The sequence below is a fragment of the Chaetodon trifascialis genome, chromosome 22 (genome assembly GCF_039877785.1).
Source record: "Chaetodon trifascialis isolate fChaTrf1 chromosome 22, fChaTrf1.hap1, whole genome shotgun sequence".
Lineage (NCBI taxonomy): Eukaryota > Metazoa > Chordata > Actinopteri > Chaetodontiformes > Chaetodontidae > Chaetodon > Chaetodon trifascialis.
This window is the reverse complement of record NC_092077.1, coordinates 18,227,105-18,331,025: the sequence shown is the minus strand read 5'-3', so window position 1 is coordinate 18,331,025 and position 103,921 is coordinate 18,227,105. Positions and strand designations below refer to the sequence as shown.

At 45.7% G+C, this 103,921-nt stretch overlaps 6 protein-coding genes across 13 annotated transcripts; 3 read left to right on the top strand and 3 right to left on the bottom strand.

Moving 5' to 3' along the window:
* Nucleotides 1-4,500: 4,500 nt before the first annotated feature.
* atp5f1c (ATP synthase F1 subunit gamma) lies at nucleotides 4,501-8,935 on the bottom strand. Of its 3 annotated transcripts, XM_070992361.1 has the most exons (10): nucleotides 8,853-8,935; nucleotides 8,242-8,276; nucleotides 7,659-7,790; nucleotides 7,345-7,552; nucleotides 6,632-6,775; nucleotides 6,483-6,547; nucleotides 6,242-6,397; nucleotides 4,964-5,060; nucleotides 4,806-4,832; nucleotides 4,501-4,633 (listed from the first exon to the last, which is right to left on the bottom strand). In XM_070992361.1, the coding sequence occupies exons 1-9, from the start codon at nucleotides 8,891-8,893 to the stop codon at nucleotides 4,826-4,828; spliced, it is 885 nt and encodes a 294-aa protein (XP_070848462.1). In that variant the 5' UTR covers nucleotides 8,894-8,935; the 3' UTR covers nucleotides 4,501-4,633; nucleotides 4,806-4,825. The 3 variants fall into 3 exon arrangements, with proteins under 3 accessions (XP_070848462.1, XP_070848463.1, XP_070848464.1); XM_070992362.1 differs by lacking the exon at nucleotides 4,806-4,832; XM_070992363.1 differs by lacking the exons at nucleotides 4,501-4,633; nucleotides 4,806-4,832 and having other exon boundaries at nucleotides 4,960-5,060.
* A 1,131-nt stretch (nucleotides 8,936-10,066) lies between these two features.
* Nucleotides 10,067-13,239, top strand: kin (Kin17 DNA and RNA binding protein). Its single transcript, XM_070992169.1, has 12 exons — nucleotides 10,067-10,312; nucleotides 10,411-10,505; nucleotides 10,602-10,645; nucleotides 10,741-10,863; nucleotides 11,009-11,193; nucleotides 11,282-11,330; nucleotides 11,491-11,542; nucleotides 11,634-11,790; nucleotides 11,860-11,988; nucleotides 12,191-12,290; nucleotides 12,401-12,501; nucleotides 12,602-13,239. The coding sequence occupies exons 1-12, from the start codon at nucleotides 10,199-10,201 to the stop codon at nucleotides 12,659-12,661; spliced, it is 1,209 nt and encodes a 402-aa protein (XP_070848270.1). The 5' UTR covers nucleotides 10,067-10,198; the 3' UTR covers nucleotides 12,662-13,239.
* itih2 (inter-alpha-trypsin inhibitor heavy chain 2) lies at nucleotides 13,068-23,217 on the bottom strand. The gene is made up of 22 exons (XM_070992168.1): nucleotides 23,186-23,217; nucleotides 20,538-20,643; nucleotides 19,629-19,658; nucleotides 19,353-19,391; nucleotides 18,801-18,973; nucleotides 18,620-18,724; nucleotides 18,388-18,550; nucleotides 18,200-18,307; nucleotides 17,863-17,991; nucleotides 17,641-17,757; nucleotides 17,329-17,497; nucleotides 17,120-17,245; nucleotides 16,830-17,011; nucleotides 16,508-16,693; nucleotides 16,059-16,198; nucleotides 15,701-15,873; nucleotides 15,262-15,417; nucleotides 15,039-15,152; nucleotides 14,673-14,871; nucleotides 14,416-14,588; nucleotides 13,373-13,484; nucleotides 13,068-13,215 (listed from the first exon to the last, which is right to left on the bottom strand). Exons 1-22 carry the CDS (start codon nucleotides 23,215-23,217, stop codon nucleotides 13,068-13,070), a joined length of 2,880 nt encoding a protein of 959 aa, XP_070848269.1.
* Nucleotides 22,136-34,732, top strand: itih5 (inter-alpha-trypsin inhibitor heavy chain 5). The gene is made up of 14 exons (XM_070992167.1): nucleotides 22,136-22,350; nucleotides 22,431-22,475; nucleotides 23,171-23,334; nucleotides 24,419-24,520; nucleotides 25,781-26,061; nucleotides 26,223-26,392; nucleotides 26,851-26,967; nucleotides 28,715-28,886; nucleotides 28,998-29,307; nucleotides 31,465-32,147; nucleotides 32,604-32,657; nucleotides 33,447-33,563; nucleotides 33,658-34,035; nucleotides 34,241-34,732. Exons 1-14 carry the CDS (start codon nucleotides 22,243-22,245, stop codon nucleotides 34,498-34,500), a joined length of 2,961 nt encoding a protein of 986 aa, XP_070848268.1. The 5' UTR covers nucleotides 22,136-22,242; the 3' UTR covers nucleotides 34,501-34,732.
* A 2,058-nt stretch (nucleotides 34,733-36,790) lies between these two features.
* On the bottom strand, nucleotides 36,791-44,285 carry tmem110l (transmembrane protein 110, like). Its single transcript, XM_070992610.1, has 9 exons — nucleotides 43,944-44,285; nucleotides 41,116-41,164; nucleotides 40,873-40,968; nucleotides 40,669-40,790; nucleotides 39,494-39,606; nucleotides 38,889-38,972; nucleotides 38,669-38,800; nucleotides 36,980-37,114; nucleotides 36,791-36,907 (listed from the first exon to the last, which is right to left on the bottom strand). The coding sequence occupies exons 1-8, from the start codon at nucleotides 44,131-44,133 to the stop codon at nucleotides 36,986-36,988; spliced, it is 915 nt and encodes a 304-aa protein (XP_070848711.1). The 5' UTR covers nucleotides 44,134-44,285; the 3' UTR covers nucleotides 36,791-36,907; nucleotides 36,980-36,985.
* Nucleotides 44,286-48,261: 3,976 nt separating this feature from the next.
* Nucleotides 48,262-88,078, top strand: sfmbt2 (Scm like with four mbt domains 2). 6 transcript variants are annotated; one of them, XM_070991631.1, is made up of 21 exons: nucleotides 48,262-48,430; nucleotides 54,588-54,767; nucleotides 56,828-56,922; nucleotides 62,277-62,517; nucleotides 65,210-65,230; nucleotides 73,154-73,242; nucleotides 74,154-74,397; nucleotides 75,073-75,170; nucleotides 75,776-75,877; nucleotides 76,125-76,355; nucleotides 76,542-76,668; nucleotides 76,925-77,038; nucleotides 77,141-77,183; nucleotides 78,448-78,515; nucleotides 82,052-82,191; nucleotides 82,631-82,740; nucleotides 84,050-84,225; nucleotides 84,383-84,552; nucleotides 85,505-85,777; nucleotides 86,277-86,396; nucleotides 87,123-88,078. In XM_070991631.1, exons 2-21 carry the CDS (start codon nucleotides 54,677-54,679, stop codon nucleotides 87,261-87,263), a joined length of 2,694 nt encoding a protein of 897 aa, XP_070847732.1. In that variant the 5' UTR covers nucleotides 48,262-48,430; nucleotides 54,588-54,676; the 3' UTR covers nucleotides 87,264-88,078. The 6 variants fall into 6 exon arrangements, with proteins under 6 accessions (XP_070847732.1, XP_070847728.1, XP_070847731.1 ...); XM_070991627.1 differs by having other exon boundaries at nucleotides 85,505-85,825; XM_070991630.1 differs by having other exon boundaries at nucleotides 75,052-75,170.
* The last annotated feature ends 15,843 nt before the right edge of the window (nucleotides 88,079-103,921 follow it).

Sequence of the window (103,921 nt, the reverse complement as noted above, 5' to 3'; positions counted from 1 at the left end):
ATGATTCAGGATTCTGGACCCTCCAGAATCCCGTCAGTCACCCACAGTGAAGAGCGTTTAGAGGATCACCATATTAGAGACTGAACAGTGTCAGTAAATATCAGCCATCAGCAGCTTTCAACCCTAAACATCAGCATCTTTATTGGCCCTCCAGCCCTCATTCTTCTGGCCGGTTAGCGTCCCACTTCCCAGCCCACTTCACAATCAAGCCTTCAGCCTGAGTAAGTGCCCCACTTCATTTGTAAAGCAGCGCTGTGAATGATACAGGCCGCCGCTGCCCCCGTCTAAATCTCCTCCTCTGTCCTCAGCAGGCCTCACCATTCACACCCCTCTGAAACCCGACCCGGCCGGATTGATGGGAGGACGGCTCCCGTTCGGACCGGGAGAAAAGTGGCCAGTTTAAGGGCCGATGCTGTATTTTCAACGCCACGGGCGTTAAAGAGACTGATGAGGCCGGCGATGGCGACCCTCCGAACCTCATCCTCAGAGAGGAGGCAAACGAGGGGGGAGGGAGGAAGGGGAATAAATCTGCGTGGCGGCGGGAATCGATCGTTTCTCCCTCCCTCCTCTGCTATCTCATCTGGGGGGGGGGGGCTGAGAGAGGCGGTTTAAACGATCCTGACCTTGTCCGACATAAATAGTCAGAAAAGTCCACAGAGCAGATAGCTTTGTGTAAGGCTGGGAGGAGGAGGAGGAGGAGGAGGAGGAGGAGGAGGAGGAGGAGGAGGAGGAGAAAAGAGGGAGGTGAACGTATTGAGATAAGGGGAGGGGGGGTGAGTGAGATAATGCCTCTGCGTTACTACATCAGCCGTCGCCGTGGGAAACAGCCTCGGCCTCGCTTCCTGCCTCCCCCCTCCTCCTCATTCGCTGCCATCTCTCCCTCTTTCTCCTCTGTGATCAGAGAGAAAGAAGGGAGAGTGAGGAAGAGGAGGAAAAGCCTCAAAGCTCTCATCTTTCTCCCTGTGATTACCTGAGAGAGGGATGGAGGGATGGGGGGAGGAGGGGGGAGTCAATTGGCTCCCACGAACGCCTTGTTCTGCCCCTCCTGAAGAGGAGCTGAGTGTTTTAAAGTAAGACAGGAGCTCTTTTCTTTTCTTTTCTTTTCTTTTCTTTTCTTTTGAGTGTAGCGCTGCTGTACCTGACGGAGGCGCTGCCCCGGGTAAAGGCAGGAATCTCTGCCTCCATTGTCACCTGCTCCTCTAATCATTTTCCGCCCTTCACGCCACAATGGAGGAGGGCGATAACGATAACGAGGTGAAGCTAATACAGAGCGGCAGCGGCAGAGGTCCCCCCCCCCCCAACACAATGTTCAGATGTCTTCACTCGTTCTCACACACACACCTTCATACACTCCTTAATGTAGAGAGGCATGCACACACTCCCTCGCAGGAACACACACATTTAGTCTTTTCTCTTGAGTCACTCAGGTGCAGATGTTTCATTCAGGTGCCGGGATTCAGAGCGGGGGGGGGGGGGGGGGGGGGGGGGGCAGAAGATTGACGTTCATGGAGCATTATCAGGCACAGACGCACAAAGAAGAGTCCACCTGTCGGGAGGTCGGGGGTTCATACCCAATCATGATCCTCTCACCTGTTACCAATCAGCCTGTTTACCTGTGGAACGTTCCAAACAGGTGTTTTTGGAGCGTTCCACGTCTTTCCCAGTCTTTGGATCAATGAGCCCGTTTCTTCTCTCAACATCTGACACAACTTGCATTTTATTCTCTGAGTTCTGGCCTTCAAAGCTCTGGACTGCAGAGTTTCTAAAAAGACGTGCGAATGGTAAAGAGAGCGAGACAATCAGACCGGTTTGAGTTCATCCAACTGATGATGAAGAGCAAACGACTGATGAAGAAAGATGCAGCACAGACAAAGTTGAAGTTCAAATTGTCAATAAAGTTTTGCAGTTAAGTTTGTTTTTTGGCTAAATCGTGATGTTCAGCTTCAAGTTTTTATTGTACATATTGTGCAATCTAAGACATAAAACAGTGCAGCAGCAAAAATGTATGAATCAAATATAAAATACAGTAAAATACTGTGATAGACGGGGGTGCAGTAATAGTACAATGTATGAACTCTAATGTAAACAGGCTGTGCAGAACAGATGCACATGAAATACACTGTGATGGATGAAAAAGCCTATAAATAATCTAAAATAATAAATATATAATGTAGACAGTAAGTAATCAGGTCAGTCAGCAGGTGGAAGCAACGCAGTACAGTGTGTACATGCAGTTCCAGTAAGTACAAGTACGACAGAAGGACTGCAATGACCAAATGAATCCGTTTTAAGGGGGAAAAAAGTCATAATTCTCTGATGAATCCAGCCTCTTAAATGTGATTATTTTCTGTTTTTCACTCCTGTTTGACACTAAACTGAACATCTTTGAGACACAATAAGACATCTGAGGACATCGTCTCGGGTTTTGGGAAACAGTGATCGACGTTTTTCGCCATTTTATAGACCAAACAACTAATCGATTAATGGAGAAAGTAATCGACAGGCTAATTCACAGTGAAAATAACTTGCGTCCAGACTAAAGTCTTAAAAGCAGCTGTGAGTTCAGGTCGAACGCAGCGCTGTGACTCATGATAAACTGCCTGTTTGACAGAGAGGAAAATTATTGCTGCAGAGACGCCTTTCAGGCCACAGAGGGGCATAAAGCGGGTCTTATAAGCCTTTCAGACGGACTTCCTGGTTCTTCTTCTTCTCACCAACTTTTCCAAAAACAAACATTAAGAGAGAGAAACTATCTGCTCTCACCTTCCACAATCTACCCATCACGCAGAGCCTGAATCCAGGAAAATTAACTCATTTGTGACCTAAATTCTGCAGAACATGCTCAGAAAAAGACAAAGCCGGCTCTCCTCCTGTTGCCCACCCCCCCCCCGCCGCCGCCGCCTCACCCTTCCTCACCCACGTCCATGTGAGGCTGAACTCGCCTGCACGGGGGAGATGAGTAGGCTGCTGCTCTCCGGCTGCGTTTATCGCAGTCTGGCATCGCTGTAATTTCAGTGTTCAGATGCAATCGCTCCCCACTCCCCTCAGGAGTAAACAATAACAAGCACAAATACAATAGACAAACAAGGCCTGCAGGACATGTATGCACACACAAACACACACACACACACACAAACCTGCACAAAGCGTTCGGACACACAAACAATAAGAAATGCAAACCGCAGTCACTTTCCGCCTGTTTTCTGCCTTTATTCGGCTGAAACTGCAGCAGGAAGCTCAACTTTCGCTCTGCATTAACACAGAAAGCACAGGATCCGTCCAGAAAGGCTGAACTCAGATCAGATGTTGGATGTGGAGGCTCGGCTGAGCAGAACTAAAGCCGCTGTCGCACCATGAACCAGAAGGAGTTATTTCAGGCTTACACTCAGCTGGGCCCTGTTTGAGCTTCACTTACATGCAGGTTGTTGCTTAAAGCTGAAAGACTTATTTCTTATCAGACAGCGCTGCCTGGTGGACGCAGCAGGAACTGCAAACAAAGGCTTCCACTGTTCATGAAGCTACATACGATTCAGAGACTATTCATGGATCCGGTCTACAAACGAGAGTCCATTTGCACAAAACGCCTTTTTTTTTGGAGTGTCCTTTGCTGTCAGGACCTGAGCGTCGTGCACGAGGACGCCTCAGAGTGATGGTGGTCTGATTTTAGGACCCACAACTTTATCTCTGAAGGCCTTTGCAAGACAAAGTTTGCCATCAAAGCAGATCTAAGAGCAACAGCAGCAACAACTGAGTCAAATCCCACATCAGCAGAGGTAGATCTTTATTTTGGAGGAACTTCATGATTCTGTATGTTAGTTTTCAGTTGTCTACACTCTTTATAGTTCAGCGGCTTCATTGGAGTCACTTTCTAAACTCTATGATAAAACCTGTTTCAACCCTCCTGAAGATGAAGCACAGGAGTCAGACTGAACATCAGCGACAACCTGCAGCTTTTACAAGTCTTCATACTTTCTAGGAATTTGATTATTGTTCATTCACGGCCTCAAAATAATGAAGTGTGACACAGAGTTGATGTTAACACAGCAGCATTTGCCCAGAAGAATTTTATTAGCTGATTTTGGATGAAGCTGCTCAAAAACACTTCAGTCATGATCAAGTCTCTAAAGTTTTTCATCTTTTTTTAATCTGATGCATCAAAAAATGAGCAGATTCATTCTTCATTCATCTGGTGCTCATGTGGTTTGGTCACTTTATGCTTCATAAAGGTCTGATAGAGATCAAAAATGACTAAAAATCAAGACATTTGAAAAACACTTAGAGCTTCACAAAGGCAGCTTTTATTGGAGAATACTTGCATTGTTTGTATTGTGTCCACGCTGTGTTCTGTGTGGACACGTCAACAAATGTCAAAACGATGAACGAGCCCAACGTTCAGGGAACAGTTCTGTGTTAAGAGCGAAGCGTCAACGTTCACATTTCCTCCAGCTTTTATTGTGAGGCAAAAAAAAAAACAGATACACGGACTGAAGAACAGATGAGGAAGCTGTAAGAGGTTTATTTTCTCCATATATTTTACAAATAGAAGCACAAATGTTCATTGACTCTCGACAACACGTGCCTGAAGTACTTTGAAGAGCTATAGGTGACAGAAACGATGGTCTGGTCCGTTTATCTGCAAAGACAGAAAAACAAACGTAAGAACAGCGAAAGGAAAAGCGTTTTCTCTTCGCTGGACTGAGTCTGTTCACCTAAAGAGCATCTAGACGAACACGTCGAACAACTAAAGGTGAGATCTTCTACATGAGCTGCAAACTAACCCTGCAGGGATCTAACTACACTGTTACCTCCTCCGTTAAAACAAGCCTCAGTTCCTGAGTGCAGCAGAGGATGAGGAGGAGCAGATTACGTCAGAGAGAAGAATCAGTCACCGAGAACGTTTTCAGAAAAGGTCTCAAAGGTCAGAAAGTGATGGAGGGAAATCTGCAAACGGACAGAGACTCACAGGGCAGCAGCTCCGGAGATGATCTCAATGAGCTCCTTGGTGATGACGGCCTGTCGGGTGCGGTTGAAGGTGAGGGTCAGCTTGTCAATCATCTCGGCTGGAGAGGGGGGAGAAACCAGTCAGCCAACGTCAAACAGGGAGCTTTTCAATCAAAGAGCGCGGCTCAAACCCAACCACGACCGGGTGTGACAGGACACAGGAATCAGTCAATAATCGATCAGGATAATCAATTAGAAGCCAAACATGCACTGGTTTAGCTTCTCAAATGAGTTATTTTCTAATTTATAACACTGTAAATTTTAAATATTCAGGTTTTGGTATATTCAGGTTTGAGAAAAATGTGACAATTTTTACAATTTTGTGACATTTTGTAAACTATTTACAGAAAAAACTATTTAAAATATTTGATTAATCCTCATGTCCACAGGAAGCACTTAACCTGCAACTATCAACATGAATGATCAACGAATCCATTAATCACTCAGTATATAAAACGTCCTTGATAAACGACTTTAAACAATAAACTGACGTGAGGCGTCAACACATTTTCTGTCAATCAATGCAGCTTTTGAGCGCTGATTCAAATACTCAGACTGTGACGATGATGATTACTGCACGTGTGTGTACTGTGAATACGCAGGTGTGTATACTGTGAATACTGCAGGTGTGTGCACTGTGATTACTGCAGGTGTGTATACTGTGAATACTGCAGGTGTGTATACTGTGAATACTGCAGGTGTGTGTACTGTGAATACTGCAGGTGTGTATACTGTGAATACTGCAGGTGTGTGTACTGTGATTACTGCAGGTGTGTATACTGTGAATACTGCAGGTGTGTGTACTGTGATTACTGCAGGTGTGTGTACTGTGAATACTGCAGGTGTGTGTACTGTGATTACTGCAGGTGTGTATACTGTGAATACTGCAGGTGTGTGTACTGTGATTACTGCAGGTGTGTGTACTGTGAATACGCAGGTGTGCGTACTGTGAATACTGCAGGTGTGCGTACTGTGAATACTGCAGGTGTGTGTACTGTGAATACTGCAGGTGTGTATACTGTGATTACTGCAGGTGTGTGTACTGTGAATACTGCAGGTGTGTGTACTGTGAATACTGCAGGTGTGTGTACTGTGAATACTGCAGGTGTGTGTACTGTGAATACTGCAGGTGTGCATACTAAGATGGACTCTAGTTTGTCAGTTGGCAGTATAAATCAGGTTGTTTCAGCTGCTTGCTGTCGATTAGGGGAACAGTTAGTGAGGACGTCCAGAGTCTTACAGGCGTTCTTGCTGGCGCTGTCCATGGCGGTCATCCTGGCGCTCTGCTCACTGGTGGAGGATTCCTTCAGGGCCAGGTAGATGATGTTGACCAGAGCAAACTCCTGGTAGTTCCTCAGCACGTCAGCGTCGATGTCATCATAGATGCCCATGCTCTCTGCACACACAACACACACGTTCAGCATACCTGCGGTCGGCACGCCTGCGATCTGTGCAGAACGCTTCAAGCGAACAAAAACTACCTGCGTTAGCTACGGTGTCTAAGGAGAACAAAGGCTTCTGGTCCGTCTTGTATGAGATGACAGACCTGCAGCGGAGAAAGGGGAGATTCATTTGACCCATTTAAACAGACATGTCCATCTCTCGGCGTATGGAGAGCGAGATATCGTACCTGAATCTGTTGAAGATGACAGAGCCCTTATCGAATTCATATCCACTGCCGAGCAGCTCAGTGGCAACAATGGAAGCATCACCGAAGCTGGGGGGCTTGCGGCCGACCTCCTTGCAGTTCAGAAGGATGTGCTTTCCATGAGTTCTGACGAGGAACAGGCGGTGAAACGGTCATCAGCTGCACACTTCACTTTCTGACTAATATTCACATTTTGGTTCAATATGAACTGATAAACAGACTCGTGCTGGTCTGAATCAGCTTCTAAACTGGTTCATGCCCATCAGCCAATTTTAAAATCAAATTGTTCAAATAGGAAAGACGTGATGAAACTCTGAGCTGATCATCATCTCACCCTGCAGACAGTGAAAACTATTTGGAAAAACCTGGGCACAAAAAAAGATTAATTTCCCCTTTTTCCAGAACGCGGTCTCAAAAACTGTCCATTAATCTGTTCAGACTGACTGAGTGAAGCATGTCGAGCTTCCCTGTCATCTTTTAGGCTACAAAAGCAATTAAAACAATCATCAAGAACACATTGAAATGATTTCTAAAACTGTAAAAAGCTACTCTGCGTGTCCATTACCAGCAATGAGAGCAGAGAAACTACAGTCAGCAGTTAGTTGTTCTGAAACCCTTCAAAATAAAAGCACCAGTTAAATGTCATCCTGACCTGAGAGTTATGAAGATGAACGGTCAGAGGCTCCACTTCCTACCTGTGCAGCAGGCCTCTCAGCTTGTCTCCCACATTGATCACCATGACATCCTTGCCAGCGCCGGTCAGGTTGGCGATCTCGTTCTTGATGACCTTGGCCACACCGGAGTGGATGGCACCACAGAGTCCACGGTCGGAGGTCACGCCGACGATCAAATGCTTGCCGGTCTTGTCCTCCAGCCCTTTGATCTCGGCCTTCTCGTACAGGGCTGCAGAGCAGAGAGGACACAGAGGAATCTCAGCCTGCTGTGAATGAACACTGTGAAGAGTGAGATCCAACTCGTCCTCAGTGACAGACAACATGGATGCACGTACCCAGAGCTCCAGTGCCGTAGACTCTGGCTGGCTTCAGCTGCTTCTCAGCACGGGCGTACTTGGCAGCGGCCACCATTTTCATGGACTTGGTGATTTTCTGGATGTTCTTGATGGACTTCAACCGAATGGTGACTGGAGAGAAAAGAGGACATTACTTAAGCGTGACAGTGATCAAATGCAAAGCTAATGCAGCAGTAAACGTGGTAAATGAGAGGACAGTAAACCAAACTGCATTCACTCTCTTCACTAGCAAATATGACTGCCTGCATAGTGACCTTACACCAAAACAGAGCACAGCAGGTCGGATCTAGTTCAGACCGTTCCAGCTGTGAACTAGCAGGAGGTAACTTGTATGTCAATCATAGCAGAGGACTTATAAAAGCCATGTTTTGCTGTTTGTGTGACTGTAAAGACTTGTGGATCTACACAGTTGAGTCTGTTATTTCCCTGAAAATCTACCAGAGTTTGACAGAAAATATTCTGATTTTGCATGTGGGACATTATCAGTGTGTGACTTCAGCCTGTAACACGTTGTTATGCTGTTGTTTTTCATGTTAGCACAGTGGTGTACAGAAGTACTTACTGTCCTTCAAGGTAGCCATGTTCCTGACCTGCCCACTGTGAACAGAAATAATGCGTGTGAGCTTCAGCTGCAAGTATTAAACAGGTAACAGCATTATTAACAAAGCCTGACGTTAGCAGTGGTAGTTCAGGTCACGTTAGCATACCGCAATTTGAATTAAACGTGAATAACATTTACTTTGCTGCTCGCTAGCTCTGCAAGTGTGCTAGCATCCGTTAGCTTAACTTAACTAAGCTTTGACAGTTAGCCCAAGCTAACGACACCGCTGTCACCGAGACAGGTGTCAGACGATTAAGCAAAATAATCTGCTCAGTTATTCACTGGTGATATGTTTACTCTCTTCGCTAGCTTCTCGCACAAAGTCAGAACGTGCTAGCGGATAAATGTCAGCTGAGCTAGCATTAGCTTCTAGCCGGCTAAACGTTGGCAGTGCAGCACACCGCTGTCATTCATTAGCCGCGGCCTCCACGTTAGCATGTCCTTGCATTCAATGACTGCATGCAGTACAGATTAGAAGTTACACACTTATTCTAATCGAATATATACATAAAGTACACACAAATAAGATATAAACACAAATTGTGAAAGTATCTGAATATGTTTGACATTACCATTGTGGGGTGAACACCAACGCGCTGGTCCTGGCGAACATCGTTACTCCTATGAAGGTCAGCCACGCAGGACTGCGCAGGCGCAAGTTAAAAGCAAAATGGACGAATGCTGCCTTCAAGGAATGCCACAAATATCGTAAAAATTAATGGCAAAATCATGAACGAAGACACCACGCCACCAAAAACTCAAATTATCCTCTTTTTTTTTTATTGTAAAATATGTCAAATCTGTTACTCAACACCCATGTTTGATAAACTTTAAATTTCATTAGATTCTTTACGTATATTATCCAACTTTAGGTCAAATGGCCAATTTGTTCATGCTTTACTGACCAACTTCTTTTTAATTCCTCTGGACTTTATCTTAATGGCTGTGTAATGAAAACTTTCGTTCCAAGTTTAATATTTTGTCAACATTAAAATCTCTATGCCATCTCATGACACAGGCCAAAATGTTTGCAGGTAACATTGGATAGCATGAGAATAGTCAACATCAACTTCTGGTGAAAGTATAGGCCAGGTTTCTGCACATAGTGTAAACATCGTTTTCAAAATTGCGACTTTTGCACTGATGCATATTTCAGCCACACAGGTAGGCCTGCACACCTGTTTCACCTAAAAATAAGTAACTCCCACTTTGAAAACCCCTACCAGACTTCTGAAAACACTTACCGTTTTTTTGGAGGTACGTCCAGAATCCTCAGAGACTCTTCTGTCCGTCTACATCAGATTATTCCCGCAAAATGCGTGAAGAAGATTTTTAACTTGTTTCCAAAAGTAGCGTCTCTTGTGATGCCAAGATGGCAGCCAGATGCACTGTCGACATTTAACACTTTAGAAGCAGATTCGTTAAAAAAAAAAAAAAATGTTAATTTACGTTATTTTCATATTTGCCTACATGAAATAGGTCTATTTATCTTGCGTAAATTCGCTAATATGATATGACTGTTCGGTTTCCAAAATAAATTTGAAAAATGGCTGGGATTTATCAGTGAGAAAAACTGACTATAAACTTTCTGACATAAATGTATTCATCAATATAAAAACCTCAATCTTCCGTCACGTGAGAGCCACAAACTGGAGCCAAATTAAGTTTGTTCCTCTGATATAATTAAAAGTATTAGCAACTCCGTAAATGAAGACACACGCTTACATTGAGCCCTGAACGCAACTGAAGTTATCGCGTGATTTAGGCTTTCGCGCGAGGTTATGACGCTTTACACGCGGAAGCTGTTTATATTGTTGGTCGTACGTGGTTTAACGGCGCTTCCAGCACACTTTTCGTCAGTTTAAGTGTTATTAACAGATAATTCGCGGCTCTTTTATGTCCATTGTCGCCGCTCGGGATGGGAAAAGCAGACTTTCTGTCCCCCAAGGCGATAGCCAACCGGATAAAATCCAAAGGTCTCCAGAAGTTGAGATGGTACTGTCAGATGTGCCAAAAACAATGCCGAGATGAGGTGAGATGTTCACTGAACGTGTCTTATTTCCTTCAGTGGTTGTTTTTGTTGTTGTTGTTGATGTTTTCACCTCATTTGTGTTTTCGGTTTGTTGACAGAACGGGTTCAAATGTCACTGCATGTCAGAGTCCCACCAGAGGCAGCTGCTGCTGGCTTCAGAGGACCCCAACAAGTTCATGGACTATTTCTCTGAGTAAGTCCACTCATGGCGGTGTGTGCGCGTGTGTGTTTGTGGCTGTAAATGCTGCATTTCAGATGGTGCAGCTCAATCTTCTTTGTTTTCTCCCAGTGAGTTCAAAAGCGACTTTGTGGAGCTGCTCAGGAGACGTTTTGGTGAGTGAAAACCCTCCGCACATCATCCAGATGTTGGGAAACAGCAGCTGTTCGCTGTCAGCACGGCCTCAACCTGTTCCTCGTTTAACCTGCAGGGACCAAACGAGTGCACAACAACATCGTCTACAATGAGTACATCAGCAACAGAGAGCACGTCCACATGAACTCCACACAGTGGGAGACCCTCACTGACTTCACCAAGTGGCTGGGCAGAGAAGGTGAGCTCCACCTGCACACCTGTCCTGCCGTTCACACTGATCATGTTCATTTATCAGTATTTAGAGTCTAAACTGAGTACAAGTACTGCCACATTACAGAGGGATTATTTGAAGCCTGTAGTCATCTGTTGAATGTCACTGCTAGGTCTCTGCAAGGTCGACGAGACGCCGAAAGGCTGGTACATCCAGTACATCGACCGCGACCCGGAGACCATCCGCCGGCAAGAGGAGCAGGCGAGGAAGAAGAAGCAGGACCTGGACGACGAGGAGCGGAGCGCCAGGTTCATCGAGGAGCAGGTCCGCAGAGGCCGCGACGGCAAGGAGACAGACGTGAGTGCCGACGGGACAGACTTCAGCTTCGCACGTGCTAAATTACGAAGATTCAAATTAAAATACGGTTTTGGATTTTATTCTGCAGGAAACTCCAGTTTTCACAGAGCTGAAGCGTGAGAGCGAAGAAGAAAAGGGTGAGTAAATAAATGACAGACAAACAGGTTACAAGAACAAGAACAGTGATTATAAAGCTTTTTCCTCTGTTGACGTCATAATGAATCTGAGTATTCGGTGATTCTGCTAAGAAAAAATTCTGATGCATTTCTTTCTGCTCATCTTCGCATGTTTCTGCAGTTGCTTTCAACCTGGGCGCCTCTGCATGTGTCGCCGGTCCTTCCAAATCGAGGTACGGACGTTTCTGTGCTAGCTAGGATGCTAATTGTTCTGCCTAATTATCAGGCAGAGATAATAAAATGATTTTCTGACACTGTTTGCAGTTCTGCTCTGGGTGCCAACGCTCTCAAAGCAGCACCGTCATCGTCATCGTCAGCGTCAACGTCGTCTTCGTCATCCACAAAGAGGAAAGACACGTCCTCCAGTTCAGACTCGAGGGCAGAGAAGAAGAAGAAATCCGCCCTGGAGGAGATCATGGAGGTAGAGAAGATGACTGTCTGTGTTTGCGTTTGTTCCAGTTTAGTGTCCTGACAGATGCTTTTTGTTCAGATGGAGGAGCAGAAGAAGAAGAAGCAGCAGGAGGTCAGAACAGATTACTGGCTGCAGCCCAACATCGTGGTCAAAGTCATCACCAAGAGGCTGGGAGATAGGTACCACAAGAAAAAGGCTGTGGTCACGGTAAGGAGGCTTCGTATCTACTCGGGGTGAGACTGTGTCCTGACTGGATGCAGCACGACTTAGAGGAATATTGTCTTTTCAGAATAAAAGTGAAAAGCAGAATATTTCGTGCGTGCAGACGTAGACGGTGGGGACGGATACAGAATGTGGGGAGGAGAAAGAAGGCGTGTGTCGCTCACAGCTGTGGGTCCTTTTGTTGTAGGAGGTGCGAGACAAATACACGGCGGTGGTGAAGATGATCGACTCCGGAGACAAACTGAAGCTGGACCAGAATCATGTGGAGACGGTCATACCTGCACCAGGTAAACCGTCCAAACCCTTAAGCCCTGAAGAGCAGCATCCTGAATATGAAGCTGATCGTCGATCAGAGCGCCTCAGCTGTGTTTGTCTGTCCTCGTCAAACTTCCTGCAGGTAAACGTGTTCTGATCCTGAACGGACCGTACAGAGACGCCGAGGCTCTGCTGGAGGGAATAAACGAGAAAAACTTCAGCGCTCAGCTCACGCTCGACTCGGTGAGTGTCCTCAGTGTCCTCCATCAGCAGCAGCAGCAGCAGCAGCATCCTTCACTGCAGCTGCAGCCATCATTAAAGCTTCATCTTCTGTCATCTTCAGGGTCAGCAGAAGGGGAAGACAGTGGACGTCGCCTACGAGGATTTCTGCAAACTGGCCTGAACTAACAGCCTCCAGAGACTCTACTGTGTCAGAGTTACTTCCCGGGACTCACCTGTACAGACCCACACACCCCACGATGCAGCACGCAGACAGACGCAGAGCCGTGTGTTCAATTTCTTTTTATTTTGCATTGATGTTCAAGTCGATCTTAGCATTGCAGATGTACATTTTCTCCAAATAAATTCAACAAAAGTGACGTCTGGTGCTCTTTGGAACACAATCAGGACAGAAAAAACATTCAGGATTTTAAAAAGGAGAAGCTGAAATCAGGAAATGGAGATACACACAGACGCCAAAGAGAGTTTCCTCTGGCTCCAGTTTCTCTCAAACTCTTTAAATGAGTAATTTCCTCACTGACCCGGGGGGTTAACAGCAGCGCGGGGTACTTGAATGTGTTTCTGACTGCTCAGAGCGTCTGGAGGAAGCTGTTCAGATGTGGGACGATGTAGTCGGTGTAGTGGCCGTCGATGAAGCCCTTCCCGCTGTTGTGTATGAACCAGCAGTAGATGTTTGAGCCACGCCTCCTATCACGCCTGTAGTCCTTCTGCCAGCCCCTGACACACACACACACACACACACACACACACACACACACACACACACACACACACACACACACACACACACACACACACACACACAAAGAGTTTTAATATGAAATGGGTTTGATCAGAAATCGCTCTTATATCAGACGTTGATATTAATTTGTACCTGGTGACCTGCAGCCTGTTGCCCTTCACCTCCATGGTGGCCTCCTTCTTCAGAGGGTCGACTCCTTCGCGGACGTCGTACACGCTCACCTCAGGCTCTCTAGAAAACTGCCCTGGAGGAGTACACGCACATTTTCAGCTTCTTGTCTACCAAATGAATAAAATGTCTTTGAAACCTCCATCCTGTCACAGAAAGTCTCTCTTCAGTCATCTTGATGAAGAATTTTTGGGATTGCTAAGAAAACTATTTATAATTGAACTTGCTAAAAGTGGTGGTCAGTGGTGTCACATGACAAAAAACGAGGAAAACGTGGCTCATAATTAGTGTTGTGTTAACAATGTTGTGGAGAAAGTAGTGAGAAGGGACCACAGAAAAACAGCCGGAGGTAATATATTATTATTAAGTAGTGGTAGTGTATTCATTCAATATGAATGTGTTGTAATTGTTGGACGAAACAGATGTAGTTTCATCTGTCAGCCATATTTTGACCTTAATTTGACCCAGAATTAAACATCTAAAGTCTAATATTTAGGGCTGGCATGTCTAATTTTTATAAATAAAAATAATTCAAAACACATAAAAATCACGCACAGTTTTGCAGAATAACATCACCAAAGAAACTCTGTTTTAATGAAAGACAGTGGAGCAGATGGAGGGGAAATCCTTGCCTCTGATTGGCCGTTCATACACGATAACACTATATATAATTATTATTATTTTATTTATTATTTATTTATTTTACTCTGTAATAGTACAAAATACTGTATTCATTATCCATATCTAACTCATGTACAATTCAATATGGCGATAGTGTCTTTATGGCAATAGTATTGTTACACCCTTGTATATAATGCATACAGTTGATTTTATTCTGTGTCCTTTGTATTGTCTTTTTTGTTCTTTTCTTTGTCTCTCTTATTCTTTTCTACCTGCAACAATTTAATTTCCCCATCATGGGATTAATTAAGTTTTGTGTTATGTTGCGCCTTAAGATGCAGTACCACTGTTGGCCACTAGGTGGTGGTTCCAGAGTTGAAACTTACCTATGAGTCCGTGGACTATAGGGGAGTACTCGTTATCGTTGGCGATGTAGATACCGAGGAAGTCAACACTGACTGGATTTTTCTTCCACACACGGTGAAGCAGCACCGTCACCTGGATGTTATTATTTATTACGATGGAAACATGGGAGTTCTTCATGATGGAAATCCTCACGCTGAAACACAGAAACATGACAGCATGAGACAAAAAGACCGTGATGTCCAGGCAGAGAGTCAGACACTGTGACGAACGGGGTTACCCATCCTGTGTGATGTCAGCCGTGGCCCCCCAGGTGAAGGAGTGGTTGTTCCTGCCGTCGGTCATGGTGATGCTGACGGTGCTGACGGTCACGCTGACTCCATCGGGCTGGTAGTAGACCGAGATGGTGCCAAAGTACGTGCTCAGCTTGCTTTTGTGCATCTGCTTGGCGCCAATCAACTGACCGTTCACCACCACACCTTCAAGATGAGGGTCAAGCCATCGTATGCAGTGTCAAGCTTTTTTTATATCAAGGGACAAATGAAGTTCAGTCTCTAGATATTCATTCATCGGCGTTAGAGTAGGGCCACAATCAAAGTTAGAGTTAGTAAAGCTGCAGCAAAATAGAGATAGCTGAGTTTGGTACCTGTTCCGCTGTCAGACACCAGGTTAAGAATGTGACCCGGTTTGGAGTCGATGTTGAAGCAGACGTCCATGTTGCTTCTGGGCAGGTGGATGATGAAGTGAGGGTCGTTATCCACTGGGTAAGAGACACAGAGCTCGTCACACACTGAGTGTGTTCACATTTAACACTGCAGCTGGAAGAGTTATCGTGATCTAATGGAAGTCAGCAGAGGTGTGTGTGTTACCTAAGTTGATCTGTTGAGGCAGGGCCCACTCCTCCGGACCCTTCTCAGCCTGACTCGGTGGAGCCATGGTGGTCATCTGGACCCAGGGTGGAGGCTGGTAGACAACCCGGACTGGAGCGAGAGCAGAGGACGCCGAGCCTCCTCCCATTCCTCCTCCTACACACACGACACAGCATGAAGGTAACCCAGATGTTGTTCCATCAGCATGGTAAGTCTTTGATTTTGTGGATGTGATGTTGTTTGCTAACTCCACCAAGAAGGAGATTATGTTTTGCTTTGGTTTGTTGGATCGTCAGCAGGATTACAGGAAAACTACCGACCCGATTGAAATTAGCTTCCTTGCTTAATTCTGTCCTTTAAATTCAAACCAAACACCATTAAAGCCAGATTTAGACAGTAACATCGGTCAGCACTGAACAGCATGGTTCCTGTCAGGCACCTGAGCAGCAGCCATGCTTGGGGTCCCTCGGAGAGTCAGCCAGCAGCCTCTCGGTGGCGTCCTCGCTCTCCACCAGCAGGGCGGTGAGAGGAGTGACGAACTGATGCTCCACAGCCAGCGACATGATCCGCTGGGTGATCTTCCTCTTCTTGGCAGCTGTCGGAGCCAAAGACCTGCAGGAGAGCCACGATGCAGCCGTCAAATACTGACACTGACAAAATTCACAAGTCGGATTTGTATGAAACCGTCCTGTATCACCTGACAGCTGTGATTAGTATTATTTGATTGAGACACTTTATGGTAATTTATTTCATGTGTTTCACTTCTCAATCTCTCTGTTTCCTCTCCAGCCTCCCACCTTTCAGAGATGAGCTGTTTGATGGTGATGTAGGCCCACATTTGTCTGGCGAAGCCCGTGAACGAGTGCTGGTGCTTGGCCAGCTCCGCATCCAACTCCGTGGTGTCGGCCTCTGTCTCCAGGGTGATATCCAGGCGGGACTGTAGAACGGGATGGGACAGAGGACACTGGTGTTACTAGGCCTCGTTTCTTCCCTTCACCCATACTTAGTGCACTTTGGTTAGCCATAATGCCTCCTCAATAGACCAAACTTGCGAATTACGAATCCTACTATGGCGAAAGCTTGACCTGCCTTCACCATAGTAGGAATCAGAATTTCTTATGTGCAAACAGGTAAAAAGTCCTGTTAGCAAGGTTAGCATCTCCACATCCACCACTGCACAAATTCTCCTTATGTAAGCAAAGGTTCACACTCTGTTGGTGGTGTTGATGGTTGTGTTTACACTCACAGCAGACGCGGTGGTGAAGCTGGTCAGGGTGTTGCTGTCAGACGGCATCACCTTCCCTGCCACCACCAGCTCGGAGCCACTGAAGTACTTGTCGAAGCGGTTCTGGGTGACGTCTGACACCGAGTCCTCCGGGAACTGGACGGTGATCCTCCTCAGCAGAGGAGAGGAGACCTGGCTGTAGAACGTCTGCAGGAGGACAGGAGGGAGACTCAGCAATGCAGAACATACAGGACACAAAGGTTCTTCAGGTTTTTGGTTGAGTTTAGAGGAGAAATGGGTGAGTTGTTTGCTAAAGGAAAGGTTTTCCTCAAAGGTTTTGTACCCGTAGCTGCTCTGCGGCATCATGGTTGGCGTAGATCCTCTGGGCCATGCCCCTGTTCTCCATGGCAATGCGTTCCAGGAAGTCATAGTCCACGTCGAAGCCGATGCCCAATGAGAAGAGAGAAAACTCCTCCCTCATCACCCGCTTCACATTCTTCTGGATGGTGCTGAGCTTGATCTCACCTACAAACACCGCAGACAACAGCATGTTGATGATGAAGAGTTGCTTTGACAGCAGAACTCAGATTGAACCATCTAAAAGCTTTTTAACTGCAGCTGCGTCAGTCTTACCCACAGTGGGGTCTCCATCAGACACCAGGATGATCATGGAGACGGAGCGAGGGTCGATGAGCCCCTGATTGGACGCCTTCACCAGCATCTGAACTGCTCTCATCAGGGCCTCGTTGATGTTGGTACCTGGGGTCAAAGGTCAGTATAGGTGTAAAATAAGTAGTAGTATAAGTTCTCCTGCGTGAATACAGAATAATATTTCCACAAACCTCCGTTGGGTTTGATGTTTTGGATGTATTTCTTGGCATCTGCGATCTGAATGGAGGAGGCAGGGACCAGCTCCTCGCTCCAGCAACGCACATTATGGTTGAAGTCAATGATGCTGAAGTGGTCGTCTATGGTCAGGTCATCCAAAATAGCCTGCATGGCCTCTACTGTCTTGGAGAGAAGCTTGGGATTAAACGCATTCTGCCGAATGGCCACACAGTGGCAGCGTTTTACAAAGGAGGGATGAAGAATGAGCAGGAGCTGGAGGGGTCAAAGTGCACTAAACTCCATCCAAGTAAACAACCATCACTTACTTGCTTCATCTTGACTCCCCACATGGATCCACTGACGTCAATGACAAACACGATGTTTTTAGGAAGAGGCGAGAGGTTTGAGGGAGCGAAGAACTGGACGAAGTGGCCATCTGAGACCTGGAGGAAGCAGTGAAGCCTTGAGAGGTCACCTCTAAATGGTTTATAGCTCTTAAACAAGTTCATTAATGAGACTTTAAACTGTACATTTGGAGTGTGTGATACCTGTAGTTCCCCGGCGTTGCTGTCCCTCATCACATCATATTTGACCGTGAAGACGCCGTCGATGGCGCTTTCTGTGCAGTTGTCGCACTTCCTCTGCTGCTGTATGTTGGGCTTGAAGACGATGTGAGCCTGGGGACACAGACAGTGCATATAAATTATCGTTATTACTATTAAGGGGGTATGATTTTGGTCTTGTGTGTATGCTCTTTAAATATTTGTTAATTTTCACCATTAAATCTCAGAAACTGCTCAACAGATTTCAGTGAAATTGGGTTCAAATTTTGGTCATAAATCCCAGAAAATTTAAAGAGAAGAAAATCTGCATCTGCTTTCTTACCTTGTCTTTGGATGACGTAACTCTGATCAGCTCTGTAAACTGCGCTCCCAGGGTGTTCGGTGTTTGTACCATGGAAATACCCTTTGGTTCATAGATGTAGACATCCGCCTGAAGAGAGACCGGGGGTCAGGGATGACTGCAAAAACACCTACAGGCCTCCGAACGTACACCGGTCACGATATTCTTACCTGGAACTGTGGCACCAGCCTCCCAGGCTGCAGGTACAGCGAGTGCTCGTAGAAACCCAGCTTCCTGTGCATCATCTCCTGGTAGTGGAGCTCAAACTCAATGTTGCTACCAGGAGGAACGTGGACTTCTGTCTTAAAGGTCTCCATGTCCTGGGAGTTAGCCCTGTAAAGCAGAAACATCTCAGTCTGTCTGACCACAGAGGATTGTGAATCCAAGAGGCTGCCTCAGTACCTGACGATGCCTGCTGCCTTGCCTCTGGCTCTGGCCTGAGCGTACAGGTTTCTGGCGACCGTCTTCTCCTTCACTGAGCCCACAAACGTTATCCCGTTCACGTTCCTGCAACAAAAAGTGTTGCGAGTTCAAACCTCACAAGCTCTCTTTAAAAGAAAGGACTGCGTGAAACTGGGCTCACATGGTGAAGTTGGTGATGAACGCTCGTTTGGGGATTTGGACGTTGAAGCCGATGCTCTGCGCCTTGGAGCCCGAATTGACCACCGAGCTCCTGACGGTGGTGTGGGCGAAGCGGGACGTGATCCGGCTCTCCACCTTGTAGCTCTTGACGGTGATGTCATCTCCACGGATGGCCTGCACAGGCATGGACAGAATAAGGGCATCTTGATCACAACCCAGCTGGTCTGGTCTTGAGTTCCTGGTCTTGTGATTTTAACTCATATCATCAACATGTATCACACGTGGATGCTTTGGTTTGGCTTTGGAGGGCACGTCTCTGTTAGCATGAGGTCAAATTTACATCAGAAAGATCTTGTCAAAGTTTGAGATTATATAAAGACAAATACAGGCAGAGGAAGACCGACTAAAACGGGAGGCAGAGCAGGATTAACAAGAGCAAAGTCAATAACCCGTCAGTCATGGGAATCTCTTCAAACAGCAGCATATTGACTATTAGATAAGGTTAAACTCTGCCACAGTGGAGGGGGCTCGAACAACAAGCGGAGGGTCATACCTCAAAGTCTTCCTGCTCCTCGCTGGTCAATATCGCTCTCTGAAACAAACACAAGTCATCAGCTTCACACTGCCTTCATCAGCCCTCTGAGAGGAGATTATAACTCACAAAGTGCTGTTATTGAGACGCAGGGTGGCAGTCTGACGACGCCTCGTTTGTGTAATCACTCAGAGATCAATCAATCTCAGATCAATCACTCCAAACAAATGATCCGTATTCCACAGTTAGACGTGTGTAGAAATAAAGAAAGTCAGGCCGTTTGGAGGAAGATCTCACCTTGTGTCTCTCCCGATGATCCAGATGTGACTGTTGGCAGAAAGAAAATTATGAGGAAAATCAGATTTAACCCTCAAGTTTCTGTGATGTGGTGAAGTGAGAAAAATGTGAGAACAATTCATGTGATTTAACTAGAAAAAGATAAAAAAAGAGAGGAGTCAGGAGTCCAAAAGGGACTTTTAAAGTGAGTTTTAAAGGTCAAAGGTCACAGCAAGCATTTAGATTTAATTTCAAACACTAATATAGACACAAGAAAGAAAGTTCATTGTAATAATGATGAATATCAGATTTAACCATCAAGCATAATTAACCCAGTAAGATGAATAAAAGATCAATTTTGCATTTTTTCAGCATCACTTCAGACAGCAGCTGCTTATATTTTACATGTGATTTAAATCACATTAAGACAAGCTTCAGAGATCATAAAACACTGGCAAGAAAGACCCTTCAGACATGCAAAGATGGGTTTTTAAGAGAGCTAAAGGTCAGAGGTCAGGGCAAGAAGCTAGATTTAATTTCAAAGATTTATGTTTACGTAAAAACACTCAAATGATTTACAGTTCTTGCAGTACTTGTAAGACAAAAAAAATTTCATGTGAAAATCATAAAATCCCATAAAAAACAATGTAAATGTAAATGTAAAAAAAAAAGTTCTTCTTGTCAGTGATTAAAATAAGGCCAACAACCACCAACGGATGCAGAATCCATTCATTTGTATCAGGATAAAAAACAATTATTTAGACTTTTTTCCATTCATGAATCACAGGCAGTTTGATCCTCATCCTGATTTAAGCTCAGTATCAGTCTAAACTGTCAGTTAAACCCCATCCTGTGCATAAAAAGCTGCACAAACACTATTTTTCAGACATTACTTCCGTTCCTCAGCCCTGTCAACACCCTCCAACTCACCGTCTCTTCCTCCCATTCTCCGTCTATCACAAACTCAAAGCAGCGGCCCTGTTGGAGGACCAGGAGCCCCAGGAGCAGCAGCAGCAGACGCCTCATGTTTCCAGGCCTGTGGGCTCAAACACACATATCCTCACACACAGAAAAAAAACAACAATGCTGGGAGACAGTCGGTCCTTCTGCAGGGAGAAACACGGCCGAGCTGAAAGCCGAAGGTTAAAATCCACTGAACTGATTGACTCCCGGCCCCAGTCAATATTTGTTGTGTTTCATGTAACCCAGAAACAAGGAGGAAACTTTGAAACTTGACCTGAAGAGTGGGCAGGGTAAATAGGACACTTTTGACTCAAAGTAGATAAAACAGAGATTTCAATTCGTATTGCTCTAACTCCGATATAACAGTCAGCATCATGGTGCACGTCTGGCCAAATGTCAGTCTGAGCTCTTTCTGATACTGAGGCAGCAGCTTTTGAAAAGGCCAGGCACAATTTAAAGTTTATCTAGTTCAGATGGGAAAGATGTCATGCTGCATTTTGCCCAACTGCCCACAAGATGGCACCAAAGTAAAGCTAAACGCTGAAGCTTCCGCGTCCCCTCGTTCACCGTGAAGCTACAAATACAAAGCATGAATTAAAAATAAAGACAGAAAACTGAAGTGAATCAAGAAGCAAAGAGTGGTTTTACGTCCTGACACTGAATATTTATTAGAGTCCTGAGGTGTTTCAGTGCAAACTTATTCTTCTAACTAAATAAAATAGGCACATAAAAGTATGTTGTGACATATTTTCCTTTGTTTGTGTAAAACGTAGTTTAGAATAACAGTAGCTACGTATAAACTTTGCAAATTTGTACTATTTATTATGAAACAGAGGTCAGGTTTCAGGCAGCTGATGAAAAAATCATGGTTTTAATGGTAATAGCATGCTGCCTTCAATGCTACCTGGAAATTCCGGCTTCTGTGTTCTGTGTCGTGCTGAAGAGGAGAAAATGAAGAATGAGAAATAAAGATACCCATAATGTAGTTTTCCTGCAACTGTCTAAAATCAATTATAAACACAAAATTCTACAAAAACAGTTATTTATAAATAGATTATAAAGTAATTTAAGATTAAAATAATGAGTGCAACAAACTAATAATCACACAGAATATCAAACATGGGAGTCAATACAATTTAGGACCACTAATCCAACTACAGGCTGGGAAAAGTCCCTGTCAGCCACTTAGTGGTGATCACAGGTACTACACGTAAAAGTCCTGCATTCAAAAGCTTAAGTAGAAATATGTGAGTATAATCAGGTTAATGTACTTGAAGCATGAATAGCAAAAGTACTTCTGATGCAGTTAAATGTTCCCTGTCAGTGTTTTTCTAACTGCTGTTTGTGGATTAATATCGCAGCTGCATTAATGTGTTACTTACTTTACTCTTACTTTACTTTTAAGAACATGCCTCTTTTTCGGGTTTTCACTCACAGTGGTATAAATTCCGACACTCCTTGAAGGCAGCGGCAGCTCTAATTGCCCCTCATTCAGGAGTGGGGCTGAAAACACTGCATCTCTCTCCTCCAGAGGGTGGGCGTATTTTTCTCCGGCACGCCGTGTCACTCTGTCCGGTCACTCTGGTGTGGACAGACGGAGACTCGGAGACGCTGCGCGCCGGAAATAATGTCCCATTTATCTTTCTGAGGTTTACTGGAGACGGACTGCAAGATGCTGCTGTTGACTTTACTCCTGTGTTTCAGCCCGGGCGTACTGGGCCAACTGGAGGAATCCCAGTTTGGAGATGACATTGACCTGGCAGATTTTGATTTGGACATTGTAAGACATTTAAAAGACGAAGGTGTTGTGCTTTCTGGTGTTTGGACCTCCTTACCTGACTCCTTTCTTTGTGCACACAGGCGCCACGCAGGGTCCCACGGCAGGTGAAAACTATTCTAGCCAAGGTAAAACCATGTTCACCTCACAGATAAGACGCTCTTTGCGTATTTATCTATTTTTCCTTAAATTTACAGACTAAAGGTGAGAGTTGGATTGAGTCCACATGCATTTTTTTTAAATGTAATTTTACTGGAAAATCAAGAGAAATGTAAGTTTATTAAAAGTCAAGGGTGAGACGCAATGCTGTCCTTGCCTGGTGTCTCAGGTGTGGTCATCTGGCACATCGGACAAATATTGATACCTTCAATCTCTCAATACTCAGAGTTTCTGGAGTTAATAGTGAGCTAACCTCCCTGATATGAAGAAAACAAAACAGAACTTTGTGTCTTTGCTGGTGACCTCGAATGCATGACCTACTTTAAGTTATTTACAAGCATATTTTGTCATTGTGAGCGTGAGCGCTTTGGGCGTGACGCACAGGAGGTCCGCCAAGCGCGCAGATGTGCCAGAATCTGTAATGCGCTGGACCTTAGCTCATGGGAGCACATTCATCCGCCTCAGTTTGGTCATTGCAACTCTGTGGAAATTCAGGTTTCTTGGGAATAAGAACTAAACTAAAAAAAACTAAACTGGGGGATTTTCTGCACGCACAGCAGGGCCGCGTAAAATCGTGCCAAAGTGGCGTTAATGAGCCGTGATCTGAAAGGCCTGCTGATATTTATGTGCTGGTGGTTGGGCATTAATGTTTTATCGTTTGCAGGAGAGTAAACCTCACATCCAGGAACTCTCCATCAAGACCACCATCATCTCCCGCTACGCCTTCACCGCGGTGTACTGCGCCATGCTCAACCGGCACTCCGCCGCCACCGAGGCCGTCTTCCAGTTTCAGATCCCCGCTAACGCCTTCATCTCCAACTTCACCATGTAAGAGCCGAGCAGGCCACCTGAGAGTGGACCTGAAATCAAAACACGATGATCAAAGCCTCGTTAGGCCAAGAGCTGGGATTGAAAATACATCAGTGTCATCTGAAAACCTTTTATCTCAGCTTGGGAAAAAGGGCCTTATTTTTAAGCTTAATGAAAATACCTTTTCACCTAATCCAGTGAGCACTGAACGACTTCTATAAGTGACCATAAAATCTTCTGAACCACCTCAGCTGATGTTAAAACAATGCTTTAGTCTTGACAGGAACAGCTGACCCGAATCTGGCCTTCTTGGATTGTTTCATTTGAAGGATTTTTAGAGGCATTAAGAGGTAAAAACAGCCAGGATTTCAAAAGAAAAGAGCGAAAAATGTCAGAAAAACAAACTAACATTTGTGCAAGAGGAATATTTTAATTCTCTCTTTTACCCCTTCAATCATGGGGGCCCTCAGTTTTATTCCAAAAAGGGGCCTGACCCCCAGGTTAGGGACCACTGCTCCTCATTCAAATTCTTGTGAATATAACCAGTGTCTATTGTTATCAGTAAGATTTGACAAGTTTTATAAGAAACCGACATACTGAGAGTCCTGTTACGAACACTTTATCATTAAAATGGGAAGCAGAGATCAAGTGATAAAGGCCACGTACAGTATAAGCTGCTTATCAGCAGAACATTAAGCACCAGACTTTCCTTAAGAAGTAAAACAGCAAATAATAACATCCTCCTGTCAGTCATGGCTCCTGTTTGTCCCCAGAAAGCGCTCAATCTAAGCAGATTTGGACATTTTTGGAAGGCATTTTATGAAAGAAACAGGATTTAGTGGCTGGAAGGATTTATGATGTTTCTGTTTCTATGGGGATGTTAGCAAGGAGCCAAGGGAGGGTGAAAACTTTTACACTGCTGTTAAGACACACAGTGACCAGAGTCCATTCATGTGCGGGACTGGCACCCATAAATAGGTAACGACGGGATTTTGTTCGCAAATTCTGCCTTTTGTCTGAGAAAACCCAGTTGAAACGTGACAATAGGTGGTCCCGAATGTGAGCGCCGCTCTAATCCTCGACCTTTGACCCCGCGAACCAGGATCATTGGAGGGCGTGTCTACCAGAGCGAGGTCAGGCCGAAGGAAAAGAGGGTCAAACAGGAGAACGGAAAAGCCAAGAACAAAGAGTCAGGTGATGCAAGGTAAGAGTGTGTGTGTGTGTGTGTGTGTGTGTGTGTGTGTGTGTGTGTGTGTGTGTGTGTGTGTGTGTGCGTGTGTGTGCACCGTTCAGTGTGTGTGGTCACTCCTATGGTCTGGCGTCTCCTCCTAATTACACAGCAGCGCTCGTTCCCTCTAATGTTCCTATTTTGCAAACAGAGATTGATAATATCCCCGCTAAAACCTCTTTTACCACAACTGGGCGGCCACAAAGAGTGAGTGTGTGTGTGTGTGTGTGTGTGTGTGTGTGTGTGTGTGTGTGTGTGTGTGTGTGTGTGTGCAGACTGAAGTGAGTCTGAAATAAGATCATTACTCCAGAGACGAGGATTGTCATAAATCTGTGGCCTAAGACGTGACATATGGAAGGAGTGACATAACGTTTCCAGCTGTCATGCAAAAAGTGACATTTCATTAAATGAAGTTTGGTGATTCAATGGCTCCGTTGTAAAGCGGCGAGCAGAGGAGGAAGGAAAGGATTGAAGTGGAAGACAGAGGCAGCACTTCCATATTCATGATGTCACCACTTGGACTGTTGTCCACCTCCTCTGTGCTCTTTCCTAATTGCTCCGATGTTTGTCCTCTTCTCTCATCTGTATTTTAGGTTTTTCTGTTTTCAGCAGTGAAATAAAAAAGCTCTAAAACATGCTGATGAGTCACCACATCAGATACATTACACCAAAGAAAACAAAGATAAACTTTTGATGTTTTTAAGTCTAAATTTCTAACATTAAAGTCACTTTAATAGAATTCCGTTGGTTAATAAAATGACCAATCATTCATACTTGAAGTTATCATTTTTCAGTGCTTATTTAACCGCAGTGAATTATAAATACCTCAAGCTTCAAGTCCGTAACTTGATATTTACACCACGCAAAAATGAATGGAAGTCAACGGCTGCTTAAGATGGAAAACAAGCATTTAAGACTCGAAAAACAGTATTTTAGACAGTACTGCAAGTGTAGGATAAGAAAATTGTTTCCTTTGTTTTCTTTAGAAATTAACTTTGTATGTATTTTGACACATAAAAGAATTACAGCATAAATTTTGCTTCTTTCCACTCAAGACAGACGGAAACAGTCGGAACAAGTTGAAAGAGAGCAGAACCAGTGGTGTATTTACCAGTTTTAAGAACAGGACACTTAAAGGACCAGTGTGGAGGATTTAGTGACATCTAGTGGTGATAGCTTCATTTGAAAAACAGTAATTACCAAAATGAAAGTGACCTTTTCTCACGTTGTCTCCAGTTCTGAGCCGGAGGTGGAGGTGTTCAGGATGGCGGCCAACATCCCGGGCCGGAACCGGGCCGTCTTCCTGCTGACCTACGAGGAGCTTCTGCAGCGACGGCTGGGACGCTACGAACACGTGACCAGCCTGCGGCCGATGCAGCTGGTCAGCCGCCTCAGCCTGGACGTCACCATCGTCGACCACTCGCCCATCACGGACCTCCAGGTGCTGCCGCTCCGCAACGGCAGGAGCGCCGGCGCCTCCAGCAGTGCAGCTGGAGCTGATGCACCCAAGATAGCAGGTTTGCAGATACATCGTGTTATTTCAGCTTTTGCCATTTTTTGTAGTTTTTTATTGTTATTTTGCTTTAATATTTCCCCCTACTGTTGTTATTTTGATCATGCTCCACAAATAATATTTGCCCGACTTCACTCGTTTCTGGGTTCTGTCTCTGCGCTTCAGGAAAACCCGAGCCTCCCGTCACCACTGTGATCAAAAACGAAAAGAACGTCTGCAAGATCACCTTCAGCCCCAACATCGTCCAGCAGGCCAAGATCACCACCAGCGGCCTCCTGGGAGACTTCGTGATCCGCTACGATGTGCAGAGAGACATGGGGATCGGAGACATTCAGGTGAGACGTCAGTATCGTAGATACCAGAGCGGCCAGATCAGATCTTCATTGTTCTTTATGCACGAATGTGTGTGACACGCAGAAGCGATCCTGGCTAACTGTGGGAGCTAACGGTAACGATCCTAAAGAATCAACACTAGATAAACTCTGACAGGCAAACGTGCAAAAGACACACAGGGGAGGTTTTGATGAATAAAACACAGGGAAGCAGACTGTGAAAGAGCATAAAAATAGTTTTCATATTTGGTATGTGTGCACACAAATTTCCCATCTGACGACACACACTTATCCGCCCACCTGTTAGTCATCCATTTCTCTGGTTTCCTGCCAACACAGCCACTCGGCTGCCAGCCTCCTCGGTCTGTCTTCAGAACCGAACTATGTTTTGACAATCACACGCAGCGACTGCAACCGATCCGACCGCCTGTTGTATGTCAGTAAACTTCTTTCTTTCCCAGGTTTTAAATGGCCATTTTGTCCACTACTTTGCCCCCAAAGACCTGCCTGTGGTGCCCAAGAATGTGGTGTTTGTGATCGACACCAGCGCCTCCATGCTGGGGACTAAAATCCGACAGGTAAAGCTGCACAATCAGTGCATATCTGGAAAACTGTGACGTTAAGTCTGCAGGATTTTTGTACCAGTTATCCTGTGAGGGCTTATCAAATGCAGATGTTATTATAAATACAGCGTCTAGATGGAAACAAGCATTCATTTACATTTTTGATTTTGATTTTCTTGAGTACATTGTATGGAAACTGAGCTACATGGACTGAAATGCACTTTAGCCAATGGGAAAGGTGGAAAACTCAGAGCACGATTTGCATGAACTGGGACATGCTGTCAATAACATGACGGTCAGTGGTAGTTACTGGGCTGACCGTGCAAAACCACAGGTGTCCTTTAAATTTTGATTAGTCACTTCCTGTTGATCTGTTCCCACTGAGCTGTTCTTTGCTAATGCTCAGACTGCAGCTGACTCCAGAACTGAATCCAGGCCAACCTGAGGGACTTTTATCTGCTGCATCAATTTGGGATTTTGGCTGATATGTTCAAGTTCAAGTCTTTTAAAGTCTTACGCACTGCGGCTAACAGACGCACCAGATATGTGACGGTCTTGCTTCCCATGCGAGGCCGTTCACCCTGTTTTTAAGCAGAATCTCAGTGGTTGTATTGGATCAGAAAACTGACACCCCACCTCCTCACTCCCACACTGGAATATCAATATCAGACCCCTTCCTCCGCCTGCAATAGCGCGATAATCCCCTCGGCCAGACTGATCTCTGCAGCTGCCACGAGCGAAGAGCGCAGAAACAGAGGAGGCGAGGTGAGGAGAGGAACTGAAAAACAGATTTTGAGCGAGAAAGAAAAGTGGAAACATACAGCACAAGGCTGCGCTGTGAGGGAGGAAGGTCAGCGTCTATGGGGTAATGGAACTTTCTAGACAACAGTACCCTCGACCCCTTGATCCGTCCCCCCACCCATCTCCAGCCCCCAGTGGGCCGCAGCAACAGAACAACAAGTGTGCTTTGATGTGGCCTCACAATAGAGGGCTTCAGTGCAGGTCACTCTGCGGTCCTGACCCCTGCTGTATACAGCCCATATAGACATCTTTAAACCCCTCAGCAGCAAATTATATATCACACCCACGATCAGGGCTGCAGAGACCGTGAGGCTCCGGAGCAGAGAGGGAGGAAGACGTCTCCTTGTTTGCCTTTTTCATTACATGGACACATTCAAACCAAACCGGACGGCAGTCAAGAGAGATTAATGCTGAGTAATTCTCCGGCTTTCATTGATCGCTCGTACTTGACACCTGAAAGGCCTGGAGTCGAGTTTCACAGCTCAGTTTATTTTACTACCGCACCACCAGCAAGCAACTAAAACTAATTCTGACAATTTTCATGAAAATCTGGCAAAGAGGCGAAATACTTTGAACCAAAGTCAAGCTATAAAAAGCTTGTTTCTCTGTTTCTGTTAACATTACAGGTAATTAACTGCAGGTAAAAGAACAACAAATGAGCTCTTATTTTAACGTGTTCAGATTAATTCGTTTCTTCCATGCTAAACGCATTTTGACACCAGTTTTGACACCACCCTCCTGGGCTCGACTAACGGGTGGAGTGTGTGTGACGGATATAAACACCACAGCTGGTCAAAGGACGGCTGTTTGACTGATGGCATGCGTTTCGGTTCTGATGACGCCGTAAGCATGGCTCCACAGCGCCGCAGAGGCCGTGACCACGTTGAGCATCCAACATTCTGTCGACGCAGGATTTCTCGCGTTTGTCTGCTGTGAGACGTCGTTTCTCTTCCTTTCTCAGACTAAGGATGCTCTGTTCACCATCCTGAGGGATCTGCGACCGGGCGATCGCTTTAACTTCATCAGCTTCTCCAATAGGATCAAAGTCTGGCAGCCGAACCGCCTCGTGCCGGTGACGCCGCTTACCATCAGAGACGCCAAGAAGTTTATTTACATGCTGGCGACCACTGGAGGTCAGACGTTATTATCCTTACGGCTTTATTCTTCACAGTTCCCATGTTTGCTGTATTATTAGCAGCTGACAGTAAGAAGTGCTTCACTGTCACGCCGTCTCCTCACCTCAGGCACAAATATCGACGGTGCCATCCAGACTGGCTCCTCTCTGCTTCGTGACTACCTCTCCAGCCCCGACGCCAGCCCGAACAGCGTCTCGCTCATCATCTTCCTGACGGACGGACGGCCCACGGTCGGGGAGATGCAGTCCGCCGCCATCCTGGGGAACGCTCGCTCAGCCGTGCAGGAGAAGTTCTGCATCTTCACCATCGGGATTGGGAACGACGTGGACTACCGGCTGCTGGAGCGCATGTCTCTGGAAAACTGTGGGATGATGAGACGCATCCACGAAGAGGCCGACGCAAGCGCTATGCTGAAAGGGTAAGAGCGACGTGATCTGTGTCAGTCCAGCCTTTATGTAGCTGGAGTGTTTCATCCATCGCAGACCATCATCTCCTCTGAGCTGCTAATTCGATTGCTGATCTTTAGAGCTTTTGCTCAGATTTAGTGAGTTTTCCAGACCTATACATACAAGCTGTTAACATGGCAGCCATCTTGGATGTGTAAAAATGGCGACCAAACTGGGGACTGATCATAATCCTGCACTCTTTATCTAATCTTTATTTCTCTTTATCTAATCTTTAATTCTCTTTATCTAATCTTTATTTCGATCACGTAAACAACAATGTACAAAAAATAAAAATAAAATAATAAATAAAGCATACATACATACATACATACATACATACATACACAGTACCTCTATAAATAATAATAATCATAAGGAAATAAGTGCACAGTAAGAAATGTGTACACAAAACAGTAACATCTCGTAAGCAACATAGTTTACATGAGCGAAAGGGAGTAGGAAGAAGTATAAACTTATCTAATCCTACCCCTATAATCTTAACTATTAATATGTTCGAATTAATTTCATAGCATAAAAACAAAAGGAATATTTATTTCATTCCTTCATTACACTATGTATCATTTCCTGCCACATTTTAATTCAAATAGCAAGCAAACACCTTGTGTAAATTATTCAGTGTACCTCTGGAGAAGCATTTCTTTATGTCTCTTTTTCCTTTCTTTGTCTCCTCAGTCTTTGTTATGAATAATCCCTTTGCATGATTGCCTGACATCACGTCTGAAAATAAAGCTAGAACTAAAAGATTTTAACTGTCCTGAAACTGGCGGCTTGAATCTAAGACTCCTCTTTCTCACTGTAGGCCATCGACAAGATGAACTACTGAGAAACCAGCCATTATTAAAAAGGCATGATATAGCCACCATACGGGCGTATAGTGTTATTATATTGTAGTTATTGTTTGTAGTTTTCGAGGCATTTCATGCGAGATCTTCATGAGAAGACGAAGAGCTCCTCGTTTCTGAGACGATATCACTGACTCTTACTTTAACCGAGTAATTATTGTCAAATTTCCCCTTCATATCTGGATAATCCGCCTCTTATTAAGCAATTAGCTCTCCTTAATCCCTCGCCTCCTCCCCTCTGACACGTCCCTCCATCTCTCATCGAGCCGCGAGGGAACGAAGACGGCAAATGTGACGGTGCTGACAACAGACCTCTTTAATCAACTTCAACATGTGACAGCCCTCTTTCTCCCCCAGACGTTTTTTCTGGCCTTAACACACAACCCTGTCCTCTCTCTCTTCCGCACTCAGACACACGAGGTGTTTGTTCAGTCGGGCAGGAATGTGTGTGTGTTGTGAAACCTGCATCTGAGTATGTGCGTGGGGTTAACAGATAGACTCGGCGGATAATAGCCCTCGTCCTGCCTGAACAAACACGCTGGTGAGGAGGTGAGGAGGTTTACTGCGGCGTGACAACAAGGACGCGACAGAGGACTTATGCACACACACACTCACAGTCTTTGCTTCATGCACGCTCTGTTATGAATGTGTGCACAAACTCTGAAGTGGGGTGGCAGTAGCTTTGAGAGCTAAAACAAGCAGGCTTGTGGCCGGAAGGCGGCTTGTTTGAACAAACAGCACGCTTGACGAAATCTGTAATAACATCCTTCTTTTTCTGCCTCAAAAGCTGACGTGCCCTTGAGCAAAGGCTCTGAACGTGAGACTGGTGATGGATCATGTTCAGATACTGTGTGCATAGTTGCAAGTTAAACAGTCGAATTAGCATAATGCTACATGCTATGCTACAAGACGCTGTCCTCAGCAGAAAAACAGCACCACTGATTATCTGTTCACACACTTACGTGCAAAGTGCGAATTTGTAGTGCTGCAAAACCTCAAAATGTTCAGACTTTCACCTCGTGACAGGTTAGCATCAATTCTCCTCCCAACAACTAATGTTGGTTTCTTTTAGCCACGACCACAACCGAAAGTTCAAGCTGCCCTAGCTTAAGCAAACCTTCACCGTAGAGGAGGCAGAAAATGCCCGTGTGATGATATCAAATTGGATGAGAGTGACAAATGTTTCACGACTGGTTAATTAAAGAATATGCATCAACGCACAGTTTTCTACCTGGTAGCGTCACTGCTTTTCTCGTTCCCGTCTAGGTTCTACGATGAGATAGGAACTCCTCTGCTGTCTGACATAAGGATCAACTACACCGAGGACTCCGTCCAGTACGTCACTCAGCATCTCTTCACCAACTACTTCAACGGCTCTGAGATTGTCATCGCCGGCAAGCTGACCAACCAAAGCGCAGAATCGCTCCACGTCCAGGTTACAGCCAGCAACAACGACAAGAGCATCATCCTGGAGACGGACGTCCCACTGCGGCACCGGCAGACGGAGACGGAGAGACACGTGAAAGCAGCTACAGCAGCAATAGCGGCTGGAACTAAGGCTCCAGGGTCAGGGGTCACAGAGGGATTGGGGGCTGCTTTAGGTTCAATAGCGGAAGACTTTGTGGAACGTGTCTGGGGTTTCCTGAGCGTCAAGGAGGGGTTACGATCACGGCTGCGGGTTCAAACCAGCAAGGAGAGGGAAGACCACATCCGACAGGCCACCAATCTGTCCATGACCTACCACTTCCTCACTCCACTCACCAACCTGGTGGTGGAGAAGCCAGAGGTCCTGGCTGACGGCACCATGGCCCCGGCACCCACCATCAGCCCGGCGGCTGCTGAGGCTGTTTCAACAGCCAATGAGCTGCCAGCTGACGCAGACGATGGAAAGCCACAGAGACCCAGCGGGAAAGCAGGCAGCCAGACGTCACCTCTGAGCAACACGATTGGTGAGGTTGTGTCTTCTAGATGTGGTTAGCTGTTAGCATTTTGTTGACATTTCTTTCATGTGTATGAAAGTATAGCATGGTTAGCTGTTAGCTGCTATGTGTTTGGCTATGTTTTAGCATTTGCAAGATACTTTGCATGTGGACAGATAACAGTGTCTATTATACTTTTTTAGATTTTTTAACTGGGTTGATTTAGAAGCTGAATCCAAGCTAACTGCAGCTAATCTCTTCAAAGCTTTTCAGAGCCACATATTAGTGACATAGCGATGCTAATTTTAGGAGAGTATTCCTTTTAGAGAATGAGAAAACCATACAACTTAAATCTCTCTTCAGACACCCTGTATTCTGCTAACAGCAGACCCTCCAACAGCTAATGATATTCATATGCAAGATTTTACGAGGAAGCGTTAAACAATGGCAGCTCACTGCAGAAGATAAATATTCTTTTCTTTGTAGGTAAAGTTGTGAGGAGACCGGCGAAGAAATCCATCACCGTCTCCAAAACATCAGGTGACTCCACCCTCTCTCCCTCATGTAAACATTTGTACATTTCCCTCTGAGCTGTTTCATGCGATAGCCTCTGAACTCTACGTACTGTTAGCAAACGCAGCGCTTTCAAGGCTCCACAAGGAGACTTGAAAGAGTCGAGACAGGGAATGTACAGTAGACTCTCTCTCTCTCTGCACTCTCTGCGTGGGCGGCCTGTAATTTGGATGTTCGTCAGACGGTCGGCGCTAATCACACAGACAGCGAGGGGTTCAGGGATGCCTCTGAACACGACCTGCGAGGAGGAAAGAACACGCAGGGTCTAATTGAAATACCAACACGAGCGCTACGTGGCACTTTAAACATGCAAGTGCGTGTTCGCGAACGCACGCACACACCGAGCGAATGGGACCGGGTGAAGAGATGAGAGGTGGATGTTTGTGCATGTGTTACAGTAAAGAGAGGGAGCCCATCAGAGGCAGTTAGCGAGGGCTAATGACCCCGTCATTACCGTGGCTCTATCATCTCCTCTCATCTCATCACTCCTCTGTTCATCTGAGCTGGTTCTCACCAGCCGGAGGAGACTCCCGCCAATGATGGAAACTATCTGAGGCCAATCTGAGGCTCGAGTGAACATTGCCAGATCAAAGACAGCTACGAATCAGCTGTTGCCTCTCTGGATGCTCTCAGAATCTCTCTGTAAAGAATCTATTTTCAGGCCTGACGAAAATGCACCACTTTCCTGATTCTTGCTGCTGTGTCTCAAAGGCGCCATTACTTTTGCCTCTTTCTGAACCTTTAAACCCCCCTCAGCGGACGGTGACCCCCACTTTGTGGTGGAGTTCCCGCTCAGTAAACTGACCGTGTGCTTCAACATCAACGGTGAGCCGGGACACATCCTGCGTCTGGTCTCTGACCACAAGTACTCTGGTAAGACCCACAATGCTGCACCGAAACAGCTACCTCACATCAACATCTACATCATTTATGCTTTGCGTGGGTCATTTATGGTCCGTGTCTGCAGGTGTGACGGTGAACGGGAAGCTAATCGGCGCCCCAGCTCCGCCTGGCAGCCACAAACAACAGCGCACCTACTTCAGCACCGTCACCATCGTGGTGGATCACCCCAAACGCGCCTACATCGAGGTGACGCCCAAGAAAGTCATCCTGGACGGGCGGGACAGAATGGTGCTGCCCTGCCACTCCACCGTCTCCGTGGACAGCGGCGCTCTGTCCGTGTCCATAGTGGGAAAGTCTAACGTGACGGTGACGGTCGGAGGAAACATCAGCTTTGTGATCCTACTGCATCACTACAAGAACCCTGCCCCCTACCAGAGAGACCATCTGGGGTTCTACATCGGACGCAGCAAGGGGCTGTCGCACAACTGCCACGGCCTGCTGGGTATGTGTTGACTGAGGTTAAATCCCACCATTATTGGTCACTGAACATGCTAAAAGCCCCACACATTATCATAGGACACATAGTTGGAGGGACAATCGGTGTCCTCTCTGAACCCAGACCACAGACGCTGAATGTGTTTTCACTGCATTCATTTCACATGACTGAATAACAAGCCGAAATAACCTGTGACTGATTGGACTTCCAGGTCAGTTCCTGTATGAGGAGGTGGGCCTGGCAGAGCTTCCAGCGGGAGGAGACACGAAGCCCTCGGCCGTCCTGAAGGTGAAGGACCGGTCGGTGCCGGTGGTTCAGAAGAGCCGGAGGATCTACGGCGGCACTCAGAGCGTGGACTGCTGGTTCGCCCGCAACAACGCAGCCAAGCTGATAGACGGACAGTACGAGGACTATGTGACGTCGCACATGTTCGCCACGGGGGATTGGCCAAACGGGACCAATCGAGTGTGAGACGGCTGAAGCTTCGGCTGTGATCGACCTAACTCATTTTACTCTGTCTCCATATCACGTCCCAGCAGATTCAAAGAAGCCCAAACCTTCACATTTCAGTTTTCTCTCCGCCTGCAGTGTCTTTTGAATATATTTTTTTACTATTTCTAATGAAAATTTAATGTTTTTTATTGTATTGTGCGGATGTTTTGCAATAATTTTGTAACTGTAAATAAAAAACACTTAAACCCACATTTTGAGTTTGTTTTCTGGGACATTTTGGAGCATGTGAGCTTTTCCCACACACTAAATATGTATGTCAACATGTCCTGAACGTGGCATTGAGCTAAAGATCACACCTGGTTACCACGGAGACCAGCCCCAGTAACTAACCCCTTGTCCCAGCGCCAGTGACTCCACACACACACACACACATACACACAGCTCCACAGTCCTCCCTGTCATCAGCTGGAGGTCACAGGGCTGCTGGCCCCGCCCACACAGGTGTGCTCAGGCCAGGTCCCACTCAGGCTGTCTGTCATCGCGCTGGCTCGCCGCGGCCACCGCAGGAATTCAACACCAAACACAGGCTCACACATGTGTCAATCATCTTTATTCATAGCACAGGTTGAAGAGATACATTCGGTAAGAAGCACCGTGGCAGTTCACAGCCCGTTAATGACACCTCAGGCTGCGCCGCGCCATGTTGTCCACATGTTCATCGTCTGCTTTACAAAAACAACACATACAAGATACATCAGAGTACAAAATAAAACCGTAAATATGAACAGGAGAACGGAAACGTCTTGATGACAAACAAAAGTTCACCAATCACACACTGCAGTCACACTGACTCCAGATCTGCTGTGAGGTCATCAAAACTCCCCAATCTGCTTTGTTCCCTAAAAACTTCCTACTCCATCTTTGTTACCACAGATTGGACCACAATATATTAAGAAATACATAGAAAACATCAACAGAATAAATACAAAAATGTGCCATAAAGTTGTATACGCAGCTACCGTGTCATCCCGCTGAGAGCATGACCATGATGGAGTATCAGACATTTGGAGGGGGAGATTTTTGAGAATAAAGTCAAGATATTTTGAGAAAATAAAGGTGTAGACTCAAGAAAAAAATAAAAAAAATAAAGGCTTAATGTGTGAGAAAAAGTATCAAGACTTTTCAGGAAAAGGGTCGTTACATTTTGAAGCTGCAGCCAGGAGGTGGTTAGCTTAGCTTAGCACAAAGACTGGAAACGGGGGGAAACAGCTAGCCTGTCTGTGTACGAAGGCATACAACACCCCCCCCCCCCCCCCCGTATAACTCCTCGTGAAAGCCCAGATTAAACAAACCAGACATAACGTGCTGATTAGGAAGCTTTAGCAGATCGGTTTTGTTAGCTTCAGACGGAGCCAGGCTAGCTGTTCCCCCTGTTTCCAGTCTTTATGCTAAGCTAATTAGCTATCACATTTAACATACAGACATTTCCCAAAACTATGCTCTTAAATGAGCCCAGCGTGAACACGGGGCACTGACACCAAAGTGTCTAGAAACACAGAGGCTAATTTATGACTTTTTCACTTTAAACTGGGACTTTTCCTCTTTTCTACAATATTCTGTCATTATTCTGGAAATCTCAGGGTTTTCCCCCCAAACAGTGGCTCCAATACTTCATCATACACAACAAATATATAATCAAAGTGAGAGCTGGTCCTTTAAACCACAACAGGAAACGTTTTTTAAAAGCAGCCTGATGCAAAAAGTAAAACTTTTCCATTTAAACCGCTGCTTTCGACATGTTTGGTCCATCACGACTGCGGCAGTTAAAAGTTTAAAAATAAGACCATTAACCAGCTTTCAGACTTAAAACAAGCAGCCAGAGGCAGAACGTGCAGGAATGACTATAATTACAAATTAAAAAGGTGGATTTGAAGTGATTATATTTGACGAGTAAAACCTTAGAGCACTTATATGTAAACATATATATAAATATATATATACTTCACTTGCTTGCTCCTCTTTGGAATATGATACGTGATAAATGACTCTCTTTAGAGTGACATCATTCCCAAAAGTCCCTCGTGTGGAGAGGAGACAGATTTATTCCCGCCTTCATCATCACCACCCGCACACGTTGGCCTGCGGGCGCCGCGCTGCGTGATAATCCCCCTCCACACGCCCTCAGTTGTGGTTACACTGATGTTCACTCGCGGCAGACGGAGGCAGCAAGGTGAAAGGATAAAGAGCTGCTAATTGCCTAAATGCTGTTTGTGCTGTTTGATTTCCATGCATACGCTGAGTGGAGCTCCTGTTGACACCTTCGGTGCAGAGGAAGGCCGCTGAGGCTGAAGTATTCACATTCACAGGTTACATGACCTTTAGTTGTGCCTTTGCTTACGAGGAAGCTGATATTTAGACCTTTAATCTGAGGAGATAAGGATGCAAGGTTTTCTTGAGAGTGTGTGTCTGTGGACGGACAGCCGGGAGGTCACGTCACCTGCCTTTACACCACCACCCAGCTGGGTCTCAGCGGTCCTCCTGAATACTGCACGTGAGGGACGGGGCCGACGGCGGCGGGCTCTTCCTCCCCCTCGGAGGCCTCGTCTGTGTCCGTCTCGACGGTCAGCAGGACCTGAGAGAGGAGAAAAGGCTTTGACTGACTAAAGTCAGAGTAGATGTGTTTGGATCCTGCATCCTCACAGAAAGCTGGGAAACATCTCAGAGCTGCATCCCAAACCTAAAGTGGAAAATATCCCCGTTTAATCGCAGCCTGGAGCAGCAGCAGGGATTCGGATCCCAAAGGGGCGAAATTCCACAACTATACGACATTTACGGCATTATAAACCTCCATATGTTGTTTTAACTTCAGGTCTGACATGTGGGAAAGCTGATATGAAGACTTTAAGAAGGCTCCGTCCTCCGTGTGGCTTCAGACCCCATCGGGAAGCGTTTTCCTGCCTGACTGATTTGATCATTTGCTCAGACTTTGTGGATTTGGATGTTTTTACCTGTTTTAATTGGTGTCTTATTTTGAAAATCACCTGGATTCTCTCTGCAGTCTGACTTCCTGCCTGGCTCTCCTGTGCTCAGATTCATGTCTACCTCCTGACGCTGACCTAACACCAGAAACTGATCATCTCCTCTATGACTGATGTCACAACTATGGCATTGTGACCACAGCTTCACCCACCGCCCCCGCCCAGACCTCGTCCACGTCAATGCGTCTCTATCCGCCGTCGTCCTCCACTCCACTCTGCTTTCCATAACATCAGCGCGTGGACACGACTCCTAAATGTCACTTTTATTCCCGCGATGAAGGCTTGATTTATGGCTGCCTGGCTGAGCACCAGGGAAAAGAAAAGAGGAGGGGGGGTAAACACTCATCCCAGTGAACGCCGAGGTCGTGCACCCCAACAGTCATTTGTGCTGAAGTCTGTCAGTTAAATGTTTCCAGAGAGGAAAGAAAAGACACGAGCTTCTGTGCCGCGAGGAGGAGGCGGCCATTAAACCGAGGCGCCGACAGGAACCAGAGCTCGACCCGAAACAGACCCGACAGTCCAAAAACTCTTCACTTCATTACAAAATGACGAAGAAAAGCAGCAAATCGTCACATTTAAGCAGCTGGAAGCAGCACGTCTGATCGAAGCATAATTACTTCAGACTCAAAGTACTTTAATGAGCGAGACGTTTTCTATCCGCTGCGATGTGTGTGAACTGGCCTCTGAAAACACATCTGCAGCACAAACGGTTCAAAAACCTCGTAAAACAGCAGAACATGCACTCTGCGTCTGTCCAGAGACGTCTGCGAGGACACAAAATGAGACGCTGTCCAACAACAGCAGCGCTTCAGCGAAGGCTGTTTGAAAACATCACATTTTGAGGTCGAGTGAAAGCAGCCGAGTGCAGAGGGAGGAAATCTGTGTGTGTGTGTGTGTGTGTGCGTGTGTGTGTGTGTGGCCACTGTGCTCATCCCCCAAAACAACAGGTGCGGTTGACACCCAGCGTGACCGTGTGGGTGCATCAGCCCTCAACTACCATTTCCACGCTCCTTAAGGTCTTCGTCTCCGCATCAGAAGGCAAAGATGTCGAAGTGTCACTTTGCATTTAAACTGTTTTCAGGAAACTTTTGGACATTTTAACGCCACCCGGAGTTACTTCCACTCAGGTCTGATCAGCTTGAACTCACCCGAGACTCCTCGCTGTTCGTCCAGGGCAGCGTGTCGGCCTTCTCCGGCGCGCCGTCGCACGAGTCGTCCAGGCTCTTCATCGTCTTGTACTTCCTCATCGTCAGGCTGTCCACCACCCAGAACATGATGGACTGCAGGGGGAGCCAGAGAGATGAGACTGGGGGTCACTAAAGCCGCAGAGACGTGTCGTTTCTGCCACTAGGGGTCGTTCATACTCACGTTCACGATGAAGGGCACGATGAGCATGACCAGCACCAGCTCCAGCTGAGGGTTAGCAATGTAGCTTAGCAACACCTCCTGCAGCTGGAACAGAAGACGGGACAGTTTTTTAACATCAGGCTGTAAAAGACATAAATAAAAAGACTGAAGGACAGAGAGACGAGACTTTTGACTCTGCTTCCCTTCACCAGAACAAACAGAGTGACTATTAATAATCCTAATATTCATAAACAGAGTTCATCAGAGAGCGTGGAGCCACGGCAAAGGTTAATCTGAATAAACAAACATGATCCCAGATGTCATGTAAACAAACTCCATTAGCATCAAAGGAAAGTTGTTGATGATGTTCATATCTCAAAACAAAGCTAAAATAGCAACACAGAGAAGACAGTTAAAATTAGCTGATTTTTGCATGGAGTCTGGTTGGACCGGACGAGGTCAGTTCGAGACACAGAAATGTTGTTTGTGACAATAAAACTAGAAAAAATGAGCTTCAGTTGAAGTGAAAACCAAGAGAAAATCTATCTGCAACACGATAAGGTCACAGGAAGCCATGTTTCCCGTAGGACCTGAACGCAGCGCCAGCAGCCGCACGCTCTCCTTACTTTGGACCATCCGGGGACGAGCAGCACCAGGCTGATCACACCTTTCTCCAGGACCATGATGAGCAGGTAGATGCCACACTGGCCCAGCCACGCCGCTGCCTGGGGGGGGTCACCTGGAGGACAGGAAGACGTCGTTTCATCGCAGAAAAATCCAAGCAGAGACCGTCTTTGCGTCCATTTTTTTCTGTTTGAGCTGCATTTGATTTCATTATTTTTGGCTATTTTTACACAGACAGACTTTAAAGAGCAACAACATTATAATCTTCCAACAGTGGCCTCTACTTTACTTTTTATGTACTTTAAGCATAAAAAGACTTGTTTAAGACTTAATAATTTTTATTTTTTATCATATTATTTTTTTTGTCCAAGCAGATTTGTTTTGTGTGATTCAATTTTATTTTGGGGGATTTTTAGCTACTGAGAGTTAAAATTTGACTGTATTGTGTATAAACCAAGAAGTTAGTCAGTTTGTAAAGAAAAACTCACAAAATTCCACTATTTTTTAAAAAAAAGCTATATTTTATAACAATTTTAAACTACTATGTTCAAGACCACCATCATTATAAATCTTAGAAAAGTGACTGTTCTGCTTCTTGAGTGTATAAACAGTGTTTCTACACCTCGTCTGAACCTTTGCAGAAGGAGGCACAGGTGTCTCACCACAGCAGACACAAAGGAGGACGAGTCTGTCATTAAGACAGGAAGAAGGGAGGAGGAAGACGCGCAGACAGGGAGACAGACAGGGGGACAGGCAGGGAGAGTGGGAGCAAGAGACAAACCCCTGATCATCGCTGCAGTGATTTCCTGGAGCTCACCTAAAGCATTTCTCCTGAATGCTCACATGTCTGGAAACACACCTGCGTTCAAAGGTGAACAGAGGAGGACACTCAAACATAAAGTTGACCCTGATCGCGACAGAGACGCGAGCTGAAGCCCTCATCAGCCCTGCGACCTGTTTCACTGAAACTTTCCATCAAAAAAAGAGAAAAACCAACAGCAGAGCCTGAAAGGACGCAGCCTGAAGGAGCTCAGCCCTCCCCGACGCAGCCGGGAGGGTTTTCCAGGCGGGGCTGCAGCTGGAGGTGCTGGCTCTCCTCCCCGTCCGCCTCCAGCGGGTCTGCAGTGCCCTCTGGTGGCAGAAGCCAGAGCTGCAGCTTGGCGTCATTTTCACTCACCATATTCTCCAAACATGAGCAGCGTCCACTGCTTGTACTCCACCAGCTTGGACACCAGCTTCACGGCCAGCCAGATGACCAGCATCCCCAGCGTGGCATCCAGCAGGAAGTTCATCAGGTACCTTTGGACAAAAAGGGAAATCAGGTTGTCAGCGGCCGACAGCCGAACCTGGCCTCATCGTGACCTGCTGACGGGAAACTCACAGCGAGCACGGGTCCTCTTTGGTGAGCGTGGACAGGAAGACGTTGGCGAAGTGGATGAAAAGAGCACCGATGGCCTGCTTGGACGTGTCGAAAAACCTGGAAAAGACGCAGCGGACTGAATTTGACTCCTTTATTCTACACGTTCCTCATCGTTTTAATGTCCACAAACCATGAGGTCACGCTCAGAGCGGGCAGCAGGCTGATGTGTGTGTAAAGTGTAAGAAAAGAAATAAAGATTCAGACCAGATCCTCCACGGCCGCCGGATCCCTGCAGGCTCCCGGAACCTCTTCACTGCCAACAGAACATGGAGCCAATCAATTCATCAATAAATCGACTGTTTATCCTGCAAAGCAACAACATGCAGCGCGCTCTGCCTGCAGTCTGTGTGACCTCCAGGGTGAACCTGATCTCTGCAGGGCGAGAGGGAGGCGAGGACGTCCCCCCCCCCGCCGGGCTCAGGGCGAACAGACGCCCACTGTTCCTCTATCTCGCCATCTCACAAGGTCAGAGAGCGTGACTCGGCATGTGAGGGCAGGATCGAGGCCTCCTGCAGACGTGATTCTACATCTTTCTCTGGTTCAGGACTTATCAGCTGCTTCTGATGCAGCTGAAGGTGGTGTTGAGCATGAAGGCTGATCGACAGCATCGGGTCCACAACGACTCACTGCAGCCAGTTTCAGAGCTCAGTGTCATTATTCATACTTTTCCAGACATCTTCCTGCAAGTTTCAGACGTTTTCAAACCATTTGTCAGCAATTTTGGTGATAAATATTTGATTTTAAGTCATTCATTGGCTGATTCCAGCTTCTCAAAAAGTGAAGATTTGCTGCTTTTTGTTGTTTTATATCAGTTTAAACTCAATATCTTTAATCGTGATGGGCATTTTAAGGCTTTTTAAAGGTTTTAAGTGTAGAAATGACCAAGTGATTAACATCGAAAGAAAAGAATCATTAGCTCCAGCCCTAAACTGCTTCCAGGTTAATGTGTGAGGATGTCAGACACATTAAAAAAACTGCACTCAGTTTACCTTCAGTGAGTCAAATTTCTCTCATGACAGGCTGGAAAAACAGGGATTATTTCTCAACATTTGCTCTGAGAGTGTGTTACCTAACAAACCCTCTTCAGACATAAAGCTTTGTATTAAAGAAGTGCAGCAGCGGTTATTCAGCCTTTATCTGGATTATGAGAGAGCGGGAATAATGACGAGTCAGTGGAAGGAAGCTCCTGAAAATAGCTTTGAGGAAGAGCTCTCTTAACAGAGATCAGCAGAGGGATGCAGGCTCGTCTGTAACCTGGCACGAAGCCACCGCGATCATAGCCGAAGGGCCCTCAATGCTCTGCTGCACACAAATGACGTGGTGTAAATATTAACAGATGCGTGTGCGCCGACCAAGAACGGCAAGAACAGGAAAGAAAGGAAAAGAAGGGAGGGAGGGGGATCGATCTCTCTGCTAATAAGTAACTGAGTGGAGGTTAGAGCTCATTGATCTCGCTTGCCCTCAAGGCCTGGCCTAATTCTGCAACACTTGACTGCTTTGAGGCTTCAACGGCTCTGAACCCGCCTGCGTGATTAGCTGATGAAATCAACATGACTCACTGACCTTTTAAAACTACACTCTGATTATTAGAGCAAGTGAAACGAAGCAGGACACACAGACGTTCGGATATAAGGAAGCATTTCGTCGTATCGGCGGCCTCGGATGAACCCCTTATAAAGGTGAACTGACAATAGAGGCGTTTTTATAGGCTGTAAAATCAGACAAAAGTAAAACAAAAAGCACGTTTTTTTCATTTAGTGCACAGTAGCTGAATAAAGTCACTGCTATCATGAAATATTCAAGGAAACTGACTGGAAAATAAGCTTAAATGTCATCCAGGAAGTCATAAAAGAAAGTTGAACTTGAGTGCTGGTGCATTCAAACACACCAGAAGAAAAAAAAGAAACCTGGATGCAGTTTTTCGGGGCACCTTTCAGCTGCAGCCTCTGCAGGAGCGTCGAACGCAGCCTGTGGTGCCAAAACTGCTGAGATGCCCGACATTCTCCAAGTCAGCTGCCACAGGATCACAAGTTATTCAGCAGCCAGCAGCCATTGTTCACAGGAAATCCACACTGTGGCTGTGAAGGAGCATCTCCTTTCTGCTGTTCAGGCTGAACCCAAAAAACACTGTGAAAGTCCCTGAAAATGTAAGATATTTCACCTAAAACTGCCTGTACTGTCAAAACTAGTGGCTGCACTGCTGCGGCATGATTAAAAACTGACAGAGAGACAGATATTAACTCTGAAGTTCAAGTTTCTTTAAATCAATGATGGCATTTCCCTTGGACAGCAGCTGCATATGAATATTAAATTCCACTGAATAAACATATGGAGCTCGTATCAGTGCACTGCTGGAAGGCCTTCTGGTTATTAATAGACAACAATAAGGAAACCCTGGTTCTGAAACCAGCCATTCTGGTTTGATCAGAAAAGGGAGAGACCCTGATCAAACTTCCCTTTGAATACCACTATTTGAGATGCTGCTTTGCTTGCAGGCACACATACCGGTAATGTATTGTATGTGTTAATTATTCATGGTTAATATGGGTGGTAATGGAAAATTCGGTCTATAAATATTCCACAAAGTGTACGCAATTTTACCAAAATATGTACTTTAACAAATGTGTACACGCATCGCTACCGCTCATAGTAACTGTCTATTTTGAGGACGTGGAGGAGAGCAATTAGGAAAAAAGCTGAAATTCCTTCTTAATGGAGTGTTTTTACATCACCTGGTTTATGCCGAATTGAGAATAGAAGTCTTATTAGCCAGTAAATGTTTAAATAATGCTCAAATTCCGTGTATTTTTTGTCAAAAAGCAAGTCAATATAAAATTACCATATTTTTGAATGGGATTTGGTGCGAAGCGAATGAGGCTCAACAGAAAGAAAACGTCAACAAAACGCCACGTGGACTGGCGCAGCTTTCAAAATCAAGTTTCTACATTTGTGTTTGCTGCGTCCTCTCCGTGAATAAACCCAGAAAGTCCGCTGTGTCGACCGGGTTTTCAGAATCAGGATCAGGTACTCACACATCAGCGTACTGAAGGCGACGATTGCCAGAAGCCCCTGGATCAGGACGCCAAACCTGTCCGTCAGAGCTCCGTTATCGCAGCCGTGAGGATTCGCCTTGTTGATGTCTGACATGTTTGTGACTTCTAATACGCCATCGTCCAGGAATCTTTTCACCAAGAAGACCCCGCTGTATCCGTACATGTCCATGTTGACCCGAGAAAAACAACACAGCCGCTGGAGACAAAAGGAGTCCTCCCTCGGTGGGCGAAGAACGGCTTAACGTTTCTTTGTTGGAGAAAAACAAAGCTCCAGATTTTAACTTCCGGTGATCGATCGTTGATAAAAGTTTCCCTTCAGTGTTTCCAGAAGATGATGCTACATGTCATGATGCAAAGAGGATCGATTGTCTGACTCACATCCATGTTTGTGACAACGAAAACACGCACTGTCAAGCTGCCCAAAGGGGAAACGCAGCTTCCGGTGAAATCGCGTCAAAATAAGAGCCGTTTAACTTGGAACAGCTTAGCAGAAACACAAAGGGCTCGGCTACAAACTGTCAGGTGACACGTTGTTTCTCAATATGTACTAATACAAAAATAAACCTAAACATAGAAATGAATTAAATTTAAACTTTTCGATTCTTATTTTTTAATTTGGCGTACTCACAGTTTATTTCATTGAATCTTGTTATTACTTTAAATATAATAATAATAATAGTAATTATGAGACATTCATAAACAAAGTAGAATAATACATAAGCTACATTCAGACGTTAATAAAATGTTAATGATATTAAAAAATATCTGGTAATTATTACAGATCACAAGATGATTACCTGTTATTTGTCCAGTATGGCCAGAGATTGTAAATAAGGCCTGATGTTTACTATCCAAGCCATTAAAAATAGTTTCACTTAGACTGTATTTCCCTTGTAGACTATTGTTATCTGATTTTTGAATTATTTAATTTTGTTTGGATTTGTCTGCAGCTGTTTATGCTCCTGTTTTGTTCAGATCTCCATTGCAAAAGAATTATCCAACTCAATCTGGACTGATTACTTCTTAAAATGAGAAAAAACTAATAGAAACTGATCAACCCTTAAACAAAAAGCCTCATTTTCCACCTGCACCACTCGTATTCTTTTGTTCTGCTCTTGACTACACCTTCTTATTTTGAAGAAACACTTAACTAACTTCCTGTTGCAGTTCGGCTAACTTGACCGCGGGGCTCCCGCAGCAGAATTCCTTGAATGTGCGCGAGGCCGCTTCAGAGCCTTTTCGCCTGAGTCAATGGCACCCGGTGGTGCGCACGAGGGCCCCGGGGACACATCGATGCCTCAAGTGAAGGTGTAATAAACGAAACCTTCAGGTTAAAGTCAGCCACGCTCAGAATATTTGCTTTTATTTGTAGATACTCGCTGGAGGTGGAGGATGTGGAGTTATTTACGACTAAATAATCTGATGTGGAGACTTTAGGGGATTATACAGGTGGAGCCGCACAGGTGAACGCAAAGCCAACATGCAGGCCAACAGTGTCCAACTCAGAGAAGCTGCTTTGTTTCTCCACAAGACAAGAATTAAACTGAAACTCACAGAGAAATGAGGAAACCTGAGGATGTAGAGAAGCTCCGGAAACAGAGTTCATCCTCGACGAAATAAAAGTCAGGTTTGATTTGGATAATTGAGAATAAACGCCGGTTTATCTCAGCTGATGGACCAAACTCACTGCTTTTATAGACTGAGCCGAAATAACAATAAACTCACATTTCTTCGCATTAACGTTATTAAAGCGACATTAAAATCTCCTTCAGCTCGAGCTCACGACGTTTTGACACAGTGAGCTGAAGACGTCTCTGAACGGACACTCACAGCAACCTCTGGTGAAAATACTGCTCCGGCTGGATGTTTCAGATACGTTATCTGTCAGAAATAAGTGTTTTTATGCTTCATTTACAGACTGTTTGTGAGAGCACGTGAACGTAACATCACGTAATCTCACACTTTAGCTCAGGCTTCACTGAGGCCTCAGAAGATGCTGACCTGCCTCAAAAACCTCACTGTTTCCTGAATATTTATTTCCAAAACAAAAAAAAAAGGTCCCCTGTCGCGTGAGGCTGCGGGTTCACGCGCGTGTCGCCTGTGTCTGTGTGTGTGTGTGTGTGTGTGTGTGTGTGTGTGTGTGTGTGTGTGTGTGCGTGTGTGTGTGTGTGTGTGTGTGTGTGTGTGTGTGTGTGTGTGTGTGTGTGTAAAGGGGGGGGGGGGGGGGGTATAATCCTTCCTCCCGCGCGCTTGGAAAAGCTTCTTCTCTGGCAGATTAAAGGAGCACGGCGCGCGCTCCAACCATCTGTTCCTCCAGCGGCATCACACCGCCACGAGCGCCTCTTCCTCCGCTCTTCACGTGCCTTTTTGTGTCCGCGTGCATCAGACCCACCGCGGTGAAATACAAAAAAAAAAAAAAAAAAACCAACACCGAACTTCCCGTCACACGTTTCAAAATAAAATCCCCATCGCGGTTATTAACTCTTCGTCATAAAAGCCGACATTTATTTATTTGTTTGGCGTCTTTCTCTGCTTTAAACCTTAAATCTTTTTAGCTGGCGGTCCCTGAAAATGAAGCAAATGTCTGCTTGTGATTCGTCAAGAAGCAAAAAGTGATTTATCCTTCTCAGATTGTTTAATTTGAAGAGCAGTATTTCACATTAAAAGAGCAAAAACATTAAACATTGTGTAACACGCAGAACACATAAAAATAAATATAAAATAAGAAAAATGACCACAAACATAATTTTGCCAAAATTAAGCATCGATTTAGTGTCTTATCATGAAGATTTTGGGGGATCTGAAACATGATTTAATCAAAAACACCTCTCACATAACTCTCCCTTTTCATGTCATTTTGATTTCACTCGTGAATCTTTTTATTTACGTGTTCAGAAATCGTTTCACGCTTTTCGTTTCACAGCAGCTCTGCGTCTTCTCATTGGCTCTCACAGTTATGAAATATGAACCAAACAAAAACTGTTTTCTCTGAGTCTCCAAACATCTTAATTAATGTCTGAGCCACAGTATTGCAGCAGACACGTGAAATCAAGCCAAACTCTGATCACCACGCGTCATCCTTCTTCCCGTCAACACGCATATAGAACTTATTCATACGTGAGACTTTAATGCATCTTAGTTTCACGGTCTGGGCCGTTTATTAGGTGAAAATTGGGGGTTTTTCAGGGGATTCCCAGCAAAACATGGCGCGACACAACAATGTGCGCTCAAAGGTCCGATGGACAAACAGACCTTTGAGCTGATTTTGTAACTCTGCTCTCAAAGGTCAACAGTTAGCCTCCATGCCACTACATTTCACCCACGCCTGATATAGAAATTGCCCAAACAAAGCGCGTGTTAAAGCGGCTCTAATCATGGATCTGTGGAGGTTTCACTTTCCGTCGGCCGAAACTTTTTCCACACTGAGAGTTGAGTTCACTCCAGGGCCAAAAACACGTCCACCACGTGCTGTGAGAGCCTGGCTGGGGCCTGATCTAACCTCTGCAGGCTGCGGCGCGAGTATGAGCCTGTTTATAAGCCTTTATGGAAAATTGCAGCAACCTTTGAACCAAAAGCACGTCTGCGCCATCAGGAGCGGCGCAGTGCGCTCCCACCACTAGAGGATACTGTTGACTTTGATAAGAGATGCTCCTTTTAAAATAAAATCTCCTGAGAAAGGACATTTCTCAAGAGCTATTTGGAGAAAAGTGATTGCCAAGTTTGTTTGTTTTTTTAAAAAGCCAAATGGAAACGGATGAAGTAATCAAAAGAGCAAATGGTTTCAAGCATTCATGAATCACTGACTTTTCAGGGTTTTTCTCGCACAGGAGCAGCTAATGAGGAGTGTTTTGTTCCTAATAATCAGCCATATTTAGTTAAAGCTGACATTTTAATTTTTAGCGTAATGATTATGAGGATAATAGTTTTTCTTCCTGTCATAAAGGCGCATTCAAAGGGCCTTGGATCAAATAACTGCTACAAACACCAGAAAAAAACGACTGATTTTATTTCATTTTAACTACCAATAATGATTAATTTACACATCCACTGAAGCCGATATCTTTTAGGTTAATTCTGTTGGATCAGAGTGAGTTTTACTGCGCGTAAAAAATAATATTTGCTTGTGTAACACGCAGTTTTCCGCCGTGGTGCGTTCGGTTTTGTAGGCGTCGACTGAACTTGAGTTCCCTATTTATAACAAGCTGAAGAAATACTTGTCGCCGCTGCGCTCGAAGCTCCGTGAAGGAGTTGGCTTGAAAAATATCTGTAGATGTTTTTTCGGACATGCGCAGACGGAAGATGCCATATTGGAACGGGGGCAGCAGCAGCAGCAGCAGCTGAAAGACGTCGCTCGCGTTGCTGGGCTCGTGCTCACGCGAACGAGGAGAAGAGAGAGAGAGAGGAGGAAAAAAAACAGAGGGGGTCTCGAGAAGGAGAGGCGACCGAAAAAAAAAAAACTTGGACAGGTAAGACAGGTGACGGCTGCGGCGGTGCTGGGAGGCTTTTCCGCCGCTGCTGCGTTTTCTTATTTTCGACATGTCGACGGAATAAACGCGGCCAGAGTTATTTCTCGCTAAAACAACCCCGAAGTGCTCTCGAGGCGGTTTCTGTAGAAACGACGGAGCAGTCGCGAGCGTTCGTCCGCGAGCCCAAGTTGCTCAAAGTGTCTCTCGCGCGCTGATTAGCAGCTCTCACCGGCGGAGGGGACGCTGTCTCGTGGCACTCGCGGTAATAACCGTTTATTGCGTTGTTTTTCGCTGTTTGCGTCCGTCGCGTTTTTTAACCGTTTCTGGAAACAACGTGTATTTTGATGCTCCGCGTGCGACGCGCTGTTTGAAGGTGTTTTAACGCTGCGTTCAAAGACGACGCAATTTTTCTTTCGCCCGACGCGAAGTTGTTCACACAGGCGAACGTCAGAAATGACTTATTGCAGTCGTTTGCCTGCAGATGAGTCATTTTGGGATTTTTTTTCCGTCACCCTTAGGTGCGCAAAAGCCATCGGAAAATACCGGACAGTGCCAAAATGTCAAAGCACTTTCAACATGGCGGGTTATGGTGTTCAGGGGGGAAAACTGCGCCTTAAAATCTTTGAACGAGGAAAAAATAAAGTGACGGCAGATAACGCGACCGGTTCGGTTTCTTTGGATGGACACACACGAGGGTTAATCAATTAAATTCGAAGTGTGCATTTGGCGTTTCCGTGGGAGTTTTTTTCCGCTGCAGTTTTGAGTGTGCAAAGTACATGACCGGAGTGGCAGCCAGCCTGCTGCTCGGCTACACCCCTCAGCCTCATCTTCCTCATGTGCACTCTGCGTTTCCTCTTTCACTTTTCTCCACAGCGATCTGTCCGCGTGCACATCACGCTATGTCACATTAATATCGTTTTTCCACATCAAACCGACGGCGGGGTGACTGAACCGCACCTTCAGCCCGCGCTCTGACGTCTCTGCGATGGTTGCACAGTCGGACGGGATATTTGCTCCAGTTTATTGTGTCTCTATGGGTGAATTTGCAAACGATTAAGCAGATAATTGGATTAAACCGCGCGTATCTGTTTAATTATTTCTCTTTTGCGGGCGGTCTGCAAATCCGGGGTTTACAGCTTTGCATTATTCGAGGATTCCTCCTCCAGATTAAATTCGTCACCATAATGAGCAGAAACAATAAAGACTGCACGTTATGGAGCCGACGGCAGACGTCCATGTGCAATGAATAAATCATGTTTTTAGACTTCTTGTTGCTCCAAAGATATTTTTTTTGTCCGCGGAGCTGCGAGTGCGGATGGCTGAGCGCAGGCTCGGATAAAGAAACGCCGAAAAGAGAGCACTTCAGAGGGGCGTAAAGGTAAAACATACCCATTTTCTCCACGGGGAGCAATCAATACGAGTCCTGCTGCACATTACTGATGCTTTGGATGTTGTGTTTTTTATTTATTTATTTTTATTTTTGTAAGAACCACCCAACAGCCATTTTTTTTTTCCATTTAGCTGTTTTTTGATGAGGCACTGTGTGTTAATGTTCCTGTGAATGTTGCTCAAGGAAGACAATCACACAGCCAGAAGGAAAGATAGAGAGAAAGAGGAGGTCACTTTACAGGAAATGAAGTCAGGATCCTTTCTTTCTTTCTTTCTTTCTTTCTTTCTTTCTTTCTTTCTTTCTTTCTTTCTTTCTTTCTTTCTTTCTTTCTTTCCGCTCAGCCTGTATTTGAATAAGGGGAGGACTCAGGCAAATATCAGATTTGACCTCTCCTGTTCTCAGACACAAAAAGTCTGCAGGTTGTTCAGGTTGTGCGTTGCAGGAAGTTGTTTCCACTCGTCGATGTTGAAGTGTTGAAAGAGAAAAACTCCCACTCCTCCTCCCGGCTGCTCCTGCTCTGTTCTCCTCCCGTTTCATCGTTTTTTAGTTGGCTGATCTCCGTGAGCGTCGCCGGCCGTGAAGCACACGGGCTGCGTTGTGTACACATCTTTGTCACAAACTGTTGGAAGAAACAGAGGACAAATTGTTGTATCGGGGCCTCCTGCTGCCAAGAGGAAACAGCTCTTGGATGGGGCTAAAAGAGGAGAACCTAATGGGGAGTAATGCAATAAAACCCAAGCCCATGCACTGGTAGTTAATCTCCTAAATCCCCCATTAAATCTTTGGCATGGATGGGTTTAGGGAAAGGCAGGAGGACAACATGTGGATGCCCAGCTCCTCACCAGGGGCTAATCAATAACAAAAAGTCCCCTCAATCTGAGGGCACAAATGTCCTGCGTCTGAGATTAACTCTGGCAGAGCAGCTTAATCCCTCGGTGCCCAATCTGGCCTGTTTCCTCCAGGACGCTGCAGGCCAGTAAGCCTGAAGCACAGAGTCTGAGCTCCAGAGACGAACTGCTGCAGAGCGCCGGCCTGTTGCACCAAGAGTTAAACTGCTGACGCTGGCTTTCAGAACAAAAGCACGTGGAGGGTTTTCTGTCCCCGAGGGTTCGAAAACTCGTTTAACCAGCGAGGGACCAAATTAAGAAAAAGCTCGCCGCGCTCTCACAGGGAGCTGATCGAAGTTTTTTAATGTTGTTTTCCAGCTATGATTCATTATAATAGTGGTTTTCTGGAGGATGAGGGCTCAGCAGCGAGGTGACAGCCCTCCCGTTCGCAGATAGTCTTAACCTTTTCAAAGCCGCTGGATCCGCCTTCTCTGCAGCAGCCGTAATGAGAGAGACGTCTTTTTAACGTCTGCGTGGGAATGTGGGTCGGCTTTGTGTCGAGAACGTTCTCCAAGACCTCGGGGAACTGCATTAACTCGACAAGAAGAGAGAAATGTGACCTTTGAAAAAAGTGCAGAGGACACCCAAAAGTTGGCAAAGACAGTAAATATGTCAGGGTGGATTTTGGGGAAATGAGCAATGCACTTCATAAGTATTTGGACAATGACACATTTCCTGTTTTTTGGCTCTGGGCTCCGTCCAGCACGGTGGATCTGAAATGAAACCGCTTTCAGCTTGAAGGTTTTGAGGGTGTTCACGTCCGTATTGAGTCATCAGCGTGGGACCAGCAGCCCCCTTTTTTATACATATCACCTCTCATTTCTCAGGACAATGACAGGGCTCCGCTTTCTCCATGTTTCATCTGGCGTGGTCGTGAAAAGCCTTAAATTAAAGCTCGAAGTCAGCGCTTGAACCGCATGCTCTTTGTTTCATTCTGCTTTGGTTCACTGTGCTGGAGGGCAGAGCCAAAGCAATGCAGAACTGCTTCAAGGCCTGCACCCAATGCGCAGCACAAGACCTGCAGAAGACTGAAAAAGGCTGCAATCAACCCGAATTGATTATATGTATTTTTAGAAATGGGCTAAAATGGCAGAAAATTGTTCCCAAACTCCAGGGTGTTGTCCTCAAAGTGCCTCATGTGATCACTTTTCCGATTTTTGCTTGATGAATTACTCATTTCCTGCAGATCCACTGATTGTTTCATTTGCTAATTAATTTCTCCGTCACGGAAACATAAAGTTTTGAAACGTTGCCGGCCTTCAGATGCAGAAACGAGCAGAATGCCTTCGTCTCTTCGTGACGCCGTGGGGGGAACAAACAGCCACTTGAGGGGAGTTTTAAGGGAAAAAGCAGTTTGAAGAGCCGCTGCGTTTTGAGTGCGCTTTAATGAGTTTTAATTAGCGCTGCAGAGGCCGGCGTGCTGACGACAGCTGCGTGTCAGCGCCGCTGAGGGCCGTGGGGCAGCGAGGGAGGAGGCTGCGATAGGCTGCGAGGGGGGAGGAGGAGGAGGGCAGGACGCCGTCATGTGGGCCAAATTAGCTCAGCTTGTTGTTTACGCAATGGATGTTTGCTGGAGCCACGGAGGGACGTCAGGGGGTCTGTGTGGCGTGGTGTGGGGGGGGGTGGCGCACACACACACACTCACACACACACTGAGCTGGGTGGTTGAGGAGGCTGTCACCGCCTCTGTAGCCTCTCAGTTCTGTGAATGCACTCGCTGCTGTCTGAGCTCCCGCTGGATTCTCTGGACGCTGGATCGACTTTCATCAGAGGATTGTTGGATTTTCACCTTTTCTCGTCGCTTCTTTTCCGCCTCGCTCCGTCTCAGGATGGGCGGCTCGCCTCATCTCAGGATGAGGATATTTTCTGCTCTTTTGGACGCTGGCTTTCACTGATCCTGGAGCTGCTTCTGGCTCGGTTGAGGGGCGATGTGTGGCGGCGGAGCGCCTCTGTGCTAATTGCCGTGTTGATGAAAGTGGGTGGAAGTCGGGGAGTGAGTCATGGGCGATGTGACGGCATGACCTGCGAGCCCGACCGCCAGGCGAGTGACAAACAGGCTCTGCTGATTGTTGTGCAGATTATTCAGAGTTTTAGACTTCATCCCGTTTCTGCTTTGTGATTAAACAAGAGCTTTTCTGTCTTTAACGCTTGAAATCTGCTGGTTTTCCAACATTAGAATAGTCACTTTCTCTACAGGGACTTGACAGAAGCTGTAGGATTACGACAGAAATGTTTCCAACTTTAATGATGCAAAACAGAGTGTGTGCAGATCTGCATGTTTCTGATCAATGATTAATCAGTTAGCCTGTTTGCAGCTCCTCCAACGTGAGGATTTGCTTGTTTTCTCAGTTTCATGTCATTGTAAGCTGAATATCTTGACATTTAATGACATCGACTCAACTTTAGAAACACAATTAATCGATAATGAAAATAAATTAGCCCCAGTTTCAACTCTTTAGTTGGATGCCTTTCGCTTCTCTCTACTAAAAAATACTGACGAATAATGATGAGTGATTCCAAACCTGGGGGGCGGGGACCCTCAAATGGGTCCCAAGAGAACTCTGACTCTCAGATGCAGAGTCAGTTCAGAAAAGAATAAAACAGAGTGAAAAACTCGAGTCAAAGCTCACCGACCACCTCCGAGCAGCAACGATTCAGAGACATGTTTCACACATAGCAGATCATCGGTTCCCATCATCCATGAGGACGTGATGATACTGTAAGCAGACCGCCGCCAACGACGGCGTCGCAGTGCACTCGCAGGAAAAGGGCTAACTGTCAGCTGTGAGCTCAGCAGGTGACTGACTGATCACATCGTACGTTTGTTTCAATCGGAGCGACGCGCTGCAGCGTCGGAGGAAAGTCGCTGAGACAGGAAGAGACATGCAGCTGCTGATGCGTGAGGGAGAAACCTCACCTCTGCGCTGCAGCGCACACACCACACACCTGAAGACAGCCGGCGTCAATCTGCTGGAGCAGATTCAAAACTCTTTGCTCGATAGACAAAAGAAGTGCATGTGAAAGAAAGAAAGAAAGAAAGAAAGAAAGAAAGAAAGAAAGAAAATATGATGTCAACAGGTGAGTTCATGTGAACAGACGCTCACCTCGAGGTTACTTGTCCGTTTGGACAAAGACTCAGCTGCTAATGATGCTCCAATCATCTTAACGAATGCCTTATTCATGCTCGTATTTCCTCCTCCACCCTCCATGTTGAGCTGCGGTGACATTATTCTGCTCTGCGGCTGCTTCAGTGTCCTTCCAGTTTTTCTACTTTGTTTGGCTCTGATTGGTGATCTGATGGAGTTGTGCAGTGGTATGCAAATGCAGGCAGACGATGAGCATAACCTGACACTGGAGAGCTGACGGCTGTAATTAAACAGAAGAAGAGGCGTTTGCGTCTTTAATGATGCTGAAAAGTGCAGGATCTGCTGTCGAGGTTCTTTTCTTGTACTTGGCTGCAGCTTTGACTTCCTGCTGCAGGGTTTTCCTCTGGACTTCCCCAGAGATCAGATGTGTTTTCCTTCAGTCTTGTGATGGTGAAGTGTTCTCGAAGTGGCATTCTTCTCTTTGTGCCCATTTCAGCCTCAGTGGCTGCTGCTATTCGCGCTAGCCGCCCACTTCTTCTGTTGTTTATTCCGAAGAAATTGCAAATGCAAAGTGCATCATTTCCTGCCAGATATATTGGTTTTCCAGGGAAATTCTTACCCAGGTGTGGGTGTTTGTTTGAGCAAATGTCAAAGCTGCTATGAACCGTCTTCAGTTTCTCTCTGTAAACGGGCTGTTCTTCTCCAAATGTCACTGATTGTTTCTCAACAGCCGACTGTTCGCAGCTTAATTTGCTAAATCAACGCATTAACTGTGTTTATCTGTTCTGTGCCAGGGCTGATAAGCAGAGCGAGAGATGCAGTGAAAGAGGAGTGGCACGCCTCGGGTCAAAGGTTAACGCTCACCAGGAAGCGGCGGTGCAGGATGCAGTCTCGCGCTCAGGAGCAGCCGTTGGCCCTCACCGCGGTGAAGTCACTCTACCCGACCAATGGGAAGGAAGAGGAGGTGAACACAGGTGAGGTGGCTTTACCTTTAGCTCGAATGTGGCAGTGCCCACGAGGCGGCCGTCGCCTGACCAGAGATTAGATGACAGAGGGTCAACATTATGATTGGATCAGTATGCTCTCTGTGTTTATTACTTATCTTTAAATTGATCATGTTCTTTAATCTTTGGTAGGTTTGCCTCTGAAAGTTTGCACTGTTGTGGCCTTCATGCACAGGCTGTTTGTTATTTCCAGGATGAGAATTTACATTATTTGTCATGTTTTCGGAGCATTTCTATGAAAAAAGTCTCACACGGTTTGAAATAGTTTGGATTTTTTTCCTGGTGTTGTTGAACACACAGAGGTGAGCGTCAAGGGCAGCACGCAGCGCCATTGTGTTTACTATGTAAACCTGCACAATAGTGGCGTACTGACGCAGGTCATGGCACATCAACACGTCCGGATACGTTACTGGCTGATATCCCAGAGTCGACCCGTGTCAGCTCTCCAGAAATTCAGGATTTTTATTCATCGGCTCTGCGGATCAGCACATCCCAGCAGCCACTTCTTCAGTTTTATGTCACTTTGCTTTCTCTTCATTTCCATTCTGGCTGAATATGTTTGGAGGTTTGGCACTACAGTTCCCATAATGCAACATTACACCAACAAATAGGAAGCCAGGGGATTCAGTGAGTTAGCTGAGAGCTGCAACACTCACACTGACTTAAATGAGTGAATCATTGAAAAAGCTGTTTGTTTCCTGCAGCAGGTGTGTGACTGAGCCTGTTGACACCTGGTATTAATGCGATCCGATCACCAGTGGACAGCTCTAAGCACGTCAGTTCACACCTGGCGTCACAGCGCGTCTCCACAGTCTCCAGTGACCATTTCTGATCACATTTCATCCTCCTGGCTCTGTATGCAAATAAACATGCACATCTTTCCGTTTGCAAAGATGTGTTAATGCCAGACGGTACCTAGCCAACACGCTGGAACAAACAGCTGCGTTTTTAAACAAACAAATTATTTACTATATAACATTTGCCGAATTTACAAGAACGCCCAAAAAATTAAGAATTTGTTGTGAAAGTATTTCATAAAGTTTCTAAAGTTTCTTCTGATGCAACAACTCACTAAATTGATTGATTTTTAAAGGGAGTCTGGGACAAAGAAGCTCGCTCTTTTGGTTACTGTTTACTGTATTTATAAAACTTGACAGGATTACTGTCAATAAAATGATGTGTCCTCAGTGCCTCTTAGGAGCATTCACAGCTGTATTCAGAGCTGCAACAGATTATTTTCATTGTCGATTATTTTCCAGATTAATCGATTATTTGTTTGGTCGATCAGTTTCCCAGATCCTAAAATGACGTCCTCAAATGTCTTTTTTTTGTCCACAACCCAAAGATATTCAGTTTATTGTCACAGAAGTGTAAAGAAAGCAGAAAATATTTACATTTAAGGGGCTAAAATCAGAGAATTTGCATTTTTTTTTCTTAAAAATGTATTAAAACTGATTAATCGATTATCACATTAGATGGCGATTTATTTAATAGCTGATAACTGATCAGTGAACGGATCAATCACGCAGGACTCTGCTGGTTCCAGGTGTGAACAGGCTCCGTGTTCTGGTCTCTGGGTTAAGCTCTGTGTGTTAACGAGCGTGAGACGTTACAATCCATCAAAACAGCAGCTTCCTGCCGTCCCCTCTCATTAGACAGAGCGGGTTCAGCATTCACACTGAGGAGTCTCCAGAGACACACACACACACACACACACACACACACACACACACACACACACACACACACACACACACACACACACACACACACACACGGTGACACATAATACCTCAAATGCATCAGTCTCCCACAGGCAAAGTGAACAATTCTCGCCTTCAGCAGAAACATTAGTGGCGTTACATAAGACGACTTGTAACACGCTGCGCACACGAACGCGCTCCACATAATTTCCTGTTGTGTTCTGGCGAGATCGGCCGCGCTTACAAAGCGTCGAGGCTGCGCGTTTTAATTGCCGCTCGGCGGCTCGTTTCGTCTGTGACGAGTGACGGCCGATTCTGTTCCTCCAGATGCAGAGTCCATGGAAGAGGAGGCGGAGTTTAACTGGGAGGAGCACATGGAGGAGACGGGGGGGAACGCCGCCCCCCACACCACCTTCAGACACGTGAGTGGCTGCGTATGATGTTCACCTCACGCTTGAATCCCATCCCTCTGTGATCCTTTAAACACAGCCTCTCAGATAAGCACCACATGCAGAAATCCTTTAACGACGTGTTGGGGAGCGCTAATGCTGCTCATGGAGCGCTCTCATTGGCCCCGTTCCCTTATGACGCACAAGTTTTGAGACGACCTTTTACCGATTTTTGGAAACACGATTGAGGATAGCACAAAGGGAGAGTCAGTGGGTGCAAATAAGCACCGTATTGTTTCATTTTTTGCTTTTCATTGTCATTTTTTCACAAAACTAACAGACAAAAAGCTCAAAGAGTCAAATACTGCAGTAAAGACAAGTTTTTTAAATTTCATCACCTCCAGTCTTTCACATTGTTGCTGTTTGACGCAGTTAATCTCAATATCAAAATCAACAACTGCTTAAACAGTCAGTTAAGTTAACTGTAATGTAACCGTGTCTGTTTTATAATTAGCATGTGACAAAGCTCTCTCCAGCAAACCTTTGTTTCCCAGCATGAAAGCCTAAATTCAGTTTCAAAGCTCGCTGCCAGGAATGAAATTCTGGTTGAGAAAAAGTGAATCCTGGTGGGAAAACAGACTCCAAAATGACTCTGATCAGCCTCAAAGGTGTTGAAGCTTGAACTGTCAAACATAATAAATATAAATGATCTGTAGGCGAGGGACAAGACCTGGCTTCTGTTTGACTCGTGTTGGCCAATCATGTTTGAGCTGGCTTGCAGGTGCAGGTTGGTGTGAAAAGCTAAAGAGGTCCGGCTGTTGTCTGATGTTGATTTAGCTTTTTATTAGCGTTTTTTATTTATATCTGGATAACCACCAGCTACACCAGAAGCACTGAAACATTAGCTGTTAGCAGTGACATCCCCTCAATGGTGGCTACAGCAAACCTCAGTGGTTAATTGGCTAGTTTTTGATGATGCCTCTCTATGAGTCATTCATTTGGCCAGTAGAAGTGTGTGGAAGATAACGTCAAGTGCCAAAAAGTGTAAAAAAATAAATAAAAAATTCTGCAGAATCACACCAAAGTGAGTGTGTGTCGTACTGCAGGCCTGATCTTTATCTGGCCGTCTGAGTCAGGAAATGGCTTCAACTCTGCAGAAAAATGATTCATCAGATTTAATAGAAACAGGGCGCCCCTTGTTTAAAATGGAATCGACATCATCGGACTGGATGGGACACGGATTGTGGAAATCCCTCGTGGAGAGGAGGGAATTTGGCTCGAGAGGCGACGGTGCTTTTCTGGCAGCTGTGCTCCGCTCCGATTGGCCGGGTTGAAACTCATATCTGATATCTGACAGTCACGGTCCGGGTCAGCTGAGAGGTCATCTGAGCCGCGTGCCACCGTCACCGGCCGGGCGGCTGCTTAATCTGCTGCCTGAAGGGATCCAACGCACCTCCAGAACCTCTGTTTTTAGCCGAAATGCTCCTCCGAGTCTGATTTGACTGAACTCGTAGCTGCTGCATGTTAAAAAGACACGTAACTGAATTAAGGTTCACTTCCAGTAATGACACTGAATCAGCTAACTGCTTCTTCATGCTAACGCTAAGCTCAGCAGAACGGCTGTGGTGCCAAAACGACGATGAATTTACTTTTGAAGAGCAAAGCTGAGGTTGATTTGACTCTTTTTTTCTACTTTTACACCAAACGCACTAAAAACAACAGATGATTGTGGTGAAGCGACATCTTTTGGAGCAAAAGTCAAACCATAAATGGTCAGATATTTTAGTTTTATTTCAGTTATTTACAGCTGTTTTTGTTAAAGGTTGTGCTCCAACTTGTATCGTGTCTGTGTCTTGAGGAGCTTCATCATGTGCATTATCTCAGCTGGAGTTTGGAGACTGTGGACGTTTGCTGCAAAGTGGATGCGAACAGTTTGAAATATGAAGGTGCAGATCAGTCGGGGGGGGGTTCAATTAAAGCTCGGACGTTTTAAAGGAAGTGAAGGATCCATTATTTTGGGATTTTGGACCTAAAACATCTGAATATCCGTCTGTCTGCTGCACTGATTTCTCATTTCTTTCTTTAATCTCTTATAAGTCTGCGAGGCAGCTGGATTCACCAGGGTGGTTTCTGACCAATCAGGGTCCTGAGGAACTACCAGCAGCTCCATGTTTGGTTGAGGTGTGGCGACAGCGCAGGTGCGGCAGTAGCATCGGTTAGATCACAGCCGGAGACTTTTTCTTCAGTAAAAGATAGAACGGCACTGAAGGAAAAGATGTCGCTCCTCTCCTGACTGGCTTTGGTCACATGGCTTCTCCATCTGATTCTGATTGGCTGAAGTGCCTGAATTCGCGTGATGCTGCGGTGTGGAAATGGCGCTTTGAGCTGCAGCGTCTTGAAGACTCATTTGTTCTTCTGTCACAGCTGGAGTGATTTCCTTTGTCAGGACTTGTGGTTCAGTTTTTCCTGCCTGTGCCTGTCAGTCACCTGTAAAGCACGCTAACCTGCGTGAAAGGTGCGACACAAATGAAGCCTGATTGGCTGAATGGAGGCAGGTTCCACTTTGCGTCCACACTGCTGCGGTGTCTGTTCTAACAGCTGCTTCCTCAGGACAGTGTTCAGGATTTTCATGTCTAATCAATTTCCACCTCTGTGATACTGTGGGATTATTGATCCAACAAAAAACAACTGTTTTTCACAGCATTTCCCCCCAAAAAAGACCTCAGCCCGCTAACGAACAACAAGGCTCTGCCTCCGTTAGCATGTTACATCACAGGAGAGGGCCAGATGGGCGAGAGCGGCTGATCCTGGACGCGAGGTCTTCATCCACCTCAGCTGACTCCACCATCACGGAGCAGCTGTCCGCCCCGGCGAGGCTCGGGACGGGCTGCGACGGTGGAGGCGAGTCTGCCGGTGGTTTGAGATTTAAAGAAGCGTGTCGCCGTTACAGTTTCTTACATCACTCGGAGCGATGAGCGTAATAAGGGCGAGATTAGAATATGTGGGTTTTACGAGCGAGCCTCGATGTCGGACAAAAGCGTCTGTGTGGCGATGTGAGGCGCTGAGGCCTCTCGGGAAGCTAAAATGCCTTGTTGGTAAGTGGATTGAGTCACTGGGAACAGACCATGAATTCCCCAGAAAAAAGTGATTCAGTAAAGTGCAGCCCTCGTCTCCCTCTCCCTCTCTGCCTGGACAAACTGAAACAGTGATTTCTCTGGGGCCTGCGCGCACACGCACACGCACACGCACACGCACACACACACACACACACACACACACACACACACACACAGGCAGTGTTTGCTGCTCGTAGCCCTCTTACATAAGCCAACCAGAGTGATACAGCACGTTTGCATTGTTGGAGCAGGAAGTCACGGGGCCGTTTGTATTGTGTTTATTTCTAAGATGTTGGCTTTTTCCATTCAGTTGCGTTTGTGTGAGGCTTGAATGTGAACATCCTGTCGGGCTTGTAGTGTTCTCAAGAATTGTATAGCAGCCTCTGGCTACGGTGGAGAGGCATTATGCTGTGCTGCATTCACTGCCGTGCAGATTTATCGCTTTCTTTGCACGAGGACAAGCTGAGAGGCTGCTGCTTGGTGCAGAGGGGTTTTAGGCTGTTTTAAAGAGGTTCATTAGTTTAACTTGATTATCAAAGCTGCGGTGGACAGTTTATTTTTGGCGTCTCTGAAAAATAACCTTTCAGCTTGTTGTAATTCAAGCGGCCTGAGAGAAAACTTGACTTCTGCACCTCCTCTTGGCTCTGCTTTGGAAAGTCCAGCCTGTGATGGGAAACTTTGACCAATCACAGGTTATTTCAGAGAGAGGGCACTGCCATTGGCTGTTGGTGAAAGCCAAGTCTCGTGTAGCCAGATCCATCCCTACGCTTTGTGTTAGCATCAGAGGAAGTGAAAGTGATGATTCAATGATGGAAAATCCTGCAGAAGATCCTGAAAGTTTTAATAAATTTCCAAAACCTCCTTTGCCTAAAAGGCGTGTGGTCCAGACGACATGTGAACAAGTCTCCACGCGGTGCTTTGGGCTCATTGTGTTTGAAGCCATGGAGCTCGTGTCGACCAGTGGCAAAGAGGCAGGGCGGCTTTGAGCGCTGATGGAGGCGTGTTAGGTGTGGAAGCCTCTCATCCAGCTGTTAAACGGCATCTGCGAAGCAATGGAGAGGAGTGGCGGCGAAAAGGCCCGGGTCACGCTTTGGCGAGCGAGCCCTACGATCTGTCGCCGCTCGACTTGTGGGTTTGACATGTCTCCCTGCGTCCACAGCTGTCCATTCTAGTGTCTTTGGAGGCCCTCCTCACCTGAGGGTCATTCTCTGACTGCAGGGAATCAGGGAAATAATATGAGAATTGGTAATATTGTGGGTTTTAGTCGTCATGATTGTGGCTGCTACTAACAATTATTCTCATTATCAATTAATTTTTCATTCCGTTGAACATCAGAAAATAGTGAAAGAGGCCAAAATGATGAGCAAACGTTGCAAATGTTCAGGGATTTAACTGAAATTAAAGGGTACTTCCACCATGTTAGTGCGGCATTTTCATAAGGTTGACTCACAAGACGCAGATTAAAAAACGCGGCAGAGGCTGAGACATCCAGTAAAAGTATGAGTCAAGCTCCAAAAACACTGGAGCCTACGATTCCCAGCATGCAACTCAAACAGCGTCTGTCTGTCATAGTTTCTCTCGTTACTAATCTGAATGTCACGCTCAGACCAGCTGATGCTGGTGATACCATCAGCGGTGACAACACTTCTGTCATATTTCCCATAAACTGAGCGTCGCGTCGAACTGACGGAGTTCCCCTTTAATCTGCACATCTGTCTGCTGGTGTGTAAATGTACCCTGAACGCAGCAGCAGTCATCTCTAGAATACTGTGACACCACATCAGGATCACAGATTTTGGTCGAAATCACTGCATTATGAAAAAATGAGGCAGCTTGTTAAAGACCTTCACAACAATCAGCTCGAGCCACGAGCTTCTTCATCGGCTCATAGGTTTTCTGCAGGTTTGCTTATTTTGCATGAAGGATCATTGATTCGTCACTGGAATCAGAGTGTGGTGACACCATGTGGGGGCTGTTTTACTTCCTTATTTAAGTCGACAAATACAACCTAAAGACGTTTGTTTCTGGACTTTAATGTTTCTTATTTAAACATGAATATGTCATTTAATCAGCTTTTGAAGGGCTTTTTAATGAAAGTTGTCTTCCTGGGGTAAGTTTTGCTTTATTGGCTGCTTTTGAACATCGAACCTGTTTCTGTCCATAAACGTCCTCCCTGATCACCTTTGACCTGCCGTACTTGCTTTAACTTGGGTTCACTGAGCTTTAAAAAAGGTGGAATATCCCTTTAACGTTCTCCCGCGTCCCCGTCAGGTGGAGATCAGCCTGCAGAGCAGCTTCCAGCCCGGGATGAAGCTGGAAGTGGCCAATAAGAGCAGCCCGGACTCGTACTGGGTGGCCACCATCATCACCACGTGCGGCCAGCTGCTGCTGCTGCGCTTCAGCGGCTACGGCGAGGACCGCAAGGCCGACTTCTGGTGCGACGTCATGACGGCCGAGCTGCACCCGGTGGGCTGGTGCACCCAGAACAACAAGACGCTCATGCCCCCCGAAGGTAGGAACAAACGCTTTGGCGCCCGTTCAACCTGAACCAGTCAGGGTTCGGTCAGTGGCAGCAAATACAGGAGTCAGGCTGATATGATGGAGGTTCCTCCATCATCAATACAGTGAGGAAGGAACCAATCAGAAGACAGCTGCTGATGTTTTTAAGTGCTTTTAAACTAATTCTACATCAATGAATCACAAAATAATAATTACACAATCACAACAAAAAGTCAACAGAGGGCACAATGATCGATCATGCTCCATTAAACGCTCCTTATTTTCAGTGTTTTGGGGAAATTATCAGCTTTTATGTTTTTATTTAGCATTAAAATAAGAACGAATACAAACCTAAGGCGTAAGCTGTATTTAAAAAGCAGAAATGCGATCAGGTTTGAGGGATTCTGTTGCATCATTTGCGGCTCTGTTTGCATTTCTTCCTTTTTTCTCTACAGTTACTGGAAGTGGACGATTTTCTGAGCTGTGCTTGTTGCAGCAGGAGCTTGTTTACTGTAAACAAAGCTGGATAAATGTCTTAAAGACGTGAGAGCGCTGAAAATCTGCGGACAAATCCTTTTTGTCTGAATGGGAGTATTTTAGTTTCTTTTTTTTTAAAGGTGGAGTTCTTTGGGATGGTCTGAGGGTCGTCGGCGTCATGTTGTTGCTGTGAAGCCTTTTGAGGCAAATTTGTGATTTTGGGGCATTTTTGTAAGCAAGAAACTGGAAAATGGGAAGAAAAATGCCACAAAAGTCCACATCTGGACCTGAACCAGGGGCATTCAGGTCACCAGGACACCCTGTTTGAAGTTTTTATATGAACAAAAACGTTTTCAAACTTAAAAACAAAAGTCTGAGCAGAAACTTTCAAATATCTGAGCACAGTTGTGCCTCGTGACGTGCAGTTGTCATGATTAATTAAGAGGATCTAATTCAGAGCATTTAATGTCATTTTGTGATCATGTGGATAAAGGAGAAAAGGTCAGCGCATGGTTGATTCACTGCATTCCTTCACACACACACACACACACACACACACACACACACACACACACACACACACACACACACACACACACACACACACACACACACACACTCCCATCTTTACCTTTCAAAGAATGCTTAAGGACGCTGAGCGGTAGGACAGGTTTCGATGGCTCAACTGTCAGACGCATCACGCCCTCGCCATCACTCAGTGATGTCATGCAGCCTCAGACGGCCTCACTACGAGACGCCTCGTCTCTAAAGCATATGTCCCTCCTGACCTCAGGTGTCCCCCTCACACTATGGAAACTCTGCCGGAGCTTTTCCAGCGAGACGCTTCCACCTGCAGCGCCCTCAGATAGATGACTCACCCTCGCCGGCTGTGTTTAGACCATTTATTTTTCTCGACGCTTCCCCGCTGATGGATGGCGTGCGCCTCCGTTGTTGTGGAGACGACCTGGATATGTTTCCACCTGACTCGAGCGTCCTCGGCCTCACACCGGCTCCATGTGTCCTTTTCACTCAGCGCTGGTCTTTCCACCGACTTCTGCAGCATCAAGAAGCGTCTTATTCACTTCTCAGCAGAAGTTGTTGCGTTTACTTTGCTTGTTTTGTATTTCAAGTCAACAAATGTGATGTGACTGAAGCAGCGCTGCGATTATCGATCAATCTGATGATGAATTTCTCAATGAATCATCAATAAAAAGCCCCCAAGCCCAAGCCGACGTGTTCATAATGCTCGTTTTGTCTGACCAACAGTCCAAAATCCAAAGATATTCAAGCAAATCCTCACATTTAAGGAGCTGGAAACAGTGAATTTTAGGCGTTTTTTTCATTAAAGACCATTAAAATGCAAATTTCAAATCAAATCCATGAAAGAGTTCAGACTGAGATGCTGTCCAACACGTAAATATGTTCAGATGTGAACTTTGAAAAACGGCTCTTCTTCCTCTCATTTCTCGCATCGCAGGTAATGCTGAGGTTAATGTTTTGAACGGTCACATGCGGTGAAGCTCGGTGTCGTGGCATCGACTGGTCGATCAGATTTTTGTCTGCAGGCGGGTTTGAAAATGCAAGAAAAAACATGCAGAACGCTACACCCAAAATCAGTAAAGCCACAAACAAAACATCTGCAGATGACACCTGAGCAGGTTCACCTGTGGACAGCCTGGAGGAGCACGTTTCAGCCTTCAAGACACACCTGGAGGTTGAACAATCACGTGACTCTCCGTCAGTTTATGATGATGTTTGTGTACAGAACGCAAGACTGACATCATCCCAAAGACACCAAAAAAGAGTTTTTATGGTGGAAAAACCTGCAGAATAACTTTAACTCTTGTGTTAAATACGAGCTCGGATCGTTCACCGCCTCTTCCCGTTCCTCTCAGGGGGCTCATACATTTCGCCTTTTGGTCTTAACGTGGACGGACAGCCGACACGGCGGCGCGTTTAATGATGCAAACTGAAGCTGGTGTCATGAAGCAGCTCTGTTTCCCCCAAAGAGGCTTCTGAAAGATTCTGTCAATTTGTGAACACGAGCCCAGAAAAAGTACTTTGTTGCTTCATTTCAAGGCTTTGCATCATGTTGTGCACATTCTCCTGAGTGTGTGTGAGTGTGTGTGTGTGTTGCCTAGTCTGAGTGTGTGTGTGAGTGCTCTCACCTGTGTCACAGTTACCTGTTTTATTTGTTTCCTTTTTGTTTTTGTTTTTCTGTCTCTCAGATAACGTTTACCTAAGAAAAGGTAAGCAGCTCAAACAGCCTCTGACTAACTCGCCTGCACCGGCTCGCTAGATGCTAACACGAGCTCCACAGCGTGTCAGCGTTAGCCTCAGAGCTGCATGTACAGTGTGCTTCCTCCTCCTCCTCCTCCTCCTCCTCCTCCTCCTCCTCCTCCTCCTCCTCTCACCCCTCTGCAGGAAGTGACCTCACAGCTCAGTTGTCATGCTTTGCCTCCTCTTGCATGTGACTCCTTTCTAGCTGAGTGTGTCTTAGAGTGATATCACACACACACACACACACACACACACACACACACACACACACACACACACACACACACACACACACACACACACACACACACACACACACACACACACTGCTGCTTGGGCCAAGCTGTGCTCGTATGATAACTGGTGCAAAACGCAGCGGCTCAGCTTTGATAAGCAGGCGTCCTCTCGTGCGTCCCCCAGCAGACGAATGTCTCCGTCCATTGGCGGAGCGAGGAAAGGTCGCCGGTTAAAGAAGTGCAGCGTGCGAAATGTGCTGGACGCAGATAAAATCAACGTGACACCAAACTAGCCGCGAACATTACGAGGCGAGGCGTGAAGTCTGTAAAGGCTCGCTGGTAATGAGCCAATTTAACCAGTTACTCCTGGTTTTTGTGCATTTCTTCAGGACTGTTTGAGAAACATGTTAAAATGACATCATGCTTTGTTGACACAGCATGTGTGTATACACACCTGTAGTAATAATAATAATAATAATAATAATAATAATAATAATAATAATAATAATAATAATAATAATAATAATTCACTGCTGCTTCCTCCTGTTTCCCTTCGTTTGTCTCACTGTGTTGCATATCTGTTGTTTCCTCTTGACGTATGGATGTGAGTGGGTGTAGTTAGAGATGTGAGGCTGTCGGCTTTTTTCGGCCGGTGATGCGACTGAAAATCGTGTGAAAACACATTTAATGGACATATATCTACACGTATTGACTATGCAGTTGCTCCTGGCCCAACTTGTTGCATTAAATTCAGAATAGGCAGATATTTACAGAAATCTATGAAGCTGATGAGCTCAGACATTAAATAAATTGTCTTTGTGCTGCATATTATATATGCAAAAATGACTCACTTAATGACAAGTTACTTTACAGTGTGATATTTTTTACAGGGTGCAAAATAATGAAAAACCAGCACTTCTGAAAGCAAGGCCGATGCTGCAAGAGAAATGAACGTAGCTAACGTCAGCGACAGCAGCTAACCACGTTTTCTCCTGACTTCAGTGTGCTTCCAGAGGGTAGAAAAAACTACTTTCAAATGACGTTTTTCCTCATGTGCGCTATTATCTTTAGTGGTATCTCGATAAAAAGTTCTGCTGAAGAAAAAGTCCCAATGAAATCACGATTTTAAAGATTAATGGATGCTGCTTCTGTTGCCGTTTGTTCCTGATGAACCAAAACACAAAAATCCATTCACAGCAGCAAAAACATCTCAGACGCTGACACATGAATCATTAGACTGTGATTTTTCCACCTGCACATCTTCAGTTTCAGGATGAGTCTGCACCACGCAGGCTTCTGATTGGCTGCTCCACGCCTCATGGGGCAAAACCTGAATTGAGCTTGACTTAAAACCAGAGCTCCGTTTTACAGACACGCCTGAATCCCTCGCCAAACTGGCTCATTCAGCCTCAGATGCTCCTCTGCTAACTGCAGCTCTTTGTGCTCAGCCAATCAGCAGCCGGATTAATCGCGCCTCTGCTGCGTGACTGGCTCATTTTTTAGAAATTAAAAAGTCATCTGAAAGTCAGTATAAGAGGGAAAGTGTTGGTGTTTCCACCTCACCTACAGAACATGAGCTGAAAATGACCCATAAATCACGCCGTAGCTCATTTCATGCTAAATTACAGACGTGCGAGTCCTCGATGGAGATAATGAACCTGTTCTTGTGTTTATTATAAAGACGATAAAGCTTTTAAACAGGAAATTGCATGAAGTCGGATGAATCTCTGAGCCTCCGGCGGTTAATCCAGATGGTTCAGTTCGGGCACAGTTAACGGATCCTCGCAGGGAAAACTGATTTCAGCTTATTAAACATATTAATGGTGTTCTGACTGTACACGAAGCCTCGGGGTCGAGCTCCGGGGGGGAGGCGTGTTCAGACGTGTGCATGCGTACGTCGGCGTGTGTGCAGCACACATTCACCCGTTCATGTGAAGAGCCTTTTACAGGCACATCACAAGTTTGGTCATGTGGTACGGGAGCTGCCCTGTGAGCAGAGAGCATTTGCATAATGAATTCACCACGCTGCTTCCTGCGGAGCCTGCAGGACATGATGCTCTGAGACAGCCCGGCCCGCTGCGCTGCGTGTCCCTCTACCACGGCGGCGGCGTTACGGCGAGAAAAACGTGGAGCCGCCTCAGTTTGGCTGCGAACCCTGAACCTGGACACGCTTTGCATAGAAGCAGAGCGCGGGAGTTAAATGCTGGATTTCACCTGATAGCACAACCGCAGCTCTGTGGGGAAGTGTTGCACGTAATCAGGTGTTCAGCTTTAATTACACAGTGATCGTGACTGCGGCGGCGTTGGAAACACACGTTAGCTCCCTGTTGTTCAGTGGCTGAGCGGGACGAAGTATCTGTGTTCTCAATATAGAAATAAAAGCATCAGTTTCATTTACGCCGTCTCGTGACCCTGCAGACAATCACTGAACACAAACACACAGTCGGCCTGCTCTGCCTGCTTCTATCTGATTGGCCGGTTGCGAGCTGATGTGTCATCAGTCGAGTTCGGCTGAACGACGGCGGTGAGACAGACAGATTTGCATAATATGAGTGTGTTTGTAGTAATGTGTACGAGTGTGTGTGTGTTGACCTTTCTGCTGATCGATTCATGTGTTCATTACTTTTTAAGTAGCCTGAGTCGCTTTTTCTATGAATGGAGACACACACACACACACACACTCCTCCTCTGCGTGTGTGCTCTGCTCCCATGGGCCTCTTCAGCTCTCACAGCAAACACATCACGACGGTAATTCATATTTACACAAATTGCTCTAATATCCCCTGCTCCGCCGTCAACGGGCCATAAAACGTTAACAACATGGCGTCTGAAGCTGTCCAGGCGTAATTCAGCCACAGACCGCACCGAGCAACGGCGCGCCGCGGCCAATCATGACCACGGCCTGTCGGCTAAAACGCGGGCAGGTAATCGACCTGGCGCTCCACCCGCCTGCTGCTCGCCTCCATGACCTCTGATTAGAGTCTGCTGAGCTGCTGCGATGGCGGCGACTTTTCTTCTTTAATTACAAAAGCGATTATCTAAAGTCAAGCTTTTAAACGAGCAGAGACGAGCAGACATCAGACAGTGTTTATTTATTTTAATGCCATTTATTTACTTGGAGACTTGGGGGGGGGCTAGCTCTGAGGTGCTGTGAGAAGGAGGAGGGGGTGTTTTGAGGATCTCCTCCCTCAAGGTTAATTACGCTCTTATTGTTATGTGAACGTCAGGCGTTCACCTCTACGTGTCTGCCACCTTTGGGATGGAAATGAAGAAAAATATATTATTTTTAGGAAAAGCGCAAGAGTATAATGAAGCTGCGAGTCGGTGGGGGGGTGGGGGGGTAAGAAGGAGGGCGAAGGAGGTTGTATGCTTCAGCTCCTGCTGCAACCATTCGGCTGAGCTCTAAACGGCTTCATGACTAATCTCAGCAGGATCTGTAAAAATAGTTTATCTATTTCTGCACAGCCGAGATCAACACAGGAGTGTGTGTGTGTGTGTGTGTGTGTGTGTGTGTGTGTGTGTGTGTGTGTGTGTGTGCGCATGCGTGTGTTTGTGTGTGTAAACTTACAAAGTCCAGCAGCAGCAGCAAGGAAAGAAAACAGTCTCACAGGAAAAAACACTGTTATTAAACGGGCGCACGGCGTCGAGGCCGCACTCGCCGCTCACGTTACCTTCACGGGAAAACCGTTTGATTGGTCTGCCGGCTGATTCGACTCTGACTCAGGCGGGACCTCCGGGGGCCCGAGCCCCCGAGAGGACGCATCGATCTGGTGTTTTATGTGTGTAAAATCCCGAGCGGCCGGTGACGTTTACTCAAATCTGAGTGAGAAAAGCTGAAATGTGAACGTTGAAGCAGAACAAACTTCAGTCTCTGAACAGAGAAAAGGCTCGAGCTCCAAACTGCTGTGGCTTACGGTTTCACATTTTCTGGGAAAGTTTCTGGGAATATTTTGATGTGTAATCGTGTGTGTGTGTGTGTGTGTGTGTTTGAGGATTGAAAACATTTTTTTTTCCTCGTCTTAAAAACCACAAGTCGGTGACTGCAGCGCTCGCACCAGCCTGCCAGTAAACACTGGCAGACAGAAAAACAAGAAAACAGATATATAAAGAATAAAGAAGAAGCTTCAGAGCCAAAAACGTGTCCGAAAGACCGGGACGAGGGTTTAAACGTTGGCCTCAGGTGAACGTGTAAAGGTGGACCAGCGATAATCAATCCAGGGAACATGAATAAAAACAGAATCAATCGCTTCCAAACAGTTTTCCAAAGTGTTCCTGAGCTCATGCAGTAACATCCTTCATCCAATGATGTGTCTAGTCTTTGAAAATGAAATCAAAATGAGAAAATAATAACTCAGGGCTGCTTCCTCCTGTTTTCCTTCATTTTTCTCACTGTTTGTTGCATATTTGTTGTTTCTCCTTGATGTATGGATGTGAGTGGGTGGGTGGGTCGGCTGTTTGTTGGCCGGTGAAAATACAGATAACATGTAAAAACTCATGTGTTCACAAAGTGGTGAACCTCGCCTGTGATCGACTGAGCCTTCCCAGGATGCCCCTTTCATACCCAATCATGATCCTCTCACCTGTTACCAGTGAGCCTGTTTACCTGTGGAACGATCCAAACAGGTGTTTTTGGAGCGTTACACATCGTTCAGTCTGTGAAACGTGTCGCTGCATCAGATTCACAATAAGAGATATTTATAGAAATCAATGAAGCTGATGAGGAAAAACATTAAATATATTGACTTTGTGCTGCTTTAAGTTGAGTTTATGTGTTGTCCAACTGCTTCCTGTCCCGAGCCCGCCGTCCTCCAAAGGGACGGATAATTGCCTCATGTCGTAATCATGATGTACCGCCTCATAATTATTGATTTTAGACACATTTCCACTGCGAACGCTGAACATACTTAATAACGTGCTTTATTCTGACAGCTGTGAGAGCCTTAATTATGAGATCTCGTCTCATAATTATGGGATCGTAATTAATTTGCACGCAGATAAGGCCTCCGGTGTTTTTTAGGACAGCCTCTCCTCGAAGGCGTTCAAGGTTGAGCTCAGGGAGGAGTACCTGTCCTGCCCACTTTTCATTGCCTCCGCACACCAAACCGCGTGCTACAGTTTGACTTCTACATAAAAACTGATGTGAAATAAACATTTCTGAACGATTCACTAACTTATTTTAAGTGCTCCTGCTCATATAAACTATTAACTTGGATGCATGTCTTTTCAAAATGAGCGTTTCCATATAAAAACAGCTGCTCACTGACGACGCCGAAGTGCACAAGTAACACCAATAAGATCCTCCAACTCGACCGGGCCAAGCAGCTTAAATCCAGAAGCTGTTTTCATGATCAGCGGTGGCGCGTTCGAGTGTATGGACTGAATTTCACTTTCACTTCAGCTTGATGCTAATCGCTGCTGCAGGCGACGTCAGTTCTCACAGCGCGTTGCAGTCATTCTGGAACTGTGACTCATTTGGCAGCGTTTCAGTGACTCCAACAAGTGGCTGAGTTTGTGGAGGGTTTCTCTCTCTGAGAGTGTGTGTGTGTGTGTGTGTGTGTGTGTGTGTGTGTGTGTGTGTGTGTGTGTGTGTGTGCGTGCGTGTGTGTGTGTGTGTGTGTGTGTGAGACTAACAGGAAAAACATGTAGGACGCTGAAGGCCGCTCTGCATCTTCCCTGAATTCCTTGGAATGTAATCTGTATTTTGGGGGAGGGGGATAAACAGGAGGCTGATATCAGGAGTCAGAAGCAAATGAAAAGATAGACGACCAGTGCAGGAATTCATACAACACTGTTGCACTGTGGGAAACAGGAAGCAGACAAAAACCACACGTCCTCATGCAAATCTGCTGGAACTGGGCTTTCAGCAGGAAGACGGAGCTCAGGTCCACCTGACGTGTGTGTGTTTGCATGTGTGTGTTCTGTGTTGGTCACATTGTGGAGACACAAATGTGTTCAAACAGCAGGAATCCCCCAAAATCAACACTGCTGATGATGAAACAGGAAATGAGTCACTTTTTACTCCTCCACAATTTCACACATCAAAAGAAGATGGGATGCTTTCAGATCAAGTCTTCAGTCCAAATCAGGGTTCAGGTCCTCGGTTCTTTGTCAGTGGATGTGTTTGGAATTACTGTTGGCCTCCAGGTCAATACAGTGTCCTCACAAGTGACCAGTTTATCAGTGTGTGTTTTCATCTGAGCCCTGTTAATACTATACTGTGTGTGTGGCTAAAGTCCTAATATCAATACATTTTACTTCATCTTTTTTCCATCTGTCGTCTGCTAAACTTAATTTTTTCTTGGTATCTTATCATTTTAGCGTTCGTCAGTGCCTTCTTTCCCACATTTGTGCACCTGATGTGTTTCTGAGACCCCATGTACACCTGGTGTTAGACTGTGGTCTGTATCCCGACTCGTTCTCCGGATAAAAACAGCTTGTGATTGGATCGGTCTGACCACATGTGGAGGTGATCTGGCTCACACTGTGTTCAGATTCAGAATCTGAACGGCGTGCTAGCATCTGTACAAAACACACAGATATGTGTTTTTAGCTAACGTAACATAAAGGTCATTGTTCAGATTCAGAGAAAGAGACAGGCCTCTAATTACGGATTATACGTCTATTCTGTTCCACCAAAGCTCCAAAAGACGCTTTATTCAACGCAACTGCAATAAGTGAGCGTGCTCATGTGTGCAGCTGATCTGCTGTTTAACAACATCTAATTTATCTGGTCACACAGTAGACTTCACACTGGTGCTTGGACTTACTGTGTTACCTTTGCCGAAGTTACAAGTGGAGAAAAATAATGAAGAATGTGTCGTAGACAGCTTTTCACAAAGTTTCTAAAGTTCCTCTTAACTCAACAACTCAAAAAACTTTGATTTTTTTAATGGAGTCTGGAGCTGCGGCTCAGATTACAGCATGCAGGTTTTGCTCTGGAGGACAGATCTGATGTCAGCGAGGAGGACGAAAGACGCTAAAAATAAGAGATGGAAGCACCGAGACGTGTAAGCGAGGTGTTCATCACACATCACTCTGACCGCTTTCACGTGTGGTTTTAAACCGGACAGAAATCTCATTCTGGGCTTCCTCTGGCAGGGTCGTCCGGTGACCTTTGATATGTGAAATTCTGGGTGAAACCTGCTTGTGTTCCCTCTGCTGCCCTGCAGCTGTGCTTCGCCTGCTTACACTCTTCTTCTGCACATTAATATTTAAAAATCACCTCTGAGTTCAACGTTATTGTTTCCCCCTCATATGTTTGCGTCTGCAGAAACCTGCCACACGTGGTCTTTTCTTACTTTTGTTTTGCATATGTAGCCTGAAAGAGCTTCACCTCGGCGACGACTCTGAGCTGAGCGTTAATGTTTGCAGTGTGAATGAAGCCGTCGAGGCTTTTCCAGGAAAAAAAAAACACTGAATATTTGAATATTTTCTCACATCGTTTGCAGAAAAATGATCAAATTCATTGTTAAAATCCTTCACATCTGCAGCTTTAATAAAAAAAAATGAATAGAAGTGCTGCGCTTGTGTTTGTAAATGCATGACGACACTTTAATTAATAATTCACAGTGACACAACAGCACAAAGGCCAGCTGACTTTCCACACTTTGCTGGAGTGTTTCTCAGTCTCGGCTCTGTGTTTTTGTCTGTTTGCAGCCATCAAGGAGAAATACAGCGACTGGACAGAGTTCCTGGTTCAGGACCTGACGGGCTCCCGCACGGCGCCGGCTAACCTGCTGGAGGGGGTGAGTGTGTTCACGCTGGGGGCGTCTCGCAAATGAGGAAGGGGCACAAATGACGTAAGAATCAAGCTTCATGTGAGCCTCTGCTGGCTGAATGCGCTCGCTGACAGAAAGGAGTCTGATCGACTGCTAAATAAGAGAAATGAATGCGAACGATTTGACACATTTAGTTTTTTAGGCTCTTATTGCAGCGAGAAAGTAGAGGAAGTATTTACACAAAGGTTAGATTTTCATTTTTCTGACCGCAACATTTTGGCCATTTCCAGCCTTTTTTTGGAAAAGGGAAGCAGAAAGATGACAAGGAAAGGACCGTGGCCGGGGTTTAACTGGGCTTACTGGCATTGATGGTGGGCGAGATGAGAAAACTGATATGACTCATGTCTGGACTGTAAATATCACAATCTGAACACTTTATTGATCCCCGAGGGGAAACTGGGTCAGTTGCAGCTGCTCTTGTTGTTGAACAAGTACATAAAATAGAAAGAGGAAATGAGAACTATCTCAGAGAATATGTAGAAATACGTACGCTGTGTTAGAATATACATCGAGTGTGAATAACAAACAACATGAAACATGGAAATATGTAAAATATGTGACTGTCTACATAGAAATAAATCTGCTGAGCAACATTCGACATCAAGTAACAAGAATGCTGCTAATAATATAATAATATCAATACTGACAAGAGTAACAATGTAGAAATACATAAAGTAATAACAGTGTAACAATAGTAGCAGTAGCATAATGAAGTATAAATATCCAGTATAATATCCATGTACCTTATAACATAGGTAAACAAGGTAAAATAACAAGGTAAATTCGAGGCACTCACACTGTGATGGTGGTGAACAGCTCTCAGCCAATGAGGTGATGAGTTGGGAGCGCTCTGTAAACTGTCGCCGTGCGTCTCTCAGCCTCTCAGAGGTAAGAACACGGTGGACCTGATCGTCGTCGGCTCGGTCTTGGAGCTTCAGGACGTCTCGGACCCGTCCCTGTACTGGCCCGTCCGGGTCGTCCAGAATGTGGGAGGGAGGCTGCGTCTGCGCTACGCCGGCGTCTCCGACGACCACCGCGACGCCTGGCTGTTCTACCTGGACGTCAGGCTCCGCCCGCTCGGCTGGGCTCTGGAGAACCGACTCGCCTTGGAACCGCCCACAGGTGACGACCTGACTCATGACACTGATTGAGAACTTCATGAGACATTTTTCCTCTTCAGCTCTGTTGAACGTTGGTCCTTCATTATGAGACGCTGGGCGTTGGATCCGTCTGGTGTAAACATTCACGCACTGACACTAAAAGTAGAGACGTTTAATCAGGGCTGCAACTACGTTTATGTCCGACATCAATTCATCTAATATTAATACTGTTTGTGAATGAATCTCTTAATAAATCAGTCTGGAGTATCGAGGCAGCAGTTAAACCTCCAATATATTCCATCACAGAAGACTGAATAAACAGTAAATACCTCATTTGAGAGGTTGAACCAGTAGATTTTTGTCATTTTGGCTTTAAAGAAATGACTTAAACGATCAAACAATTGCAAAATTGTTGCTGATTAATTAGGAAATAATAGTTTTATAAAAGGATTTTGGGGAAGTGATGCATGAAACAGGATGTAACGGTGCAGCCATGATGAACGCGGCATTGCACAGCTGCAGACAGATTATTAATTTAATTATGTGTTATTTTTTGTAAATTTAAAGAAATTTCAGGGTAATTTTAAAGGAAGAAGCAGGAGTTGCAGCACAGTAAGAGCTGTGATTAAAATCCCTTCAGCTGAAATGATGTTTGGTTCGTAACCGTTGACGACAGACGCTGCCGACTCTTCCTCAGGGCTCCGGTCTGCGAGGAGCGCCGCCGACTGGCAGGAAGCCCTGGAGGACGCTCGAGTGGACGGCCAGAAGAGCCCGCTGCCGCTGGAGGTGTTCAAGGTGAGTCGCTATCGTTCACACACGTCTGCTCTCCCTGTGCTGAATGCTGAAGATAAATTCCACTTTTTTGACTTGAGGTTACACTATTAATGAAATGGAAGTGGATCTTTCCCCCATTATTACCACAAATTACAAAGTCACATCTCAGAAACTTCAACTGAAATGATGGAGCAGTAAAATAAAGTGTCATAGAACAAATCTTGATTGAGCTGATCCTCTGCATTAGCAGGGAGATCAGCTGCAGCAAACCAACGCTCCTGAACCAGAACGACAGGAACGAGAACAAACCTTGTAGGTGGGAGAGACGGAAAGCAGCGCCTCCTGAAACCTAACACAGTGAGATAAGTTGCTGTATTAACGTCAGAAAAGCAGCCAGAAAATCCCAAATCTCCCAATCACAACCGACAGGCGAAGCTTTCTAAAAAACGATCTCCTGAAGGGACTGGAGAGGAAACCGAAACAAAGCTAACCGCTAATCACTCACGGCTAACGTGGGAAACCCACTGCGCCTCACTGGTTACGTGCCCCCCCAGCAGGGTCTGCTGACCTACATTGTCTTGCTTGTGGAGCACATTTGTCTGAAAGTCTTGACTTTACTGTGTCAGGACCACGCAGACCTGCCGAAGCACTCCTTCACCACGGGGATGAAGCTGGAGATGGTTTCTCCGTGGGAGCAGCTCCAGATCTGCCCTGTTTCTGTCACCACGGTGAGTCACTCTAAAAGCACGTCTGATCACAAAGCAATGGATCGAGCCGGCGCTCCTCAGCTGCCGTTAACAATGCAGCATTTTTAACATGTTTCTGCCAAGGAGGCGGCCTTGCTCCTCCCAGGAATGCTGACACCGAATCAAACAGTTTACTTTAGATGGTAAAACTACTTAATAATACTGGAATCCAATAAAGGAAACACCGCGTGCGGCCCTGTGGAAGCTGACTGCTGCGTTTCCTCCTCAGGTCTACAATGAGATCTACTTCCAGGTGACTCTGGACGACCTCTCCGCCGACGCTAAGCCGTGGTCTGCCGTGTGTCACGCCAGCTCGCCCGGCATCCTGCCCGTGCAGTGGTGCCTGAAGAACGGCGCCGGCCTGGAGCGGCCGCGGGGCTACGAGGGCCAGGACTTCGACTGGGCCGACTACCTGAAGCACAGCGGGACAGAGGCGGCCCCCGACGCCTGCTTCCCTGACGTAAAGTCCCGATCCTCGTCTTATTTTACAAATCTGTTAAAGTAAAGCAAAGTGCTGAACGCACCAGGCTCATCAGTGAGCCGAAATGAATCAGAGCCTTCAAGGTGAAAATCAGTCCAATCATTGTCCTAACTACAGTCTCCTCTACGCCTCCACTCCTCTGTGTGTGTGTGTGTGTGTGTTCAGACATGGCAGAACAGAGGCTTTGCCAAGGACATGTGGCTGGAGGCGGTGAACCCTCGCCGGCCAGCGGAGGTGTGTGTGGCTCAGATCACACAGGTCAGAGGACGCCTGCTGTGGCTCCGACTGGAAGGTACAGACGTGTGTGTGTGTGTGTGTGTGTGTGTGTGTGTGTGTGTGCATGCGTGCATGTGTGCGCGTGTGAGTGAGTGTGTGTTCAGAGGATTAAGTGTCGGAGGATTAAGTGTCAGAGGACTCCTGCTGTGTCTCAAAGTGAAGGTAAAAACTGGTGTGTGTGTGCATGTGTGTGCATGTGTGTGTGTGTGTGTGTGTGTGTGTGAGACAGCTTCCTAACCCCCTCTCTCTCTCTGCTGTCCACCTGTCTCCAGGTGTGCCGAAGCCCCTGTCAGAGTGCATTGTGGACGTCGAGTCCATGGACATCTTCCCCGTCGGCTGGTGCGAGGCTAACGCTTACCCTCTGACCCCCCCTCTCAAACCTGTCTGTATGTGCGCACACACACACACACACACACACACACAGAATACACACACATTTACTGGGAGGTGACAGCTGAATTCAGACTCTGTTTCTGTCTACTGTGCAGGCCAGAAGCAGAAGAAGATAGCGGTGGTCCAGCCAGAGAAACAGTAAGTTCTGATCGCAGGTGGAGTTCGATGCAGCGGAGATAAATACAGGACTTCTCCTGAAAGCACCACCATGCAGCATCTTTGGGATTAACGCTGATACACAATGTCTTCATTTAAAATTGGTTTCAGACTCTGAATCTCTGCCCACACAGATATTAGAGTCGATTCATGTCATTTTTCAAGCGAAAATGTTAAATATTCTCCAGTTCCAGCGCCTCAGATGTGAAGATTTACTGCTGGTCTTTGTCTTATATCGGTGATTCCCAAACCTGGGGATCATGAGATGCATCATGGACCTCTAAAATGTATTCAAATGAGACAATATGGCGTCAGGTCAGAGGCAAGCGAGTAGACGCTGCTTTATTTTAAGAAGTAACGAACCTAAAAGTTTGGGAAACGCTGTCAAATGTGATAAAAGCTTAAAATCTTGAGGAACAACATCGGCCAATCACAATAATGATACTCTGCAGGCTACAGGAAACGGCCTCGGGCCTTTTTTTGGTGACATTTAACTTAATAGACCAAACGATTTATCAATGAATTGTGAAAGAGATGCATCGATAATGAAAATAAGCATCAGCTGCAGCCGTTGTTGGAGCAGAACAATGAAGCCGAATGGCCGTAAAGACTTGATTATCTTCAGTCTGATTGGTTTAAAACACTTAAAGTGAGGTTTAATCTGTTGAATTGATCCTGTTTCTCTCTGCCGCTGTTCCATGAAACTTAAACCCCGTCCACACACATCCGTCACATTTATCCAGCCGCCGCCGCCCGTTTCACTTCAGCTCGGTGGAAAACGCTTCGCTTCCCGTCCGTCCACCTGAGAGAAAACTCAGCGGCGTTTCCTCAGAGAGCCCCCCGCCGGGCGCCTCCCCCTCCGTCACTCCGCGGCCTTTAATTGAAACGGGGGCTTTTCGCAGCAGAAATTGCTTTCCTGGGGCGCTGATTGATTTTGTTGACAAATGACACGTTACACCGCCGGCTGGCAAACGCAGCCCCGGGAGCGCAGGCGGGGGAACGGCGGTCAGCGAGCGGGAGAAATATGAGGTCTTCAGCAGCACTTTGTCATCTAACCGCTAATTCCACCGCTCACCTTCAGGGGAATCTGTTATCAATAACCCCCACGCCCCCCCTGCTGCTCTCTGACCCTCTAAATCTGCTGCTGTGAAGACTGATCGGCCGAGCGAGCGCTTATTGTTGTTTCCTCCCTTGATTACATCATTTCATTGATTAGTCTGACCGTACTGATTGCCTCTTCCTGCAGGTTGGCTCCGTCCCAGCCGGTGGAGGCGACTCCCGTCAACCACTGCCAGCCCGTCGCCGCCGATCCAGGTAATCAAAGGCTCCACGTGATTTATCCCCGGTAATCAATGCTAATGAGCGGCTGCGATGAGAGCGCAGAGGCTCGTCCTGTAAACATGCCTCTGGTCCCGCTTTGAGGGCCTCCTCTCGGCCTCTCTGACCTGAAGCAGCTCCTGGGCCTGTTTTCATCCCGTCACATTCTTACTCGCTGTGGGACAACTCAAACGTGTCTTCTGCGCAGCTGAACGCAGTCATTATGCCGTAAATCACAAACACGGAGAAAAACAAGGTGAATTTCTTTGAATTTGCTTGACAAACGGTCCTCGTGCTGTACAGTACAAACAGACGTCTTCAGGCTCTCCTCTGAGCTCCTGCAGTTCTGCTGACTTCCACTGAATTTTATCTTTCAAGGCTTCCTGTCCAGAGTTTAAAGTCTGTTTTACAGGATTTGCTTTTTGGCACAATATTAAATCAGACATTTTGATGAAATATCACTATTTTAAGTTCTTTTTCCTGATGATATGTTCAGGGACCTTGGGAAATTTGAATCTGGACGGCAGGCTGTGGGTTAAACTCTGGTGATCGTTTTACATAAATGCTTCTTTTGTCTTAATTCAGATATGAATGCTCGCACGATATTTGCCAAAGATTGCGCAAAAGGGAACAGAGGAGTGTTTGTTGCTCTCTCACAGGCGCATGAGTGATGATTTTAAGCTTTTTTTGCCATTTAAGGCTTAACTAAACACCACTGATTGGTCTGTTGCAGATTGTGGGCAGGTGAACAAAGGATCTGCTCTCATTGTATTAGCTATCATCGTCATTAACACAGAATGATATCACCACTCATCTCTCTCTCTCACCAACATGTTTTTAACCAAACTGCTGGAGGAAAACTGATTTTCGCGGCCTGATCTCCTCACTGATCAGGGGAATCGTCTCCTTCTGAAACTGTAAATTGCCTGCAGTTACTCAGTTTCCTAAACCAATTTTCTTTCTTTGTGCAGAGGAGATGATAATTAAGTGATAAATTTATCATGGCGCTCCGAAAAGAGGCGAGCGTTTTGTCTCTGCATATTTTACCTCGAGCCGTTCGGGCCGAGCTGCAGACAGACATGTTCATCAGAGGAAGAGGAAGAGGCTTCAGCGAGCCTTTCAGCAACAGATACCTGAGCGGTGTCCAGGTGTCGGTGATGAGAGTCGAGGAAAAGCCACAGTGCTGCAGAATGAAGCTGTTTGTTATTAAAGAGCAGCTACAACAAGATGAAACCTGCGGCGGTGCAGTCGAGTCTCATTTCCTCTTTCGTGAAGGTTTTCAAGACAGAAATATCCACAAATGAAAAACATTTCCTTATTGAACGGTGCCGCAGAGGAAATCCTCATCTCTCACTAACGGAGAGCGCGGACGCCATCGGATTGGACCGTGGCTGCTCTGGGATGACCGCGTTTGGCCAGTCGTCAGCTGGAAGGAGACGACGACACCCGCCAGCAACAGCACCGAGCCAGAGCTGCTCTGAAGTCAGCCTCTTATTAGAGAAAATGCCCTTTTTTTCAACTTTTTGTGCATTTTCTATTATTTATCACGGCTTTTACAGTGAAGTGCGCGCGGCAGCCAAACACAGAAGCAATCACACGGGTTTCAAACAAGCCTTCAGGTTAAACAGATTATGTAAAGCATCGATTCGGAGGTGAAAACCAACGTCTGTGCTGATGTTTTCACCTGTTCTGTAATAAGTCTGACCTTCAGCGTGCTCTTTGTGCCTGGTGCACTGTGTTACAATGCAGAGGGTAAATGAATTGCTTCCCAATAAGAGCCAAAGATGAATGGATTTTCCGTTTTTCTGTTTGCCAAATGGAAAAGCTGCAGCGAACGCCGGTGCTGCATCAATAAGAGCAAAATGTTTTAACTGACTGGATTAAAGCCAGAAATTTAGAGAACTAGTCCCAGGTAGAAAAGTTTCATTTTCATGCTAATTGAGGTGTTTTTTAATGCCTTTCAGCAGCCAAACTAGCAGTGGGAGCTACAGCGTTTTGACTGGATCTGAGAGTAAACAACATGCATGTTGCAGCACACAGAGAGCAGTGGGCTGAGCCTTGTTTCCAGGAGACCCTTGCCCTCTTTTCCAAGTTCCCCGTTTAAAAACCACCCACTCGCTCATGCATATTCATCACCTCACCTAATTACCATTCACCCCGAGCGGTGCGGCTCCAGGTTCCGGCGGTCGTCCAGGGCTGTGGGAAGGGCGGAGGGCGGCGGCATCGCGTCGACTCATCTCTCGGGAAGTCACGCGGGCGGGACGTGGACTCAGCGCTCACCTGTGTGGCGACATGTTCGCAGTCACATTCGGCTAGAATATAAATAATAAGAACAATAAACACGCAGCTTCTGAGGCAGCAAAACAGGGAGCGCGAGGCTTTAGAGGAACAAAGCCTGGACTGTTACAGGCCCTGAAAACCTGTTTTCTTAATCAGCCTCTGACTCTCAGCGATGCGTTCCCACATGAACGCCCAGTTTTCATCCACAGAAACCACCGTTCTGCTTATTTCACATGAGAGCTTTCTATATTTTTGTTTTTCTCTGCACTCCACCTCCTGCTCTGTAATGTATATAAACATGTTTGCATGTCTGTATACATCAGAACAGACTTTTCTTTGTGTTACTGGTCTCTGATTTTTAGTCTCGCTCGCTCTTTTCCATCCCTGCGTGAGTCAGACTCCTCGTATTTGTACACAACCTTGGCCGATGAAGCCAATTATTAGCGCTTCGGAGTGGGTGGGTTTCTCAGCTTGCTGGCGTGTTTTTCAGGTCGCTGTCAATGAAATGTGATCGAAGCAGACCCTCACAGTCCTGATGAAGTAGATTAGCTCTGTTTTAAGTGTTAAACTCTTAGAAATAACACATAAACATGTTTTTTATCACTTTATATGAAGGTAGACATATTCATGATTAACTAGCTGCGTATTAGCCTGCATATTAGTTGCACATTGGCTCTTTATTAGTCATTATGAAGCACTTATTAATACTTTATTATGCAGGAAAATATGCTACAACTACAAGGCCGTTAACTAAGAGTTTTCCCTTAATAATGATCTTTAGATTAAGACATTAATAAGTGCTTTATAATGACTGATAGCCAGACAATATGTGACTAACGTGCATGCTAATAAGCAGCTAGTTAATGGTGAATATGTGCACTTTAATATGAAGTGCGACCTGTAATTTAAAACTGATCCAGCTGATATTGATGGAACTGATTATTCATAATCAAAAGTTTCCAACTGACTGGAAACAAAAATCTGATCTCTTTTTCCCCAGGTCACATGATTAGAATAAAGGCCGATTCTGCTTTTATTAGATGGTTTTATTGATTTATTTGTGTTTATTTTACAGTTTTATCACAGTGGCTCTCAGACATCCGTACGAACACTCATTACAGCTGAGATTTAATCTTGAGCTGAAGAGATTTGTTTAATTTTACTGTCAGATGTCATGATTACGTGTTTTTCTTCAGCGGTGAAGATGTCCGTGCTGGCTAACGCTCCTCTTCGTGCTCTCTCCTCCATCTCAGGCTCAGCCAATGGCAGATACTGCTGCTCCAAGATCTTTGTCAACCACCGCTGCTTCTCAGGACCGTACCTCAACAAGGGACGCATCGCCGAGCTGCCGCAGGCCGTCGGGCCCGGAAAATGCACGCTGGTCCTCAAAGAGGTGGGCTGGTGTCAGGAGCACGGGGGGTGGGGGGTGGGGGCAGGTTTAATCAAAGAGTCGCACACTTTCAAAGGCGGAGGAGGGGCGGTGGAGATGGAGAGAGGGAGGAGGTGAAAGATGGAGGGTGAGACGGCGATGTCTTGTTAACCACCTGCAGTTTCCCAGCAGTGCCTTCATCTTAATGTGAGGAGCTGTCAGTCAAGTGTGTTTACACACACACACACACACACGCACACACACACGGCCACGACCGCTTAGCAAAACAGCCTCTTAATTTCTCCAGAGACGGCGCCGCGTGCACGTGAGCGTGCGCTCGCAGCCGGGCCGGCACACACCAGCGTGGTTTGCCTTGGCAGTTTCGTGCAGTAACTCTGACTCTTCTGGAGGATTTTATCAGTTTGTTTTTTCTTTACATGTGAACTCTCGCTTTGGCCTCCAGCTGCTGAGCATGCTGATCAACGCCGCCTACAAGCCCGGGCGAGTCCTGAAGGAGCTGCAGGAGCTGGAGGATCCGAGCTGGGACTGCCAGGAGGAGACCCTCAAAGCCAAGTGAGGACAGCGGTTGTGGTCATTTTCAGGGGTCATTTCACGATGAATCCGACATCGTCCCTGCTGTTAAACTGCAGCTCGCAGAGCAGGCTGTTGTTTCTTCCTCCCTCCGTCCCTTCAGTCCATTGAATGTTTCATTTTTTCTTGCTGCAGCAGTTTGTGTGAGGTCTGCATTTTCCTCCACTGCCGGCTGCACTGAGCCAAATTATTCCACAGCTTCGGGCTGCACGCTCTGTGTTTCCTAATCAAAAACTGACCCATTTTTCTGGCTGCAGCCAGAAAGAATCGGCCAGTCGCGGGTTTCCAGTGAGTCACCTGCGTCGGGCTGCGGAGCACAGCGATCACATTCATGCGTGAATGTTTTGACAACTCGACAAAGGGGTTACTCTTAATTTACTGGAGCGTTTACAGAGTCACCTCTGACGGCATGTCGAGGGCTCACCGCTCGATTCCGCCCGATTAACCAACGACAAAAACTTCAGTATCACCATAATGAGATCGGCGTGCGCTGACAGGGGTCCTTTTTTCTAACAGAGGGGCTTTTTCTCAGGAATTTCAGCCTCATCTGTTTGCAGCAGCTTTTAAATATTGTGACGTGACATGACGTTTTTCACCACAGGTCCTGGTAACAGAGCCAGTCAGATAAAGTCCAGTTCTGTTACTGGGATTACTGGGATGTGATTATACTGGCAGCAGCTCTGATGTCACTCTCGTGCCATTTCATGCTAAAAAGACGGTCTCTTTGGAAAACATCCACCTGATCTGACAAACCCAGGCTGCTGAAGCCTCACATTAATCTCAGATAAACTGAAAGCACGTGAGGAGAGCACAGCAAGTCAAACCTGTTTCAGTGCTCATACCTGGCTACTATTTTAAGACAGACTTGAATTATTGTGAGCCTCCCCTCGAGTGTGCTGACCTGTAATTTATCTGTCTACCAACTCGCAGACATCAGCAGCTTTTAATGCGCTCTAACTGTCCTGTTCAGGCGTTTATTTGAAGTGTTTCTCCAAAATCAACACAAGCGTCCCCTTTTAAGAGCAAAGACTGATTCAAAGAGAGAATCGCAGCTGACTTCAGATCAGCCCCATCAGACTGCAGGTCAGATCTGTCCTCACCTTCCCCGACCTTCGTCATGGGATGGTAGCAGAGCTGACCCTCATCGTCTCTGCAGCCGTCCTTCACTGCACGCTGCTTTGATGAGTCACAGATAGCTTGATTATGCACTGCTCTCATAAATAAAAGCGTAATCACTGGTTGAGAGTGTCACAACATCCCTCCTCCTCCTCCCTCCTCCTCCTCCTGGCAGATATAAAGGGAAAACCTATCGCTCCACCATCCGGATCGTCCGCCTCGCAGACCAGATCCCAGACTTCTGCCGTAAGGTGTGCATGAAGCTGCAGTGCTGCCCGAACCTCTTCAGCCCCGTCCTCGTCGCCGACAAGTGCCCGGAGAACTGCTCCCTCCAGACGAAAACCAAATACAGTGAGTGTCTGTAATTAAACGCATCACTTCCTGCACCACAGCTATGAAGGGGACCCAAATCAAAGCCTGTGACGCTGCAGAGCGTATAATTGCCTCTGATGAGTAGCTAAGATTTGTTTTGGGTGCATTGTTTTCGACATCTGCTGTGCGTCCGCAGCCTATTACTATGGGAAGAAGAGGAAGCTGTCCAAGCCGACGGGAGGAGAGGAGCCGGCGGAGGGAGAGCCGGCCAAGCCCACGCGCCGCAGGAAGAGGAGGAAAGCTATCTTTGTGCAGAAGAAGAGACGCTCGTCCGCCGTGGACTTCACTCCCGCCGGCTCGCCGCAGGTCAGATCGCGCTCCTCTTCCTCGCCGTCTGAGTCACGATGCAGCATTTAAATATAAACGTCTCTAGGTACGACGGAGGCAGGAAACGAGCTCAGACGGGAGTTTTAATTTAGCTGACGGGTAATTTACATCTCGTCTGATTAAAGCCCTCACGTCTGATCTGAACCACTGAAATGTGGAGCATTGACTGGTCAGACTGGTTGGCAGCTGGTTTTTGTCCCCAACAGACTTATGAAGTGAGGAGGAGGAGGGCCAGTTCTGACTCAGTTGACTGATTGATTGATTGTTGGGTCTCTAAAAAGAGCCGATTAACTGATGAGCTGATGGGCAGATTCAAACATTTTTGAAGATCAATTAATCATTTGAGTCATTTTTAAAGCAGAATTTCCCAAAGTTAGCTTCTTCCTGCTGCTGCAATGAGAGGATTTCCTGTTTTATGTGGCTGCAAACTGAACATTGATCGGACAAAACAACACATTTAAAGACGTCACCTGGGTGGACGATGGCAGTTTGGACATTTTCTAGCATTTTATCAACCCGACAATCAATCAGGAAAATCATTAGATTAATTGATAATGAAAATATCTGTTACCTGCAGCCCTTTTGTTTCATATTTTAACATAAAAAGCAAGAATTCCTCTCTGAAACTCGATGATGTTGACTTTTTGTGACTTCAAGTGTTTCAAACGGTGAATTTTCTGTCAGTTAACTGATCAATTAATCATTTCAGCTTCAGAGTGAGTTTAAAATTAGCCTAACAAATCCAAACCCTCCAGTCCTCCATAATCAAATCACTCATTTCAGTTCAGTTTTCATCAGATTTGAACAAGAAGAGTTATAAATATTTAGGAACGACAGCTCAGATATGAGCTTGAGTTGTCGTTGAGCTGTGGAGTGATCATGAATGGACAGGTGCGCCTCACCTCTCTGACTCTGAGCCTTCCTCCCTCAGGACAGCGACGAGGGCGAGGAGGATGAGGAGATGGCGATGCAGTCGGGCAGCGAGGGCACCAGCTCGGAGCCGCGCGAGGACCACACCGACGCGTCCTCCGTGGAGGCGACCAGCAGCCGCCCCCGCCGGGCCGCCACGCTGCGCAGGGCCTTCAGCGCCGGCAACGCCGCGGCCAGCCAGGAGGCCCCCGAGCGCCGCAGGAGGTCGACCCGCTCGCTGTCGGCCTACAACCAGAACAACAAGTATCAGCCGTCCAAAGGACAAGACATGCAGGTGCAGACAGAGAGACGACACACCGATGGAGGCTCAGCCCTCACGGTGGTTAGTAACGAGCTGACGAGATTAACCGCCAATGACAATAAGACCCACTCAGAACACGAATAAGACACGTGGACTGATGAGGACTGACATCTGCCCCAACAACACATCTCAACCCTTTTCATACTGCACCAAAAACACACAAAGGTGTTTTACTTCATGTGTGAAGTAGAAATGAAGGATTCCCTGAAACGTTTTCAGCGTGTTAGCATTAGCATCTCCTCAAAACAGCCTGAGGCAGGTTAGACGGACACATTTGACCACTTTGACTGTGTTTCTGTGCACGTCTGTGGTCGCAGAGTGTCTCCACTCTCTGAAGTAAACACACATGGTGATATCACGAACACACAGCCTGTTCGACAAACAATCAGAATGAATTAACTGAAGGATTAACAAGAAAATCTGTAATTTACTGTGTGTTTTCTTTGTGTGTGTGTGTGTGTGTGTGCGTCAGGTGGAGGAGGACGGTCAGCTGGTCTTGGACAGAAATCCTCTGGAGTGGAGCGTAGACGAGGTGGTTCAGTTTATTAACTCTACTGACTGTGCATCCCTGGCCAACATCTTCCAGGAGCAGGTACACACACACACACACACACACACACACACACACACACACACACACACACACACACACACACACACACACACACACACACACGAGGACACCCTGACATAACACATTCCTTACCGTCGTAAGCCGAAGCCTCCTCCTCACCTGAACCTGATTCTAATCTTAACCCTCAAACGTCCTTTGAAGAGCAGACAAGCCGTTTGTATTTTCAGCGTCTTTAACTCAAACGATTGCACACGAACGCACAACCGATCAGAAGGAAGAAAGAGGTGCATTTACTCTGTTTTCTACCTGCGACTCTGAGCCAGTGTTTGCGTCTTACTGCAGCTCAGACATCAGGAGTGTTTGATAAGATATTTCTTCGGCTCGTGACGTCCAGTGAGGCTGATCACATGCCGATCAGCCGGCTGATCAGACCCTCTCTCCTCCCTGGTGGCTTGGATTTAGTATTTTCTGGCTTGTTCAAAACAAAAAAAGGGCTTTTATAATAAAAATTGGATTTAATGGACATTTAGATCACACTTTTTTTAAACTTATTACAGGCTAATTAGCATTTTAACCCTTAGTTCACATCACTTTCTACCCCTCACCTCACACTCCCCTTTCAAGCACACCTACAGTGGCTGCATAGCCAGAGCCAGTGTTTGGTTTGTCCACTCTGGGCTACTGTAGAAACATGGCGGACTCTTCACCCTGTTTGAACGTCCGTCTGTCTGTCTTCCTGTGCAGGACATCGACGGTCAGGCGCTGCTGCTGCTCACCCTGCCCACCGTACAGGAGTGCATGGACCTGAAGCTCGGCCCCGCCATCAAACTGTGTCACCAGATAGAGCGCGTCAAGGTCGCCTTTTACAGACAGTACGCCAACTGATCCAGGAGCAGCAGCCGAACGCTCGCACAGCGGGAGGAGACGTGGTCGTGCACGACCGGGAAATGTTGGATTAGGCGCCTCCTGGTGGGATTCTTTGGTGGAGTTTTTGTGGATTTCCTTGGAAGCAGGAGGGGTCGTGTTTGGAGGGGACAAACTGAGCAGAAGAAGAAGAAGCTGAGGATTTGTTTCTGGGATTCCGTCTGTGTGAAAATGTGATGCCACAAAAACTTCCCCGCGTCGTCGACTCGGAGCTCGGGGTCGATCCTGTGCTTTACTGATCTGTGAAAGTTATTTTGAGAAGCTGAGGACTCGTCTGTGAAGACATTTGTGTTTATTTCTTGCTTTTCATTTCCATTTTATTTGTGATAAGAGGAGCATTATAGCAGTTAATTTAAAATGAATTATCGACCGTAAAGAGCTCTCCCCTCCTTTTCTCTGTGACATGATTGGTTCTGAAAAGATATATTTGAAAAGTATTTAACACACCAAGTAATAATATATTTGGAATATTTATTGTAATCCTAATTTATAAGGAGAGAAAAGAGCTGAGCAGTTATGAAATAACGTCAGCATGAACTCCTTTTCTACTGAAACGAACCCTAAAAACAGAAACCAGGATCTGCTTTGATTTCGATTCACACTTCACTTTGTGTTTCCAGAGAAACAGAAGATTGATAATAACCCTGAAAAAACCCAGCTGTGCTCACAATCACACCAAACAATCATTTAAGCTATTTTGTGTCCATCTATGCAAATGTGTTGCAGATATTTTTGATAAGTAAGAAAATAAATTTCTATTGATTTTTATCTGTTTATTATGAGCGTTTGTCCCGCTGCTGCTACGAGTACCACACACCGAGTACTTGTACTGCAACATAACGTGTTCTGCTCGCAGAAATGTCGCTCACAACAGGAGGATCACTGAAGCAAAACCCTGAGAAGAAGAAGTACTCTGATCCTTTTTGATCTGAAAGTATCATCAGTACATTTCAGTCAGAGTATCAAAAGGAAGAAATGAAATATTATTACTGAGGTTTCAACATGTAACCAGCATTTCATGTGGTTACCTGTTAGATATACTGCGTATAATGAAGTAAAAAAGGAGCAGGCTGAATGTCGGAAGGAGCAGAAAGTGAAAGCACTCAAAGTGGAAATACTTAAAAAGTACACTAATAAGTTCCTGTAGTTACTGATAAATTAACTATTATTCAGTGTGGAAGACGTTGGCTCATTATTAACAAATAGTCATAATTCTAATCATTAAAAACATGAGATAAATAACCATCTACTGTACATCAGGGTCTGATTCATGCAGGTATCAGTTAAAAAAACATTTATCCATCACACCTAAATAAAACCACTTTATAATCCATTCACGATGAGCTTCTGATGAGATACTTCACACCGCTTCATTTTACAAATAATCTGTGCTGCGTCCCCTCAGGTTACTGCAAATATCATGTAGTACTACCAAGTAGTACCTTGGCTGTCATATTCTTTGTGTTTTTCCACTTGACCGTGACGGATGATGCTTTTAAATTGTCTCATTAAGTCCCCCCAGCGTTTAAACTTCAGCTGACGCTTCAAAAGCGCTCCACGACACCAGACATTTGATCTTGTTTACAGTGTCTGCACGCACCGAATGCTTGGAATAGCTTCAACTCACAACACAAGCGAGAACGCTCTGTTTTTCTACTTCATCCTGGATCATTTACACCTGGCTTATAAACAGTAATTACACTGAAGAGAAGAACCGTGTAAATACGTCTCTGAAGAACTGGTTTCCACATGCAAAGCCACAGCGTGTTGAGGAGGATGAAGGGTTAACGTGCTCCCTCATGCATGGTGAGATATAGGAAGTCAGACCTCAGTGTGGTTAACAGAACAAACACGCTGATGCACAAAGTCACAGTGAAAGAGGAACCACACTCCTCTGCGCTGCTCGGCTGAAGCAATCAAACGCTGACATTGTTAGAGCTTTTTATCTTCATCATTTACACATCGCAACTGAATTAACTGATTAACTTCTAACTGAAAGCAGAGAGGTGTGATTAAGTAACAAACAAGCAGTTAAAGTATGCTGATTACAGCTTATAGCACTGGAATATTTAAGATGTATGAAAATTCATACATTGTATAAAATTGTGCTTTTATCAATGTTGTAATAAATTCATGTAATGTATTAAGTGTACATTCATAGCAAATAAATGGCTGAAGTACAGGAGCTAGTTTGCTAAAAGCAAAAGATAAATAGCTGGAACAGCTAAAGGTAATGGGATAAACGGCTGAAAATTAGCATAAGTAAGTAAGTAAGGAACAAATGGTTGAAATACATAGCTTAAAGTAGCAGGATAAATGGGTCAAACAGCTAAAAGCAACAGGATAAATGGCTGAAACAGTTAGTTAAAACTAGCACCATAAATGGTTTAAAGTTAGCATAAAATAATGGGATAGACTGCTGAAATAGTAAGCTAAAGGTATTAGCTAAATGTATTTAGCTAAAAGTAGCAGGATAAATGACAGCAAGTTAGCATGAAGTCACGGAATAAATGGATGAAGTAAGCTAAAAGTGAGGGACAAATGGCTAAAATATTTAGCTGTAGTACTGGATAAATTAGTCATAGTCACTGTGGTGTGTCTGCAAACTTAACATAGACAGCTCAACAGTTTAAGCATAAACTTTAATTATTCCTTTAATGGTAATATATGTGATAATTAGTGACAAATCCATGAAGGTGGAAAAATTTGTTTTTGAGAGATAAACAACTAATTGTACTCCAGTATGTGAAGAGTGATGTCGAATGATGTAGATCAAGACTCATCTTAATCTGTCGTCCAATAAAAAAAACAGCCTTGACAGACACTAATGTATTCCACACAAAGCAGACAATTACACATGAAATGAGACGCTGTTTTCACGACAAGACAAAGTAAAATGCCACTGAGAGCAAAAATAGAAACTGAAGCGTAGAAACAAAAGCGCCGATTTATCTCTTTTCCTTCAAAACGTCTTTTCACACACAGGTTATCAACGAGAAAACATTCCTCTACATTCTCCTTCACACTCGAAACCAAGTCAAAGTTTCACGTAAAGCCAGATGCGCTCACGTTTATCTAAGCTGCATTTATTCAGGGGAGGCCGGCTGAGCAGACGGGCTTTGACAGCAACACCCTGCTGAATAAACAGAGTCATAAAAGGAGGCCGGGCGGAGGCGGAGCGGAGCGGTAAAAAGGGAAAGCGGGTCGAGTTAGAGCCGTTACGGGCAGGTATGAGGAGATTACCTGAAGAGACACGGCGCTTTGTTTGTTTGCATTTTCAGGTGACGCTGTACTTTGCTCCATGACACCAGTGAAAGCAGTCTTCAGGCCAAATGCTCTCCACTCAAGAGGAGTTGAAAGCTCTGGGAGAAGGTCACAAAAGTTGATTTGGTTTTGGATCCTGAAGGAGACTCTTCCATAACTTCCTTTGAGAAATGGAAGAATGATCGTCTCCAAATCATTTTCATCATTCATTCATTCATTCATTCATCATTAGAAACTTCTCAAATGTTGGATGTTGTTTCAATACGCTGTGCAAGTTTTCCAGTAACTGTTTTACTGTATTTCACCAGACGTTTCCTGTCCTGCAGAAACATTTTGGTACCAGAATAATATCAATGATCTGAGCAGAGTTCAGATGCAGCAAAGATCAGACACTGCAGAAGTGGCTTCAGCTGCACCTCGTTTGCATGTTGACAAAAGCTTCGTGCAGGTGAATAAATGAAAATGTAAAGATGTAAAACAATCCAGTATTTCACAAGAAGAGGAGCCCAGAATAATGTGTATGTATTTTTCCTCTTTGCCACCCTGTTAATCATCTTAAGAGGGTGCCCACCCCATGTCGCGAACCACTTTCCTAAATTATTAGAAAGGATGCTCCAATCAGCCGCATCGGAAACTACACGGTGCACCGGTTTCATTTTAGCGCCGGCACCAGATCGAGTTCGCATCAGAGAGGAAAAGGCTGATAAATGAACAATTATTTTCAATTATCACAAAGAAATTCATCAGAATTCACACCTCGCTGACAGCCGTGCTAATCTCTTCAGGAGGCAAAAGTGATAAAAGGAAATTACATTAGGGAAGTGAGTTTGACAAACTCTGATTTATCAAGCAAACTGAAATGGAAAACACTGTCAGCGGCGACATTAATGCTCTGTACATGAGCTGATGGAGCCATTAGGAAGGTGTTTTATTGGCGGAGCTGCTCCTGGTGGCAAAATAAAAGAAATTACCCCCTACGTGGCGATGATAGCTGTTTCATGTAGCAGCATAATTGCAGGTAATGCTGCGTTAGTCATGCATGCAGCACGTGGCCTGATTGGCTGATTCATCCACGCTGTTTCCTACTCGACATCGGCCAATAGGAATCCATAAAGGCAGTGACTCACATTCAGAGTGTAGTCAGATATGTCGTGCCTCACCAGCTCTCTGTACGGGTGCAGCTGAATTCATTTAATAGCTTTCTCTCACACACACACACACACACACACACACACACACACACACACACACACACACACACACACACACACACACACACACACACACACACACACACACACACACACACTTCCCCAACTCTGACACTTCGTATTGAGTCACTCCAAAAAGCTGCTACATTATACTGTTGCCTGGCAACTACACATCAAACGTCCGCTTTGCATGTTTTTCCCGCCGTTGTTTGTGAATTCAGGAGTCACGACAGCGGAGGTGGAAGCAGGCGTCTGATGCGAAGGGAAGCCCTGAACGGGAGCGGACGGGAGTTCACGTTTCACATTCAGGTGCAGCGGTTTCAGTCAAAGGTGGAGACGGATGGAGCGGCGCAGCAGGACTGACAGAGAGCTGATATCTTGTCAGAGTCGGAGTGACTGATCAAAGCTCGTCTTTGTCTCTGACGGAGGAGCGATCCATCAGTGAGAGCAGATATTTAGGATCCATCTTTTATATATATATTTTTCTTATTCCCGCGGGAAAGCAGCCTGACAGTGTCTAAACATTTCCAATTTTCCAATATTTCCAACTGATTGATTCCTGTTTCACACCAGGGTGCTTTGTGGTGGACATGTATCACATATTTCAGCATAAATGTTGGCAGATGAGTAACACAAAAAGTAATTTTTCACCTGTAAAATACCCAACTCAGTCACTTATATCCTGGACACTATTTTTTAAAGTGGCTTCAATTGATGTTTTTATCAAATGGCACAATGAAGTGAGATCGCTCAAATAATCAGCTGAACCTGCAGCTTCCCTCGACTCTACAGCGCTTTAAAGAGTCTCAGTTTGATTGACTCTCACGGCTCTCATGCTATAGCTATAACAAACAGAGCGATGTTTTGTGTTCGATTCTGGTTTTGACCTTTCAGAGGGCATTGTATTGTGATCTGTTATAATTGTACATAACTTTAATATAATTGAAATGAGCGACTTATATAAAAAATGCACAGTAACGAACGAGGAAATTAACTAAAACTGATTTTTGTACCAGGCTGTAAACATGTTTATTTCTGCTTTAAATTTGGACATGTTAATATGGGGGTCTATGGGAACTGACTCACTAATGGAGTGGCCTTCAGGGATGATAGGCTGTTACTCGTGACACATAACCAATGAGATGGGGTTGTGGGCGGGACATTGAGCGAAAACATTGAGTTTTCTGATGTGTTGCACCATTATTTGATGTATACTTACTGATTCCTAATAGAGATTTATTATTGAGTATTTACTGAATCTAAAATAGCACAAACTAAAATCTGATCACCAACTTCTCAATCATTGAGCCAACTGTTCGGTTGTACTGTCAATACCTGACCTCTGTGGAGGATTTGTTGACATTTTTAGTGAGTATGTGGTCCGTTGTTTTTTTTCTTTTCTTGACTGGAAAAATATTTCTATCGCTCCCTCCTCCTACATACTGAACCCACAGCTGAATGGAACAAGCTCGTGCCCCCTCTCTCGCTCTCTGTGGGCTGTTCGAGTCACTCTGGGTAATGTAGGAAATCACAGACTGAATATGAAATGCTGAGTGGTTGTGTAAAAAAAGCTGATTCCAGTGTGAAAACGGAGGTTTGCTTGGAGTGAGAGTCTGCAGGAATCCACGTTTTCTTTACGGATCGCACTCGTAGCAAAGCTGCAGTTTAGCGTCCCGCTGCACCTTAGTGCTGCCATCGGGTCATTATCCTGGAGCGGCTCGGTGAAGAGCTTCAAGGACTCCTCTGTGGGTGAGTCTGAGAGGAAAAAGGTGGGAGGCAGAGGTTCAAGAAGAAGAGGAGGAGTGCACCGGAGGATGAGTGAGGGGGAGGGAAAGCGAGCGAGCCGAGGTCTGGTGGTTGGAAAGGAGAACGATACAGAAAACGCTTACTGATGCATCAGTTTGTCGACCTGAGCCTGGAGTTTTATTAAGAGTTAGAGCTGTTGATTCAGTCAAGTTTTATCAAACTTATCATGACTTTTTTTAATAAACCACAGGAACATTGTGTGGAACATTTGGGTGTAAATATATCTGCTATTTTAAGCAGTTTGTGTGAGAGGAGGTGATAAAGCTTCATGCCTTACTGACTGCAGCCACATGTGATCTGATGAATGTGCCTGTAGAAAAAGAGCTTTTACGATGTGCTGCCCTTCTTATCGTCAACATGTAGTTATTTAATCTGATGTACAGCTGCTAACACGAGCTCATGCATTCGTGTTTTGTCTTTTCTGTAACAGTCAAAAACTCCACTGCACCACACGCTCTCTAAGATTGTGTGTTGAAGGTCATGTGAAATGCCCGAAAGCTCCAGAGCAAGCGAGCCAAGGCCGAGACTGAACCGCCAAGCCAAGGCCGTCTGTGGGTTTTCACCATGGACTGCATGAACCAAGAGGACGGGACATCGCCCACCGGCTTGTGAACACCTGTTTTGAAGCCTCTAGTTTGGCATTTTGGTCGTTGCCATCTTGTTTTGTTTTTAAGGAAGTGACCATACACGCATGAGAGGGTGGAGGCTGGTTAGCAAGACGCATCCATGATTCATGTTAACAATAATAGAAATTGGGATGCTAATTTTGGCTAGTGAACACAAGTTTAAAGCTGACTCCTTTTAGTACAACCAAACAGCGAAAAAGACATTTTTAGGCAACCAAAATGACATCATTAACTTTCATAAATAGGCAAAAAACATGGACAACACCCAGAAACAAGTTCACACGTCAATCAGGAGGTGGCCACTCCCTAAAGCACCCTCAGCTCTATCATCTATTTTCCTCTAAATGGGACCATAATTTCATAAATGAGCATCATGTTGAATTAAGGAAGACTGAGATCATAAACTCATCAGGAAACTGTTTACTGAGGTAATAAATCAAGTGAAAAGTAAGGTCCTTTTCCCATAGACTTCTACATATAAGAAGGCAGGCTGTTTCTGAGCTTTCGTCCATGTCACATGGTCTTTAAAGGGCCTATCAGTCACGACTTTAATCTGAAGGTTGGTTCATGCCTGAATAACACTTCAACATGTCCTCGTCTGCTCTGTTTTCCCTCCCACGTTAACCCTCCTGCCACTCCCTCCCGGCCTGCCGCCGTTCCCATCACCTGATCTCCACCGCCCACCCGCTCACCTGCAGACGTGTTCCCACATTCCCCGATCAGCCGCTGAGCGCGTACGTTTGCCGACCCAGATTATCTGTTGTGCCTGCACGTTAGCTTTCCGGCCTTTTGTTCTGCCTGCCCTGACCTGCATGATCCCCCGCCTGACTCCTTTTTGGATCAGCTGCTGCTTTTGACCACATGTAAACACGAACCTCTGCCTAACCTGCTCATCTCTGAGTCGTGGGTTCGCAGGAATAACCTAACAGCCGGCTGCGCAGATAAAAACACACATCCAACAACACAAACAGCATGTGAGCAAACAGGAATTAGGCTAATACTTCAGCAGACGTCACTGTCGACTACCTTGAGTGATGAAACTGAAACTATCAGTGTGTTTGTTGTGAGAAGAGAGGGCGAGCGTCTCTGGTGCCAAATATCGTGCCAACGTCGAGGCATTAAAAGTCATGTCCAGTGTCTGAATGACACAAAGCCATCCCTTTAACAGACACGTGAAGAAGTCCGTGATTGAAAAGAGCTTCAGACAACGAGATCTGCTCAGAGCTGCACATCTGATATGATGAACATAAAGTATTTGATTACAGCTGCTCTGTAGATTTAACGAGCTCTGCTAAATCTTCCCCCCTCTTAGAAAATAAAGTCGCTGATGAACATACTAATTGCAGTGATATTAACATCATATTCACTACTTAAACTCCACAGAAATGTGTTGAGAACCTGCTGAAAATCCATCAACCTGCAGCCTCAGGAAGCACTAAATCGCACAGGTACCTCAGGACAACTGTGGGTAACCATAGCAACAGTGCTTTTATGCTTCACACAACATTAGCAGCGAAGTCAGCAGTCAAACTAACCTCAGCGTGCGTTAAAACGACGACAAACACTTTTTAAAACGAAGGATGACTCACACAAAGTCCTGCTTTCTCACGCAGCACAGGGATGGACGACAGAAATACAACTTGATGCATCTGAGTCACTGAATGAAGTAATTCATCACACAGTTTTTTGCCAGCAGCTAAAATCATTTCTAAAACAGAAATAACAAATGTTTGCTGCTTCCAGCCTCTCAAATATACAACATTTTATTGTTTAAACTCAAACAGGATGTGATCACTTTGTAATCCTTTTTGACATTTTAACTGAAAACAGTGCAAAGACGACATATTAAATGTTTGAGCCTCTTTGATTTTTGTAAATTTCAGTGTGAAACATTCTTCTCTCGTCAATCCACAAATCGATGATAAGCTAATGGTTATTATTCACAATTTCACACCTTTTAAAAGCCATGCTGAGGACGCACAAAACACAATTTACACTCGAAACCCCGAGTGTGTCACAGCTGTGTGTGCGTGGGGGGGGGTTTGACTACCTCATGAGGACAAAACACAAGTCCACGTGAGGTCAATCATTCAACTTCAGGGAGAATACTTCAGGATAAGGTCAGGATCAGGCTGGCTGTGGTTAAGGCAGAAAATGAATGGAAGTGTTTGTGATGTCCCCAAAAGTGATGGAAATATGTGTGTGTGTGTGTGTGTGTGTGTGTGTGTGTGTGTGTGTGTGTGTGTGTGTGTGTGTAGATATGAGTGGATGTGGGGGAAGGCAAGGTGTATGGTTAACCATAGACTGAGCTTCTTTCTCTCTCACACACACACACACACACACACACACACACACACACATAAAAACATCACTTGCATTGCACTGCAGACTTGAAATCTAGGTCACCGTAACACACACACACACTCACACACACACACACACACACACAGTGTGTTTAAAGGCTCGACACAGAGAGAGAACAATCAGACGTGATGAGGACGAGGCTCGATCTGTCAGCTCACCGCTGAACTCGCCCTCACAGCAGAGCCCCCCCCCCCCCCCCCCCAAAAAAAAACCCAGCGAGATTTAATCAGCGTTTGGGCGCTCGCAGCCTCTCGCGCGCCGTCTTTTGACGAGGTGTTGCGCTGCTCGTCTCCGCTGCAGCTCTCCACCTGCCGTGTTTCCAGACAGTAGATGTGTGAACTTGTTGCAGTCAGCTGTGGGCTGAAGTGCGAGCAGACAGCAGAGAGCTTTTCTGGTGGAGGAGAAAGTCACTGACGCCTTAACGTTCAGGGCAAATGTGCTGTCATTTACATTAGAGCATCATGTACTATCAAGGATACTTGAAACATGTTTGATATTTCCACTGAAACCTGGAAAGTCAGCGTCACAAGTGCTGCAGAAATACGAGTCATGGAAACAGAAAAGCTGCCTCAGGAAAGTCTTCCTTCAATAAATACATAAAATATTACTGTTCAAGGCCCCCAGTTTACATGTGCCTGGAGCCAGCCTTGATAATGGAAATGAAATTCAACATGCTCCAGTACGATGCCACAAAAAGGGCGAAAACGTCGCAAACTAAGGTTTTACGCTTACTGAAGGTGGAAAAGTTCTCAATAAAAACAGAGAAAATGAAAGTGTGACCAGAAAGCCTCAAACAAACATCTTGTTTTGCAGAAATTGAGCACAAAGATCATCTCTTGTGGGAAGAAAAATGAAGACTTAAAGGTCCACTGATTAACTCTGGAGCTTTCGGCCTCATCGAAAACAGACTGGAGCAGCCTCAGGTGTGATCGACTCTTTAATCACCTTTCAACTGTCCCAAAAACAAGCCAGTCACTACAAAAAAAGAGCCCAGGTTCAGGTGGAGGTTCACAAATGTCGCTTTAACATTTGGAAATGTGGAGGAAGTGAAGCACAGGTGTGTCTCCTGCTGACATCTTGGGTTTAAACATCATTACTGCAGCACTGCAGACGTCACACCGGCAGGTACTGATTCAGACGTTTGTTCAAACAAACAACTGCATCGAGTTCAAAATGAGCAGATATTCACAAAAATCAATGAAGCTGATGAAGAAAATGATTAAATATATTGTCTTTGTACTGTTTTCAGTTGAGTTTATGTCAAAAATTTGGCAAATTATCACATTCTGCTTATTTATGTTTTACACAATGTCCAAACTTTTGTCAAATCGGGTTTGTGTTTTTATAATTCAGATTTTTGATGGTTTAATTAAGCCCGAGTCAGATGTCGGCTGTTATTTAGGAGCAGCTTTGGTTATTTTGTGCTCTTTTACGGCTGCTGAGGTCAGTCAGTCTGTGTGTGACGTCTTTATTTTCAGGAAGCCGTCGCTGTTTCCTCCTGACAGAAAGACAGAAAACTCGCATCCACTGCTGTTTTACAGCCGACTGTGAACAGACTGCATAATTCAGTAGCTGCGATGGAAATCTCTCCATGTGATCCTCTGCATTTGGCCGGCATCCACAGGAGTATAAAAAACACACCAACAAGTGAAAAAAGGCCGGATGGAGCGGCGGCGGCGCGGCTGATTCCCGCTGCTGCAGACCACAGTCCAAACTTCTCCACGTCCCCGGCCTCTGGGAATAATCTGTCTTTATTTCTAATGAATTGCACGGCGAGATGCGTGTATCCCTGCATCAACAGATCGCAATCTGAATCCAGCAAGGCATGTCTCATAAATTATGCGCTGGCTGAGCTTTTGATAAGCTAATAGACGTCTGAGTGGAGGCAAACTGATGCCGCGCTCATGTGATTCAGACGGAGAGACACGACTCACTATTGATTAATGTTTAGCGGGGGCCGAGCGGTGGCCTATCTTGAACATCACACCTCTGTTTATACGACAGAGCACTTTCCTCTCTATTGTTCATTATTCATTAGTCATCTGGAGCGCCTGTGGGACTCCCTCCCATCTGCCACGGCTCCATTTCCATATGCCTGGCTCGACCAAGCGAGGCATACATCTGATATGTGGAGGGAGAGGGAAGCAGAGGGAGGGCGTAAATCCATCTCTTCTTTGCTCCCTTCATCTCTCTTTCAAAAGGTAATGCATTGGTTGATGCTATCATTGGGGGAAGTGATGAAATGATAAAACTGGAAATAAATTGCTGCTTTGAAGGGAGACGGCAGAGCGCTGGGACACAACAGGACCGGTGTGGGTGGAAAGAAGTGTGTTTGAGTGCTGCGGGTGGGCGGCAGGGGAGGGAATTTGAAAAGAAAGAAACAGAAATGTATAATTAGGAGTTGGCCGAGCAGCCTGCCTACATGGAAACTCACATTGAATAATTTGACGCAGGAAACGCTTAAAAAAAAAAAGATTCACAGTTCAACTTATTTTTTCACTCATTGATGACTGCTTCACACACACCTTTAGAAACTTTATTAAGACACAAAGCGGCACAACGGAGCGCCGAGCAGGAACAGTAAATTTAATACATTCATGTTAAAAACAGGAAACCAGTGATGGAGCGTCGGTGCTCCTGCAGAGTTTGAAGCTTCTGCTAATTTAACTAAATCTGCAGCGGAGCTTCTCAACGTGGAGCTGCTGGGTGTGCAGACAGAGCCGTGACTGGAGCGTCTGATGGAAAGAAAGTAGATTTCATTTTCTCCCCCCACCCTCTGCAAGACGCGAGGTGCACGTGAGGTCGCGCTCAGGACGACCTGACAGCTCTGCAGAGCCCCTGCGAGACGTTTGGAGAATAAAGGTTATGATGACGTCTGCTAAGGATGCCAACATGCACTTTCTGGACCTTCATGCCCTCTTCACCCCCCCCCAACTCCCACTGCGACACCCGAGGCCATCGGACGGCGGTTTCTTCTCGCCGCTGCTCTGCACACCTGCTCTTATTCACTAACTCAATTGTGTGTGTTTTAATGCAATTTTCTGTGTGTTTCAGTGCGCTTTTATGTTGTTTGTCAGCCTCTAACCGAAGACAATTTTCTGTCATTACGGGATAGACAATAAAGTTTTTGAAGCCTTGAATGGTTTGCAGAGGGACATTTATTTTAGGACAGCAGGGAGCAGGTAGGACGGCGCCGGAGGGACGCACTGAGCTGAGACAACAGGCGAGACACAGCGGACCTTACTTCTAAACGTTTGGCAATGCATTTTCTGTTTATGTGTTTATTTAAAGAGGACATTAATCTACACTGACATTTAAAAAACAGAACTGTGCTTTGGCTTTGTAACGGTGGAGAAGTGACTGCGCCCTAAAACACAGGTGCAGTCAGCCTGATGCTGTAACAACACGGCACACTGGGCGAAACCGCATCGACATCTCTTACAGAAACTGACTGCAGGTTAAGGATTTTCCTTCGATACACACAGTGTGCAATCAATCAAGCCGCCTCGTATCCGTCACATCAGCGGAGGTGACGCTGACTGACAGGAGACCAGACTTTTAATCAAAAATCAAATTGATTCCAGATATTGTCGTCGTCACTTTCGTGAATGGAGTATCTGAATCTGACCTCTTTTTTCCACAGAGGAAGGAGTAAAGTTAACAAAACAAACAAAAATCCTTCATTTAAGAAGGTGCTTCAGTAAGAGAAAGTGTGCGAGCAGTAAAACCAAACAGAGGAATGTCTGCTGTTGATGCATCAATGAGGAAATTCAGATGATATCGAGATCATATCAGATCAGGAAATTCAAGATTTTTTAGCTTGCGGTTTGAAGATTTTCACGTTTTCTTCTACGGATAAAATCTAAAACGCATCATAAGAAACAATAACTAACACTGTAAACAAACCAGTCACATGACGTTAGTGGAGTAAAAGTATTCGTACAGCAGTAAATCACTCTAAGCAGTAAAGTTCAGTACTCCACTGTTGACTTCTTGGTTTTACTGATGCTTCTTACTGTGACGCTCAGATGTGTGTCTCGGCCCTCGGGGGCAGGGCCGTCAGTAACGTGAGACCCGGGCCGCGTTGACGGCTGGGGGGGTCTGTCTCTGGAGGGTCGATGCTCTCCTCTTCCTCACTGCGTCAGGGAAATTCAAACCCTCGCCGGACTCAGACGACACATTAGCGAAGGAGGGCCGCGCCCGTGCATCGGGCTGATCCTGGACTTTCATTGGAGATCGGATGTCAGAGCGTCGGTGTCATCGACTTCTGCTGTGAGCAAAGTTTCCTCCTGAACAAAAGTGCAGAAAAGGCGTCTGGAGAAGCTGCAGCGTCACTCTCTGTGGTTTAACTCTTCATCTCATCAGACAGACGTTCAATGATCCCATGTGGGGAAACTCAAATGTCTCAGCAGCAAAAATAACTCCAAACACTTCCCAGAGTTCCCAGAAGGAACTTATTTAGTCCAAAACCCCAAAATATTCAATTCATACGAAACAGAAAAAACTGAAAAACCTCACATGAAACATCTGACACGAACGACGAGTATTTTTCACCAGAAAAAGCCTCGAGCAGAAATGCTCTTTCACATAAAAATTAATGACTTCTCCTCTAAAAATATTTGTTTTTACTGTGTTTTCAGCGCAAGGTGAGAGAGGAATAAAGACTGGGAAAGATGAGGAACGCTCCAAAAACACCTGTTTGGATCATTCCTCAGGTAAACAGGTTCATTGGTAACAGGTGAGAGGATCATGATTGGGTGTGAAAGGGGCGACCTGGGAAGGCTCAGCGAGGATGGAGCGAGGGTGGAGCGAGGATGGAGCGAGGATGGAGCGAGGATGGAGCGAGGATGGAGCGAGGATGGAGCGATGTTCACCACTTTGTTAGTTAATTAGTTATATCACACAGACACTGGTGGAAGTAATAAACCACATGTAAGCTGTACTAACATACAAGCACTGAACTTCAATACAATTTTGAGGTACTTTTACTTCCTTTACATGCTACTTTATACCTCAACTACACTACAAATATCAAGTTTTACTTCCCACATGCTTCTCCTTTTTAACTAACAGCACTGCAAACCAATCAATGCATCAATAAAAGGCCACAGAATAACCTTTATTGTTCTGTTTATTGGACACACTGAGCAGTTACGTAGTTAAAATACTGACTGCAGGAACACGGAGCTGTGTACATGATAAAACTTATTTATGCATCTCAAACGGTTTCTAATTTTTCTCGTCAGCGCTGGACGTTTGTCTCTTTTTCGCTCGTCCTCGTCCCTCTGTGTATGTGTTCTGTCCTCCACACCATCCAGATGTTTAACGCAAGGCATCGCAATTATCATGCTCTATTTGTGTGCACATGTGTGCTCACTGAGTGCGTGTGCACGTGTCTTTTCTTTTTCTTTTTTTTTGTCAGATTCACTTCACCTGGTCTTTAACGTTGTGCTTCTCCTTTGCTCTCAAACAGCTGACTCATTTCCTGTTGCTGCACAGCCATGTCACACTTTAGTTATGCATCAGCTCGCCGCGCCGCATGCAAAGGTGTGTGTGTGTGTGTGTGTGTGTGTTGTGAGCTGGTAGAATGTGTGTGTGTGAGTTTTTCCTGCTTAGTTTCAGTTGTAGTTTTTCTGTTTTAACTGAAAAAACGCTCTGTGCTCGGCTTATAATAATCCATGTGCTGGTATGCAATATGAATGTGAAGGCGGGGGGTCGTGTGTGTAAAAGATGGCTGGGTGGGGGGTGGGGGGGGGGCGTTGCAGCAGCTGGTTGGCTGCTGGGCTGGTTTCCATGGTAACGTGTGTAAAAAGAGTATAGGCTCCGTCCCTCAGTCCCGTATTGATGCTCTGTACAAAAGAATGAGGTTTTACAGTTACATGGCCTCCTCTGTCTGCCTGTCTGTCATCAATCCTCCTCTTAACTCAGACTGATTCATCCGAACTGTTCCTCAGAAAAAACAGCTAATTGAACATGAGAGATATTCAAATATGAGCGTTATTAATAGACTCGTCGTCCCTCTGAAACAATGTGCAAGAATAAGAAGATTTTCACACCTGATTTCATCCAAATTCACTGGTTTCCACAGACTGATTGGGGGGGGAGGAAAAGAGCCTTTGCTGCGTTTGCTGCTGCTCATACTAATTTATTCGTTTGTTCAGATCACCATTAGCTGCAACCAAGGTAGCGGCTATTTTTCCAGGCATCCACACGGAAACACAAAACATTTCCACACAGCACATCAGAGCTAAACCACACACACCTCTGACCCTGAACCCATGAACACGCAGCCCCCTCCCAAACAAGAAAAACACCACTACAACAACAAGCTCACACTTGATATTAAGGCACACATATTCACCTTTAACTAAACGCTTATTAGCATGCACATCAGCTCTTTATTAGTCATTATAAAGCACTCATTAATGTCTTATTCCGGGGTCAGAGTTATTAAGGGTTAAGGTTATTAAGACTGTAATTCATGCTCAACTTCCTTACTATCAATAAGCAGCAAGTAGGAGGTTATTGAGGGAAAAGTCTTAGTTAATGAGGTAGTAGTTGCAGAATATGGTCATGCCTAATAAGGCTTTAATAAGTGCTTTATAATGAGCCAATATGCTACTAATTTGCTGGTTAATGGTGAACATGTGCACTTTAATAAAGACGACAATCACACCAATAATAAGTAGATCAAGTGTAAAATGGAAACAACTAGCCGAGGACAGGAAAGCCTTCTGTGGCACAAAGTCAAACAAACAGCACGTTTTCTAGCTGCTATTTAAAGCAGCTGCTCTGTATTCAGCTCGTGCAGGAAGATGAATTCAGTGCAATGCATGGGGAAACCCAGCGGAGGACGTCTGCGGTCACACTCACAAACAAAGTTGAGCGTGTTTCAAATACCACCTACAGGGGGACGATATCAAGTCCCCCTCGGACCTGAGGCTGAGTGACACCATCTCTGCTGGCAGAGACGCTGTTTTAGGGTCTGTGGTGAAATCACAGCGACTGACCCTTTAACAGGTCCGGCTCTAAAAACACGCCGAACAGACGAGCGTTGTTCAAAAATGCAAGTACAAATTTGACCTTTTAAAAAGTAAAACACATGAAAGCCAAAAAATATGCTGAAAATGTTGAAATGTATTATGTATTTTCATGATTTTTTACAGGCTGACTCCTGGTGTGATTAATTGGCAGCAGACTGCAGGAAAAAAAGTTTTTAAGTGCTAGTCGGAATAAAAGTTTAAATGAATGAGAGCAATGCTGTGAAGACCGTCAGCCTTGAATGACCTCTGCATTACATGCAGCAGGTTGGTTTTGGCAGGAAATCTGATGGATTGCTTCACATTGC

Bases quoted from the DNA above. Each gene is read 5' to 3' on its own strand.
- atp5f1c (XM_070992361.1), bottom strand. From the start codon at position 8,893: ATGTTCGCCAGGACCAGCGCGTTGGTGTTCACCCCACAATG. The intron at 6,398-6,482 runs GTAGTTTTTGTT...TTGTGTGTGCAG, and splicing joins AGACACCGTAGCTAACGCAG to AGAGCATGGGCATCTATGAT. The intron at 5,061-6,241 runs GTAAGACTCTGG...CCCCCTCTCCAG, and splicing joins CAGCGCCAGCAAGAACGCCT to CCGAGATGATTGACAAGCTG.
- kin (XM_070992169.1), top strand. From the start codon at position 10,199: ATGGGAAAAGCAGACTTTCTGTCCCCCAAGGCGATAGCCAACCGGATA. The intron at 10,313-10,410 runs GTGAGATGTTCA...GTTTGTTGACAG, and splicing joins AAAAACAATGCCGAGATGAG to AACGGGTTCAAATGTCACTG. The intron at 11,989-12,190 runs GTAAGGAGGCTT...CTTTTGTTGTAG, and splicing joins AGAAAAAGGCTGTGGTCACG to GAGGTGCGAGACAAATACAC.
- itih5 (XM_070992167.1), top strand. From the start codon at position 22,243: ATGCTGCTGTTGACTTTACTCCTGTGTTTCAGCCCGGGCGTACTGGGC. The intron at 22,351-22,430 runs GTAAGACATTTA...TTGTGCACACAG, and splicing joins CAGATTTTGATTTGGACATT to GCGCCACGCAGGGTCCCACG. The intron at 22,476-23,170 runs GTAAAACCATGT...TATCGTTTGCAG, and splicing joins TGAAAACTATTCTAGCCAAG to GAGAGTAAACCTCACATCCA.
- itih2 (XM_070992168.1), bottom strand. From the start codon at position 23,217: ATGATGGTGGTCTTGATGGAGAGTTCCTGGAT. The intron at 17,992-18,199 runs GTAAGAAAGCAG...CTGTGTCCCCAG, and splicing joins TTACGTCATCCAAAGACAAG to GCTCACATCGTCTTCAAGCC. The intron at 14,589-14,672 runs GTAACCCCGTTC...TCTGTGTTTCAG, and splicing joins GCTGACATCACACAGGATGG to CGTGAGGATTTCCATCATGA.
- tmem110l (XM_070992610.1), bottom strand. From the start codon at position 44,133: ATGGACATGTACGGATACAGCGGGGTCTTCTTGGTGAAAAGATTCCTG. The intron at 39,607-40,668 runs GTGAGTGAAAAT...CCTGTCCTCCAG, and splicing joins GCTCATGTTTGGAGAATATG to GTGACCCCCCCCAGGCAGCG. The intron at 38,973-39,493 runs GTAAGGAGAGCG...CTTCTGTTCCAG, and splicing joins TCGTCCCCGGATGGTCCAAA to CTGCAGGAGGTGTTGCTAAG.
- sfmbt2 (XM_070991626.1), top strand. From the start codon at position 54,677: ATGCAGTCTCGCGCTCAGGAGCAGCCGTTGGCCCTCACCGCGGTGAAG. The intron at 73,243-74,153 runs GTGAGTGTGTTC...TGCGTCTCTCAG, and splicing joins CGGCTAACCTGCTGGAGGGG to CCTCTCAGAGGTAAGAACAC. The intron at 77,039-77,140 runs GTATGTGCGCAC...TCTACTGTGCAG, and splicing joins CCCCCCTCTCAAACCTGTCT to GCCAGAAGCAGAAGAAGATA.